General features: G+C 54.0%; 10 protein-coding genes across 26 annotated transcripts; 5 read left to right on the top strand and 5 right to left on the bottom strand.

Annotated features, from left to right (window-relative positions):
* Nucleotides 1–5,136: 5,136 nt before the first annotated feature.
* SNRNP35 (small nuclear ribonucleoprotein U11/U12 subunit 35) lies at nt 5,137–11,430 on the top strand. 8 transcript variants are annotated; one of them, XM_036353322.1, is made up of 3 exons: nt 5,653–5,753; nt 6,886–7,016; nt 9,022–11,430. In XM_036353322.1, the coding sequence occupies exons 2-3, from the start codon at nt 6,999–7,001 to the stop codon at nt 9,763–9,765; spliced, it is 762 nt and encodes a 253-aa protein (XP_036209215.1). In that variant the 5' UTR covers nt 5,653–5,753; nt 6,886–6,998; the 3' UTR covers nt 9,766–11,430. The 8 variants fall into 8 exon arrangements, 7 of the variants coding, with proteins under 7 accessions (XP_036209216.1, XP_036209215.1, XP_036209221.1 ...); XR_004974765.1 differs by lacking the exons at nt 6,886–7,016; nt 9,022–11,430 and adding an exon at nt 6,395–6,525 and having other exon boundaries at nt 5,137–5,753; XM_036353323.1 differs by lacking the exon at nt 6,886–7,016 and having other exon boundaries at nt 5,578–5,753.
* Nucleotides 11,431–11,651: 221 nt separating this feature from the next.
* SLC2A11 (solute carrier family 2 member 11) lies at nt 11,652–27,130 on the bottom strand. 6 transcript variants are annotated; one of them, XM_036354231.1, is made up of 13 exons: nt 26,888–27,122; nt 26,387–26,500; nt 23,526–23,624; nt 20,504–20,664; nt 19,579–19,703; nt 17,043–17,172; nt 16,360–16,508; nt 14,322–14,509; nt 14,096–14,206; nt 13,620–13,721; nt 13,473–13,548; nt 13,137–13,264; nt 12,583–12,917 (listed from the first exon to the last, which is right to left on the bottom strand). In XM_036354231.1, exons 1-13 carry the CDS (start codon nt 26,906–26,908, stop codon nt 12,717–12,719), a joined length of 1,605 nt encoding a protein of 534 aa, XP_036210124.1. In that variant the 5' UTR covers nt 26,909–27,122; the 3' UTR covers nt 12,583–12,716. The 6 variants fall into 6 exon arrangements, with proteins under 6 accessions (XP_036210125.1, XP_036210123.1, XP_036210127.1 ...); XM_036354232.1 differs by lacking the exon at nt 13,137–13,264 and having other exon boundaries at nt 11,652–12,917; nt 13,473–13,561; nt 26,817–27,130; XM_036354230.1 differs by lacking the exon at nt 13,137–13,264 and having other exon boundaries at nt 11,652–12,917; nt 13,473–13,561; nt 26,888–27,130.
* Nucleotides 27,131–38,623: 11,493 nt separating this feature from the next.
* DERL3 (derlin 3) lies at nt 38,624–43,035 on the top strand. 2 transcript variants are annotated; one of them, XM_036353724.1, is made up of 7 exons: nt 38,624–38,796; nt 38,909–38,971; nt 39,046–39,119; nt 39,237–39,330; nt 39,812–40,007; nt 40,481–40,571; nt 40,676–43,035. In XM_036353724.1, exons 1-7 carry the CDS (start codon nt 38,704–38,706, stop codon nt 40,755–40,757), a joined length of 693 nt encoding a protein of 230 aa, XP_036209617.1. In that variant the 5' UTR covers nt 38,624–38,703; the 3' UTR covers nt 40,758–43,035. The 2 variants fall into 2 exon arrangements, with proteins under 2 accessions (XP_036209617.1, XP_036209616.1); XM_036353723.1 differs by having other exon boundaries at nt 38,626–38,796; nt 38,906–38,971.
* Nucleotides 43,036–43,116: 81 nt separating this feature from the next.
* On the bottom strand, nt 43,117–69,666 carry SMARCB1 (SWI/SNF related, matrix associated, actin dependent regulator of chromatin, subfamily b, member 1). 2 transcript variants are annotated; one of them, XM_036353721.1, is made up of 9 exons: nt 69,433–69,666; nt 65,465–65,603; nt 63,678–63,807; nt 58,141–58,278; nt 56,858–56,985; nt 54,923–55,089; nt 49,431–49,621; nt 43,891–44,022; nt 43,117–43,452 (listed from the first exon to the last, which is right to left on the bottom strand). In XM_036353721.1, exons 1-9 carry the CDS (start codon nt 69,523–69,525, stop codon nt 43,413–43,415), a joined length of 1,158 nt encoding a protein of 385 aa, XP_036209614.1. In that variant the 5' UTR covers nt 69,526–69,666; the 3' UTR covers nt 43,117–43,412. The 2 variants fall into 2 exon arrangements, with proteins under 2 accessions (XP_036209614.1, XP_036209615.1); XM_036353722.1 differs by having other exon boundaries at nt 65,492–65,603.
* Nucleotides 69,667–70,350: 684 nt separating this feature from the next.
* Nucleotides 70,351–80,722, bottom strand: MMP11 (matrix metallopeptidase 11). The gene is made up of 8 exons (XM_036353720.1): nt 80,579–80,722; nt 74,895–75,124; nt 73,863–74,006; nt 73,646–73,779; nt 73,290–73,531; nt 72,957–73,173; nt 72,018–72,275; nt 70,351–71,186 (listed from the first exon to the last, which is right to left on the bottom strand). Exons 1-8 carry the CDS (start codon nt 80,684–80,686, stop codon nt 71,053–71,055), a joined length of 1,467 nt encoding a protein of 488 aa, XP_036209613.1. The 5' UTR covers nt 80,687–80,722; the 3' UTR covers nt 70,351–71,052.
* Nucleotides 80,723–83,854: 3,132 nt separating this feature from the next.
* CHCHD10 (coiled-coil-helix-coiled-coil-helix domain containing 10) lies at nt 83,855–85,754 on the top strand. Its single transcript, XM_036354335.1, has 4 exons — nt 83,855–84,005; nt 84,282–84,501; nt 85,299–85,446; nt 85,548–85,754. Exons 1-4 carry the CDS (start codon nt 83,965–83,967, stop codon nt 85,565–85,567), a joined length of 429 nt encoding a protein of 142 aa, XP_036210228.1. The 5' UTR covers nt 83,855–83,964; the 3' UTR covers nt 85,568–85,754.
* Nucleotides 85,755–85,858: 104 nt separating this feature from the next.
* On the bottom strand, nt 85,859–89,159 carry CUNH22orf15 (chromosome unknown C22orf15 homolog). Its single transcript, XM_036354407.1, has 6 exons — nt 88,515–89,159; nt 87,340–87,426; nt 87,124–87,250; nt 86,826–86,926; nt 86,575–86,700; nt 85,859–86,135 (listed from the first exon to the last, which is right to left on the bottom strand). Exons 1-6 carry the CDS (start codon nt 88,537–88,539, stop codon nt 85,888–85,890), a joined length of 714 nt encoding a protein of 237 aa, XP_036210300.1. The 5' UTR covers nt 88,540–89,159; the 3' UTR covers nt 85,859–85,887.
* A 1,973-nt stretch (nt 89,160–91,132) lies between these two features.
* Nucleotides 91,133–93,104, top strand: VPREB3 (V-set pre-B cell surrogate light chain 3). Its single transcript, XM_036354406.1, is given in 5 exon segments — nt 91,133–91,141; nt 91,263–91,346; nt 91,348–91,378; nt 91,381–91,455; nt 92,661–93,104. Coding segments are annotated over 5 exon segments (516 nt in total). The 3' UTR covers nt 92,978–93,104.
* A 1,244-nt stretch (nt 93,105–94,348) lies between these two features.
* Nucleotides 94,349–103,933, top strand: ZNF70 (zinc finger protein 70). Of its 2 annotated transcripts, XR_004974930.1 has the most exons (3): nt 94,349–94,475; nt 98,446–100,239; nt 103,548–103,933. XR_004974930.1 is itself a non-coding variant. In XM_036354325.1 (2 exons), exon 2 carries the CDS (start codon nt 98,525–98,527, stop codon nt 99,869–99,871), a length of 1,347 nt encoding a protein of 448 aa, XP_036210218.1. In that variant the 5' UTR covers nt 94,349–94,475; nt 98,446–98,524; the 3' UTR covers nt 99,872–103,933. The 2 variants fall into 2 exon arrangements, 1 of the variants encoding a protein (XP_036210218.1); XM_036354325.1 differs by having other exon boundaries at nt 98,446–103,933.
* A 1,793-nt stretch (nt 103,934–105,726) lies between these two features.
* On the bottom strand, nt 105,727–113,562 carry IGLL1 (immunoglobulin lambda like polypeptide 1). 2 transcript variants are annotated; one of them, XM_036353202.1, is made up of 3 exons: nt 113,275–113,562; nt 107,760–107,878; nt 105,727–106,176 (listed from the first exon to the last, which is right to left on the bottom strand). In XM_036353202.1, exons 1-3 carry the CDS (start codon nt 113,469–113,471, stop codon nt 105,857–105,859), a joined length of 636 nt encoding a protein of 211 aa, XP_036209095.1. In that variant the 5' UTR covers nt 113,472–113,562; the 3' UTR covers nt 105,727–105,856. The 2 variants fall into 2 exon arrangements, with proteins under 2 accessions (XP_036209095.1, XP_036209096.1); XM_036353203.1 differs by lacking the exon at nt 107,760–107,878 and having other exon boundaries at nt 105,736–106,176; nt 113,275–113,365.
* Nucleotides 113,563–118,836: the final 5,274 nt, after the last annotated feature.

Raw genomic sequence — 118,836 nt, 5'->3', positions numbered from 1 at the left:
AAGATGCAACTCGCTCTCAAAATCAATTTGAAAAAAATGATAAATTTTATCTCATGTGCTCTTGGCCAAAAATTTTAAAAAATACTTATTTTTATTGAGTTCAGAGAGGAAGAGAGAGGGAGAGAAACATCAATGATGAGAAAGAATCATTGATCGGCTGCCTCCTGCATGCCCCGAAAACGGATTGAGCCCATATCCAGGGAATCCAACTGTGACTTACTTCCTGGTTCACAGGTCAACACTCAACCACTGAGCCACATCAGCCAGGCTCAACTCCACAACATTTTACCTGTGCATATACTTGTTTGACCTCCACTGAGATCAAGATACAGCATATTTTCAGCACTCCAGAGAGCTCTCTTAAAATTTTGATCAATAACTGCTCAGCTGGTGTGGGTCAGTGGTTGAGCATCGACCTATGAACCAGGAGGTCACCATTCCATTCCCAGACACACCTAGGCTGCAGACTCAAATGCCAGTAGGGGGCATGTAGGAGGCAACCGATCAATGATTCTCATTCTCTCTTATCATTGATGTTTCTATCTCTCTCCCTCTCCCCTCTTCTCTGAAATCAATAAAAATATATTTTTAAAAAAACATTGTGGAGCTGTACACAATACTTGTGCATTTCCTTTAGGTAACGCATACCTAGATAAAGTGCTGGGGCTGGGGTGGGGAGGGAAGGAATGAAGCAGACACTCACTACAATGTGGATGACCTCTGGCAACACTTTGCTAAGGGAAAAAAGCCAGTCACAAACGACCACGAATTGTACGATTCCATTGACACGAAATGTGCAGAACAGCAAATCTATTCTGCAGAGACAGAAAGTAGATCAGTCGTTGTCTAGAGCTGGGGGAGAATGGACGGCAAGTGTCTGCGAATGTGGACAAGGTTTCTTTTTGGGGTGATGAAAATGTTCTAAAGTTAGATGTGGTGATGGTTGCACAATTCTGTGAATACACTAAAAACCACCGAACTGCGCACTTAAGTGGGTTAATTTTATGATTTGTGAATTATGTTCCAATGCTGTTAAGTGGAAGTAGCCTTCCTAGAGCAACATTGTCAGAAAGAATTTAATGTTGTTGAGTTTCTTTTTTTTACCTCCGGTATCCCCAGCCACCACTGCTGGCGTCAATCTCTTCCACACCATTGTGGTTGTCAAAAGTCTGCTGGAAATTTCCCTAGAAATTCACCCTCTAAGGCACTGCATCTTCTTTTCTTTGTGCTTTCTGCCCTTTGCTACATAGTCTTTTTTTTTTTTTTTAATCTTAAAAAGAGGAAGGGAGAGAGAAAGACAGAGAAACATCGATTTATTGTCCCACTTATTTATACATTCATTTATTGATTCCTGTAGTTGCCCTGACCGGGGATCAAACCCACAGCCTTGGCGTATTGGGATGATGTTCTACCGAACTAAGCAACCCGGCCAGGAATTCAGATAGTTTTGACTTGGACCTCACAAATTCCTACTTGCTGGTACATAAGTTGGATCAAATTCCTTAATCTCTCCAAATTCCCATTTCCTCACTGTAAACTGGGGGGGAAAGTAGTCCCCAAGACTGTTGTAAGGATTGGATGAGATAAGGCATAGAAAGTGCCTCGTCCAGTGTCTAGCACATCATAACAACCAATGGATGTTGCTTATTATTACAAAGTGTTAATGACTCTTAGATTCCTCCTACAATTAACTGCACAATCTGTTGGAAGGTAATCATGACCCTTCTTTCTCCATTTGGAAATTATGAAAACAATTACGGGTTATTGTAGAGGTTCTTAAAAGTGTGCCCCATTCATTCACAATAGCCAAAAGGTGGAAATAACCCAAATGTCCGCCCGCGGAAGAATGGATAAACAAAAAGGCTCCAGACCAGCCACGGAGGCATCACGTGGAAACTTTTCAGAAATGCAAATGCTTGACCCACTGAATCAGAAACGTTGGGGGTGGGCCCCAGCCTTCTGTGTTTTGACAAGCCCTCTAGGGAATTCTGATGCACGCTCAAGTTTGAAAAGCAATGAGTGGTAGCATAGTGTTCAAAAGGGTGGGTTCTAGTGCTCAAACCTTGACTGGCTCAGCCACTTGCAAGCTGTGTTATATTAGACGAGTAAATTAGGCCTCTCTCCACTCCAAGCTGTTTTCCCAGCTGTAAAATGGGGCTGAGGACAGAACAGACTTCCTAAAATTGTTGTGAAGGGCTTTACAACAGCGTCTGGCACATAGTAAGGACTCAGTAGACGGCGGCTATTATAAACTACTTTTTCGCTAAAATGAGAAATATAAGAAATTGCCCAAGTTCATATCATTACATGGGAACAATATATGGAAAGTTGGATCAGTAACACACATAGAAAGTTTTTTAAAAAGTCTCAATGAGCCCTAGCTGGTTTGGCTCAGTGGATAGAGCGTCAGCCTTCGGACTGAAGGGTCCCAGATTCATTTCTGGTCAAGAGCACATGCCTGGGTTGCAGGCCTGATCCCCAGTAGGGTGCATGCAGTAGGCAGCTGATCAATGATTCTCTCTTATCATTGATGTTTCTATCTCTCTCACCTTCTCCCTTCATCTCTGAAATCAATAAAAATATATTTTATAAAATAAAAATAAAAAGTCCCAATGAACCCTGCCTGTTTGGCTCAGTGTTTGAACGCTGACCTATGAACCAGGAGGTCACGGTTGGATTCCTGGTCAGGGCACATGCCCGGGTTTTGGCTGCATCCCCAATGTGGGGTGTGCAGGAGGCAGCCAATCAATGATTTTTATCATTGGTGTTTCTATCTCTCTCTTCCTCTCTGAAATCAATTTATATATATATATATTTAAAGTCCCGATGATACGTCATGGTAACAAGGTTTTAAAAATAATTTCAAAACCAACTCTTCCCCAGAGATTTAAGACAGGCATGCAACCATAGGCAGCTTTTTTTTTCTTCTTTTTTTCTTTTTGTAGAAACCAAAGTGACTATACAAGCGAGTACAAAGTTAGGTCATACCTTACTCATGGTTAAACTACGGAAAAAGTGAACTGGCAACCAAAAAGAAGTGGGTCACATGTAATAAAAATGGAACATGAATGTTTGGGGACTAAGTTAGCCCATCAATAGGAAAGTTCCACTTGCTGCTAACTGGTGGTCCTATTTTGGTACATCAAGCACAATAAGTCTGATGCCCTTCTGTGGCACCATTTATTTCCTGAATGGCCCATTCACTCAATATGGCCTCCTTCCTGTTCTCTAAATTATTTTCTGGTCTTGTTACCCTTCAAACCCACAGGGACACAGCAAGGATTTGGAGATGTTCCAAGTTTGGGTTAAATACATGCAATCCTGGGTCAGTGACTTCATGTCTTGGAGCGAAAGGTCTTTAGAAAAGAATCTGGTCGAAGGAAGGGTGGTGCCCAGGGCACTTTTTTTGAGTTCCTGTTTGCATAAGAGCACACTCAAAAAACACACACAACTTAGGTGATGCCCCAGCTGGTGTTGCTCAGTGGATAGAGCGTCGGCCTTTGGACTGAAGGGTCCTGGAATCAATTCCAGTCAAGGGCATTATGCCCGGGTTGCCAGTTCGGTTCCCAGTGTGGGGTGTGCAGGAGGCAGCCAATCAATGATTCTCTCTCATCACTGATGTTTCTATCTCTCTCTTGCTCTCCCTTCCTCTCTGAAATCAATACAAATATACTAAAAACAAAAAACATACAATTAGGTGAAATGTTTATTCACCGTAAGGAGTTGGGGGAGTAATAAAGATTGTGGTGGTCCTCCCGTCACCACCCGACCCTCCATGCCTGCTGGTGTTCCACCTTGGATGTAGCGACACACTCCTCCAAGAGTGGTTAAGAGAATTCAATGAGCTTAGTGCCCAATGCTCAGTGACTGCTTTAATACCAATCAGAAAGAATGTACGAACCCCTATGTTCATAGCATTGCTTTTTTAAAAAAAATATTTTTTATTGATTTCAGGGAGGAAGGGAGAGGGAGAGAGATAGAAATATCAATGACGAGAGAGAAGAATTAATCGGCTGCCTCCTGCATGCCCCACACTGGGGATGAAGCCCACAACCCAGGTATGTGCCCTGACTGGGATGGTTCATAGGTCGATGCTCAACCACTGAGCCACGCTGGCCAGGCAGCATTGCTATTTACAATACCTAAGATTTAAAAACAGCCCAAATGCCCATCAGTAGATAGTTGCTATAAAAGCTGTGGTACATTTACACAATGGAATACTATGCAGCTGTAAAAAAGAAGGATCTCTTACCCTTTGAGACAGCATGGAGGGACGGAGAATATTATGCTAAGCGAAATATGTCAGTCAGAGAAAGACAAACACCATACCATCTCACTAACACGTGGAATCTAATGAACAAGAGAAACTGATGAACAAAATAGATTCAGAGGCATAGAAGCATGGAACAGACGGTCAAATCTCAGAGGGAAGGGGGGTGGGGTGGGAAGAGATTAATCAATGAACTTATATACATATATTCAGAACCCACAGACACAGACAATAGTGCGGTGAAGGCCTGGGGGGCGGTGCTGGGTTGGCTGGGGTCAATGGGGAGGAAAGGGACACCTGTGATACTTTCAATGATAAAAACACATTTAAAAAAAAAAAAAAAAAAAAAAAAAGGACCCTAGCCGGTTTTGCTCAGTGGATAGAGCGTCGGCCTGCGAACTGAAGGGTCCCAGGTTCGATTCCTGTCAGGGGCACATGCCCCGGTTGTGGGCTCATCCCCAGTGGGAGACTTGCAGGAAGCAGCCGAACCATGATTCTCTCTCATCGCTGATGTTTCTCTCTCTCTCTCCCTCTTTCTTCCTCTGAAATCAATAAAATAAAATAAAAAAGACCAGTAATATGAAACTCCTAGAGAAGTCGCTAGTAGAGTTCTCCAGATCTTCTGCTTGGTTTATACGGTATGTTGTTATGTAATTAATTTTGTATATAATTTTTATTTGGAACAGAGTGTCTCCAAAAATGTATACACACTTCCAACAGCTGATGGCTCGATTGTGAAAGTGAAATCTACTTTAATAAACACGGCCCTTATAGTCACTCAAAGCGTGCGTATACATTTTGGGGGGGCACACCCTATAGATGTGGCCGTCAGTCATGGGGATGCCTTTCAGGTGACCCTTCGAGAGGCCAATAAGCATAAGAAAAGATGCTCCACATCCTGGGAGAAACGCAAATCAAACCTCCAAGGAGATGCCCCCTTGCGCCCATCGGGAAGCCTCACGGTAACTCTCCGGTTTGGCTTGTGTGAAACGGGAACTTATCACATTTGGGGTTGGGGATTCGCTGGGGAAACGTACCAAATTTCACTCGAACCAGCACAGGCATTTCCCGAAGAAGCCATAATATAAAGCTGAAACCATATTTACTGGTCAAAGGGAGTCTAAAAATAAACTCGCCGGGCGCTGACGGAGCCCAAGGCGGCGCGTAGGAAGCCCGTGGCTCTCAGACGCCTACCTGCAGATTCGATAGTCTTTCAACTCAAACGGTGCAAACTGAACAGGTCTTGTCTTCGTGGGAAAAAAATATTAGAAATTTCATTCAGCTCGTAAATAATACGCCTTCGATGCTCAACCAAGGGATTACATTTTTTTCCCCCCTAACAAAAGCAAAAGCGGAAACGGCGCCCGTGACGAATCTGCTGTTGCCAATGTAAAGGTCCGGTCGGAGGCCGCACCAAGAATCTTTCATTCTTAAGGAACCCAGCGCCGGTGTCCGCGGGAGAGGGAGCCCGCGCCTGGGTGAGGTGAGTGAGAGCGGCGCCCACCTGGCGGGAAGGACTTAGTTAATTCCGCCTGGACGGCCTTTTTCCGCGCGCGTGTGGGCCGCCATGTTGGAACCTGGCAAAGGGGCAGATCTTTCGGGGTTGTGTGTAGAGGAGCTGAGGCGATAGCTGGGTTGGAAAGATTGGCCTCTCCTCTCTACGTCCACCCGGAAGGTGAGGGGCCGACAGCCAAAGCGGAGGCGCTTCGGGGTTTGAGGGGTACAGGCCTTTCCAGGGACACTTCCGCCTTAGCGTCTGCGTGCCACTGCGCATGCTCGGCGCCACTGCGCATGCTCGGCAGGACTGCGGGTCCCGCCTTAAGCCCACCTGGGTGGGAAGCGTGGGAATGTCGTGCTTTTAGACTCAGTGAGGACAGAAGTGCTTTTATTGCTTAATAATAACTTTATTTGCATAATACTTTATAATTGTAAAGCAGTTTCAGAGATATGTATCTAATCTTCGCCGGTGCAGTGGCGTTTAGCTACATTTCATGGATGATTTACGTTTTGCCCAACATAGGACGAGGTCTTAAACCTGGGTGTTCCGGATTCCCAGTCTCATGCTCTTTTTTCACGTTCCACGCTTTTCTCTCTAATGGTTAACTGCCCCACCCACCTCCACAGGACACCATTCATCTCTCACGTCCCATCCCCATTTGTGAAATAATGACGAATCCAGAACTCCTGAGGGTTCAGTACAAGTTAACCATGGTTATAATGGCCCTTGTTTTTTCCCCTGCAACCTTGTGATGGAGGCTAGAATCTAAGAATTTTAGGGCCAGTAGAATTAATGTAGAGAACATTAGAGCAGACATTCAAACAACATAGTGGTATCTTTTTTTTCCCCTTCTTTTTTTTTTTTTTTTTTTAATATATTTTATTGATTTTTTACAGAGAAGATGGGAGAAGGATAGAGAGTTAGAAACATCGATGAGAGAGAAACATCAACCAGCTGCCTCCTGCACACTCCCCACTGGGGATGTGCCCGCAACCCAGGTACATGCCCTTGACTGGAATCGAACCTGGGACCTTTCAGTCCACAGGCCGACGCTCTATCCATGGAGCCAAACCGGCCAGGGCTTTTTTCCCCTTCTTAACACGTGGAGAAACTCCAGCCACCAGAGGGAAAAGAGACGAAGTGCCTTAGAGGCCGAGCCCGGGCCCAGATGAAATCGTCTCACCTGTGTCCGGTGCGCCTTCCGTGGCTCCCGCTGTTTACCAGCCTTTTATGCTGAGGATTCCAGAGGTGCCTCCTCCAAAGCTGCTTGTTATTGATGACAGATAGACAAGCCCTACTTTTACAAAGTAGTGACGGCGTCACGTCCTGCCTCTCGGTTCTCAATGAAGTGGTCCTGTTCGTCTGATTTGGACCAAAAGAAGTTCAGTGAATTATGATTGCAGTTGGTTCCGTTCCCCAGCATATACCGGGAAGGGTCCTAAGACCGAGATGAAGTGAGGCAGACCTTAGACTGAAAAGCGTTTACTGGGTGTTGGGGACAAAAAAAGCGATGAGTCTGACAGAGGAGCTAGGTGAGCTGTGGGAGAGGCACGTTTTGCTTCAAGGGGTGGAGGCCGGGAGCTGGACCTGGAAAGGCCAGTAGAACGTCCGCAGTGGAGATGTGGGAGGCGGAAAGGAAGGGAATATTCCCAGCAGAGGAAATTGCACCGAGAGAGGCATGGGGCTGGGGAACTCGGGCACATCCAAGGCACGAGGCGCAATCCCGGATAGAATAGGTTTTGCAGTGGAATATGGTGATAGGCTGCGTGAGGGCCAGAGGGCTTGAGTCTGTTGACTTCGGATTTTCTTCTGAGGGTGTTTGGCTTTTTATTGGGGGGAAAGTCCACAGTGTACCTGCCAAACAATCACTCTTCCTACATAATCCATGAACTGAAGAAGAAGAAAAGCAAAAAGATTCTGGAGGGAAGTGTGAGGAGCGGGGGGGACATTATAGGTATCATCTTAACTAGTATGATGGGAAGGTGCTGTTAGCCAAGAGCCCTGGGTTTTAAGCAGCATATTTCAGCACTGGCTCTGAAGACTTACAGAGGTGGTCACATGGTTAGCAGCAGTGTCTGAAACGTTGGCAAGCACTATATTATTCCAGCAGGTTCACATGAATCAGTGATCGGGTGTCAGACTTGCATTTCCCCACCCGCTTTCAGAAACAACGGTCATATATTGGGGTGAATGACAATTGCAGTGTGCTTGCCGGACTAAAATCATTGCAGCCACTTCTTGTGCTCCAAGGCATAAGCAGGTTATCCGCTAGGAAACTGGGAAGAAATCTTTTATTCCTTTGAATCGAAGAGCCCACTGCTGGGTGACTGCTGTTTTAGCTTTGCTATCTGTGCACTGACAGATGCGAAATGCTGCGTTCCAAGCACCGTTTTCCCTTGTAGTTTGGCTTTTGAAAAAGGCCTTATCTTGTAGTGACACAGATGAGTGATGTAAATGTCTAGAATTTGCTTCAGAATCATCGGGGAGTGGTGATGTGAGTGGAAGCATAGAGCAAACAAGACCATCCCCATGTTGGTCATAGTAAAAGCCAGGCAAGGAATTCGTGGAAAGTTATGCCATGCTCTACATTGGTATGTTTGGAATTCTTGGTAGTAGAGTTAAGAAAAATTTTTTAAATGTTTTTATTGATTTTAGAGCGAGAGAAGAGAGAGGGAGAAACATCCAGGTGAGAGAGAAACATCTAGCAGCTGCCTCCTACACACCACTGACGGGTAAATTGAACCAGTGACTTCTCAGTGCATGTTTTGATGCTCAACCAACTGAGCCACACTGGCCAGGGCCTTGGTAGTAAAGTTTTTTTAAATGACATTTCTGTAGCATTTCCCAGGCTGGTTTTCCTGACCATTTTAAAGTCTCTAAAAGGTGAGCCTAGCTTTTGATCCTCGGTTTTGATTCATTCTCTACATTACAGTTAGTTCCTGGAGTTAGTAAGTTCCCTATGGTGGTTAAGCTGGAGGATAATACGTATCTCAAACTCAGGTGAGGTTGCCCTCTGCCTCCTCCTGGGAGGGGCGGTGGGGAAGTGTGGGGGAGAGCATCTCGGAGCCCCACTGCTTGGCTCTGATGCGATCTCCCCCACTTTCTAGCGGGGAGGCCTCAGCCTCTGGGAATCCACTCCCTTCCCTATTAAAGAAGGGGTGAATGATGGTGTCTGCTTTATGGGGCTGTTGTAAGGATCAAACGAGTAGCGCACAGTGGGTGCTACATAAATGCTTGCTGTGGTCCTTCCTAGAACATGAACGATTGGATGCCCATCGCCAAGGAGTATGACCCCCTTAAAGCTGGCAGCATCGATGGCACGGATGAGGACCCCCACGACCGCGCCGTCTGGAGGGCAATGCTGGCGCAATACACCCCCAACAAAGGCGTCACGGGGGACCCCCTCCTCACCCTGTTTGTGGCCAGACTAAACTTGCAGACCAAAGAGGAGAAGTTAAAGGAGGTATTTTCCCGCTACGGGGACATCCGGCGGCTTCGGCTGGTGCGGGACCTGGTCACGGGCTTCTCCAAGGGCTACGCTTTCATCGAGTACAAGGAGGAGCGCTCCCTGCTCAGAGCCTACCGGGACGCTGACGGCCTGCTCATCGACCAGCACGAGATATTTGTGGACTACGAACTGGAAAGGACTCTCAAAGGGTGGATCCCTCGGCGGCTGGGAGGAGGCCTGGGGGGAAAAAAGGAATCTGGGCAGCTGCGATTTGGGGGGCGAGATCGGCCTTTCCGAAAACCCATTAATTTGCCCGTTATTAAAAGTGATCAGTATAGAGAGGGAAAGAGGGAGAAGAGGGAGCGCTCGCGATCCCGAGAAAGACACTGGGAGTCAAGGACCAGGGAGCGAGACCATGACCGGGGCAGGGAGAAGAGGCGGCAGGAAAGAGAGCCAGCCAGGGCGTGGCCTGGAAATGACTGGGAGAGAGAGAGGGATTTCAGAGACGACCGGGCCAAGGGGAGGGAGAGGAGGGACAGGAGTAAGTAGAGGCTCAGAGCCTCCGCCAGCAGAGCCCAAAAGAAGGTAGAACAGAAGTAAAAGCACAGAGAGGTCTGCGTTGCCTTTATACAAAGGGTAACCAGTGCTGAATGAAGCTCCCTGATGATGCTCTGGCTCAGGTGGCACAGTCAGTTGGGCGTCGTCCGTGCACTGAAAGGTGCTGGTTCGAATCCTGGTCAGGCCACATGCCCCGGGTGATCGATGTTTCTCTTTCTCCCTCCCTTCCTCTCTAAAAAATCAATTAAAAAATATTTAAGAACAAACAAACTTACTGATGATAAGGCAGTTTGGGCAAGTTTCCTTTCTAATCTGAAACCCAGGTTCAAGCTGAACACACTGATGTCATGCATGTCTCTTCATCTTGGAGTTCTGAGGGCACGTTATCTAATAAGCTCTGAGAAATAACTTTGTACCAAAGGGTATGTGCAAGGAGCCACCGGTCTTTCGTTCAGCAATAGGGGATTGGTTTTGAGGATTTATTTTCTCCCATCTATTAGAAATGACCATTTGAGGGCCTGGCAAAAAGAGGTGATGGCCCAAAATCATTTGTATTGACCTGTGACTCCTGGGAACCCGGATCCGGTCAGAATATGTTGTAACTTTTCCATCCTTATGTCTATAGTACAAGGAATTGTGAATTGAAATAAAAATGTGATAGAAAAGTGAATCTGAGGAAAATTTCCAGAGACTTAATACTACATCATTCCTTCCTGCCAAAACAACCCAGCAGCCCTTGGCCCCTGGCCCCTGGCCCCAGTCCCTGTGTCCTTTTCACTGAATGTGGTAAAAGTCTCAACAATGACACGCAAAAATTCCCCACCCCCTCTAGTCAGAGTGGAAGAAGACCTGGGGGGTCCTCACCCCCGCTGGTGACCCCCGCCCGGCTGTACCTGAAGGTGTCGTCAGGCAAGCCCTGGGGTCTCCACCGACAATGAGGAGGTCTCCTAGGCTCTTGAGGAAGAAGAGCAGAGAGGTCAGAGGCCCGCTGGGGCACAGGCCGTCGGCCAGAAATCGGGGCCAGGCCTATGGGCCACCCAGAAGCCACCTGGGGAGGCAGGAGAGACTGGGCCAGACCCAAACCTGTAGACTGTACAACCCCAAACATGAACCCTGATGTGCACTATAGACTTTGGGTGACAGCGATATGTAGGTTCATTGATTGTAACAAATGTCCCACTCTGCTGGGAGATGTTGATAATGGGGGAGGCGCTGTTGCGGGGGAGGGGGCTTGTAGGAGGCATATGGGAAATCTCTGTACCTTTCAAATTTGCTGTGAACTTAAAACTGCTCTAAAAAATGAAATCTTAAAAAAAACATAATAGACAAAATATTTGAACAGATTCTTCACAAGGGAAGATGGATGAGTGGCCATACTGAGCAGATGAAAAGATGCTCCACATTGTGAGTCATCAGGGAAATACCTCAATTGAACCACCATGAGACACCGTTGTGCATTCACTGGAATGACTGAATTAAAACGATTGCCAGTACCAAGTACGGATAAGGATTTGGAATTCTCACACGTTGCTAGTGGGAATGTCAAACAGTATAATCACTTTGAAAACGTTTTTCCTACAGCTAAACATACCTTCATTATTGTGTGTGTGGGTGTCTTAATCCTCACCCAAGGACATGCTTATAAAGAGGAAGGAAGGCGGGAGGGGGGGCGGGGGGGGGGGCAGTGAGAGAGAGAGAACGTCGATCGGTTGCCTTTTGTATGTGCCCCAACCAGTAATTGAACCTGAAACCCAGGTATGTGCCCCTGACTGGGAATCGAACCAGCAACCTTTCAGTGCACAGGACAGCAGTCAACCTACTGAGTCACTCTGGCCGGGCAGCCTTCATTATTAGACTCAGCAATTTATTTGCCCACAAGAAATGAAAACATTGTCTACACAACAGCCTGTGCAGGAATGTTCACAGCAGTTTTATTCATGATGGCCAAGAATCAGAAACAGCTCAAATGTCCACCAGCAGGTAAATGGATAAGCAAATTGTGTCCTATCCATACAGTGGAATATTACTCAGAAATACAAAGGAGTATATATTAATACATGCAACAACCTGCATGAATTTTTAAAACTTTATCGGGAGCAGAGCCAGGCACAAATGCATACATACAGCATGGATTTATGTCAAATTCGATATATAAGAGGCCAATCTGGGCTGTAGTGACAGAAAACAGGTCAGTGGTTGCTTGGGGCTGGGAAGGGGTGGGCTATTGATTGCAAAGGGAGATTTGGGGGTGATGTGAATGTTCTACCTTGTCGCAGTGTTTGGTAGTTTCATGGGTGGATAAATCTGTCAAAACTCATCACATGTATACTCACTGCGGATACATTTTATTCTACGCAAATTATACCTCAATAAAGTTGATTTTAATTTTATTTTTTATTGATTTTTAGAGAAAGAGAAACATCCATTTGTTGTTCCACTTATTTATGCATTCATTGGTTGATTCTTGTATGTGCCCTGACCGGGGATTGAACCCACAACTTTGGCCTATCAGGACGACACTTGAACCAACTGAGCTTCCAGCCAGAGACAATAAAGTTCATTTTTAAAAAATCAATTCTTCAGAAAATCCTTTTCTGACCATGCATGCCCCTCAAACTAGGTCAGCCCCACCTGCACCTCCACCCCCGGGGTGTGCACGCCTTTCACAACCTGTATTTTTCTTCCACTGCATTTCCCTGAGTTTGTAGTTATGTTTTTATGGGTTTCCTGTTCGTTAACGGCCTCTAGGTGGGGAACACCAAGAGGCCCAGGATCCCATCTCTCTGGCTCACCACTATTGCTAGGCACCTGGCACCATTCCTGCACACAGTAGGTGCTCATATAATAAGCACTCATTAAGTGAACAAACACAGGAGCTAGTAAATGGAGAGGAAGCAAAGGGACGAGCGGAAGCTATGTCAGCCCCAGCCACCGCTGTGGGGCTACAGCTCTGTGGACTGGATGACCTTGGGGCCCCTCCACGGGGGGCCCTGCCTCCGCTCGGGGAAGTTGAGTCTGTGCAATTCTTCGGAGATCTCCAGGAAGGTCTTGCCTTTGGTCTCAGGAAGGAAGAAGCCCGTGTAGATGGCCCCACAGACACAGACAACGAGGAAAGGCACATAGAGGAAGTAGGACAATCCCTCCTATAGGTTAAAAGAGACCCTGAGACCCAGTGCGGCTCTATTCGGCCCCAGGATGGAAGGCCCCATGACAGGTCTGCGAGAGGGACCTGTCTTTCTATGCTTAGATGAGCCCCATCCCCTTTAGTCTGAGTCTCCTCGGGTGGTGGCCTCCCACTGGGGTTCTCATACGGACAGGGACCACACCTAAGGCAGCTCCCCCTGGGGGAGGGGCAGGCCTACCATGATGAAGGGGAACCCCAGCCCAACCAGGAAGAGCATGATCCACATGAGCGCCCCGCAGACCATGTAGGCGGCAGGCCGGGCCATCTGGTCAAACAGCTCCGTGGCCAGGATCCCTGTCACTCCAGCTGAAAGGAGGGGAGGGACAGGGGCCTGCCAGCCAGGGAAAGTCCCCAGAGATGGCAGTGGGGGACCCCTCGGTGTTCTTCCGGAAGCTTCGGGACGGGTGGGGGTGGGGCACGCAGGTGACATTGCATTCACCTCCACCCGTCTCTCACCCAGGTGCCCAGGTTCCTTCGGCAAGTCCCACAGCCCAGAGCCCCTGAGCCCACTCACCGGGGCCAATGCCAAAGCTGAGGATGAAGGCAAAGATGCAGGACATGGCCAGGTAGGGCATCCAGGGGAAGGAACTCTGCAGCAGAGGGCTGGGGTGAGGTGGGGGTCAGCCGGCACCCCGCCACCCTCCTCATCCCCGCCGGCTACCTGCAGGCACAGGGCCGCTGTGAAGATGCTCCCCCAGCAGGTCATCAGGCAGTACCCCCCAATCAGCAACACCCGCCGGCCTACCCTCTCAATGACCATACACTGCAAAGGAAAGGGGCCCTCAGCAGCTGGCCTGGGACCCTGGGCCACGGTCCCCTTGGTTTGGGGTGAGCAATGGGGCGGGGCCTCATGAGGAAGCGGACGGTGGGGGAGGGAGCAGCTTATTGCTGCAGTTGATTAAGAAATTAATTTCCCGCAGGCCACCCAACTTCAGTGAGTTCCCTCATCTCAAAATCACGGTACGAGTGCCCAGCAAATAGTAGGTGCTCAATAAACGCTGGCGAACTCCCCGTATTTTAACAGTGACCTGGAGTGGGAAACGGCTGAAAGAAGAGGCCTGAAGCCCTCAGGGTGTCAGCACCCCAGATCCCCCCTCTTCCAGGGGCTGGGGGAGGCCAGCCCAGAGCCAGACTCACACTGATACACGCTGTGAGCAGCTCGCAGCACCCGGTCCCGATGATGGCATACTGGACCTTCTCCGGGGGGACCCCCGCCTCCCGGAACACGGAGGAAGCGTAGGCGTACATCTGGGGAGGCGGGCACAGGGCCGGCTCTGGGGCACGGGCTCCCTGCAGCCTCCCGTGGCTCCCAGGGGCCTGCAGCACGCAGTCCAGAGGGAGGGGCAGGGGCGGGGAATCTCACCGAGTCATTCCCGCAGAGCTCCATGGCGCTGCCCAGCACCACCAGGCTCACCACCTGCCTCCGCAGGGTGCGGTCCTGGAACAGCTCCCAGGGGCGCCAGGCCCGCAGGCCCTGACAGGCCACCCGCTCCTCCTCCAGCTCCGCCAGCTCCGCCGCCAAGTCCTCAGTGCCCCGCAGCCGCTGCAGCGCTGGGGCAGAGAGGGGGTGCTGAGCTCTCTCCCTGGCCTCTTTGGTCCCCCACAATGAGCTTCCTATCCCCAACTCCCCTCCCCGCTTTTCTCTGGGCCCCGGGTGGTCAGATGGGAAGATCTCCCTGGCCCTATCAGTTCGCAGCCTCATGGACCAGAAAGGACGTTAGAACCTCAGGATTCAGTGGATCCATCCAACGAAACAGCGACTGGATGAGTCTGTGGGGAGGGCAGGCCCCTGTTCCGGCCACGCCTTCACAGACCTGTCTCGTTTCTATTTTGCCATCATTATAAAATCTCGCCAGGCTAGCCCGATGGTGCCAGAAGGAGCAGAGATTGCCCAGCTGGTAGCGCACAGATCAGCCGATGCCCAGTAGGCCTGCATGAGTGACCGGAAGGGGCAGAGCCACCAGCCAGACGCAGCCCTACATCAGCCAACCCCAGAGAACTCACAGAGGCGTGAGCTATGCAGCTGCTTCTGTTGTTGGCCACAGAGATACAGCGATTATTAAGCAGAAATGGAAAACCGATCAATGAATTGGTACAAGGAGTGGGTGCCGCCATAACTAAGACCTGTGACTTATGGTATCGGTTCCAAGACCAGACAGAGAATGGTGAGGAGGCCGGACAAATGCAAGCACGTACCTCGGTTGCAGACTCCTTCCCGGCCCAGGCCCTGGTCGGGGCTCATGCAGGAGGCAACCAATAGATGTGTTTCTCTCACATTGATATTTCTCTCTGTCGTTCCCTCTCTCTTCCACTCTCTCAAAAAATCAATGGAAAAATATCCTTGGGTGAAGATTGAAAAAAAAAAAAAAAGACATGAGCACAAAAAGACCTTCAGAAGGAACAAATTGTAATTGGATTTAACTTAATCCAAACTTGCTAGGTTAGTTTAATAAAAAACAAACCTCTTTCTTTTTCTTTTTCTTTTTTTTAAATATATTTTTATTGATTTTAGAGAGGAAGGGAGAGGGAGAGAGAGATAGAAACATCAATGATGAGAGAGAATCATCGATCGGCTGCCTCCTGCACGCCCCCTACTGGGGGTCAAGCTGGCAAACGGGCATGTGCCCTTGACAGGAATCGAACCCAGGACCCTTCAGTCCTCAGGCTGACACTCTATACACTGAGCCAAACCGCAAGGGCTATAAACACATTTTCAAAGAGAGAGAGAGAGGGAGGGAGAGAGAGAGAGAGAGAGACATGTGCAGCAGAGCTGAACTCTCCAGCCCAGACCAGCCTGGACGGACCAGTCCTCAGCTGCCTCTGACAGCAGAGCCAGCCCAGCTAAGACCAGCAGAGCTGTGCAGCCAGCCCATGAGTAAATGAATGGAAAGTAAAGTAAATGATTGTTGTTGTTTTCAATCCTTACCCGACGATATGTTTATTAAGTTTTGGGGGGGGGGGAAGGGGGACAGAGAGAGAGAGAGAGAGAGAGAGAGAGAGAGAGAGAGAGAGAAGCATTGATTGGTTGCCTCCCTGACCAGAATTGAAACGAACCTGCAACCTTTTTGGTGTACGGGACGACGCTGCAACCACCTGGTTGGGATAAGTGACTGTTGTTTTAAGCCAGAGACTTGGGAATTGTTCTGGGGCATCGTGACTGTGGCCATAGCTAATGAGTAAGACCGTCAGCACCCCGCTGGCCTGGGGCCAGGGAAGTCGCACATGGTATTTCATCCTGCACGTGTGTGGGAGCTTTCTCTGCACCGCCCTGGGGTTTTGAAGGTATTGACGGACCTTCAGAGAGAGGGACAACCTTTCCCTGAGAAAAGGGGACCCCCATGCTCTGGGCAGAGGCGCCCATTGGCCGAGAGTGGCCTAGGGACCTGCGGTCCGGGACTCACCGGCCAGGCAGGCCTCAGTGTCTCCACGGTCAATGAGGAGGTAGCGCGGGCTCTCGGGGAGCAGGGGCAGGGAGGCCAGCTGCAGCACCCCGGGCACCAGGCAGCTGGCCAGCAGCAGGGGCCAGGCCTGCCGGCCACCCAGGAGCTCCCTGGAGAGGCAGAGGAGAGGCCAGCCAGACACCTCCATGCCAGAGCCCTGCCCCCTATCCAGCTGCTCCCCCCACCCCCCAACTTGCCTGCCTGTCCTGTTGAGGGCAGAGGGTCTGCATGGCTCTGCGCTTCTTCCTAACCAGCTCTGGGCCTGGACACCAAGACCCCTCCCACCAGGTAAGGAGCCAGCCCAGGCACGGCTGTGGCCCCACCTTCTCCCTGACAACTCCCTTTCCAGGGCTCTAGGCTTTGCCTTCTCCTCTCTTTTCTGGGACGACCGAGACATGCTCCCCTCAAAAGCCCAAACCTTCCCCCTCTTGTCTGTCAAGACCTGCTTTCTGCTTCCTGATCTGGAGAGGATGAGAAGGGTGATTCACACTGAAGTGTGGCTCACTGAGACCTGTTTTGTGCACCGGCAGATGGAAGGGGACAGGTCTCAATACCGCAATACAAAGAAGCCATGCCTTCATCTACGTCATAGGTGGGGAGGAGTCTAGGCAAAGGGCTTTTACTGGCACATGGCGGGCACTTACCTGAGTCCCACCACTTGTCCCATCACGATCCCCAGGGCAGTGAAGATGGCTGAGGTCATGGCCACGGCTCCCCGGAACTCCTTGGGGGCACTCTCCCCCAGGTACATGGGCTGGATGCTCATGCTCACACCTGGCCGTGTGCACGCAGACAGTCAGACCACAGCCTGGACCCCCTCCCCGCAATGCCCAGGCCTGCCTCCCCACCTCCTGGCACCTTGTCTACTGGGTCCTGGCACAGAGCTGCTCCCTCACCCCATAGGCTGAGAGCACCCCCCACCTGCTGCAGGGCCAGCAGGACTCCAGGTTCCCCCCCTCCCCTGACCCAGGACCGCTGAGATAGAAGTCGTTCTCAGATCAGCCCCATCCTGTCCCCTCACCACAGTCCCACTCTGGTCATCGGGTCTCCCTAGACCCCATCACTGGGCTGAATGTAAAGGGCTCCGAGGGAGCTGAGCGGGCGGTGGGAGAAGGGAAGGGCAGCATCCAATGCCCACCTGCTGTCCGGCTCTCACAGCGACACTGTCACTGACCACTACTCTGCAGTGCTCACCTCACCCTGACTTCTCCAGAGACACCTGGCACCCAGGCAACCAGCGGGAGAACAGAACCAGACAGCACTCCCCCTGCCCACCCCAGACGGCAACAGCTGCCAAACGCTAGGAGGCCAGTATTTGAGCATCATCCACCTGCTGGGAGTGCCGGCCCCTCCCTGCCTGGCCTGGGATCAGGAACCGGGTCTCATCAAGGGCCTGCGTCTCTCTGGGTGCAGGGAGCTGGGAACAAGGTGATGCGTCAATGGCCAAAGCCTCAGAGGTGCCCTGCTCTCCCTCCAAGCAGGTGGGGACCTAGCCTTTGTGCTAGGTCCTCGTCCTCGGGGCACAAAGACAAAGTCTGACCCAGTTCCTTTTCCCTGGAGTGTGGGCTGTTCTTAGTGACTCACTTCTCACAAGGAGACTGTGGCAAAACTAACGGTGTCTGACTTCTGAGATTAGGACATAAAAAACAGCCCAGCCGGCGGGACTCAGTGGTTGAGCATCGACCTATGAAGGTCATGGTTCTATTCTCGGTCAGGGCACATGCTGGGGCTGCAGGCTCCATCCCCAGTAGGGGGCGTGCAGGAGGCAGCCAATCAATGATTCTCTCTCATCATTGATGTTTCCTTTCTTCTCCCGTCCTCTCTGAAGTCAATAAAATATATTTTTTAAAAAATTGGGACCCCCTCCTTGAGCGGACACACACACACACACACACACACACACACACACACACACACTCACCTTTCTCTTTGATCACTTACGCTGGAGGAAACCAGCCACCGCGTGTGAGACCCACAGGCTGAGGACGGGGCCCCCTGCCAACAGGCATCCTGGACGCAGGTCCTCCAGCCTCGTCAAACCCTCAGTGACTGCAGCCCTGCCTGACAGCGTGATCTCAGCCTCAAGGGAACCCAGCCAGAGCCACAGCTACGACACTCCCAGGTCCCGACCCACAGGAGCCATCAGACAATGAATGTTGGCTGCTGTAAGCCACTACACTTTTACATGCTTTGTTTTACTGGACTAGATCCCTAATAGAGACGTTTACACCTGGCTGCTTACACAGCAGGGAGTCAAGAGGGGATTTGCTGATGGGAACCCCTAAAAGCCCAGATGGATGTGCTCAAAACTCTGCTCCCTCACGTGACAGGCCCCCCAAACTGAGGAGCCCCTAACAGGCTATCTGCCTCTGTCTGGAACAGCGGTTCTCAATCTGTGGGTCGAGACCCCTTTGGGGGTCGAGCAACCCTTTCACACGGGTTGCCTAAGACCATCGGAAAACACATATATAATTACATATTGTTTTTTAAAAATCTATTTCGTTATTGATTTCAGAGAGAAAGGGAGAAGGGGGAGAGAGAGAGAAACATCAATGATGAGAATCATTGATTGGCTGCGTCCAGCAGGTCCCCTACTGGGGATTGAGCCCAAAACCCAGGCATGTGCCCTTGGCCGGAATCGAACCCGGGACCCTTCAGTCCGCAGGCCAACCCTCTATCCACTGAGCCAAACCAGCTAGGGCTACATATTGTTTTTGTGATTAATCACTATGCTTTAATTAGGTTCAATTTGTAACAATGAAATTGGGGGTCACCACAACATGAGGAACTGTATTAAAGGGCCGCGGCATTAGGAAGGTTGAGAACCACTGGTCTGGAAGATCAGAGAACCCATCTTAGATGCCTTTACACCTTGGCTGCCAGGAAGCTCGTGCCTACTTAGCGCATTACTCAAACACAGGACGCCCCCTGTTGGTGTAGGTCTGGGAATGTTTGTCCTCACATCCCTATACAACTTCTTTGATTTTCCTATATCCACTTTCAATGTCTAGTTAGATGAGCCTTTTTAGATAAACCATACTTAATCATTTTTGCAAAATGAAGGTAGGCATGAGTGAAAAGTAAATCAACGGATAAAGAGAATAAATTAAGGAACGAAGAGAATAACAGAATGAGCAGGAAGGGAGGGGCAGGCGAGATGCCCTCCCCCGCCCCCCATACCTGCACTGACTCCCATGAGCAGCCGTCCCAGCATGATCATCTCGAAGGAGCCTGCTCTGTGGCTGAAGCCAAACAGGATCGCCGCGGCCACCACAAAGACGTTGTTCACCAGGAGCGACTTCTTCCTTGGGGGGAGTGGGGCACAGGCAAGGGAGGCTCAGGTCAGTCCAGAGGGACGGCCCCTGGGGAGCCCTCTTTGCAACCCCAGCCAGCCCTAATCAGACCCGTGTGTGTGTGTGTGTGTGTGTGTGAACTGTGCTAAGGACTCTAAGCGACTGGGTGGGAATGACCACTAGCCATTGTACCTGGGTCACACGTGGTATGTCCCAACGCACTTCAAACCATTCTCCTTCCTGCCTGTCCCACAGCTTGAAATGACAGATGGATACGTATGGCTTTTCCTCAGATAAGCACCCCTCTCCTCAAACTCCCTTGTAAAAGGAAGGGACTGGTAACCCTGCTGGTGTGGCTCAGTGGTTGAGTGTCCACCTATGAACCAGGAGGTCACGGTTCTATTCCTGGTCAGGGCACATGTCTCAGTTGTGGGCTTGATCCCCAGTGTGAGGTGTACAGGAGGCAGCCGATCAATGATTCTCTCTCATCATTGATGTTCCTATTTCTCTCTCCCTCTTCCTTCCTCTCTGAAATCAATAAAAATATATTTAAAACAAAAGAAAGAAAGAAAAGATTGGTTACAAAGGGGGAAATGAGGCCCAAAGGGGGAAATGAGGCTATTGTTCACAAACAGCATTTGTTGGCAGATGTGGAACTAGACACCGGAGTCCTCCCTCTCGCACAGCAGACGCCTCCCTCCACCAAATCCGCTTGAGCTGTGACTCTCATGGTGAAGCTACAGGCATTCCTCGGCCTGCAGACTGGGGTGACCCTCAGTAAAGGTCACTGGGGGTACACAGCAAGCACTTACCTTCCCAGCATGACGGCCAGGGGCCCTGCAAGCAGCGCTCCAAAGAGGCCCCCCAGGGGGTACAGAGACACGATGAGGGACCACATGATCAGGATCAGGTGGTCAGGCAGTGGCTGGCCGGTCCTTGCCTGCCACGTCTGATTGGTGAATTCCTGAATGTGCTGTGAACAGAGATGCCAGTCAGCCTCCCCCGGGACGGGGGGGGACTACACACGCTAGGCCTCCCCACAGGGAGAACGAAACTACAGACAGAGCAGGAGGCCAAAGGTCACTGTCACTTTCAAGGGGGTCTGGGCCACATGGCCTCCCTCCTGTGCTCCTGAGTCTGCACGGCTATGACTGCACCCCCTCTGGCCTGTGTGCTCTCAGCGCCCCGCTCAAGTCCTTTGTGGTATCGAAACCCACTGACTTCTGCTGCGTGTCTCCTTGGGACCCCGACTGCGGCAAGTACTCGTCTGGGACTAGTGATAGCCCACAGGAGACAAGACGTGAGAGTGCCCCACAAGTCAGTCTGCCCTGGCGGGCACTCACATCCTTGTTGAATGAGCAAATAAACAAATGCAGCCGGTTCAGACCTCCCTTTCTCAAGCCAGCCGTTCTTCCTTTCTCTAAGAGGCTGGCGGCCGGAATTGTTTCTGCCCAGAATGTACTCCCACCCGGGCTTCTGCTACCCACTTCCTCCTTTGGAGAAGTTCTCTTCCATTGTCAATTATAGCCCCTACTAGAGGCCCAGTGCATGAAATCGTGCACAGGTGGGGTCCCTCTGGGTGGCCTGCAGGGATTGGCTGAAACCCACAATCCAATACTGCCTGCAGCTCCTACCTGCCGCTCCCGCTCATTCCGGCCCCACTGTGCCTGCCGTGGGCTTGCGCCCAATCAGTCCCAGAGAGGCTCCCACTGCCTCAGCAGCGCTCACCAGCCACAAGCCCTGCGTCTGGCACCCTCTCAAGGGGCGTGGCCTGCGGAATCGGGCTGAAACTGGCTCTCCGACATCCCCCGAGGGGTCCTGGATTGTGAGAGGACACAGGCCAGGCTGAGGGACCCCACCAGTGCACAATGGGTCCAGGGACGGACCGTGGGAGAGCTCCAGGGCGTGCAGGCCCATCTCGCTCAGTCCCGATGATCAGCTGGACCCCAGCAGCAAGCTAACCTACTGGTCGGAGCGTCTGCCCCCGGTGGTCAGTGCATGTCATAGCGAGAGGTTCAGCAGCCTTAGCATATTATTAGCATATTACACTTTGATTGGTTGTTTGGTTGTTCTGCCATGTGGTCTATTTGCATATTATTCTTTTATTATATAGGATTGGTGGTCACCTGACCCAGATATAGCCAATGGAAGTGCTCTGCCCTCCTCACCACATGATTGGTCTAGGGGTGGGCATGTGATCCAAGCCAGTTAATCACTCTTCCCAGGCCTCTCTGTGGAGAGCTACCAGGGAGGACTTTTATTTGGGGATTCCCAGCTGATAAAAAGTGAGTCTGGCCCAGCCAATGTAGCTCAATGGTTGAGCATCGACCTATGAACTAGGAGGTCAGGGTTCGATTCCTGGTCAGGGTTCAATTCCCGATCAGGGCACATGCCAGGATTGCAGGCTTGATCCCCAGTAGGGGGAGTGCATGAGGCAGCCAATTAATGATTCTCTCTCATCATTGATGTTTCTCTCCCTCTCTCTTCCTCTCTGAAATCAATAAAAAATATATATATTTAAAAAGTGAGCCCTAACTGGTTTGGCTCAGTGGATAGAGCGTCAGCCTGCGGACTCAAGGGTCCCAGGTTTGATTCCGATCAAGGGCATGTACCTTGGTTGCAGGCACATCCCCAGTAGGGAGTGTGCAGGAGGCAGCTGATCGATGTTTCTCTCTCACTGATGTTTCTAACTCTATCCCTCTCCCTTCCTCTCTGTAAAAAATCAATAAATTAAAAAAAATAAAATAAAAAGTGAGTCTGGTGACAGCTGCTGTCTTGTCACTGGGTAGAGGATGAGGCCAGGCAGGGACAGGAGAGCCCCAGTTCCCTCCTAGGGCCTGGTTCCTGCAGCTCTCCACCCCCACCCCCACCCCACACACACGGTTTATATCCGCACATCTTTCCCAGCGAAGTGACAGGACACTTGCCCTTCTTCCTTAAGCAAGTTAGAGGCGGCTTCTATCGCTGGGGCTCACGGACTCATCCTTTCCACAGGCCCAGAATGAACATGGACAGGGGCCAGGCCAGCATCAGCTGCTGGGGATTCACAGATGACCCAACACTGAGCAAGCCAGCAGGAGGGAGAGGGGCCCAGACAACCAGCACAGCCCGAGTGCTGACAGCCACACCGAGGGTGGGGGAAGGGGGGTGGTGTCCCACTGGGGGCTGGTGAGGGAAGGCACCAGGAAGGTGATGGCATCTGGGTGGTTCCTGAGGGGCTTCTGCAGGGGGTTTTGGGGGGTGGGTGGAGAGAGAGGGCTTTTCAGCAAAAGGAGGGTCCGAGGAAGGGCTGTGCACATTCAGGGAGCTGCAACTCAGTATAAGACTTGGGGCTGGGGAATGAAGGCGGGAGCCATGAACGGCTCTGACCCCAGGAGGCCTTGGATTTCAGGTGGATGCGTCTGTCCTCATTCCTATAGGCACTAGGAAGACACAGAATGTTCTGGGCTTGATCAGACGTGAGAGGATCTAGAAGGGGAGAAGCTGAAGGTATGGAGGCCAGTGAGGAGGCTGGGCCAGCAATCCAGACAGGAGAGATGGGGCCTGAACCAGGGTCCTGGCAGACGCATGGGGAGAAACGGCTGGATGCTAGAGGTAGTGAAGGACTTGGTGTCAGAGTAAAGGCACTGGGCAGACGGCGGAGTCATCGGGGATTCAGGAGGAGTGCAGGTGAAGGGGAAGGATGCAGAGCTGGATTTGAACCTGAAGTACCTGTGGGACATCCCAGTGGGGGCGGATGTGTGGGAGAAAGTGCCGCCAAGTGGATGCTGGCCTGAACACCACAGGGGACAACCGTCAACTCAGCTGGTGATCGTAGGCACAGAAGGTACATACCACGGTTGGGGCATTGATGATGGACAGGTTATAGCCAAACTGAAAAGTTCCACCAATGCCAGCTGCACAGACGGTCTGGAGCAGGACCCTGCCCTGAGTCTAAGGAGAGAAGGGAGGACACAGAGTGAGTAGTAACAGCCTCCACCGCCCTCCCAGGACCAGGACCTACCAATTATAACACTGCGATGCGTGTGAACCAGGCACTGACAGGAAACCGAGGCACAGGGGGAGGCGTTACCTACGTCATGTGGCTGGCAGAGAGCAGGACCCCACCCATCTCCTGCTCTGAAAACTCAGCGTATGCTGAAAGCTCTCTACTCCTCTAAAGGTATAACTGTGAACTACTTCCCTCAGCTGTCTTCCTAGGCATTCACAAAGTAGCTGACGATATAGAAATCAAGTCATTGATCTTTCCCCAGTAAATCAGACTGCCTTTCTTGTTTTGGCAAATTCGCCTGCCAATTTAAAGTGCTACAAATCAAATTTATTATTATTTTTTTAAATAAGTAGAAGTTTCATGGCAGAAGGGTATTCGGCTACAGAGTTTCTGAAGAATTCCCCGAGGACTATTTATTCATTCATCAGTGCAATTCCGAGTGCCTGTCCCATACCGGCACTGTGCTGAGGACAGGTACAGCCAGGAAGACACAAGCATGCATTCACCATTTGGGGAGATACTTTCCGGGGTGTGGGGTGGGGGTGGGGGGAAGCTCCAGAAGGCAGGATTCTGCCAGAGATCTTGCCACAGGTCTGCAGACAGATCCATGACAGGCACCCTGGCTGCCCACAGCTCCTATAAGGCCTACATAACTTCCTCCCAAGCTGGAAGCTACGGGAGGAAGCCAGGTGAGGACCCAGGGGTTTAGTCTCACTGTAGTCACATCACAGCCCCAGACGGGCTGCAAGAGGCCCAATGCCTGATGATGACAAGTGAGCCCCTGAGGCAGGAGATGCTGGCAGGCCTCCAAGAAGCAGGAAATGGTTTAGTTCACTGAGATTGTTGGTGGAGACTGCCTAGACTAGCATGTCAAACTCGCAGCCCTGGGCCGCATGTGGCCCACAACGAATATTTTTGCGGCCCAGCCAATGTAACGGTATGTAAGCAACGTTTTAATAAAAATGTCGTAACTTCATTTTTACAATATCCTGTTAGACATAATTATTAATAACGAACTACAATGTGCGCTATTGGCTGGCTTGTGTTGCATTCGTTTCGCTTACGCACCTTACGCGCAGGCGCACCATTTCTCTCCACTAATACTAGCAGCGAATATTCTAGCAGCCGATAGCCACGTCATTAGTCTTGGACTGACTTGTTTGGTGTTCGCAACAGGAAATATTTCGCTTTCGGAGAACAAGAAAAATAGGTTTATTTGCGTTACGCTTATTAATTTGTGCGGTTATTCAGTGTCTGGTAAGTTAATGTTCAAGAAAAAATATTAATTTTTATTAAAATGTTCTATTATTTTATGTTAACAATGACTCATTTATTTCAGCCCTCTGTATTCAGCATGTCTCTATCGAAATAAACCTACGTTTCTATGAAAATTGAAGCTTTTGTTTTTTTGCGGCCCACATAAACTTAAACCTTGTTTATTTGGCCCGTGTTAACCTTTGAGTTTGACATGCTTGGCCTAGAGCCATGGCTGGTCATGAAAAGCAACCAGACACTAACTATGATGGTGATTATTAATTCAGTGAACAAATATTTCTTGCCTCCCTATTATGGACCATAAACCTACTGCTCTAGCTGCTGGGGACATAGCAATGAACAAAAGAGACAAAATCTGTGACCTCATGCAGCTTTTCTTCCAGTGTGGGAGACACGCAGTAACAACATGAACAAGGAAAGTGTATAGTATGTCAGCTGGTGCGACTGAGACAGGAAGCAGAGAAGGTGAGAGGGGGTATTTGGAGAGGGTGGTCAAGGTTATGCCCTGAGAAGGTGACGTCTGTATAGACTTAAAGGAGATAAGGGGAAGCCCCAGGCAGACAGCTCATGGAAATCAGTGCAGGTTGGGGGAAACCCAGAGATGAGCGGTGTGGGCTGCCCCCAATCTCTCTGTGAGGCAGGACAAGACAGGGTTTTATAAGAGATGATGGAGGTTGGGGAGAGAGGTGAGGATGGCACACAAAGAAGGGGCTGAGGTAGCCAGAATCGGGGCGTGTCTGGCCTGCCTGAGGACACAAGACAGCGCAGGCATCCCGAGGGATGCTAGCCTGGGAGGCTGGGGTCCGCAGGTCCTGCAGATGTGTGACCACATGCAACCCTGCACTAGCCCCCAGGCCATACCTGCGCATGAACACCTGCATGCTCTTCCGAGCCCACACACCGAACCCCACTGTACAAGCAAGCACGAGACCGTTTTTGTACATCTGACGTCTCCGTTAAGCCTTGCAGCGTGGCTACGCCTGTGCAGTTCACGCCGAGCTGCAATTCCTGCTCTGAAAGGCCAGGGCCAGGCGGGTTTTGGAATGTCGACCTTCCCAGGTCACAGGAGGGCATCGGGCGCGTGCACATTTCTCCAGCATTCAGGAGCAGAGAGGCCTGCGGGGTGGGCTTTGCCCCGCGAGGAAAGCGAGCGGCGGGAGTGCACGCGCGTGGAGCCAGGGCTGTGCCACCGTCCCAGCCGGAAGCCGCGAGCGCCGCGGAGCCGGGCCCAGGCGCATGCGCAGTGGGGCCCGGAGAAGCGCACATCGTGGCCGGAGCCCAAGCGGACGCGCAAGCGCAGTGGGTGCTGAAATGGCCGGTGAGTTGCAGGCTCGCGCAAAGCACAGCCCTCGGCTGGAGCGCGCGGCCCCGGTGCACGCGCGGGGGCCCCCGAGTGTTACGGGGAGGGGGCGTCCCGCCGGCAGTTCACCTGCGTCCGAGGCTGCAAGGGTGGCTCCTGTTCGTCTTCCATCCCTCCCTTTGCGCCGCTCTGAGGTTGAAAGGCCACTCGCTCCTCCTTACTCAGCCGAGCCTGGGCCCCCCTCTGCAGACCGGGAGGGGTTCTGGCCCAGGGTACCCCGGCCAAGCCCCTGCATCCGGCCCCGCTGGTCGCAGCCGAGGGCTCAGGTCACCGCGCTGCAGACTCGCCCGAAATCCCCTCCCCCGCCGCGGCCTCCGCGGAGGCTCCTGCCTCACCGCCTCTCGAACCTCCGCCTCCCCCCGTCCCTCCCAGCCCCTCGGCCCGGCTCCCTTGTATCCCGATCGGGCGCCCCTAAGTCCCTTCTCCCCCGCAGACCCTGCCCCCGGGCCACCCTCTGAGGGCCCAGCCCTTGATTCCAAACAGACATCCCCACGCTCACCCAGTTCAGGGTGTCCACCCCTCTCCCCGGAGGAGGGAGGACTTAGGAGGGAGGGACGGAGGCAGACCCACCGGCCTCGGGAGCACTGTCATCAGTCCGTCCTGGCAGAGCTGGCGGCTCTGGATGCGGAGAACCCGTCTCCGGTTGCCGCCAGGAGATTTATTACGTGAGAGGCCGATCGGGCCTCGGTCCCGATGCGCTCCGAGGTGTGGGACCACAGGGTTCGCCGGGCTGGATTAATCTTTCATTTCTCAGGCCTCCTCGGGCCCAGCACGGAATGACGCCAGGCCGAAGCCAGACTTGCCAAAGATACTGTGCGTGGTCATGGGAACGCAGGCGTTACAGTAACCTTAGGAAGTCATCCGAGCAAAGCCTGGACACACACCCGAATGGACCCCGCAGCGTCTCTATGGCTCGTGCCTCGTGTTTGTTGGATTCTTGCTGCCCTGAATTTTTTAAAGCATGCAGTTAGCAAGTTGCTAATATTTTATCGTGGGGATTTTCTTTATGAGCTCAGGGACATCAGTAGAGTTTGTAATGGGAAACCATCCTTGAATTCTTGGGGTTAAACACAACTTGCTCATAATGTGTTAAGGCGTCGTTGGTTTCAGTTGCTAATATTTTATTTAGGTAGATTTATTTCTTTTTTTCCAAAACAACTATTGTGTGTGTTTTTTTCTCAAAAATTAGTGAAGAGCCTGGCTGGTCTGGCTCAGTGGTTGAGTGTCAGCCTATGAACCAGGAGGTCACATGCCCGAGTTTCAGGCTTGATCCCCAGGAGGGAGTGCAGGAGGCAGCTGATCAATGATTCTCTCTCATTATTGATGTTTCTCTCTCTCTCTCTTTTTTTCTCTCTCTCTCCTTTTCTCTCTGAAATCAATAAAAATGTATTTTTTAAAAATTAGTGGAGAAACAGTGGGCTAACAATGGGTAGTGGGACAATTGATTATCTGTGTGTGTGTATGGCTGGGGGGAATGAAAATGGATCTCTGCCTCACCCCATACCAAAAAAAAAAAAAAAAAAAATCATTCCAGGGACACACAAATCTACTGAAAAAAAGCAAAGTTTAAACATTTTAGAAGAAAATAAAGAATACCTTTATAACTTCAGGATGAATAAGGACAAACCACACGGATTCCTTATGAAGATTTAATATCATTAAAATTAAACTATTGCCCTGGCTGGTTTGGCTTAGTGATTAGAGCATCGGCCCAAGGACCAAAGGGTCTCGGGTTCGATTCCCGGTCAAGGGCAGGTACCTCGGCTGCAGGTTCCATCCCTGGCCCAGTCAGGGCACATGCAGGATGCAACCAATCGATGTTTCTCTCTCGCCCTTTCCTTCCTCTCCCCCTCGCCTCCCTCCCTTTTACTCTCCCTGAGAATCAATGGAAAAAATATTTTCGGGTGAGGACTTAAAAAAAAAAATTAAAACTATGTGTTAAAAGACACCATAAAAAGGTGAAGCTAAAAGCTACCAGCTGGTGCCCTGGCTGGTGTGGCTCAGCTGGTTGGAGCCTCATCCCGTGCACTGAAGAGTCGAGGGTTCAATTCCAGGCCAGGGCACATACCCAGGTTTCAGTTGGATCCCCTGGTCAATGTGTCTATGATTCTCTCTCTCCCTCTCCCTTTCTCTCTAAAATAACTTTTTAAAAAAGAGAGCGAGATAAAAGCCACCAACTAGGAGGTGTCCACAAGCTCACGACCAACGAAGAATAGTTGTCGTCAAAATACATAAAGAATTCCTACATATCAATAAAAAAAAGAAAACAGGCAAAGGCTGTGAACAGGGAATTGACAGAAGAGGAAACTGAAGTGGCAACCAGCAGCAACGAATAAAAAGATGCTCACTTGTTATTAGCAATCCGGAAATGCAAATTGCAAACACAACCGTGGATTGTTTCACGCTCAACGGGCTGGCAGTTTGATTCTGGTAATTTACTAAGGTGGGCAGAAGCAGCTGGAATGCTCGTATGGTGGACGAAACTATAAATTGGTGCCGTAACTGGAGAGCACTTTGGGCGTCTCTGGTAAATTGAAGCCCCACTCCCCGGTTTGCCTCAGAGACACTCTGAATCCCAAGCTCAAGAACTTCTGTTCACAAAGGCAACATTGTTTCTGTCAGACAACTGTTAACAACCCAAATGTCAATATTCAGGAAAATAGAGAAAGAAATTGTTACTATTCATTCGAAGGCCACTCATTGGGGAAGAAAAATGAAGTAGAGGAACCGTATTTACACAGGTAGACCCTAATGCCGTGTGAATAAAGATGTAGAAAAGTTCCTAGACAATAAAGCCTTTATATTAATTTGGAAATATTCCAAGCCGCGCTTATGTCTTACATTGGGCGGGAATATATACACATGTAGTAAAAACTAGAGGGTGTGCATGGGACGATAAATGCCAAATTCAGAACTGGGTTTAACATTCTGCGTCCAGGACCCTGCCACCCTGTATGCACCCCGCCCCGGGATCACTGCTATGGGCATCCAGGCCTGCCCTCCCGTCCTCCTTGGTTCTCCCTGAAATGCCACCTGGGCACCTTGCTGGCCCAGTCCCCCTGGTGGGCGGGTTTTCCCTAAATTATCCTCAAGCTGGGAAGCTTGAGGTTTCTCTTCGGCAAATATTAACCTGAGTATCTGGAAGTCATGGCTGTATTTGTGGACCCAGTGCTGTTAATCTTTCAACCCACAAGTGGGTGGCTTCAGCCTCCTTTGCAGAGGTCAAGCATGAGACTCCACAAGGTCAAGCCTGTGCCCGCGTCCAGCTGCCTGCAACCCCCCTGCTGCGAGTCGGAGCTGGTCTTTCTCAGATTTCCAAATCCAGCCGCATACAGGGCGGGTGAGGGCCGCAGCCTGCCTGACCCCCGGGCCGCTGCCAGGCCACACAGGAATCAGGGACGTGTTGAAAGGACCGCCACTGCCTCTTCCAGCCCCGGGCGGGTCGGGGGAGGAGGGCTGACGTGCCACCAGCTGCTCAGGGACTGCGTGGCCTGTGGCCAGTCCTGGGTGCTGACATCCCTCCCTCGTCGTGAGAGGCCACGCCCCCATGCTCCTTCCTGCACTCGAGGGCCTCTCACTCTGCAGATGGGGAAACTGAGGCCCGGGAGCGGCAGGAATCTGCCCCTGGAACTCAGGAGGCAGGGCTCACCCTAAAAAATAATACCTCCGAGCGGCTGGCGCTGACTCTCACCGAGTGTGCCCCCACCCCCAGGCCGGCCGGCTCTTCTGCTCCCTACACCTGCAGAAGTGGGGGCCCGCCTCCCCGACCCGGGGCCTAAAAATGCCTCTGCTGTTACCCGGGCCTGGAGACCCGGGCTCGAGCGAGGGGCGTCCCAGAGGGGCGTCTTCAGATCCTTGGGAGTCCCATTCGGTGCCCCCAGACTCCACCCCCCACGCGCACCCCTCAGTTTCCCCGCAATTAATCAGACGCCACCGAGACCGGCTCCGGCCACGAGGGGGCGACAAAGCCCAGGCGCTGAAGGGTCTGTACCGCCGACCGCCGCCGCCTCCCCGGGGAACAAAGGGGCCAGGGCCAGCGCTGCCCAGCGCAGTGGAGGGCTGTCCCCGCAGCCCCGGGCTCAAGTGGCCCCGCTCCAGCCGCCGCAGGCGATTGCACTTCCTCTGTCCAGCGCAGCCAGCCGGTTAGGCCCCAGGTAGGCTGGGAGGCCTGGCGTCCAGACCCACCATGCCTCTGCTCCATGGGGGGTGGGACACGGTCTCGGTAGGTGCCTTCCTCCTGCATCCAAGGCTCAGGCTGGACTCAAGGCCCCTGGCATCACCTCCAGGCCCAGCCTCGCAGCCGGCCGGCCCATCGCTGGGGTGAGTGGCTGGTAGGCCCTACCACAGAATGGGTCCCTAGCACCTGACACCAGTAGGCTGAGTTGCTGGGGGCTGCCTCTGCCTCTCTCAGCCTCGGTTTCCTCATCTGTCAGCTGTGGCTCCATGGGCAAGCTGCTCAAAGGCCCTGCTTGCACCTTGTTCCTCCCACTTGACTGGCAGCCTGCCCCCACACCTGGATCCTCCCCAGGCGCGCCTTGGAGGTTGGGAGGCCTCTGACCTTGGGCATCAGGCCACCAGAGTGGGCTGTGAGCTGCCACCCAGCCCAGCAGCCGAGCTGCAGCTGGCACCAAAGAGGCTCCTGCAGTTCTACCAGGGACGTCCTCTCTCTGAGGACGTCCAGTTGCTCACCTGTAAAATGAGGACATCATAACCTTGTGGGCACTGTGCCAACAGCCCCCTGTTGACCCTCCAGCACTGGGCATCCTGAGGGTAGGCACAGGCTCTCTCTTGATGCCCAGACAGAACCTACCCTCGGGTGGGCTACAGCCTAGTTGGGCATCCTCAGCCCAGGCCGGGGTGCAGGGCGCAAGGCCCCGGAGCAGCTCCTGCAGGCTCCACCCAGAATCCTGCTTTGCCTTCCCCCCACCCCAGCGCTGGCATTTACTCCAGTTCTGGGTCACATTTCCAACTTAATGGTTCAAAAGAAAGAAAGAAACCCAACCTACAACCAGCTGAGGCAGCCCCTCCTGACCACCCTTTGATATCTGAGGACTGAATAATGGGGCTGATTGCGGATAGGAGACTTGGAGTCATCTTAATTAGAAGGAAAGAATGTCCTCGTGGTTGGCTGTTCTAAAAATACAGCTGCACCCACATCTGGAAGGGAAAGGGGGGGCGGCGGTTAGTCCGGAGTCTGAAGTGCTGATGCCTGCATTCCATGGTTGGGGGGAGGCCCCCCCAAGCAGGGCCCGTGGCAGGGGAGAGGGGAGGACACCAGCAGTCGGTCCTCCTGGCTGGGCCACCTGGTGAGCCTTTGGGATGGAGTTGAGCAGGCAGCTCATCCCTTCTTGGGTCCACCTTCACCCCTTCCCCAAGAGCTCCCCACACCCCAGACTCAGTTTCCTCCACTATACAGAGGGGATCTCAGGGGCCTGGTGAATGTGTGCTGGTTCTTTTACCAACCCCTGCCTGACCTGGGCACAGTGGGCATCCAGCCACAAGCTTTAGACCAGGGACGTCATTTTTTTCTGGATTTTAGGATTTGGGGTAGTATTTGTCAGCTTTTATGAACTTTTTTTTTGTTTTAATATTGATTTCAGAGAGGAAGGGAGAGGGAGAGAAAGAGATAGAAACATCAATGATGAGAGAATCATTGATCGGCTGCCTCTTGCACGCCCCCCACTGGGGATTGAGGCCATAACCCGAGCATGTGCCCTGACCAGGAATCGAACCGTTCATAGGTCGATGCTCAATCACTGAGCCATGCCAGCCAGGTTCTTGACGTTTGTTTTATTCTTATTCTAAGAATACAGTCACTTTTGTACCTAATCTTGCATTTGCTTTCTTAAAGAGGCCACTAATCCCTCATGAACGTGAAAGGCATGCAAGGGGTAGAATTTCTTGAACGAAATGTGCAGGCAGGCATTCTAGTGGTGTCATCAGGGAGGACAAGGACGGTCTGGGTTTCTGTCCCAGCGCACGCACGCGTGTAAGCTTCCCGTCCCAGCGGGTGGGCAAGCACCTGGCATGGGGAGGACCCGCCCCGGCTGTGTGAACAGGGCCTGGGCTGCTTGGCGGATATGTCGGCGATGAACACCAGGTGGGAGGTGCGTGAACCCTGGACCTCGCTGATCCTCTCCATCCACCTGCCCAGAGCTCCAAGTCACTAGTCCTAGGCAGGGAGGGACTCCCAGAGTAGTGGCCCCTGTCATTCCAGATCCCTGCCCGGCCTCAGGTCAGAACTGCCTGCTAACCTGGCCAGCAGGTGGCGAGTAGGAAGACCGGAGGACAGTGTGGCCTCCAGTTCCACAGGGGCCACCCCAGGGCCACCCTGCCCAGGTCCCGTGTGCTGCAGACTCGCAGGCCTCTCACCGCGTCTCACATTCCGGCCCAGCCATTGGCTGAGTCAGCCAAGCAGATCATCTGCTTCTCCCAAAACACAGCCGCGTGCTGAGCCCCAAAATAGCTGAGGCGGGGGAGGGAGAGGCCCGCTGGACACGGGACTCAGGGGCCAGGCTGTGGTGGCTTTTACATTCTGGCTGTGGCCACAGCAGGAGTGGGAATAAGGAACAGTGGCTGGGGCTGGTGGGAGGCCCAGGCTCGGGCTCACCTGGCAGCCGGGGTTGGGAAGGGAGCATCCCGTCCAGGCACCAAGGATCGGAGACAGTGAAACTGAAGCTCACACGGGGAGCTGCGTGCCCGAGCTGCTCAGCAGAGGAGCATCAAGGGAGCAGAGCCTTTTAAAAAGTATATGTATTTTTATTGATTTCAGAGAGGAAGGGAGAGAGAGAGAGAAAGAGAAGCATCAATAATGAGAGAGAATCATCAATAGGTTGCCTCCCGCATACCCTACACCGGGGATCGAGCCCGCCACCCGGGCATGCGTCTGACCTGGAAGTGGCCCTTCCTCCCCCGTGAGACAGAGCTCATTCCTGCCTCCACACCTTGGCTCATGCCACTCTCCCTGCCCAGCGTGCCCGCTCCTCTTCCCATTCCACCACTGTCTTTGTCAAGAGCCTCATGCCTGGCAGCCCCTCAGAGGGCCTGTGGGTCTTTGTCCTTGGACCACTCACCAGTCAAGCTCCCCTCCCTGCTTAGCGTGAGAGTCTGAGCCCCCCACCTCCCCCCCCCCCCGGCCAGAGGAGGGGCTCCTGCAGGACAGGGGCGCTCCAGCGCCTCCCGCCCTGCCCTTTGGGCTTCCATGGGTGCTCCTGACCCCAGGCAGGTGAGAGCTCGGGTTCGGGAGGAGGCAGGCGAGGACACAGGCTCGGGAGAAAGTCCTTCCCGAGTGCATTCTCCCTCACAGGCCTTCGCCCATTCACAGCAGAGACTGGCCTTGAGGGGCCGGTCAGCCATGGCTGTCACAGGAAGGACCCCTGCCCAGAAGTCTCCAATGTCCCCCCCGTGGAGGACAGCCTTTAAGCCGGAGGAAACTCTAGGGACTCTTCCAATGGCCCCTTGCACTGGAGGAGGGGTGTGGGGAGTGCCCGGGCCCACCACCCGCCTGAGGCTGCCGATCCAGCCCTGGAGTCCAGGTCTGCGGCTTGCCTGGGCCCAGCACTGAGCAGCCAGGGATAGAAAGAACATGGCACAGAGCCTCTACGGGCATGGCAAGAGCCACAGGGGGCAAGGAGCTGGGGGGACTGGACTGGGGGGGCCAGGGAGCGCTCCCCTGAGGCAGTCATGTCCCCACTGCACCCCAGACTGGGCCTGCCCCAAACCAGTGGGTGGTCTCCCTCCCAAACCGGGTCTCTCCCACGTCTCGGCCCTCTCTCTGCCAAGTGCTAAGGTCTGTGGATTCACCTCCTTGACCCATTCACTCCCTGTCTGTCACGTGCCTGGGGAAAGAGGCCACAGCCTGCATGGCCCTGTTCAGCCTGGTCCCAGCCTTCTCCAGCCTCACATCACACGCAGCTCCTTCTCATGGCCCCTGCCTTCCCCGTCCTTCCATGCCACCTCAGGACCTTTGCACATGCTGTTCCCCTGGTGGGTCTGGCTAACGCCTACTCAGCCTCTGCCTCCTTCCTGCCCATACCACCCAGAGGCCCCCTGATTCCCGCCAAGTCCAGATTTTGCTACCAGGCTGAGGGCCAGACCCAGGTCGCCTGCGCAGGCCTGACGCAGCCCACCTGGATCGTTTGTTATTCTTGCACTCGGCCACAAGCAGCTGCTGCCGAGTGGGTTCCGGATTCGGTGCTAAAAATATCCCATGGCCTAGACAGGAAGGGCCAACGGCCACACAGCTGCTCCCGGGAGGGGCTGGCTGAGCTGCAGTAGAGGCCCACCCACCGTGGGTTTGGGGGTCCATGTGCTGGAAGGGAGTGGGCACAGAGCTCATGGCCCCTGAAGAAAGGCCCTGGATGATGTTCAGGGCCAGCAAGGGGTACCATGTGTCGTCAGAAGGAGAATGTAGCTGCCTCCAACATGGACACAAAAATACCTGGTTTCTGATTCTCCTGGTTTGTTACCACGCGCATGTGTTGCCTTTGGAATACATGGCATTTAAACATTAAGTGTGTGGGCCTCACAGAAGATAGATGGGCTCTGGTCCTTTCAGGGAGGGCTTCCTGGAGTAGGAGGCATTTCTACCACCCTCCCTTGCTCTCCTCTCATTTATTTTATTTTTAAAAATCAGGTTTATTCTCTTTTTTTTTTCCTAATTGTTATTTATTTATTTTATTTTTTGTTCATCCTCACCTGAGTATATTTTTCCCAATGATTTCTAGAGAGAGTGGAAGGGAGGAGGAGAGACACAGAGAGGGAAACATCAATGTGAGAGAGACACATTGATTGGTTGCCTCCACACGCGCCCCAATCAGGGCTGAGGCTTGAGCCTTCAACTGAGGTAGGTGCCCTTAACCGGAATCGAACCCAGGACCCTTCAGACTGCAGGTCAACGCTCTATCCACTGAGCCAAACCAGCTAGGGCGATTTTATTTTATTTTATTTTTTTAAATATATTTTATTGATCCTTTACAGAGAGGAAGGGAGAGGGATAGAGAGCCAGAAACATCAATGAGAGAGAAACATCGATCAGCCGCCTCCTGCACGCCCCCCACTGGGGATGTGCCCACAACCAAGGCACATGCCCTTGACTGGAGTCAAACCCGGGACCCTTGAGTCCGCAGGTCGACGCTCTATCCACTGAGCCAAACCGGTTCTGGCGGCGATTTTATTTTAAAAAAATATATTTTTATTGATTTCAGAGAGGAAGGGAGAGAGAGAGATAGAAACATCAGTGATGAGAAAGAATCATCTGCCTCCTGCTCTTCCCCCACTAGGGATCAAGCCCGCAACCCAGGCAAGTGCCCTGACCAGGAATCGAACCGTGACCTCCTGGTTCCTAAGTCAATGCTCAACCACTGAGCTATGCTGGCTGGGCTTGCTCTCCTCTTTTAACAGAACATCTAGGCTGATAGGAGGAAAATGAATGAATGAATGAGCCAGAGATCTGGGCCAGTCCCAGAAGCGAGAGGCTGAGGCCCGAATGAGAGGTGGTGGTGGCCATGAGGTGTGTTGGAAGGGAGGGGAAGGCCTGGAGAGTTCCATGGGAGCATCAGCTTCGATGTGGGGCTGGGAGTGGGGCAGCGGTGGCCCAGGTCTCTGGATAGTCACCGGCTGGCGAGGGTCTCTCCTAGTGTGGGAGGCCAGTGAGGAGGAAGGCAGGCTTGGTGGGCACTCGGGGGTGCTGTACTGCCTGTAGGCACTGGACAACCTGGACAGGGGACTTAGGGGTCCTCTGGGTGTCTCCAGACCTGGGGATCCCGGGGCCCCTTGTTCTGCAGGAGCAGGCAGGTTCACGAGGCCAGAGAGGCAGCTTGGGAGCCGGCCCGTTGTCACCTTGGCAAGGAAACACAGGCCTCCTCCTGCCACAGCCCTCAGCACAGGAGAGAGAAGGTGGCCCAGCCGGCAGGCTTAGCACAGACGGCTAAATTAGCATCCAGCACACTGCCTGCCTTCATCTCTAGGCCCCTGGGAACATGTGGTACCCAGGGCTCCTTTCCATAAATAACTGTCTAAAGGTGCCAGAGGGTCAGAGAAGAAGTAGACCTGGTGTCTCCAGACTTGCCTGTCCTAGGCCTGGAGACTAGACAGGAGAAGCCTGGATTGGACCCCAGGCCCTGCTCTGCCTCCTACTGGGCCTCAGTTTCCCTATCTGAGGATCTCCCAAAGCTCTGAGAAAGGAAAGTCTGCAGTAGAACCCAGCAGTTGCTCCCTGGATGTCTGGCCCAGCTGGCTGCCCCCACCCTGAGCTCCAGGAATGTGTTTCTCCACCCCCAAACGGGGCGCCTGCCTTATCAGCCCCCGTCTCAGGAGAGACAGACCCCCCTGCTGATTATGACAGCCCCTTCTGTTACCCCAGCCTGACCCTGAGTGGAGGGCCAGCCAGCGCCTGCTAAGTGCCTGGAGGCAGGAAAACCTCCCCTTCCCCGTGCAGACAAGAAATCTGACCTCCCTTGCTGGCTCCCTCCCTAGCTGGCTCCTGTGTGACAGGGAGGTGCCCGCCCTGGCGTCAGAGGCCCTGGATCCCCGCCCTGCTGCCATGCCTCCACCTTGATGGCATCTACTCTGTCCAGCCCACCTCGAACATGACCTTGGCCTGCTTCGCTGGACAAGGGAGGCTGACTGCGGGGGTGGGGGGTGGGGAGGTGGGGCTCTCAGCCCCTTCCTTGGTCCCATTCCTGCTGTCTCAGCCAGTTCTCTCTTCCCTCCTGAACCAAATGAACATCTCCCTCCAGTGCTCCCAGCGTCTCCTCCAGAGTGGGGGGCTCCTTGAGCCGCGCTCCAGGGGACCTCTTAGTTCCCTCGTGGGTCCCTCCGCTTGGGATCCACCTGAGAGAACCTTCTCGGCTGGTACTCCCCAATCTACTTTCCTCGGGGACCTCGGGTCCCGTCCAGAGCATCCCTCGCCTTCCACACGTACATCTAAGGCTGGGGTCCCCACGGTGATGAAGGCACATTGGTCTGTCCACCTTCCTTCCCTCCGGCCTGCGAGTATCCTGGCCACTAGGAAGCTTGGCACGGCTGCGTCCCATAGGCCCTCCCCAGGCTCGGGGCCTTCGCACTGCTTTGCTTCCGAAGCCCTTTCCTGGCTGGGTTCTTGCCCACCCGACACTCCCAGCCTCCCAGCTGGGTCTGCCTCTCTCTCTGCCCAGCCTGGCCTCTCCTCTCGGTCTAGCCGTGCCCCTTGGACATTCCACACAGGCCCAGGGCTACAAATGCCGTTGATTTCCTGATGAATCATTCCCACGTGCAGACCCCTTGCCTGACCTCCTCCCCAACACCACACTTGGATTTTTCCAGGTGGATGTCACACAAACGCAGTGAGGCCAGAACAGATCTCCATTTACCTGCTGGTGGACCCCATTTGGTGCTCAATAAACAGTTGACTTTCTTTAAAAAAAAAAAAAAGTTTAAAAATGTATTTTTATTGGTTTTAGAGAGGAAGGGAAAGGGAGAGAGATAGAAACATTAATGATGAGAATCATTGATCAGCTGCCCACTGGGGATCGAGCCCACGACCAGGGCATATGGCCTGTTCAGGAATCTAACCGTGACCTCCTGGTTCACAGGTCCACGCTCAACCACGGAGCCACGGCTGGCCAAAGAGTTGACTTCCTTCATCAGAATGAAAAATGGAGTTCTCTTTCCCACCAAAATAATGAGGCCTTCTCCAGCCTGTCCATTTGCTCCAGCCCATCTTGGCATCCCCGGGTCCCATGGGGTCTGCAAGTCCCCAACTTGGCCCCTCCTCCCGCGGGCCCCCAGGAAGACTTCCCACAGGGGCTGGCGTGTTCTAGCGAGGCCCTGGACGCGCGGAGAAATGTGGGCATGCTGCCGGCGCCTGCCTTGCTGTGGGTGAAGTGGCACCATCTCTGGCTGTCGGACCGCGGGCCAGGCCAATGTGGGCCCCAGAGCGCACGGCCGGCCTCTGGGTTCCCGCCCGCCCCGCCCACACTCCATATCCCGCCCCTTCCAGTGCGGCGGTGCCTGGATCCCATCTGGTCTCCACTAACAAGTAACCTTAGCCCCGCCCTAGAGTGCCCCGTGGGCCTTCGCTATTGGTCTTCCCCGCCGCTTGCTGAGAAGCCACCAGCTCCTCATTGGCGGCACATTCTCCCGCGCGCGCTGCAACCATCACAACAACGGCCACGTGCTCGACTGTGGGGCCTGCTCATTGGCCCAAAGTCTCCACCCGCCCCGTTCCCGTCCCGCCCCCAGCTTCCCGCTTCCTCCTCCTACTGGTTATCTAGCCTCAGGCCCCACCCCAACGGCCTGGGCACAAAGCGTCTCCCACGCGGATTGGTCGAAGGCGGGGAGGCGGGGCTTGGAGGCGGGTTAAAGAGCGCGCCGTAGTGGGGGCCACGTGTACCTGAGGAGGTTCAATGGCGTGGCGGGGGCTGGCGGCCGAGTTCCTGCAGGTGCCGGCGGTGACGCGAGCTTACACCGCGGCCTGCGTCCTGACCACCGCGGCCGTGGTGAGCCTCCTAGGCGGGCGGGCGTCGCCATGGTTACACGCCGGGAGGGGTGCGCGGTGGTTAGGGCTGGATCCCGCGGGCCGCACCTGACGCTCCCCTGGCTCCGCAGCAGCTGGAGCTCCTGAGCCCCTTCCAGCTCTACTTCAACCCGCACCTCGTGTTCCGGAAGTTCCAGGTGAGGCCGCCCCGCCCTTGCTCCCTGTTGGCCCAGCCCTGTCCGCCCCGCGCCTGACCGCCTGCCCCTCGCAGGTCTGGAGGCTCCTCACCAACTTCCTCTTCTTCGGGCCCCTGGGATTCAGCTTCTTCTTCAACATGCTCTTCGTGTATCCTGTACCTGCCGGACCCAGGAGGGGAGTGGGCGGGCCTGCGGGCTGAGGCGGCCGGGAGGGCGCGGGGACCTGAGACCCTGCCCGGTGGCACTTCCTATACGGACGCCGCAGGTTCCGCTACTGCCGCATGTTGGAGGAGGGCTCCTTCCGCGGCCGCACGGCTGACTTCGTCTTCATGTTTCTCTTTGGGGGCGTCCTTATGATCGTATCCTTCCCGGGGTCCGGGCCTCAGGCCAGGCACTCTGCGCCCAGCCAGTGTTGGTCCTGGGGCGCGAGGTCGTGCCCAGGCCGGGAGGGACGGGAGGGACGGAGGTTTACTCTGGCTTAGGATGAGCGTGCATGGTGTGCTCAGACCCAGGTGCCAAAGCTAGACCTTCAGGTTTGTACAACAAAACAACAAAAAACCCCACGCCACAGGATGATGTGCAGGACAGCCAGTGGGGGGCTTGGGGCTGAGCCCTGAATGCCAGCAGCAGGAGAAACCGGCGAGGATGGGCGGTGTTGGGAGGCCGGGGTGAGGTGGAGAGGCAGGGCCAGATCACGTGGGGCCTGAAGGCCACAGGTGGCCTTAGATTGGGAAGGGGAAACCAGTAGGATTTCGGGGATCTAGCAAATCAGAGGAGCCCTGGGCAGGGCTGAGGCCTGCACCGGGGGGAGGGCCTCCTAGCACCTTGACTCTGGCCCAGCTGCTGGGGCTCCTGGGCAGCCTGTTCTTCCTGGGCCAGGCCCTCACAGCCATGCTGGTGTACGTATGGAGCCGCCGCAGCCCTCAAGTGAGGGTCAACTTCTTCGGCCTCCTCACCTTCCAGGCGCCATTCCTGCCCTGGGCACTCATGGGCTTCTCAATGCTACTGGGCAACTCGATCCTCGTGGACCTGCTGGGTGAGCCTGCCTGTCCATCCAGCCCATCAAAGCTGGCTGTTCTGCCAGACCCCCCCCCACTCCCCTCCCCCCCCAGACCTCTCATCTGTCCCCCTACCTCCAGCATCTCTATTCTTATAGCCCCTTGAACAAGCCAGCAGGCCTACAGGTTTCACATCTTCAGGCCTCATCTGCTGATGCTTGTGTGAGTCCTGATTGGGGTGGGATGGGTAGGCCAGCGTCCCGCCATGGCGCCCACTCGGCTGTTCTCAGTTCCTGGGTCCTGGAACACTGTCCTTCAGGGCCAACCCCAGCCCCATCCTGGGCTGGCGGTCTGTGCAGGACATTGGGCACTCATGCTCTGAGGCCTGAGGTTTCTCTGGGCCTGACTTGGCCTCCAGAGCTGCACATGGAAGCCCCAGAACAAGGCTGTGCTGGCCCTGGGCTCTGGACCATGGAGGCAGTGGCCTTGGCAGTCCTCCGCTCTCCCACAGGGATTGCTGTGGGTCACATCTACTACTTCCTGGAAGATGTCTTTCCCAACCAGCCTGGAGGCAAGAGGCTGCTGCTGACCCCCGGCTTCCTGTGAGTACTGGAGGTGACAGCCCTGCGGCTACCCTCCCTCAGACAGCTCTTAACTCCCCGTGGACCCACGTTGGCCTCAGCTCAACCTGGGCCGCTCCCCACAGGAAGCTGCTACTGGATGCCCCAGAAGAGGACCCCAATTACCTGCCCCTCCCCGAGGAACAGCCAGGACCCCTGCAGCAGTGACCCCACCCAGGGCAGGCCAGCCCCAGGAGCCTGTTTCTCCAACATCTGTCAAGCCTGCATCCCACCCTAACTCCTGCTTGCAGCAGAGCAACCTGTCCTGGAGGCTGGCCATCCGAATAAACAGAATAACTGCAGCCTCTTTGACCACAGCACCGGCTCCCCTTGCCTCCCTGGCCACACCCTTCCGTGCTGGGCAGATGCTGCTGGCCCTGACTTGGGGCCACGAAGCCTGGACTTCCCTGCCCACCCTTTGCCCAGGACTGCTCTCTCAGACCAACTGTAGGTGGTAGGATGGGAGGCTCAGAGGGTCAAAAACCTGCCCACAGCTGCCCAGCAGAGCTCTGAGCTCACAGATGGTAGACACGGGATTTTCAAGCCTCTCCAGTGCCTCAGTGGAGACTTGGACAAACGCCACCTGTGGTGGGCCTCTGTTCTCTGCCAGCCAGAGGGGTTGGCCAGATCTTGGTGGCAGGGACCAGTACTGGGCTATCTGGTTGTGCCAAGCCTGGTTTGGGGGGGTGGGGACTCCTGCCTGTGGTGCCCTCATGAACAACAAGTGGACCTTTGCCCCGTTTCTTAGCTGAGCGACTAACAGACAAGTGACTGACAGATGCAGCCACGGCTCCGTGAGGGAGGTCAGGTGCAGAGGAGCCAGGCTGGGCTCTGCTTCCTGTGACGCCAGAGCCTGGAGAAGTTTCCACCTTAGCACTGGCTGAGGCTGAGGACTCTGGGTGTCCTGTCCCTGCCTTTGTAGCTGAGGACCCCAGGAGCCTTATCCAACCCACAGCTCACTTTTCTCTTCTGTAAAGTGGGCACCAGATGGCCTGGCCAGCTTTCTTTGTTGCTCTAGACCAGCCTGCAATACGGTTTATTCCAGGATGTTCAGAAGCACAGGGCTGGTCATGTTCATGGAAGACAGAAATATTCGCCACAGAGTAGACCTTGATTTTGTAGGGAACCCTCATGGAGCAGAACCCTCATGGACCTGCAGCCGTGTGGGCTCAGACTGGGGCTGGTGCGCGGGCCCTTCCCAGGCCTCTCCCAGGCAGGTGGGCTCCTACCCAGTGGGACTGAGGCAGGCAGGGTTTGTTCCGTCCACCAGTTGTGGAGCCCCAGGGCTGTTTGCCCACAGACCGAGCAGACACCTTGTTAATGGGGCCCACTAGTTTCTAAAACAACTGGGCCTAGATTCCTCTTGGTCAAAGCCTTCCAGTGAAGCCCAGCAAGTTCCACTCCTGGAGGAAGGGCAGGAGCTTGTGGACAACCCCCTGGGAGCTGTCACGTCCTGGGACATGCTCACAGGAACCCTGGCCCAGACAGCAAGGCCCACCTTACCCTACATCCTGGCAACCCAGAGCCCAATTCCTACTTAGGCTAGGAACCAAGTGCCACGGGGCCTCTGTCACACTCCTGGGGAGCAGAGCAGTCCTGACCTTCAGCCCAGCCCTGGCCGGGGAAGGATGTGCCAGCAACTAAAGGTGGCACCAGCCCAGGGCCGGGGGTCTGGCCCACTGTCTTCAGTAAGTGCGGCTGTGTGCCCCGTTCACCAAGCAGTGCTTGACTTAGCGAGACCCACACGTGCCGCACGCCCCTTCTGTAGGGTGGGAACATCCCCACATTAACAGGCGAGGTGAGGGTGCAGAGGTGATGACAAACTCATTGAAGGTAGAGCTGGGCAGAGGCCCAGGGCGTGCCTCCTCTCCCCATAACCCCACCCCACAAGCCACCACCAGCCAGGTGTGCTGCTCCACATGCTATCATCCTCACAGCCAGCCTGGGAGGGAGGAGCTGGCCTGGGCCAGGTGCCGGCCCGGGGTGGGGATGGGTCCCCGGCCACCTGTTATATGCACACTGCTGGGAGGTGTGGCTAAATGCTGCACACCTGCTGGAGCTGGAGTAGCTGGGCACAGGCACCCAGGCTGGGGATGGCCTTGCAGTGTCCACAGAGGATGGGGCCTCTGCAAGGGACTCCAGAGAAGCAATGTCCTGGCTGGGATGGCCCGGTCACCTTGACCAGCAGAGCGAAGGGTGTGGGGGAGGGGCTGCAACCAACGGACAAGCGGGCCCCCTGCCCACTGAGCCTCATGACCACACCTTTCATTTCTCCTGCTCTACAGAGATCCAAGCACGGGTGGAGGTGGGGAAGCTGGAGGGCCCAAGGAAAAGCAAGGATTATACTCTGCCTTGGTCCTGCAGGGGCTGGGGTAGCTGAGAGTGGAGCCATGGAGCCCCATCAACAGCCACCTGGGGATCGGAGGTGGAGCGGGGTGAGCCCGGCATGCCAGCTTTGGCCACCCCCCCCCCACAGGCCCCGCTCCCTGTTCTCCATTCTTATTTTTATGCAGCCACTTGGAAGAAATGGAACACGACCTGTTGCCTTTTATTTAAAAAGTGTTGCTAGCCCTTCCTGGGGCTCCTATGCAAAAACAAAACAACCCAAAATGAAGCCTCTTCCTGATCAGGGATGGGGGGTGGGGACTAGGGCTCAGCAAATGGAAACCGTGCTGGGGGGGGGGGGGCGACCTGGAAGGCCTCCCGCCTGCCCGTGCCCCTCAGGAGGCCCTGGGCTGCCCCCTCGCCTCCCTCTTTGCCAGAAGATGGAGAGGCAGGTTGGTCTTCTGAACGCTGTGTGGGAGCCGAGCGCTGACGGGCTGGTTACCAGGCTGGGGCAGTGTTGGCGAGACGCCTCATCCGCCTGCAGGGGCGGAAAGGGTGGTGACCCAGGGCCAGCTCCCAGCCTTGGGCCACTGCCCCCGCCCCCCACTCCCGGGCTCTCTAGGGCAGCTGGGGAGTAGAAACAGGCAGGACATGGCGGGTGGAATTCCCAGTCCCTCGCCTCCCGTGGCCTTGACCATGTGCTGCTTGGGCCCTGAAACTGTCCTCTCACCTGCCTGCTCAGGCCCTGCCCACCTCCTCAGGGGTTCTGAAACCTGGGTCTGGGCTGTGGTCAGACCCAATCTCAGGGCTTGCTTTTGCTCCGTGCAGGGTTTGAAACCTGTACTCTAGGGGCGCACAGGCGCCCTCCCAGAAAGAAACTGGGTCACAAGGGGGAGTGATGGTTCTGTACCTGCCTGGAAGACGGTGCCTGTGGGCAGAGCCAGCTGCAGGGGTTCTGGGGGGCAGGGGAGAGTACCTTGTGTTCCTGTCCTGGTCACGGATCTTCTTTTCCATCTCGGCATCCGTCAGGGTCTCCAGCAGTGGGCACCACTGGTCAGCATCCCCTGTGTTCCGGATAGCAATCTCCACCGTGGGCAGGGGGTTCTCACTGGGATGGGGAGGGGAGAGAAAAGTGCTAGTTCACAGAACAGCAGCTGGAAAGGCCCCCAAAACAACTGTCTACCTCTTGCCCACCAACAGATGAACGCTGGGGCCCCGGCACGGTGGTAAGGCTGGGCCTTTCCTGCCTCCCCCCTCCCCCCCCCATCCCGCCCCGGGCCCATTCCCATGCTCACTCCTGAGAGGGGCACCTCAAGGCAGAGACGCCAGGAGCCCGCCCCCCCCCCCCCCCCCGTGACCACAGCGTGCTGCCCCCATGACCCTGGACTTCTCTTCAAAGCAGCAGGCTCTTGGCTGCCGCCTTAGTGTCTCTGGATCTGTGAGACTGAGGAGGGGCGTTCGCTGTGGAGGAGGTTCCCTTAGAGAACAGTGAGGCCAGGCCAGCTGCTATCACTGGGCTGGGGGGAGGGAGGGCTGTTGGCACTGCTCAGTGTCCAGGGCCAGGACCCACCAATCGGGAGGACAGATGGAGGGTGAAAGGAGAGAAAAAGCAGGGGCTACCCCAGAGTCCTGGACACCCCTCACTGAGGGTCGGCTGGGCCAGCCTGCTCCTGAATGTCCCACACACTTGCCTCTCAGCCCGCTTCACGGGTGAAGTCAGCTCCAGAGAAGCTGGGCTATCTGCTGAAGGTAGAGAGCGAGGCCCCAAACCCTCATCCCCGTCCACTTTACCCTGGGGTCCCTCACCCCAAGGGCCACCTGTGCATCCTTTTCCAAGTAGACACAGTGGGGGGAGGGGGGGGAGTTCAGCCTCAGCGAAGGCTATGAAGGCACAGAGTGGGGGGAGGAGGGGAGGCGGGGAGGGGCAGGAGCACCAGGGGAGGGAGGGTGTGGGGACAGGATAGCCGTGGGCAAACTACGGCCTGCGGCCGGGTTTGAAATGAATAAAACTATTGAAAAAAAAGACCGTACCCTTTTATGTAATGATGTTTACTTTGAATTTATATTAGTTCACACAAACACTCCATCCATGCTTTTGTTCCGCCCTCCGGTCCAGTTTAAGAACCCAATGTGGCCCTCGAGTCAAAAAGTTTGCCCACCCCTGGGACAGGAGCCTGAAGAGGCATGGAGGCCACAACTGCCAGGAGGGGCTGTGTCTCCTACGTTCGGGGCAGACAAGCTTCAGAGTGTGGCCCAACTGCAATCCTCTCCCGCCCCTTCCCTGTCACCACTCGGGCCTCCCCAGGCCCCTCTCTCCTCCAGCCGGGCGGCTGCACCTTTCCCCTGAGGCTCAGCCCCGGCGACGGCCTGCCCTGCTCTGCCCCAGCCTGCCAGGAGCCTGCTCATCAAAGCCTGGAGCCCTGCAGAGCACCAGCAGCTCCGGGAGGAGTGAGGGCAGGCAAGGCCCAGGGAGGTGCCTGCGGGTGGGGATGGGGTAAAACACGATAGGCCCGAGGGGGCAGCCTTGGTTTTGACACCATCTGGAAAGTAGGAAAGACATCGGAGGGATTTTCAGAGGGTTACGCTTATTAAAGCAGCCAGCATGCGTCCCCTGAGGGAGCTTCCTAGGGGCCGGGGGCCTTCTTACACAGCTCCCCGAAGCCTGTGCCCAAGGTCATGTGAGTGGCTGGCTAGAGAGGAGCGTCCACCAGGCCTGACTGCAGAGCCCCCGGCCTCACGGTGGGGCCGCAAGGGTCTGCCTCGACCTCCCTGTGCTGCTCTCCTGCCTGGGGTCTCCGACACCAGGCGCACACATGACAGCGCAGGGTGCCGGCTGAGGCTGGCACCACAGCCCAGAGCTGGCCCTGGCTCCCCTGCAGAAGTGGGGCTGACCTCTTTTTTTTTTTTTTTTAATATATTTTTATTGATTTGAGAGAGGAAGGGGGAAAGAGAGATAGAAACATCAATGATGAGAGAGAATCATTGACTGGCTGCCTCCTGCACGCCTCCCACCAGGGACCGAGCCCGCAACCCGGGCATGTGCCCTTGACCGGAATCGAAACTGGGACCTTTTGGCTCTATCCACTGAGCCAAACCAGCTAGGGCGGGGCTCACCTCTTAAATCAGGCCCAGAAGCCTGAGCTCCTGCTGGTGACTCTGAGGCCAGTGACAGCAGCGCCAGCCCCCACGCCTTGGGACCCTGGGGCCAATCTCCTAATCACTCCTGACAGCCGTGCTCCAGCCTGAGCTGGTGGTTGGACAATCCAGGAACCACCAGCCACAGACCCAAACATCATTCCTCACCTCGAGGGCTACCGACTGCCTTTCTCAGGGCGGCAGCCATGAAAGGCGCCAAGCTCACACGAGGGGAAGAGAACATGCTTTCCTCTTAATTTAAACAAGAGCTGGTGCGTAGGTCCTGGAGTCCCTGTGTTTACCCCCTGGGCTCTGGGAAGATTCCACGCCAGTGGTTGTTCTAAAATAAGAACCGATCAAAACAAGAAAGGGCCTGGAGCCAGCAGGCCTGACTCGGTTTGGGGAGGACGCACAGACACAGACCCAGCCTGCCTCCCACCCTCTCAGGGAATTGTGACTCATAGGCTTCAAGGCCCCTAACACCCCACAGTGTCCAGGTGGGGACCCAGAGCCCAGGCGGGAAGGCCGTGTGTGAGGCCACAGAGGGACCAGGACTGATGATCATACAGGATCTTGAGGTTAATTTTCAGTGTGATCGCACTTTTATGACCTCACGTGACACAACAGACCCGCTGAGAAGCAATGCTGTGCCCACTGAGTAAATGAGACAGCGGGAAAGACCTGCCCGCAGCCACTCAACTGGGAGGGGGCGGAGGACACAGACCTCGATGTCACCCTCCTGTTCAAGACCAGCTGACTGTGGACAAGGGTGCCACGCCACTCAGAGAGGAAAACGCAGTCTCCCAACAAATGGTGCTGAGACCACAAGACCTTGGGTTAAGCAATGGTTCTTACACGTGACACTAAAAGCACAACAAAAGGAAAAATAGATAACAAAATGTGCAACTTGTGTACTTCAGAGCACAATAATACAAGTGAAAAGAAAAGCTACAAAACGGGAGAAAATATTTGTAAATCATGTATCTGATAAGGGACTTGTATCTAGGCTCCACCCAGCCCCCTCTCGATGAAGCCCTGTCCCTTTCCTGTTACTCACGGTCTGTTCGTCCCCATTCCGCTGGCTTCCAAACATCTATGACAACCTAGTTTAGCTGTGTCCTCTAGGAGCTCAGGGGCCCCACCCACCTGCCACACACTCGTGTTCCCCACGCCCCCCACTCCACGTTCCCCCGCATCGGCCAGCCCACCCCACTTGCTGAAGGGAAGCAGCCTGTTCTCTGCCCTGGTGCCCGACTGTGGGCATCTTGCCCCTGCTCCACCGGACATGACTCAGTGCCACCCCTGGGAAGGGCACCACAACCAGGCACTGGCAGGAGGACAGACTCCTGGCTCGTTGCAGTTCTGTCCCGAGCGATGAAGCCTGTGACAAGCCAGCCCTGACCAAGGCAACCCTTCCTGTCTCTGACAGCTCTCTGCCCACTAACCAACACTAACCAATAGGTTGGGCCCAAGATGAAGAGCTCACAGGCCTGGACAGCTGGGAAAGCACAACCAGGCCATACCCCTCCTGCCTGGCTGGCCCAGGCTGCTGCAGGGGAAATGTGCTCCCCCTGGCCCCCATGGGGTGGCCCTGCCTTCCATCCTGAGGATGTGAAATCTGCACACTAAGCACTAGAGACTGAGGTGGGACGGAGGTCTGTGACGCTCCCTGTCCACAAAACCGGAATTCATTAACTGGCTGCTGCGATACGGGAGGGATCTGTCTAAGTCCTGACCTGTCACCACCACGGGCTCCCGAGGGGCACCTGCTCTGAGCTACTTGGCCCACTGCTGACGTCCTGAGGCTCAAGGGCTTTGGGTGGACAGCTCGGTTCACCTGGAGGTCAGAGCAGGATGGTGCAACATGTGTCAACACCCTCAGGGTCCTGTTGCCGAGAGCATGACACCCCCACGCCTGCACCTGCCAGTCAGAACGTGTGTTCTGACTCAATCAGCATGTGGGGAATGAGGTACTCGGTGTTGATGTCAATCCTAAGACCTGCAAAATGTCACTCCCTCCCAGGACCTCAGGGTCAGCGCTGGGAAGCAAGGCCGTGCCAAACTGGTCTTAGACCCAGTGGCCTTGGTTCCAGCGAAGAGTAAAGAGACACGCACTGACACACCTCGAGCAGGCCTCCCACAGGAAGCGGGAGATGTGGGCAGACACCACCTCCCCTCTCCTCGCCAGGCCAGGACCACCTGGTTGGCAGGGCTGCTGGGGGGTTACGGGAGGTGAGGATGTGCCGTGTCAGCTGGGATGCTGGGAGCACAGACCCCCTCGGGACTCAGAGTCTCCAGGCCTGGAACCTCAGTCCTGTGGTGTGCCATCATTCCTTCTCTCTTGCTCAGATTTACAGGAAGCCGTAAGAAATCTGTCTCTTGGGAATTCTGGGAGAACCAGCTGAGACAAAAACATACTCACGAGCCCCATTAATTGTTATGTCTTTGCAAAAAGACCTGCATACTTGCTCCTCATGCAGCATGTGAAGCTCAGTCTCTAAGTAATGACCACCACATGTGGCTGATGACAGCTTCATGAGCAGAATAAATCCTAACATCCTGTTTTGATGCAGGGATACTCAGACCCCCACCCCCACCCACACACCATCCAAATGGGGAAGAGGAGCTCCAGGGACAGGGTTGGTTGACGGCACAGTCCTGAGGCCGGCGAGCCTCACTACTCAGTTAACGCTCCCAAGTCCTACCCTGCCAGGCCTGTTTCTCACTGTGAGGCCAAAACCAACAGGAAGGCCGTGTCTGTCCACCCCCAACCCTAGCACAGAGGACACTGGACTGGAATGTTCTCTTTACACTTCCACCTTCGCAGGCAGCCTGACTTTGGCTCTTGCTCTTCCATGGCACCAGTACGGGGTCCGGCCGGCATGGGTGCTCACCAACTGGCCTGACTGCACGGTGGCGAGAGGCAACAGTGAAAGCAGCAGCTGGAGGATTCCCTGGCTCTGTGAGCCAGGAGGGCCGTATGGAGGAGCCCGTGTTTGAGACAGGACGCAAGTCCATCAGATGAATTCTGGGTGCAACCCTGACAGGCAGTGTGGGCAAGAGTGTAGAGAGGAGGACGGAGGGGTATGAGGGCCACAGAGGGGCTGCTGGCCCGGAGTGCGGCCCAGGGCAGTGCGGGGGCGTGGAGGACAAAGGGGTCAGATACCCCATCTCCTTAGACCCACCCCCTCCATGATGGGCAGAGGTGGGGGGAGCCCGGCTTCTGGGATATAAGAGGTGGCAGAAGGAGCGAGGCTGCCCAAGGCCAAACCATACTGCGAAGCTCCAGAAAATCCCAGAGACATCACCATGCACAAGGAGAAGTCTTTTCCCAAAAACAGGTTTGCAGAGGAGACAGAGAGAGACTCATCGCGATCCTACCTGAAGGCGTAGGTCTTCTGATGCCAACTCAGCTGTCCTCGAATGCTGTAGGCGATGGTGGTGACAAACTCCCCGCCTAGTCCCAGTTCCGAGCACAGCTTCAGGGCGAACTTCTCGGGCGAGTTCTCCTTCTCGGACATGTCCCACTCAAACTGGTCCACCAGGGAGATGTTCCCCACATGGATGTTCAGCTGGGGCCAGAACCAAAGAACCCAAGTTAGAACAGGCAGAACCCGCCCCACAGAGGCACTGTGAGAAGGGGGACAGCTCGCTCTGAGCCAAGTGTGTCTGACCCCAGAGCAGACAAGCCCTCACACCACCAAGCCAGGCCGGAAACCCAACCTGGGGACAGGCTTCCAGTAGCCCACCAGATGACGGCATCCCAGGGGTAGGAATTCTAGTGGGCTGGAGCACCTGAAGGGGTCCCACAGCTGACAACTGTCCAGCCACCAAGAAAGCCTCCAGTCAGGGGAGCAGGTGGCAGCTCCAGCGGAGTTTGAACTGCCTGACAACTTTCTGTATGGCTGCCTACAAGCCCCATCAGGACAACAACATGGCACTCAATTCTGAGAAATATACCAGGGAAGCCAGCTGATCAGGCGCATGAGGACCATGTGTGGGGCTGACTTGGCCGCTTGGAGCATGTGGTTGGCTGTGGCTCACTCCATAAGGCCATGTCCTCACTGAAGTTATAGGACAAAGATGCAGCACAGGGCAGGGTCCTCAGGGCCATGCTCCAGAGGTAACAGGCTACACAGGAACCTGGGTGAGGCTCCTGCTACTACAGCCAACAATCCCCCATTTCTCTCCCATGACATCCCCCTTTTCCCAACTGTGCCCCTTTTCTGGTAGTTGGCCACAGTGTGAAACTGAAACAGGCGAAGAACAACAAATTCTCTCCAAAGTAATTAACTAGCAAGGAGACTGAATCAGTAATCAAAACCCTGACAAAGAAAAACCCTGGCCCTAATGGCTTCACTGGTGAATTTTATCAAAAACTTAAATAAGAACTACCATCAAGCCTTCTCAAATTCTGCCCAAAAGAAGTGAAGAGCAGGCAACACTTTATAATTCATTGCCCTAATGCCAAAGCCAGACACTGCAAGAAAGGAAAACTATAGAGCAATATTCCTTATGAACACGGATACAATAATCCTCGACAAAATCCTAGCCAACTGAATTCAGCAGCATATTAGAAGGATTATACACCACCACCACATGGGATTTATTCCTGCAGTACAAAGATGCTTCAATACGAAGACCGATCAATGAGAATATACCACACTAACAGATGAAGAATAAAACCACATGATCATCTCAATGGATACAGAAAAAACATTTGGCAAAATTCAACACCCTTTCAGGATAAAAACACTCAAGAAACTAGAAATAGAAGGAAACCACTGTTTTGTTGTTGTTAATCCTCACCAGAGGATTTTTTTCAGTTTTTCAGAAAAGAGTAGAGGAGAGGGGTAATGACAGAAAGAGAAGAACATCTATGTGAGAGAGACACATTAATTGGTTGCCTCCCGCACACGCCCCAACCGGGGCCAGAGGTCGAGCCTTCAACCAAAGCACGTGCCCTTGACCAGAATCCAACCTAGGACCCTTCAATCCTTGGGCTGATGCTCTAATCACTAAGCAAACCACCTAGGGCAGAAGGAAACTACTTTAACATAATAAAATCCATACATGAAAAATCCACAGTGAATACGTGTTCAACAGTGAAAGACTAAAAGCTTTTCCTCTAAGACCAGGAACTAGACAAGATGACTGCTCTTACAATTTCTAGGCAGAGCAAGGAGGCAAGAAAAAGAAAAAAAGGCACCCAATGCCCTAGCCCAGTGGTCGGCAAACTCATTAGTCAACAGAGCCAGCTATCAACAGTACAACGACTGAAATTTCTTTTGAGAGCCAAATTTTAAAACTTAAACTATACAGGCAGGTACATTGTTATGAAGCTACCTATACAGTTTCAGTACTGTTGAGATTTGGCGCCTCCCCCCACACTGCGTCTCCCGCGGCCCGCCTGCGGCGTTGCCTGACCGACCGACACCCCCCACTTCTTCTAATGCCACTTCTTCAAAACAGACTCGCCCAGGCCGAAAACCGACTTCTGCGCATGGGTCACGAAGTTTCAATCGCACTGTACGCGTGCCCGCACATGGTATTTTGTAGAAGAGCCACACTCAAGGGGCCAAAGAGCCGCATGTGGCTCGCGAGCCCCGGTTTGCCGACCACTGCCCTAGCCGGTTTGGCTCAATGGATAGTGTCAGTCTGCGAACTGAGGGGTCCCAGGTTAGATTCCGGTCAAGGGCACATGCCGGGGTTGTGGGCTCGATCCCCAGTGGGGGCTGTGCAGGAGGCAGCCGATCAATGATTCTCTCTCATCATGGATGTTTCTGTATCTCTCTCCCTCTTCCTTCCTCTCTGAAATCAATAAAAATATATTTTTTAAAAAAAGCACCCAAACTGTAAAGGAAGGAGTTATCTCTGTTCACATGATATGAGCTCATATGTACAAAACTTTAGATTACATAAAAGAAGTTAGAGCTAATAAATAAATTCAGCAAAGTAGCCCTAGCCGATTTGGCTCAGTGGATAGAGTGTAGGCCAGCGGACTGAAGGGTCCCATGTTCGATTCCGGTCAAGGGCATGTACCTTGGTTGCGGGCACAACCCCAGTGTGGGGTGTGCAGGAGGCAGCTGATTGATGTTTCTCTCTCATCGATGTTTCTAACTCTCTATCCCTCTCTCCCCCCACTCTCTGTGGAAAAATCAATAAAATATATTTTTTTTAAAATTCAGCAAAGTAGCAGAATATAGTCAAAACACAAAAATCAGCTACATTTCTACACTAACAATGAACAATCTGGAAAGAAAATTAAGAAAACAAATCCATTTAAAATAGCATTAAAAAGAACAAAATAGTTAGGAATTAACTTAACAAAGGAGATAAAAGACTTGTACAATGAAAACTACAAAACAATGCTGAAAGCAATTAAAGAAGTCATAAATAAAAGACATCCCAACACTTTATTTTTGTAGAAGTAGGAAAAAATCCATCCTAGAATTCATATGAAATCTAAGCCCTGAACAGCCACAAAACAATCTTGAAAAAGAACAACAAAGACTCCACTTCCTGATTGTAAAGCTACAGTAATCAAAACAGTGTGATACTGACACAGAGACAGACTTGTAAACCAAAGGAACAGAGAACCCAAAAATAAACCCTCGCATATATGGTCAAATGATTTTCAACAAGAGCACCAAGACCACTGAATGGGAGAAAAAACAGTCTTCAACAAACCATGCTGGAAAAGCAGGATATCCACATGCAAAAGAATGAAGCTCGGTCCTAACCTTACACCAAGCATGTCAAACTCAAAGGCTGGCATGGGCCAAATAAACAAGGTTTAAGTTTCTGCGGGCCGCAAAAAAACACAAAAGCTTCAATTTTCATAGAAACATAGGTTTATTTCAATAGAGGCATGCTGAACACAAAGGGCTGAAATAAATGAGTCATTGTTAATATAAAATAGTAGAACACTTTAATAAAAATTACTATTTTTTCTTAAACATTAACTTACCAGACACCAAATAACTGCACAAATTAATAAGCGTAATACAAATAAACCTATTTCTCTTGTTCTCTGAAAGTGAAATATTTCCGGTTACGCACACCAAACAAGTCAGTACAAGAATAATGACATGGCAATCGGCTGCTAAAATATTCGCTGCTAGTATCAGTGGAGAGAAATGGTGCGCCTGCACGTAAGGTGCATAAGGGAAATGAATGCAACACAATTATAGTAATCAGCCATTAGCAAACATTGTAGTTTGTTATTAATAACTGGAGGCCCAGTGCACGAAATCCGTGCACTGGTAGCGTCCCTAGTGGCTGCTGGCTGGGTATTCCCTCTTCCCCTGGCTGGCCCTGCCCCCTGGTCGAACTCCTGGATGAACCCAGGTCGAGGGGACAATTTGCATACTATACTTTTATTATATAGGATTATGTATAACAGGATACTGTAAAAATTAAGTTATGAAATTTTTATTAAAATGTTTCTTATAACCGTTATATTGCCTGGGCCACAAAAATATTCATTGTGGGCCACATGCAGCCCGCGGGCTGTGAGTTTGACATGCTTGCCTTACACCATATATAAAAGTTAAACCAAAATTGATGAAAGACATAAATATAAGAGCTAAAACGATAAAACTCTTAGAAAAAATAGATGAAACAGGCAACAAATGAGAAAAATAGAAAAATTGGACTTCACCAAAAAAATAAAAAGGTAACTCACAGAATGTGAGTAAATACTTGCAAATCACATATCTGATAAGGGATTGATATGTAGAAGATATAGAGGAACTTGTAAAACGCAACAAAAGAACAAACCTGATTAAAAGTTGGGCAAAGGTCTTGAATAGACATTTCTCTAAAGAAGATATACAAATGGCCAATAAGCACATGAAAAAATATTCAGCATCACTAACCAACAGGGAAATGCAAATCAAAACCACACTGAGGCTGAAACCGGTTTGGCTCAGTGGATAGAGCGTCGGCCTGCGGACTGAAAGGTCCCAGGTTCGATTCCGGTCAAGGGCATGTGCCTGGGTTGCGGGCACATCCCCAGTGGGGGATGTGCAGGAGGCGGCTGATCGATGTTTCTCTCTCATCGATGTTTCTGACTCTCTATCTCTCTCCCTTCCTCTCTGTAAAAAATCAATAAAATATATTAAAAAAAAAAAAAAAACCACACTGAGATACCACTTCACACTAAGCAAGCTCTGTAGCAGGCAGGCCTGGCCCCAAATCCCAAGTCTACCACTTCTCAACTGGGCAGTTTGGGGCAGATGGCCTCACCTTTCCATGTGCCCACTTCTTTTTTTTTTTTTTTTTAAATATATTTTTATTGATTTCAGAGAGGAAGGGAAAGGGAGAGATAGAAACATTAATGATGAGAGAGAATCATTGATCAGCTGCCTCCTTCGTGCTCCCCACTAGGGATCAAGCCTGCAACCCAGGCATGTGCCCTTGACTGGAATTGAACCTAGGACCCTTCAGTCCGCAGGCCGATGCTCTATTCACTGAGCCAAACCGGCCAGGGCTATGTGCCCACTTCACCTGTAACACAGCGGATAAGGCAGCATCTATCCCTAGGACTGTGGTGGGTTACTGAGACAGAAAGGGTGTGCTCGACCCAACCAGCCTCTGGGAAGGGTATGGCAGCGTGCGCATCTGTGGGCTTTCCCCCCTCTGCCCATCAGCTGGCTTCATCTCCTTTGAATACGCCTGGAATGTGTACCTGACTCAGAGAAGGCAGGCCCACCCTTCCTTGGGCAGGAAGCAGAGCCACGTGCTCTCAAGGACAGCTTTCCAGGAGCACTGTCCACAGGCTTCACTGACGGCTCCGTGTACCTTCAGTGTCCCATGCCCCCCACACATGGGATAAGGCGGGCTCTGGCACACGGAGAGGAGCTGCCTACCTTGATGATTACACGCTGGTCTGACTGGTCCTCCAGGATGCTGTCCGTGGGATAGGACTCAATCTGCTGTCTGATGGCAGAGGCGATAGCTGGCACGAATGTCAGTGGGTTCAAATCTAGATCATCACAGAGGATTTCTGAAAACATCTCAGGAGTCATCAGCTTCTCTGTAATCAGGTAAGAGGGCAGAGGTTGTCAACAAATTGCAAGGCCTAATCTCAGCATTCTCAGCCCTGACCTCCCCTACTCCTTCCTCCTCTGCAAACCTCGGATGAAGATAAGGATGAAGATGAGGACGGGTGGCCCTCCCTGACATGTCAGGGAAAGGAAGCAAAGGATGAACTCTCCCTTCTGCCCATCGTTCCACCACCTCCTTCACACCCCCGGGTGGTCAAGGCCCTAGGTGTCCCCCCCATACCAGGTTCTCCCTGCTCCCAGGCACCCTACACCACTACACACTCAATTAGTTCTAACCAATGAGATGTTTGGGAAGAGGGGAAGCAAAGGTGCTTCAGAGCCGATGTGTCATGTCCACACTCTCCTCTCCTCTTGACCCGGGCAAGCAGGGCAGCCCCATGTGAAGACTCAGAGAGAAGACAGCGATCTACTAGGAGAGGCCTCAGAGGAAACCTACGCTGCCAACACCTTGATCTTAAACTTCTAGCTTCCAGATCTGGGAGAAAATGCATTTCTGTTGTGTAAGCCCATGTGTGGGACGTTACGGCAGCCCTAGCAAACGAACACAGCTTCCTTCTGGATGAGGCACTCTGAGGCCAGGTCCCTAGCAAACGAACACAGCTTCCTTCTGGATGAGGCACTCTGAGGCCAGGTCCCTAGCAAACGAACACAGCTTCCTTCTGGATGAGGCACTCTGAGGCCAGGTCCCTAGCAAACGAACACAGCTTCCTTCTGGATAAGGCACTCTGAGGCCAGGTCCCACTGGAGGATGGAACAGATGCTCGTCCATCTACTTCTTCCTCACCAGTAGGAATATCCCTCAGAGATAGTTTTCAGCTGCTTATGGCTTTTTACAGACCTTCCCTCAGTTTCTAACTCTATGGGTAGCATATGCACTCAACAAGCTGACAAGCAGGTGTGTGTGGGTCCTGGAAACGTAACTGTACCAGGCATGAGCTCACAGGGACCATCTGTGACTGGCCAGGCTATAGCAAGGTACTGTGCCATCAAATGTTTTTCTGCCCATTCTGCCCTATTCTCATAACCCAAACCTTAATGATCACCAACACTCTGGGATAAGCCACGGACAAAAAAAGCCAAGAATGAATTCCCACATGAGCAAATAGCATGATTCCATTATCAAGAACTATCTCTGCTTAACAGATACTCGACCCCACTATTTCCTCACTAGCCCAGAAGAAGAGCTAGAGACCGAGTGTCCTAACAGCATCAGGACAAACCTGTAACACTGAGCCAACCTATGTTCAATAACTCAAAAAGCAAGCAAATGTAGTTTATTTTGAAGATTGCAGCAGGCAGCTAAAGTGCTCAGGCTAAGTAACCTATGAGTACATTGTCCACAGCATTTTAAAAAACTAACCTTTTGCCCGACCAGTGTGGCTCAGCGATTGAGCATCAATCTATGAACCAGGAGGTCACAGTTCGATTCCTGGTCAGGGCATACGCTTGGGTTGCAGGCTCAATCCCCAGTAGGGACTGTGCAGGAGGCAGCTGATTGATGATTCTCTCTCATCATTGATGTTTCTATCTCTCCCTCTCCCTCTCCCTCCTTCTCTGAAATCAATAAAATAAAATAAACTGTGGCAGAAGCAGGATTTGAACCCAAAGTCCACACTCTCTAAAAGCCACAATGCTTTGATTGTTGGGGTGAGAACCCACAACCCGCCCAAAGGGCATCAGGCATGAAAGGGGAGTGTTTGTACAGTGGCTTTTCTGGGCTCATGGAGCCCCATCTACCATTCATGTTCCAGGTAAAGGCATCCCTTAGCTTCTGCCCATCAATCTCCATATCCAGCCGGATGGGGACCAGCACCTCAGGCTGGGACGCATTCTCGTGGATCACTGCTGGGTCATGGTCATCAAAGCTGGAAGTAAACGGCAGCAAAGTCACCAGGGGTGCTCTGAGTCCCCCCAGGGCTCCCTCTCTGCACCATGGATCACTGCAAACCTGGCCAAGGGGGAAGCCCACTTCTTAGGGGACTTGTCAACTAAGGGCTGAGTCAGCAGAGACCAGGGCAGCAGGGGTCCCGAGCCACAGGGGCTGAGCTCCACACTTCATGAACACACGGGAAAGAGAGGGAGAGCTGCTGGCCTGGGCAGTGGACACGACCTGGGCATGCTCTGAAAGAAGGGAGATTTAAGCCCCAAAGCAGGCAGGACTTCCACAGAAAGCTGTGGGAAAGGCGGAAATGCCTGAGCAAAGGCCAAGGAACAAGGAGAAGCAGGGAGCTGCTGGGGTAGCAGCAGCCAGAACACTGAAGGTGGGGTAGAGGTTAGATGGGGGAGCAGCTTGGGAGGCACTGGGAGACTACGGGGTCAAGGTGCCAACAGTTCTCCATCTCGGCTGCGGACTCTCTACCTAAGGGAGTTCCAGGAGGACTGAGCAAGGGCTTTAGGAAGACAAAGAGGGAAGAGATGTGGGCATGCTGGAGGACTGGGAAGCCTAAGGGCATCTGCGGAACACAGAGGGCTGAGACCTGCTCTCAGAGCTTGGGGCAGGACCACAAGCAAACAAGAAAAGCATACCATATGCCAGACACAAATGCTCGGGCTTGAAAAATAACTCCCAAAAGGTAGCTATGTCCTAATCCTTGGAACCTTGACCATGTGCTTTGCAAAGTGATTAAGTTAAGGCTCTTGAGAGGAGATTAATTATCCTAGTGGGCCTAAATGATATCAGGAGAGATTTCACACACACACACACAGAAGGCCATGTGACCACAGAAGCAGAGGCTGGTGCTGTGGCTATAAGCCAAGGAATGCCAGCAGCCATCAGAAGCTGGAAGAGCCAGAAACAGGTTCTCTCCCAGAGGCCCCAGAATTGCAACCCAGCCAACACCCTGATTCTGGCTGGAGCAAGCTGGAGACCAGCACCCTGCAAGCTGAGGGAAAACAGTTTCACGGAGAAGGCAGCATGGGATTTTGGGGAACACGAAGCAAGCGTGTTTTTCAGGGGAGGAGGAGATTAAAATGCATCTGGGCACTGAGGTGGGCTCAGTGGAAAGGGTGAGTGCGCTCACCAGAGAGGGAAGGTTCTCTTCTTGTCCCGGCCCATGCGGTTCCGGTTGATGGTGGTGGAGCACGGCACAGCGTCTAGATGGTGGGAGCTGTTGGGCAGGGTGGGCACCCACTGACTGTTCCTCTTTGCCTTCTGTTCCCTGGAAAGACACGGGAAATCTTCCACTCAGTCTATGAGCCCAAGACCACCACCAGGTAGCAAGTCAGCGGATGCCCTCTGCACCCCTGCTGGGCTCCAGGCCCCAGTGGGAGCTTCTGTGCACCCCGGACTCTGCAGGTGTCTATTCCCTAGGCTCCCACCAGCACCTGCTGGGAGGTAACCAAGCTAGAAGAAGGGTGCGAAGGGGCCCCAACATGTCAGAGCAGCCCCCGCCCACGGCACGAGCCGTAATTAGCATGCTGTGCTGGACGTGGCTCCATGGAAGCACTGTGAGGAGGCGGCTTCCCAGAGGAGTGGAGCCTTAAACACTGAGTCGGGGTTCACTGGGGTGGGGATGACTGGAGAGGAGAAAGCATTTCAGGAGGAGACAGCAGCAGCTTGCGGGCCTGACGGGGGCTGGAAACATGGGACACAGACAGGTCCCAATGACAGGGGCCGACGTGTTCTGTGAGAGTCTATACTCAGCAGACGTGTTCTGTGAGAGTCTATACTCAGCAGATGGCTGGGAGTCCCCAGGGGTTTGCAGCAGGAAGAGACATGATCAGACTATTATTTCAACATGCAGGCCAGCCTGAGATGGCCTAGGCAAACCTGCAGGCCTCTGGGCTTCCAGACCAGCAGACACTCAAAATAACTTCAGGAGCCCATGTCTTACAGAAGGCTGAGTGCTCTGAGTCCCTTGCTCATCCTCGGGGCAGCCTTCCCCAATGAGATGACGAGCAAGGTGAGGGCAGTGACTGTGTGTAATTCACCTATATGAGCACCTGTACCAATCTTCTTCAACAACGGCTACCACTCAGAGAATACGGATTTCCTGCTGCTTTGCCAGTGCCCTCTCAGGAGCGCCAGAGACACAGCTGGCAGCCCTTCCCCTCCTCATGGGTCGTGGAGGGCAGAGGTGGTGGCCATGACCTGCCTGGGCCCAGGCCCTTTAACTCTTTTATTTTCTAAAACTGGGGCCACTCACACTCAGATGCTGAGGTCCGGGAACATCCCTGACTGAGGGCAGGGTCAGAGAGGGATTCACAGCACCTTGGCCAGGGCTCCACCGTCCCCCGTACCCAGGTCTTGCTTAGACCTCATGATCAGCCTTCACCTTATATGAGAGGCCTGGGGAAACGGGAAACACGGAACTGATCTGGGCAGGGCTTAGAGCTGGGGCAACAAGGCCAGGATCCGACCACAGCCCATCTGGGCCCACTGGCCACCCAGACCCGCCCAGAGCACAAACATTTAAGCAATAGATTCCTGAATCCCACCCAGGTCAAACAATCCCCATCTTTGGGGCGGGCCTGGAAATATGAATTCTTAACAACTTCCATGCAATGCTGGTGCCACTGGGCCTGTACTTGGGAGCCTTGGGTCTAGCACACCACCTCTTTTCTGAGCCTCCTAGAGCCAAATCCTACCCTAACTCAGTAGCAATCTCACTCATTTCCAGTCTGGGCTGTTCTGCCAAGTTATGTCACAGACACAGTGAGCATGAATCCACAGCCACGCACAGAATCTGAGACTACGAGTCATGTAATTCAAGCTTCTTCCTCTGCCAGGAGGTCTGCCTGAGAGGGGGCAGCCAGCCTCTGCCTGACCTGCCCAGTGAGGGAGGGGGGAGGTGCCAGTCCTCCCGTGGGGCTGACTAGACAGTGAGAAGGCGCTTCCTGAGCATAAAGCCTGACAAAGCGCAAAGCAGCCTCCTGCAAACCTTTACCTCCTCCCCCCTCCCCCCCAATTCTTCCTCCCTCAGCTGTTCCTCAAATGACACGATCATTAAGAAAGTGTTTATCGCCCCATAAAAGTTTCCCAGCTGATGTGTGCAGACTTGAAAGTCCCATCCATGTGCACTTAATTTCCTTCTGCCACTTCCCTGGGAAAGTCTAGCCATCCTTATGTTTTACCACATCCCGGGGGGTGGGAGGGGGGCGGGGGGGAGGGCGAGAAATCTGTAGAGCACACATGTATAACGCTGGCCAGGTTGGATGTGTGCCACCATTTCCCAGGGGCAGTGGGGAGGCAGGATTATATAAACAATCCAATAGGAAAGTTGAGAGCAAATTGGAAAAGAAAACCATATCACGTGAAACAATAACGCTCTCCAGCCCTGCCAGTGTGGCTCAGTGGTTGAGCATCGACCTATGAACCAGGAGGTCAGGGTTAGATTCTGGGTCAGGGTACATGCCTGGGTTGCGGGCTTGATCCCCAGTGTGGGGCATGCAGGAGGCAGCCAATCAATAATTCTCATCATTGATGTTTCTCTCTCTCTCCCTCTCCCTTCCTCTCTAAAATCAATACAAATATATTTAAAAAACAAATAAAACAATAACACTCTCCAACCCCCTTAGTGCTTCTGGGATTTGGTGCATATGAATGCACATTTGCTTGAGAACTGAAAGCACAGGGCAGGCATCACGGGACTCAGGCATGTGAACCCCGTCTTTGGTGCTGCAGTCTGCCGGGAGCCGGTCCATCCTTGCTGTTTCAAGGGACCTGGCATATAAGGCATACTGTTCTTTTTTTTTTTTTTTTTTTTTATATTTTATTGATTTTTCACAGAGAGGAAGGGAGAGAGATAGAGTTAGAAACATCGATGAGAGAGAAACATCAATCAGCTGCCTCTTGCACATCCCCCACCAGGGATGTGCCCGCAACCCAGGCACATGTCCTTGACCGGAATCGAACCCGGGACCTCTCAGTCCGCAGGCTGACGCTCTATCCACTGAGCCAAACCGGTTTCGGCTATGGCATACTGTTCTTAATATGTTTGCTCACCTTCTTGGCACTATGTGTTTTAACCAAGGTCACCTCTCTGAGAAAGGTTGTTTCCCCAGGTAGGGATTTTCCCCTGAAGTTAGGGAGGGAATAAAAGCCCTTAACTAAGTGCCAGGCGGGTAATTAATCACTTTAACTACATCATGTTTAAGCTACATAATCTTTACTCCCTGGAATGGAGATAATAAACGCCCTAACCTTTGGAATAGAGATTGATAGGATTGGAATCAACTGGTATAAATACAGATGTAACAAGACAACAGGACACAGAACCTAGACACAGAACCTACACAGAACCTAGAGACAGAAGAACTTCGCTGGAGAGAACATGGCAAAAGATCCTGGACAGAAACTGGCCACAGAACCTAGAGACAGAACCTAGTGAGAGAACCTGGCTGAAGAACCTAGAGACAGAACCTGGCTACAGAACCTGGATAGAACATGGCAAGAGAGCCTGACTAGAACCTGGTGACTGAACCTGGCTGGAGAACCTAGCAAGAGAACATGGACACAGAACCTGGCTGGAGATCCTAACCAGAACTTCGCTGGAGATCCAGACCAGAACTTGGCTAGAGATCCTGGCTAGGGTGCTGATCAACTGAACGCTGTCTCCATGTCATTCCTTCTTCGCCGACTCCGTCCACACCTTTGGGGACCCCTGGACCTGCTGGGGCTGGACTCCAGCAGCAGTCTAGTTAATTACGGTATAGTTACATCCTACTTCATTCCAGTGAGCCCCTTCACTCACTCAGCCTCTCCCTAAGGCTGGACACTCTCGTGGCTCCATATTTCCCATTATTGCTTCCAAGGGGATCTCTGTATATATAATGGTTTTTGTTGGTAGTGGTATTCTTTTAAATTATTGCTCTGGGACAAATTCCCAGGGGTGAAATTAACAGGTCAGAGACAAAAAAAAAAAAAAAAAAAAAAGTTTGATGTCACAATGATTTACAAAAAGATCATGCTCAGCCCTATCTGGTTTGGCTCACTGGATAGAGCATTGGCCTGTGGACTGAAGAGTCCCGGGTTCAATTCCAGTCAAGGGCACATGCCTGAGCTGCAGGCTAGATCCCCAGTAAGGGGGGGGGTGGTGCAGGAGGCAGCTGATCGATGATTCTCTCTCATCACTGATGTTTCTATCTCCCTCTCCCTCTCCCTTCCTCCCATAAATCAATAAAAAAATATTTTTTTTGAAAAGATCATGCCCACATAGAAGCTGTCACAGCATCCGTGAGTGCACCTCTGTCACTCCTTCCCCAATTATTTATGTTGCTATTTTTTAAAATATTTCTTTATTGCCCTAGCTGGTTTGGCTCAGTGGATAGAGCGTCAGCCTGCAGACTGAAGGGTCCCGGGTTTGATTCCAGTCAAGGGCCCATACCTTGGTTGCGGGCTCAATCCCTAGCCCTGATCGGGGCAAGTGGGGAAGCAACCAATGAATGTGTCTGTCTCACATCAATGTTTCTCTCTGTCTTCCCCCTCCCTTCCACTCTCTTTAAAAATCAATGGAAAATTAGCCTCGGTGAGGCTTAACAAAAAAAAGACAACAAACACCACCAACAAGAAGATTTTTAAATTTAGAGAGAAGAAGGGTGGGAAACATCAGTGTGAGAGCACATCGATTGACCGCCCCCCACACGCCCCCCCCAAGGCATTGAGCCCGAAACCCAGGCATGTGTCCTGACCAGAAATCGAACCAGCAACCTCCTGGTGCACGGGACAACACCCAACCTACTGAGCCACACCGGCAGGGTGCGATTTTATTTTTTACTTTGAATTTTTAAAATTACACACAAGGACAAACATCGTTACCTGTGTTTGTTTATTCTTCATACTTCCAGTGTGGACCACCCTTTACCTATTTATCTATTGGGGTATTCAAGTTTCCTTATAAATCTAAATGAATAGACTGTTTCTACAACATAACTTTCCGATTACTTTCCTGTTTAAATGTTACTATAAACACTCTTTTAAAGGTTCTAAATTTATACATTCAAGTCTATTGTTTGTTTGTTTTGTGACTTTGTCTGGGTCACTAATTTTTCAGAGAGACGAGTCCCACTTTTAAAGCATTCTCAGTCACTCTCCAGAATACAAGGCTTGGCTTGGGTTTTTAGAAATTCCAGAGACAAAGAAGAAACTTAAAAACTGGCCAGGATGACCTGTAAGCACAGCGGGTAGAGTGCTGAAAAGTATTTCGGTACCTGGGTGGCGTGGCTCAGTGGTTGAGCGTCGACCTATGAACCAGGAGGTCACAGTTTGATTCCTGGTCAGGGCACATGCCTGGGTTGCAGGCTCGATCCCCAGTGTGGGACGTGCAGGAGGCAGCCCATTAATGATTCTCTCTCATCACTGATGTTTCTGTCTCTCTTTCTCCCTCTCCCTTCCTCTCTAAAATCAATAAAAATATATTTAGAAAGAAAGAAAGAAAGAAAGAAGAAGAAGGAAGGAAGGAAGGAAGGAAGGAAGGAAGGAAGGAAGGAAGGAAGGAAGGAAGGAAGGAAGAAAGAATGAATGAATTTTGGTTTGACTTAACGCCAACCAGTTCTGGTATTTTTCAGAGAAAAATACTGGCAGGTGTTGCACGAGCACGCCTGGCCAGGGGTTTGTTACCTGAGGTAGGTGGGGGGCTCCGTGCTGATGGACACGGCCTTGTACTTCTCGTCATTGCCGTCCAGAATCTCTTCTACCTCTGAGGCTTTTAACAGAGTCACGCTGGTGGCCAGGGTTGTGTATCCATGATCTGTAACCAGAGACACAGCTGTGGTCACCCTGCTGGGGGGGCAGCGACCAGCAGTAGCCAGTAGATGCAGCACATCGAGATCCTCACATGCAGGAGGTGAGAAAAGCAGGTGTCAACCTTACTACGGCCGAATGCGGGCCTCTTCCAAAAGGGCAGTCTGGACTGAGCGCCTCACTTAGAGGTCCTACTGGATAAACACTCTGAGGATTTCTTTGGACATGTGGGTCCCAGGAGCACTCGCTCCGGGCACAGAGGAAGTGCACAGGGCAGCGGCGGCAGGTGCAGCGCAGCACAGCCAGCAGGGGCTGTCAGGAGAGAAGAAGGCTCCAGAGTATAACGCCAGTGGGAAGAGGTCTGACACAACTGCAGTCACAACACGAAGCAAAGTGGAGAGATGGGATGAAAGATGAAAAAGACTTTTCTTTTAAAACAAGAGCCCAGAGAGTTGGAGAGAGCTGCTTCACACCCAACAGGAACTCCTGGCCCTGGGCCGGTCAATACTGTCTGGGAAGCGGGACAGATTCTAGGCACCTGGGCTCAGAGCTCTTCTGGGAAACTGGGGTCAAGAGCTGCTACCTGCCTGCGGGTCCAGCCCGGCTTCTCCTGGAGACACGAAGCAGTTATGGGGGAGTGTTTCCAAAGCACAAGGCGGAAGAGTCGCCGAGACTTCCTCGGAGGTTTGCGGAGGGGAAAGCAAGCTGGGACTCACTGCGTTAGTGACTGGTGCTCCACCCGGGGCGGAGGGAGGACAAAAGGAGGCTTTTTAAAGTGAGTGGAAATGTTATAGCAGCAGATTAAAAAAAGCTCCGGCTCCTGCATTAAAAGAACCACTACTTTGTCCACAGTGGACAAGACCACAGCAGCACCTACAGACACAGCCAAACAGGACAGACTGCAAAGCGTGCTCTCGCTCTCTCTCTCTCACACACACACACATACACACGCACGCACATGCACACGCACACGCAGCTCTCTACAAGGGGCCATTGCCAAGTGGGAAGCACTTTCCCCACCTGCTGAACATTGTGCTGAACAAATGGACCGTGAGACTTTCCTGGTAGAGCTGAAGAGCATCCTTTCGCCCTGCACAGAGCTGCCACGGCTGAAGCATGCTAGTGCCTCTACCGTCACTAGAGTCGGGCTGCTCACCTAGCCACCCCAGGCACACCTCAGGCACAACGAGCAGGGACATGCACATGAGCTCCAGCACACTGGCTGCCAGAATGAAATGCTATGGGATGGACGTGCTCTAAGAAGCGAAGCGGTGAGAGCCCCAGAGGGGAGTGGGAGCTGGGGCCGCCACCCGCCGCTCGGGCTGCATGAGGATGACTATGGCGGTACGCCACGGCAGATGGCAGAGCATCACAGCATTCCTAAAACGTTTTGAGACCAACATGTCTTCACAGCACCCGCTACTGTTCCGCCCGACCCCCCTAATACCCCCTCTGGTCCCGTTAAAAATACCTGGTAAAGGACCGCCACCGGCTCCCTGGAGCCACTTTCTTGCCTGAGCTGCACGTGTGCCCTGCCCCTAGGATGCTCCTTGCCACGCTAAGGTCAGGGCTGCAGTGAAGACACTCTGGAGTGAAAACGTTTTATCTTCATGACATAAGCGAGTGGTTTTGAAACAGGTTTACAAACCCTCGTGAAGACGCACCCTTAGTGTTAGGTTTTGTTTTTTTACCATGTGACGATGCAACTATTTTCTTCCTCTCTTCCACAGTGGCTAGTCGCCTCCAGAGTGAGGGATATCTCTTGTACAGAGAACCTCGGAACATACGGAGGTAGTTTCCCACCTATGAGTAAAGCAAGAAGGCTCATTATGAGGGTCACGTCTCCACACAGAGGGGAGGATCCTGGTGCAGAGGCTCCGCTGGGTCAGGTGATAGACAAACAGGCCTGAGTTGGCCATCAGGCACCAGGCTTTCAGCAGCAATAAAAACACATCCTGCTGACAACAAGGGTTCAACAGCAGTGCACATCTGGCCCACATCTGGCCCCCTCCAGGCGGGGACCGTAACATCTGCATCCTGACGACAGGCCCCCAGTGCTCACCAAGAAGCCCCCAGAGCTCACGGAGAAGCTTGCAATGATTTTGATTTTGGACTCAGGCGCTCTGGCACTTTCCAGAAATGTAAGGCCTCTTTGACTTTCTTTTATCTTTAAAACCAGACTTTGATATTTTTATGATGTAATAAACACCAAAAAGGTCTCTTAATTTTAGACAGATGCAGGATAATTTCCCCCATGACCCCTGTTGCTTTGTTTAGAAACAAAACTCAAACCAGGGATACCAAAGGAATTTTCCGAAGAGTTTAAAAAGCACTTATCGGCAATCACCAGAGTGCTATATAAATCATTACTTTCCCAAACAATAGCTTCAGATGGCTTGTACCAAATACTCAAAGTATGACTTCCTTGATAACGGAAAAAATCTAGGCCTAAAGTTTTTATAAAGAAACCTCAACGTGTCACTGACTTTTCCAAAATGATCACTTGAATCACAGGGCAAGAGATGGCCAGTGGAGTGAGTGCCAGGTGCTGGCTCCACCTGACTAGGAGTCACATTCCCTTTCTGGGACAACTTACTTATCTGTCAAATGCTCAGCAACTCTGTACCCCACAAAGGATCTATTATTTTCCCATTTACCTACCCATCACAGTACATTTACTAAATAAAAATGTTTCTCCATTTTTCATGAATCAAAGATTTCTATGATTGACAACCAGAGCTGAGCAGCGTGAGTCGATAACCACACGTCCGTCGTGTGCCGCACAGTAGGCACAGACCCCTGCACGTGATCTGGCTTGAGTGTCTTACCATCCCAGAGTAAACGTAGTTGCCATTAGGTTTTGAAAAGACATTGATGGGCCGAAACCGGTTTGGCTCAGTGGATAGAGCGTCGGCCTGCGGACTGAAAGGTCCCAGGTTCGATTCCGGTCAAGGGCATGTACCTGGGTTGCGGGCACATCCCCAGTAGGAGATGTGCTGGCGGCAGCTGATTCGAGGTTTCTCTGCAGAGTTCCACGACTCCGAGACCCGCCCTAAGGCCGCTTCAGAACAGAGGGCAGGGCCTGCCTTTCTGTTTTTTTCCTGAACCAATTTTTGTCTGCTCTGGACCTGGTTTCCCAAATGTAAAATGAAAACATAGACTTGGGAATTTCCTAGAGGCCTCTCAGGTCTGTGACTCTAACTTGGTGGGTAGAGCTGCCGGCAGAGGGCAGAACAGTGGCACCTTCTCACTACAAGTGCAGATGCTGCTCCCAGGCCCCTTCACAAATGAGGCCAGCCCACCTCTCTGAATATGGTGCCTGTTTCCCAAGGGAAAGGGGTCTGGGGGCCATGCACCCAATGCCGTTGCAGGAGCTACAGAATATCAAAGAACAGCATTCTGATCTTGAACCTTCCCCAGACCTCCAAAGGTCCAACGACTGTGCAGCCAGGCCCCAGAAAGCCAACTGCCTTTCCCTTCTTCCTTCTGGGTGTCTACTGACTCGGTCTCAGGACAATGTTCTCACGCAACAGGGCTGAAAGAGAAGACTGCCGTTAACCTTCTAGAAACTAAAATGTATTACAGAAAAGATCTCAGAGGTCATCTAGTCCAGTGATGGCGAACCTATGACACGCGTGTCAGAGGTGACACGCGAACTCATTTTTTTGGTTGATTTTTCTTTGTTAAATGGCATTTAAATATATAAAATAAGTATCAAAAATGTAAGTCTTTGTTTTACTATGGTTGCAAATATCAAAAAATTTCTATATGTGACATGGCACCAGAGTTAAGTTAGGGTTTTTCAAAATGCTGACACGCCGAGCTCAAAAGGTTCGCCATCACTGATCTAGTCTAAGCATCTAATTATACACGAAAAGAGTGACACGGAGGCAGAGCAGAGCTGGGACCTGCCGTTCCTCCCACCTGGCTGCAAACTTCTTCTCAATCTGCTCCACCCAATAAATGAAAGCTTGCTTTTCAAAAGTACCACCCAACTGACTGCTTTTCCTGCCCAGGAGATCGGGTAAAGGTTTCTTTAAACAACCTGCCCATTATCACATACGGAAACTCTTCAACTGCCTTTTGTATCCTGCACTTACTGGCTCAATTTCCCCAGCACAGCTATCTTTGAAGAGCAGTATTTATGTGAGAATGTGAAAAATTTATTGCATCCTGCCCTTTTTGTCTTATAAAAATTGGTGGAAAATGATAACACTATGTTCTGATGCTGACAACATTGGTGTCATAATTCAATACAACTTAGATAAGCCAGGAACCACAGGGGGTCCTGAGAGCCTCAGTGTGGCCATCATGAGGCTTATTTCATGTTCAAGTGTAAAGAAAAGCAACAGAAATTGTAAAGACAGGAATGAAATGTTGGCGTCGGACACTAACATCTGCTGCAAGAGGGAGTAACCCTTGGCATTTTGTAACTGCGTTAGCTCTCCAAGGTTAGCACTTACCTTGTTACACGAGAGAGAGACTCTACTGCTTGGATATGCACATCTGAATTGCATAGCCATGGTTTTTTCTTTTTCAAAAGGAATATACACTATTGGGGGGCTTCCTTTAGACCAAAAAAGGCTAGTTTGAGGTAATCTGGAAAAACAATGAACTTAGTACAAACTATCCCTGAAGGACCAGTGGTAGGGTTTTCCTAAAGTCAGTGGTCCAGCTGATTCAACAAAGTGCTGCCACTTCTAATAAGGGTTAAAGAGCTTTAGGATTGCCCTGGCCGAGTGGCTCAGTTGACTGGAGCGAAGTCCAGTACACCAAAAGGTTGGGGGTTCGATTCCGGGTCAGGGCACATATCTAGGTTTCAGATTCGATCCCTGGTCCAGAACATACAGGAGGCAACCAATCCATCTTTCACATCGATGTTTCTCTCTCTTTCTCTCTCCCTTCCTCTCTCTCTAAGATCAACAGAAACATATTCTTGGGTGAGGATTTTAAAAAAAAAATCTTTAGGATCTTTCCCCTGTAATAATAATTCAATCAGTTCAAGATATGCAAAGCGACGATTGCTTCTGAATTGCTGAAAGACCTAGCTCAGGGGCTGGGGCCTTATCCACCCAAAGGAAATAGGATGTCCTCATCCACCCAAAAGCAAGCATCCGCCTCCCAACCTATTTCCTCCCTGGTAAACTGGTAAACAAAGGTCCAAACACCTCCCTCCCACCTCAAAGGCTACGGGCACAGCGGATGAGCCCTCATGGGGCCTCCCCTCTACAACCTGCCATTTCGGGATCCCAGATACACCAATGGGGGAGGGGTGCACGTGAGATTTCCAACATCTCCCTCCAAGCGTCGCACGGGCTAACCAAGACACCCGGTTTCTTTCCGTTTGCCCGGTGTTGCACCAGCTTAGCGCGAAACCAGGGATTCCCGGGGCCGCCCTGGCCCTGGCAGCAAGGTGCGTACCTGACTACCAGGGAAAGGGTAGGAAAGCACACCCGGACTCTCAGGGGCACCGGGGGCGGGGCCTCGTCGACCCCGCCCTCCAGGCCCCGCCCACCGCGCGTGCTCGCGCGCGCGCCCGCCGCGATGAATGGAGACGCGCGTTCCCAGCGCGCAGACCCGCCCTGAGGCTCCCGCGGGCGACGGCCTGGAAGGAGGGCGGGCCGCACGGTACCTCGGAGCCGATCATGTAGAACTCGCCGTCGTCCTCTAGCTGGAACTTGACGGGCTTTTGCCCGAAGGTCTTGCTCAGCGCCATCATCATCATTGCGGCGGTGGAGGCGGGCGGCAAAGGCCGGGATGCGAGGGATCGGGAGGGCTGAGGCGTGTCCGGGGCGCGCCCAGTGGCGGGAAGTCGAAGCCGGGAGGCGAAGGGCGGGCCGGGCGCTCGCGCCGCCGTTGCCGCCGCCGGGATCCTCAGCTACCGCAGCAGACGACGACCAGGCCGCCCTCGGTGCGCATGCGCCGGCGTTGACGCTGACGCGCGCGTTGCCGCCGCCCAAACAAAAGGCCCGGGCGCGTGCCCGCGAGTCTCTTAAAGGAACCCAGACCCAAAAGCTCTTCCGGGCTGCTTCCCAAATGGAGATAACCGAGGGAAATTCTCACAGATGGAAATAGCAACAGAGGCCCTGACTCAGGCGGTGGCTTTCCCAGTCTCACAGCTGGGACTGGCACTCTACCCAGTGGAGGAGAAAGGAAGTGAGGCCTGGAGGCTGGGAGGAGGCCCGAGGTGCCTGTGCCTCAGTTTCCCCACCCAGGAAGCACATAAGAGGGCGCCTAGGAACAGTTCCGGACCCACAGCCGTTCCTGCCGCCGGAATGGGCAGGATGACAACACTGAGTGGTGTTGGCATGAGCCAAGGCTCCCTGGCTTGGCAGGATTCCAGGGTCCAGGTGGTTATTTGGTTTGGCGGGTGCATCAGATGAGTGTTGGAGGGGAAGGACCCTTCTCCATTCCTTCCTTAACTTTGTGATTTGTGCCTGACAGTAAGCTGAGCCCTGTGGTGAAACTAGACAGCCCTCCCACCCCCCGAGCCCAGCTCTGCCCCCATCCTGGCCTCCCCATCACAGAGAAACCCCAGGCAAGCAGGTAGGAAATTATCATGACCATGTTTAATGAGAAACCTCAATTAAAAAAAAAAAAAAAAGGCTTTGTACACATATTTACATGGCTTTGGAAGGTCTCAGTGCTAGGATGAGGGGGATGGGGAGGGTGTGGCCCAGGAGAGGATTGAGGTATGTTGGGGCCTTCAGAGCCCTGGGTCTCCAGCAGGAAGCACCCCGCTCCCCGGCTGACTCTGGACCTTCTGGCCCGGATCTTGGGGGAACAGATCTCCAGGATCACCAACTGGAAGGCAGCCAGTTCCAAGCTGACGTCTCAGGAAAGGGCAGAAGGCCATGGGGCCCCAGGATCCATGCGCTAGCACCCCTGCAGGAACCTCGAAGCAGGGACAGAGCAAGGGCTCCAGCTCCCGCAAACCTACGGAGGTCCTTTCCTGAGGGACAGGGATAGAGAGCGAGGACAGCTCCCTGAGGTTCGACGGTGACCTGCACAGGTGGGGTAGCGCAGGCCCAATGCCACCCCCACCTGTAATGCCAAAGCCTCCCTGCCCAGTCTGAGACCGTTGCTGGCAGGTGACCACGACCCGCGTGGCCTTGTCTGCAGTTGTCATGTCTGACGAGACACAGGCTCTGTCTCATGCCTGATGCCCACAGTCACAAAGACGGCCACAGGTCTCTAGGTGAAGTCCGTGGCTGGGCAAGGGTCAGGGGCCCTGAGGGCATCCATGCCAGGGTTAGTGGAAGGTGTTGGCAGGTTCTGCACAGCCGAAGAAATCAGGGCCCACGCGACGGGGAAAGCCCTCCAGGACCTTCACCTTCACAGGGTCAAACTTCCAGTAGAGGCGGCCGCGCAGGAAGTAGGCGTAACCTGGGGAGAAAGGAGGGTCAGGCCTGGGCGAGTGGACATCAGGCTGAGCCACGGGATGGGCACAGGGCGAGGTCCTGGTGGGCAGGCCTTGGCCACTGCCAAGTCCCTTGAAACCTGCAGGCCTCCAGAACCTCCTTTCCCTTTGGGGGAGCCCGTCAGCCTGACAGATGGGGGTGCTTTGGAGGCGCAGTTCCTATCTGCCAGGAAAGCAAGGCCCACTCCCCTCACTGGCCCTCCCTTCACATCACTGCACCCACCAGCCGGATACATATAGGTATCTTGAGTCCTGTGGGTGCAATAGGCAACCTAGAGTCCGAGGCCACCAAGAGAGAGTTCTCCCAACAGGTCCCAGTGTGGGAGAGCACGAGAGAGAGCACTGGACTGTGAGTCCCCAACCTAGTCCTTGGAGATGGCAAGAGGCCAGATGGCTCAATGGTTGGGAGCAGGGCCTGCCTGGGTGGTGGTCCTAGCTACCCACTGTCCACCTGGGTGGCCTCAGTTAGGGAACCCCATCACCCGAACCTCTGTTTGCTCCTCTGGGAACTGGGTTCCTAACAGGTACAGCCCCCAAGAATTTCCTGAGACATTTAGGGAGCTGAGGTGTCCGGAGCGTCACCAGTGTGCGATGGTCATTATTACCAGCCGTGACCAAGGGACCCGGGCAAGTCCTTGCACCTCTCTGACTCTCAGTCTAATCTGCAACCTCATGGTGTAGCACTGCCCAGGCACGAGGAGGGGGCTTGCTGGGGAGAGTGCTGGACAAAGGCCCTGTGATGAAAAACTGCTGCAGCTGCTGCACGGCTTCCCCCAGCCACCCCATCGCCAACGCACCGTCCGCATCCTGGAAGGCAGCATCGACCTCAGAGGGTACTCCTCGCCAGTCCGTGGCCCGGCGGGGCACTTGGCTGTTCACGCGGCGGGTGCCGGAGTGGAAGCGCCAGTAGTATCCGTTTCGGAAGAAGTAGATCTTGTTCTTCCCAGAGCCCCAGACCAAGGCTGCGTGGACCGGGGACCACAGCAGGCCCAGCTCAGAGAGGGGTGCAGGGCCTACAACTGGCTTCTCACCGTCGTACATCCAGTACTGAGCCCCTGCGGAGAAGGGAGGCTGCGATGGGGCTGCGCAGCTGCCACACTGCAGCCATCGTGGGCCTGCCCAGCGGCCACCACCGCCACAGACTTCCCCAGCCTGTTTCGTTGTCCTGCTTGGCACCCTCAGTGCAGGGGGAGGTGGAGTCGGCAGCAATAAGCTGGGGTGGGGCAGGCGCCGGGACGCACCACATGAGAAAGGTTATTCTAAGTAGCAGAGAGGTGCCCGGGCTCCCGTTCCTTGCCCGGCATCTGGCTGCTCACCACCCCCTGGGCCTTAGCTCTGTCACGGCAGGTCCTGGCTGGGCCTTTGTTTATCAAGTCCCTGCCACCTGGAATGCTCCAGGCTCCCTGCCAGTTGAGAGTTAACAGCACAGACTCCGGGGTCGCCAGACCTAGATCAAATCCCTGCTTTACCTTTTCCAAGCTGTGCCTTGAGGTGAGTCATTTCCCTACCTCTGAGCTGGAGGCCCATGCGTGGCCCACTGTGCCATGCCTTCTATTCTACGCCCACCTTGAGAGCCACCGCCTCCGGGAGGCTCCCAGCTGTGTCCAGAGCAGTGAGCCTTGCTCTCCCTTGACCCTGAGGATTCAGAGCACCTGCCCATCATATTTGTCCGTCTGTCCCAACCCTTGGCTATGGCACCCCCGGCTCTTGGAAATCTGAGCATAGCCCCCACTCACCCTGGAAGAACCAGATGTGGCCCTGGGCATCCTCAAAGGCTGCGTCCACGGGGTTGGGCAGTCCCCGCCAGTGGCGCGAGGCCAGCGCAGGGTAGCCAGGCTGCAGCTGGCCCCCACGCAGCCGCCACACAAAGCCTGCCTTGAAGAAGAAGAGCTCGCCACGGATGGTGGCTACCGCGTCAAAGGAGACCTCGCAGGCATCTGGTGGAGCTTCCGGCTGGCGGTTGGGGGGAGAGGGCCAGGAAAGAGTCCACATTGGAGCCATAGAGACCAGGGGGTGGAAGAACTGGTGCAGGGCCTCACCTCCTGTCTTCCCACCCTCCGGCACCTCACCTCCAGTGGTGCAATCTCGTTGGTGTCCACCCCAGCCTGGGGGCCCAGAGTTGGAGGCCTGGAACTGGGGGCTGGCCGGGGCCGGCCATACAGGTGCTGGATGCCCCTGCGGTCATCTGGGCTGAGGCTCGGTGGGTAGCCGAAGGTATAGAAAGGGGCCATAAGGGCCTTGGCAGCCGTCGTGTGCTGTAACCCGAGTATATGGCCAAATTCATGGGCTGCCACAAGCAGGAGGTCTGTGCCTAGAAAAGGGAAATGGCTCCCTGCAGCAGACACCCCAGCTCAGGGACTCGGAAAGTTCCCGTTCTCCCTGATCTTCAGCGGCCCATTCTGGAAAAATGGTCCCCAGGCCATACCCTGGTTGTCCCCAATAGTCCAGGTCTCATCGTAGTCGAAGTGGACATCCCCTTCTCGGTTGGTCTTTGGGAAGAAGGCATGGGCCAGGACACCCCCAGGGCCATCAAATGGCAGGTCGTCCCCATGCCAGTACCTGTGGGGGGAGAGGGGAGTGCAGAATCAGCAGCTGCTGACAGCTGGGGCTGTCCCCAGAGGGGTTTCAGGCCACCGGTTTACCTGGTGAAGTCAATCATGATGTCAGCGCGGCCCTCATGCACTTCAGTAAAAGTGAGTGGTGTCACCTCGCTCCACAACTTCAGGGCCTCCGCCATCGTCCGCTGCACCTGCTCCCGCACCAGCTGCCATGGGTACCGAAGGATCCTGGGGGGAGAAGGAGGAGCCTGGGCCTCACTCAGGGCAGGGTCAGCCCCTGATGGCTACTGGGCCAGGGTCACTCAGTGGGGGGTGGCAGGCATGCAGGACACAGGCCAGGTGAGCCTCAGGTGTGGTGCACTGATGTGGGTACACACAGGTGTCCGCATTCAGTGGGAAGAACACCGGACCAGGAGCCCCAAGACCCACCTTGTAGACCTGACTGGACCGCTTACTGTGGGGAGAACATGACCCTTTGACCTGCCCCCTCTCAGTTCCCAGTTCCCACCCAAGACATTTCTGCGGCCCCCAGCAGTCTCAGCTCCCGGGCCATCTGATACCACAGTAGTCTTCATGTGCCTTCTCTCCCCAAACAAGTCCCCATCTGCACGAGGTAGAAGTTTCAGCTTCTGCATCAGGGGCCTCAGGTCACCTGAGATATTACCTGTCCCCTCACCCCTGTTCCCCACCTGCATGGATCCTGAATTAGGATGCTGGATTGGAACAACGACAAGGTCAACGCCCAGCTCCCCAAAGAGGACAGGTAGTGGCTGCCTCATTCCCCATGGAGTCCTAGGGCCTGGTCCTTAGTAGGTGCCCATAGAAGCTGCCTGCATGACCGAGAGCGGTGCGCCAGCAGGTCTGCGGGGCGGCCAGGCATGGGCTGACAGAGGCACTGTCCCTCTGCCATGGGAGGGCGTATGTGTGGAGGGGTGCTGTCTGTGTGTACAATCTAAGTTGGGGTTCAGGAGTGTTGCCCATGGATGGCTCAGGGGCCAGTGGACACACAGCTTTGTTAACCATGGAGATCTGAGGCGTCTCAAGAAGCAGGTGTAAGGGGGGCGGGGCACACACGGACACACAGTTCTAGAGTTTGCTCATGGCGGAGGGCCCTACCTGTAGGTGAGGTCAGTCTTCTCCCAGCGCCCACCCGACAGCACGAACCGCTTTTGTCTGTTGCGGGCATTCAGCCCATCAGGTGGGTCAGGCACGCCGCAGCGGGGCGGTCTGGGGCCCCCGGCAGGACCAGGAGCCTCCTGTGCAGCAGGGGCAGGTGCCAGGCTGCTTGGAGGAGCTTCATGCCAGGCCTGTGGCCCCCTCCTCACCAGGTGGCGGCGGTGGGTGTCCTGGGCAGGAGAGAGGATGGGGGGGGGGGGCAGGTCAGGCCTCTACTCCTCATGGCTCCCTGTGAGGGCTGCGGGCTGTCAGCAGCCAAGCTCAGCCCCAGCCCGCTGTGTCTCGGGGCAAGCCAAGGGCAAGAGAAGGCGCGTTCCTGTCACACTGCCGGCCTTTGGCATGAGCTGACTGGTTTCCTGATGGCTTGTTGCAAGGCCTCCTCCTGCCTGCCACTCTGCCTGGAAGGGCCCAGGGCTGCCTGTCACCTGCTCTGGCCATTTGGGCTGATGAGGTCTGAGTGGGGGCACAGACACTATACTCTCCACACACACCCAGGAATGGACCCCACAGAGCTTCTGAGAGGCCAGGCAGCGCCTCCTGCCCCCCCACCAGTCCTCCCCACCAGTCCTCCCCACCCGCCCCAGCAAATACTATCTACCTCCCTTTCTTCCTGAGTCCCCTCCCTTCCAGTCCCCAGCTCCCATGTCATGTAAGCTACCCCTGCCCAGGACTCTCACCGTAGACACTCTTCAGTGTGGAGGGGCTGTAGTCTGCCTCGATTTGCTTACCTGACAAATGGGGCTAATTCCTCCCCATAGTGTTGATTTGAGGATGAGCCAAGGTAATGCATTTAAAGCACATAGCCTGGCCCTAACCGGTTTGGCTCAGTGGATAGAGCATCAGCCTGCGGACTCAAGGGTCCCAGGTTTGAGTCTGGTCAAGGGCATGTACCTTGGTTGTGGGGACATCCCCAGTAGGGAGTGTGCAGGAGGCAGCTGATTGATGTTTCTCTCTCATCGATGTTTCTAACTCTCTATCCCTCTCCCTCTCTGTAAAAAAAAAAAAAAAAAAATCAATAAAATATATTTTAAAAAATAATAATAAAGCACATAGCCTGGGGCCAGATACCAGTAAGGGCACCCAGTCTGGAAAATGGGTCTGATTTCTGAGGGCAGTTTTGCTCTCACTTTACCAGGGCTGGGTGCACATGGCAGGGCTAGGTGTGGTCTGCCAGCCCCCTCCATGCCTGAGTGTGTGAGTGTGTGTGTGTGTGTGGTAGGGAGCAGTTACCTGTTGCCCAGCTCCAGCAAGAACCCCAGGTGCCAAGAGATTCTGACTGGAGCTGCCACCCTCTGCAAGTCCCAGGGTTCCTAAAAAAGTTCTAGTTCATGAAAAAAGCAGAAGCTCAGAAAGGCTGGGAGACCCTGCGAATCCTCCAGCCAGGGCGTGGCAGGGCCAGGTGAGGACTCTGGTGACCCGGCCGAGGCCAAGGCTGGCTGCGGACGCTGTGCAAGGCTGGAGGAGAGGCATGTGGCGCAGTTCGCTGAGACTCAGCGCCGGCCTGGTCTGGGCAGCGGTGGCCTCCCCACGGCCATATTTGGGGTGGGAGCCGGGCCACCCAGGCCCCACCCTCAGCCTTGGCCTCGGCCTCAGCCTCTGGCAGCTCTCCCAGGCCCCAGGCTCCTGATCAGCCTCCTCACCCCCCTCCCTCAAGCTCCCAATTATGGAGCCACCAACAACTCAACCCCCCAGAGCCACCCGACCCAACCCCCCAGAATACCCCGCTATGAAGGGGTCTTCTGAACCCCGAGGCGGCTATGGAGCTACTTGGTATGTGGGGCCCAGAACCGGTTTTCCCTCGGTCTGAGCTTGCTTATTGAACGGCTGGGTACTGGGCTGTGCTGTTAAGTACTCATCACTGTTGCAGTTCCCCTGTATCGAGGCCAGGACCCTGCCCATCACTCCACGGACATGCTCTTAGCCCCTGATGGGACCCCTCACCAACTCCACCTTCATCATGCCCATTTCTCAGACGAGGAAATGGAGCCCAAAGACGTGAAGCAATTTGCCCAGGTAACAGCTGGCAGATGGCAGGATGTTGGTGCCCGCAGCCCGCCCTACCTGCTACCTCTGCTCTGCTCTTTGGGCTGGAGTCCCCCTTCTCCTGGAGGAGGGACCCCAGCTGGCCTCACCTTGGTGAAGAAGAGAAGGGATGGGAACATATTAAGCACCTGCGACTTCCCAGGCATTTTGCAGGCAGGCTCAGTGGACCTCCCCGCTCCTCCCATAAGGTGGGGGTGACACATGTGCCAGGTCTCACACTGAGGATGTGGAGCCCAGGTTTGTGTGACCAGCCATGAGGGCTGCCCCTTCCCCTCCCCACAGTCCCCACCCCCACCATCAGGGTACACTTTCCTCCCCCACCCCGGGGCAGGGGAACAGGACCCTCCCTGGGAAGGGCATGGCCGGCTCTGTTGATGCCCCTGGGCAGAAATCTCTCCTCCTCTCTCTCAGCTCCCAGTGTGGCCTGGAGCAGCCAGCCATGGAGGGAGGGTGGGGAATGGACACACACACCATCCCTTCCTCTCCTGCCCCCACAAGGCACCAAGTCCACCCCCAGAGACCTGGATCATGGTACTCTCCGTGCAGTAGAAAGAGCCACAAACTGAGATTCAGAAGACCCAGTTCTATGCCACCGCACCCCTGGACAGAGTGGCCCTGGGCAAGTCACTGTCCTCTCGTAGCCTTGATTTCCCCGGCTATCAAATGGGAATAGTGCCATGGCAACAGGCCGCATGCCCTCCTTCGGTAATGCCTGCTGCAGCATCTGGCAGAGCCTCTTCCCCGGCCCTGCTCCTTGCCCCTGTGAGCCCTCCTGTCCAACACCTGGGACTCCGCTGTCACCCAATTCCCTAGCGCTCCCACCACCCCCCTGGCATCAGCTCCCCAAAGTCTCCAGACTTTACATCGTAAAACAGGAGTTGCAGTCAGAAGAGAGCTTGCAAACCCAGAGAAGAAGAGTGACTCCTGCAGGGTCTCCCCACAAGCAAAGGCTTCTTGCTCCCTGTCTGTGCCACCCTCATGGGTCTTGGGAAGAGAGTGAGCAGAAGACACTAGAAAGAAGGCCTCCAGCCAGTAGGATCTTTTCAGGGAAGCCCATCATTTAATAGCTCTTGGCTTCTTTTTCCCCATTCCTGGGATGGGACACATGCTCCCTGCCCCGCTGACCTCCCACACTCGGTCTTTCTGAGTCCTTCCTGGCCTGGGGCCACGTGGCTTAGCTGGAAGGCCTGGCACCAGGCAGCCCACTGATTCCTCAGATGGGTATGCTGGCCCTCCCAAGGCTGCTGGGATTCAGTGAACTGGGTGGTGGGCCCTGGGGGTCAGGGAGCAAGCATTTTCCAGAGCCCATAGAGGTCAAGGACTTTACCCAGGGTCACACAGCAAGTGGGGCCAGAGCTGGTCCTAGATCCACACTCACACTCCCCCCGCCCAGAGCTCTCCTCGCACCTCCTTAGCTCTCGGCCTGTCTCCAACACCCACGTTGCTGAGAAGTGTTTCTTCTTCTGGTGCGCTCCCTCCTCCTGCGCCAGGATCCTCCCTTGGCCAGCCTGTTAGCTGGGAGCCCAGCTCGCTCACCCCATCCTCTGGCGGGCACTAAATCACAGCCTCCAACATCCTCGAGGAATTTCTCGGCTGACTCAATCTCTTGGCTGAGCTAGAGGCTCAAGGTCAGCCTCTGGGACAACTTCCAATCAGGAAAATGGGAGGCATCCGGTAGAGGGGAGATAAAGGAGGACCCCAGACTAGGAGCCTGCTGGGGAAAGCCAGAATAGCTGTGCCCCTCTGTGGGCCTCAGTTTGCTCTTGGTCCAATAGAGATCATTAATCATGGCGATGCCTTCTGCTGTTGGCAGGAGGTGACCCTGACAGGAGGCTGTGAGGAAGACAGGGGAGCATCGTCATGACATTCTATTTAGCATCAAGCCCCTCAGAGAGGCCAAGCAACCTGGCCAAGTCACACAGCCAAGTCGGCAGGCAAGTCCGTCTTCTCCCCGATGCTGCAGCCTCATCTCCCCCTCTCACCCCTCCCCAGCTGGTGTCAGGGGCTTCGGGGCTTTCATCAACCCTGAAAGCAGCTGAACTGCGATGGATAAATATTTACATAGCTTTCCTGGCCCTGCCAACAGCAGCCCAGGGATAAACACATCAGGACGACCCCAGATGCTCTCTGCATATCTGCAGTGACAGACAACAGCCCAGCTCAGACCTGGCCCCAACTGACCCTGCACCCATATCAACGGGGCGGCCACAGGTGACGGAATGTCTCCGTGTGCGTGGCTGTCCCACTCCCCAAATCACCTCATGCAATAATCCTCAACGCCCAGCAGTGGGCACTGTTACCTCCCACCCCCTTCCGACAAGAAGGAGAGGGTGAGGCTCAGAGGCACCAGAGGGCTCACCTAAGGTCACCTGGTTCAAACCCAGATCTCTCCCATTTCTGAACCCGCGGGTTCGACTGCCCCAAAATCGAGGGGACTGGGAGGGGGTGGGGAAGAGGCAAAGCTTCCAGACTGAGGTGCCTCACACTCACCCTACCCCACCCATCCTATCTCCTCTTGCTCCCACAGCCGGTGAGGGCGAGGCTGGCCAGGGCAGAGCTGGGGCGGTTGGACAGAGGGGCCAGCCCGGTCAGACCTCCCTCCTCACCAGACCACACTCCTGCTGATCACACCTCCCAAGGGTTTCATACCTGCCTGAGCTCACTGGGTGGCTCAGCTGCCAGTAGGGGTGGGGTGGGCTCTCAGGGGCCCACCGTCTGCAGTTGCCCAGGCTCTGACTCCAGGCTCTGCCTGGCCACCCTGTTACTGGTCCCTCAAAGCCCCAGCTTGAGGGGAGAATGCAGCTTTCTGGGCACATGCAGGCTGTCACCTCACCACCACCACCTCCACCACGACTGGCCCTCCTCTTCTCCTCTCTCACACGAACTCGAACTCGCTTCTTTAGCTCACACATTCTTCCCCCTTCCCTTGCTCTCCCACCCCTTTGCTCTCTGAGGTTCTCAATGCTCCACCCTTGGCCCCCCCCTCCTTTCTCACTTTCTCACAGTCACACATACACACACACTAGCTCTCAGCTCCTGCTGTCCTGGCTCCAAGCCTCCCAAACTTGCCACTGGCAGGTGCCTGGGCTCAGACACCATTTCCCCCAGCCCAGCTGCCGGCCTCCCCAGCTCTTCCCGAACCCTCCAGCCCACTGCACACCTGGTGGTGTGCCCACGAAGGCCACACGCCTAGCGGCTGACACCAGCCTGAGACCTGCTCTGCTTTGTCCCTGATAGAGGGCCCTGTCACCACTCCCTCTGCTCCTGCCCTCGGCACACCCCAACATCTGCGGCTGGGGCGCAGCGGAGCGGGTTCCCACGCTGATAGGGGGCGTGTGTCCAGCGCCGAGTCCCGCCTCACCAACCCCGGACGATCCCCATCCAGGCTCCCCTTGCACACCTCCGGGGACAGGCAGCTCACTATCTATCACGCCCACAACAGGGACCCAGGAGAGGTTTTGGATAACGGGGGGCTCCAGGGTCACCTGGGCGCCCCGTGGGTCCAGCTCCGTCTCGGGGGGCCCAGCCCGCGTGCCCGGCACCCCCTGGCCAGGAGCGGCCGGCCGGCGGCGGGCACTCACCAGCGGCCGCGGGGCCCACGCCAGCAGCGGCGGCGGCCAGAGCAGCAGGAGCAAAGGAAGCAGGAGGGCGCGCGGTGCGGCGCCGCGGAGCCGAGCGGCCCGAGCCATCCGCCCCGGGGCTGCTGGGCCTGCTGGGCCGCTCCCGGCCGCCGCCCCTTATAGCCCGCGCTCCGCCCCCGCCCCGCCCCCCGCGCCTTTTGTTCTAAACTCTCCCCGCCGGGACGGCGGCCGCCGGGTTGGGGGAGGTGGAAAGCGAACAGCTGGCCGGGTAGGGGCCCGGGGCCCCGGAGACCCCAGACTCACCAGGGGCGGGCCGAGCCTGTGGTCTGAGGCCTGGTGCTGGGTGACCCCGGCCCGGGGTCTGGGCCTCAGTTTCCCCCATGTGCGGTGGGGAGTCCGAGAGAAGGCGCCGTTCCCTCCTCCTGGTCCCTACCCCCATCTTCGGAAGGCGCATCCCCAGCTGGTCTCCCTGGTAGGGCCTGGCCTCTGATCTGCTAGCCTACGACAGGTGGTTATACCCATGGGCAAGTCACTCCCCAGAGCCTTGCTGGGAAAAGGAATAGGAAAATGTGTCCCAGGGGAAACTGAGGCATATGGAGACCGGCCGGCCCCCCAGCTTGGGACCCAGACAATTTATATCGATGGGGAAACGAAGGTCCCAAGAGGGAGGGGCCACACGGGCTTCTCCATACCAGCAGGCAATGGAGTGTGAGCAGGGGTTCCTCTAGCTCAGCGGTTCTCAACCTGTGGGTCGCGACCCCTTGGGGGGGGGATCGAAGGACTCTTTCACAGGGGTCGCCTAAGACCATCGGAAAACACATCTGTAATTACATATTGTTTTTGTGATTAATCACTATGCTTTAATTATGTTCAATTTGTAACAATGAAAATACATCCTGCATATCAGATATTTTCATGACGATTCATAACAGTAGCAGCATCACAGTTATGAAGTAGCAACGAAAATAATTTTATGGTTGGGGGTCACCACAACATGAGGAACTGTATTAAAGGGTCGCGGCCTTAGGAAGATTGAGAATCCCTGCTCTAGCTGGTCAGTGGGAGGGAGGGTGCTGGTAGGGGAGAGTGGGGCCCTGGGGGTGGACCAGCAGGTTCTTGGGGCTCCTGAGACCTAAAGCAGGGGGTGGTGTCCACACGCTGGAAGGGGTTGGCCAGTCTTACGCTCCCTGTGGTGACCAGGGAGGGCCTTAACCATCTTACCAGGCAATCTGCTCCATCACGGGCAACACTGCCGAGCCAGAAAGCAGGCAGTGGCTTTTGTCCTGGTGGGCAGGGTCCTGAGTGTCACAAGGTGAGGCTGTGGGCACCCAGCCTAGGCCTGCGAAGGGAAGGAGGCTGGGAGGGAGCAGAGGGCAGTCCGGTTGATTCAACCCTCGGTCCTGGTCCCAGTCCCCCAGGGAGCCTTCCCAGCTTCCCCAGGAAGGCTCCACAGCGACGCCTAGAGGGCGAGGAGATGGCTGACAGCAGTGAGTTTTATTACCTAACCTTTTTGTTTAAAGTGACTCACTTTTAAAAATTGAAATACCTGCTTCAGCCTCCTTCTTAGCAATATGGGTCAAGAAATCATGGATTTGGGGAGATCATTATACATTTCCCTGATATACATGAAAAGATAACTGTTTCAATAAAAACGTTTATTAAGTGGTCTCCAGGGCTGCATGACCGTCCTTTGGGGACCCTGGAGTCCGCCATTCATGAGAGCGGAAGCAGCAGCCACCTGCAGGGCAGGCCCAGGGAGGAGGGCCATGGTTACAAGTAAGGTGGGCTGGTCGCTGAGGGCTTCCTGCCAGAGGAGGACCCGATAAGCCTAGAAGGATGGGCCAATGTGGCATATTCGAACAGGTGGGCAGGGACTGCATGAGCAAAGGGGTAGAGGGTGGACCAGGACTGGCATGTCTGTGAGGATTAAATGGCCCACCCCTCACATGCTCACTCACCTTGAAGTGGGTGGTCAACCCCACTTAAGAGAGGAGAAAACTGAGGCCCAGGCCCAGACAGGGGTCCGGGGAGGGCCCTGCTCCACAGGCTGGCTGAGAGGTAAGAACACAGTAGTGCATATGACTTGCAGGTATATGGGGTCTAGAAGTAACTGAAAATGCCAGGCATCTTCCCTCCCTCCTCCTCCCAGAGGGGGTCTCCTTTCCCACTTGTATCAACCTTCCTCTCCCCACCCCCCAATGCTTTGGCTCTGGGTGAGTTCATCCTCCTCACAATCCTTATGTCCCCAGGCCTCAGTTTCCGATACCAGGGCACAAGGAAGAGTGATAGGTGTGTATGTGTGCAGTAAAGAAGTCAGCTCTGCTGACTTGGCTGGTTTGGCTCAGTGGATAGAGCATCCCAGGTTCAATTCCAGGCTAGGGCACATGGTTTCAGGCTGGATCCCCAGTAGGGGACGAGCAGGAGGCAGCTGATCCATGATTCTCTCTCATCATTGATGTTTCTGTCGCTCTCTCCCTCTCCCTTCCTCTTTGAAATCAATAAAAATATATTAAAAGAAAAAGTCAGCTCCTCTTTCCAGGGCAATAATATGACCACTGCAAAGTCACTCAGAAAAGACCATAAAACCTGGAGTCCCCGAGGGGCTGGGAAGCATCCTAAATCCCCACTCCCCGCCCTGCCTCGCTTCCCCCACCCCCGCCTGGGACCAAGGTGGTAAAATCCTGAGGCTCAGGATCCAAACAGGTGCAACTGCCTCTAGACACTCAGCACAGCCTTTGGGATGGGCACGCGGTTGGAATGTCGCTGTCAGCGTCCCGCGTTGCATTCGTGGGGGCAGGGGGGCAGGTGGGTGGAGGGCCACGCGGGGGGCCTCATCGCACCCCAGGGCTGTCCTAGGCTGCCCAGTGCCTGCAGCGCATTTTGGCCAGGAAGGAGTCGAAGACGGGTTCCAGACGCCCCCTGGCGGGGTTTCTGGATTCGGGTCCCGGCAGGCCTTCCACCGGGCACCTCTTCTCCGCTCTAGTCCGACCCCCAACCCCCGCGCCCGCGCCCCGGAGACCACACAGAAGTCCGCAAACCCTGTCTGATAGGAGCGGGGGAGCACAGCCCGGCTGGCGCCCCCGGCCCCCTCCCAGGCGGGCCTCCACCCGTCGCCTCTCTGCGTCCTCAGCCTCGGAGCACCGGACGGCACCCAACTCCATCCCCTGCGCCCCGCGATCGCCCCGCGAACCCCTCTGCGCTCGGCGACTTTGGCTCCTGTCCCCGGGCCCCGGGGGAGCGAGGTGCCGCCCCGCCCCCGGGGGCGTGTCCCCGAGGCCCCGCCCCTTGCGCCGCAGTGACAAGCGGTGTCGCGTCGGTCGCGGGGACAGAATCGCCACCAGCGTTGCGGTCTCTGGTCCGCTCGGCCGAGTCCCACCGCCACGACCATGCCCCGAGGGAGCCGCAGCGTGGCCGCCCGGCCGGCCAGGTGGGAGCGGGACAGGGGCCCCTCGTGGAGGAGGCGGGGGAAGCGCGCGCTCTCCAAGGGCGCCATGCGTGACCTTGGGGACGACTGCGCCATCTTAGCGGGGGTGCGGGGTGCGGGGTGGGGTGGGGGTAAGGGAATGCCACAACCACGTGTCTAAGACGGTGGTCACCCGCCCTCCGGAGGAGGAAAGGGGGGCAGGTCCAGGGGCTGCTGGCCCCTCGGGCCGCTGGCCTGGGGTCCGGCCAGGATTAACCCTGCGACTCCTCCACCCCGCAGCCGCCCTGCCGCACCTGCTGCCCACCCGCCCGCCCACCCTCCGCCCTCGGCCGCCGCGCCGGCTCCCGCCCCGTCGGGCCAGCCGGGCTTGATGGCGCAGATGGCGTCCACGGCCGCTGGGGTCGCCGTGGGCTCGGCTGTAGGGCATGTCATGGGCAGCGCCCTGACGGGAGCCTTCAGCGGGGGGAGCTCAGAGCCCGCCCAGCCTGCGGCTCAGCAGGTGAGCAACGGGGCCCCGAGAAACCGAGGCCACAGAGCAGGGAGTCCAGCTGGAATGTCCACCGAGTTGTGTGCAGGCATTTCCTGGGCTGCCTCAGGCCCAGGACTTTGCCCCACCAGGGTCCGCTTTCTCACTCCGCTGTTGCCCGCCTATGGCTCACAGGCTGGCCCTTCCAGGCCCTCCCCTCAGGCCAAGGTCCCTGGGCTTCCAGGGACGGATGCCAAGCAGCCCTTTAGAGATGGGGAAACTCGTGACTTTAGGGCCCAAGGTCACCTGACGCCAGGAGAAAGGAGGGATGTGGAAATTCCCGAGTCTCCTCGCTCCCCATCCTACGTCAGGCACTGGAGCGGTGACTCTGGGGCCTGCTCCCTGCTGACCCGTCACCCACTGGGCACCCCACCAGCCCTGAGCCACATGCAGACTTCGTGGCAGGGTCAGGGGTCATGGGGATCAGTGTGGCTGAGCCAGGAAATTGCTAGAACTTGTACGGGTGGGGCTCATCCTCACTGGGCTTTTCCAGATTCTTCTGCCCCTGCCACCTGCCCCACGTGCCCATTGTTAGGCAGCAGGGAGACGCTGTCAGGCATCAGCTGAGTGGCTCTGAGAAGGCTTGGGGCTCACCCTGTGTAACAGATGGAGCAGCTGCGTCTGCTGGTCCTGGGTCAGTCAGCCTGCCTGGAGTTTTGGGACTCTCAGGCTGGGGTTGTGGGGAGGGGGAGGGGGCACCCAGCTTTGGCACCCACTTCTCATTACCAACCTTGAGCTGACCTCACTGCCTCCTGCGCCACCCACCGCAGGCCCCTGCCAGAGCCGCCTCCCAGCCGCTGCAGATGGGGCCCTGCGCCTATGAGATCAGGCAGTTCCTGGACTGCTCCACCACTCAGAGCGACCTGACCCTGTGTGAGGGCTTCAGCGAGGCCCTGAAGCAGTGCAAGTACAACCACGGTGAGCCAGTGGCCCCCACCCCAGGCGGGGGCTGGGAGGGACATCCCCGCTCCCTATACTGTGGGGCTGACCACCGGCCGGGACCACCCCTCCCTCCACAGGTCTGAGCTCCCTGCCCTGAAGAGACCGGGCACCGTGGTGCGGATTGGAGCAGATTTGGGTCCAGCTCTGCACTCAACTCCACCCCTTCACCGACAGCCAGACCAAAACGCCAGAATGTACCCATGTAGTTAGGATTTTTGTGGGTTCCTCACCCCATAGATGACCAGAGACACAAATGTGCAATTAAAAGTTTATCTTAGACCAGAGCCTGCTGTGTGCCATTTCACTGGCCTGTCTGCCGGAAGCACGGGTGGTTGAAGAGGTGGGGTGGCTGACTCACCAAGCTGCCTCCTGGGTGGGAAGGGAGGAGCCCTATGGTAATCCCACAGCCTTGAGCCGTCAGAGCGGGCAGTGAGGCATTAGCAGGTGACCTAAAAGGCGTCTGGCTCTGGGAGCTGGAATTCCCAGTTGTCTACTCTCCCAGGGATGCCTGCCCCTCCACCTTTCTTGCCTCTGCGCCCACATCGGAGGGGTCCCCAGCAGCCTCACAGCCTGTCTGTGACCTTGCGCCTCTTGCAGATACAACTCAGTAATTCCAGGTTTCGTAAGAGGAATGCTGCTGGGCTGCTGTCTGTCTGGGCCTGATCACACAAGGCAGAGGTCACGGCCATCCCCTTTGGATCTGAGTCTAGCTGGGCCACTGGGTTGTGGTGCGCCTCGTCACGGGGCTGCTGGAACAGAGGAGCACAAGTCTATCACAAGCCCCGTCACACGTGCTGTGCTGTTGCCTTCTGGGAATTCGTTTGGCAGCTCTGCCTCGGGCATTTACTGAATGCCAGGCCCAATGCCATGTCTCCTGGGCACGGAGGATGTTCTTGCCCTTGGGTACTTACAGTCCAGGGGGGTGGGGGGTGTCCGCCTCTGGGTACAGTGTGTTCAGTCTTGCAGGCATATATATGTGTGTAGTGATGGGGGTTGAGATTGGGGGCCTGTTCACCTCTCTCAGTACATGGGTGTCTGTCTCGTGGGAAAGGGTCCCACTCCTGGGTGTGAATGCCCCCCCAGGTATCCATGTCTCTTCCTTACCTGGCTTCTGGCCCCCGCTAGCGGGGCCTGGACAGCAGGGAGCCCAGCCTTTGGGACCTCGAAGGAGGGCCTTGGTCCTGGTGGCCACGCCGAGTGCCAGTGCGAGTGCCAGTACGTCTCCTCCGGCTGTTGCCCAGGGGGGGTAGGCCCGACAGCCGGCACAGCGCCTCTGCAAGGCCCAGGAAGCCCTGCCTGTCGGGGCTGGAAGAAGATGCTACCTCCCCACCCCAGGGCTCTGCCATGACACTCACCTGCCAGCTCTGGACACCGGGCATCCAGGTTCTCCAGGAGGGACTCATAGCGAGTGGGGGCCCCGCCCTCCCCATCTGTGGGTGGAGGAGGAATGACTCGACTGGCCCCTACTTCTCACTGGCTCAGGCTGGGGTCAGGACAGGTTATTGGATAAAAGGGTCAGGGCTAGGTTTTGGCCAAAGTGGGGAGCTGGGTCGGGTCTTGGGTGGTCTCTGGACGGCTGTCCCCCCTCTTACATTCCAACATAACTGCAGGGGGAGGGAAGCAAGTCGGAGGCCCCACTTACTGATGATCTGCACGAGGACATAGGTCCCACGCTCCTGCAGCAGGGGGCTGCCGGAGGAGGGGGCCTGGGAAGCCCCCTCCTCCAGGTCACTGCCCAGACTCACCAGGTGCCCATCCTCAGCCAGGAGGGCGATGGTTGCTGGGAGAAGAGGGAAGGAGGCAGGGCAGGGCTGGTACCCATGTCTGCAGCCCTGGGCCCCCACCTCACCACCCCTCCTTGCCCCTCACCATCTGGAGGCACCCGCCCCCTCTGCCGTAGGTGGGCAGTGAGAGTCACCAGGCTGCACCACGGGTTCACCAGCTCCCGGCAGCCAGCTGTGGGGGAGGGGCAGAGGTGAGTGAACGGGACCCTCTACTTTCCCCCACTCTGGGCCCCTCTGCATCTCCCATTTCTCTCTCTTTTTTAAGTGATTTGTTTTATTGAGATAAAATTTACATAATATTAAATCCACCATTTTAACCAAACTACAATTCAGTGTCATTTAGTACATTCACAGAGTTGTACAACCATCACTGCTGTTGTGTGTGTGTGTTTTTAAACCTCACCTGAGAATATGTCTTATTGATTTTAGAGAGAGGGGAAGGGAGAGAGAGAAAGAAAGAGAAACATCGATATATGAGAGGAACATTGATGGGCTGCCTCCTGCCTGCGCTCTGACTGGAGATCGAACCCGAACAAAGCCTAGGTGTGTGCCCTGACTGGGAATCGAACTGTCAATCATTTGGTGCATGGGACAACGCTCCAACCACCTGAGCCACGCCAGCCAGGGCATATCTATTTCTAAAATATTTTCACCCCCAAAATAAACAACATGCCCACTAAGCAGTAACTTTTTTTCTTTTTTCAGTTATAGTTTACATTCAATATTATTTTGGGTTAGTTTCAGGTGTACAGCATAGTGGCTCTACCATCTCTTAACCAGAGCAGGGACCAGGACTCCACCCCACCCCCACCCATCTCCGGAGATGTCAGTGATGGGTGCACAACTCATGCCTCCTGCACCAGCCCCCCTCCCACCACGGACTCCCTCCCAGCATGGACTCCCTCCCACCAGAGAGCTGGGAATCTGCAACTGTGGCTGGAGTTTGGGGTGCCTGATGCACCCTGATCTAGAGGACCGCTGACTGAATCAGTAGCCAAGGAATCATCAGTTTAAAAACATCCTCCGTGGTAGCCTGGCAGGTGTTCTAGGAGAGGGGCGGTGTGAGTTTCCTGGTACCCAGCCAGGGTTTTCCCCTCCAGGCACTCACTCCAGGCACTAGCTTTGCTTCCTCACAGAGATTCTTACCCAAACCCCCCATCCCCTCCCCCACACTGCCTCCCCCCAACCCCCAGGGCAGAGGGAAGCAAGCTGAGTGTACCATTCCCTGACCCATCTGCAGGGACAGGGGGCCCCACTTACCTCCAAACATCACCGTGATAAACATGGCTGCGGGGGGAGGAGACAGATGTAGGGCTTTGGTACCCCGACTTCCAGCTAAGGAAGGGCCTGGGGCTGAGATCTATTCAGGGTTCAGGCCCTGCTGGGAGGTGTAGTGTGTGGGGGTGGATCCGTGGGTGGTGGGTAGGTGGGCCCAGGCTGAGGCCCCTACTTGTCCATCCTTGGAGCTGGGCTCCTGCAGTTGTCCAGGCCCTTGGCCTCCTCTTCCTCCCGCTGGCTGGGGCAGAGCAGTGGGAGGAGACGGAGGCCCTCCCAGCTTCCACGCTGGTCTCCATGGCAGTGGGAGCTGCCAAGACCTCCAGGCAGGAAATGCCTTCCCCCCAGTTTCCTGGTAACGGGAGCTGAGGCAGGGCTGTAGCGGGGCCTGGAGCCTCGGTTTCCAGGGATGTCCAGAGGCCACATTCTCCTACAAGTAGAAACAGCTCCCAGATTGAAAGTGGGGGAGGTTCCTGGGGGTGGGGCACTGGCCCTGTGAGCTGGCAGCTGGCAGCTGGCCAGGGGCCCTGGCAAAGCATGGGGTCCTCACCCACCTTGCAGACTCCCCTCCAACTCAAAGCCCCCTTCCCTGGCTCATGCTCTTTCCTCTCCCTCTGTCTTCCTCCTCATTCCCAGTCTCTCCTTTTCTTCTGTCCTGGCTTCTTTTCTTTTCTTTTTTTTTTAAGTATCTTTTTATTGATTTCAGAGAGGAAGGAGAGGGAGAGAGAAACAGAAACATCAATGATGAGAGAGAGTCATCGATCAGTTGCTTCCTGCATGCAATCTGGGCATGTGCCTAACCAGGGATCGAACCGTGACCTGGTTCACGGGTCGACACTCAACCGCTGAGCCACACTCGCCAGGCTTCCTTTTTTAAAAAAAAGTTTATTGAGGTAAAATTTACATGCAGTAAAATGCACCCTTTTTAGTGTTTTGAGTTTTGACAAATCTCATATAGCCACCACCACAGTCTGGGTACAGAACATCTCCATCACTTCCCACAATTTCTTTACACCCCTTTGTAGTCGACTCTAGTCCCTGGCAACCACTGCCTTTTCCAGAAAGTCCTATAAAGGGAATCATACAGTATGGGACCTTCTGAGTCTGGCTTCTTCCACTCAGCATGATGCTATGAGATTCCCCCAAATTGTCCCATGCCCATGTATCAAGAGTTTGTTCTAGGAGAGGGGGACTGGATGAAAGAAGGTGAAGGGATTAGCCAAAGAACAAATGCGTAACCCAGAGACACAGATAACAGTGTGGTGACGGCCAGAGGGAATGGGGGCTGGGGGTGGGTAGACGTGGGCAATGGGGGAGGGGAATGGGGACATCTGTAATAGTGTCAACAATAAAAATAAAGTTAAAAATAGTTCCTTCCTTTGAAAAAATATATGACATATAATATATATTATATACACAGTTTGTTGCTTTTTATCACTGAAGGGGGTCCCATTGTCTGGGTGTACCATATTTGTTTGTTTTTAATATATTTTTATTGATTTCAGAGCAGAAGGGAGAGGGAGAGAGAGATAGAAACATCCACGATGACATTGATGGGCTGCCTCCTGCACACCCCGCACTGGGGATGGAGCCTGCAATCCGGGCATGTGCCCTGACCGGGAATCGAACCTTGACCTCTACTATGTACCATGTTTGTTGATCCATTCACCTGCTGTTGTTTTGGGTTGTTTTCAGTTTTGGGCAATTACGAATAAAGCCAGTATAGACATTCACCTACAGGTTTTAGTGTGACTAGAAGTTTTCATTTCTCTAGGATAAATGCCATGAGAGGAAGTTCTGGGTCAGATGATGAGAGTATGCTTAACTTGACAAGAAACTGCCAATGTTTTCCATACTGGCCGCACCATTTTCATCGTCCCTCTTTCTGTTTGTGGCCAGGCCTCTCAGATTGACGGCTGGTCCCCTCACCAGCTCTCTCTCTCTCCTCCTCCTGTCTCTCCCGGTCTCATGTTTGTCTTTCCTTCTCTCCCCCTCCTTTCTGCCTCTCCCTGGTTCTCTTTCTTTCTCTGTGTTCTCACATGAACAGTTTCTCTGCCTCTCCATCTCCCTTTCTCTGACTTTTTTTCTCTGTCTCTCTCCCATCATCATCCTGCCTCTGTCCTCTTCCCTTATCCCCTCCCCTTTCTCTTCTTCGCAGTTCTGTCTCCTGCCCCCTCTCCATGAGCCCCAGCAGACTCCTCCAGCCAGGGTGCCCAACCTTCACCAGCTCCCTTTTCCCCAAGGTTTTAGAAATGTCTTGCACCCTCCCCCACCCCATGATTAGGCAGTCAGAGCTCTGGGTGGCCAGAGGCCAGGCAGGAGGAGGACGGATCCTCCTATCCTCGCAGCTTGCCTGGTCAGCCCGCCTCGGAATAAGCATGATCCTCAGGGAGTGAGAACAGGACAGCTGTGAGGATTAAATCCAATGCCTCATTACGGTGCTCAGCAGTAGCCAGTGCTCAGAATCAATACTGTGCAAACAGACAGCGTTTCCCAAACTTATTTAAAGTGCAGGGCACTTTATTCCGGGGACACCACTGTGTCTGGGGACCCGAGTCCTGCAGAACACAGCTCAGGGGTGGCTGCAGCCAGGTTCTGAAGAAATGGCCCAAGTGCCGAGGGGTGTGTCTTCAGTGCACGTGTGGATTTTGGCTCCTGTTCTCAGAAGGCTGGGGCGGGAGGGGGGGGGGGGCGGGTCAGGACTCTCACGTTTGGGGAGATGGGGCCTGGCAGTGGGCCCCAGCCCCTGCCTCCCCCACCAATCACGGGGCTGATTTGCATGCCCTGTTGTGGTCCAGTAGCCTCCCCGGCCCATGCCCTGAAGCACCTGGGGCACACCCAACAGAACAGCTCCCGCCTGCCTCACTGCTGCTGGCCATGGCCTGGTGGCGCCTGGCCCTCCTTCTGATTGGAGCCCTCCTGGCAGGTGAGCTCTCCCTGGGCCTGGCTCACCTGGGGGTGGGGTGGGGGACAGCACTGGCTCCAGAAGGCCCCTCCCTGCAAAGAAGCAAATTGAGCCCTAACTGGTTTGGCTCAGTGGATAGAGCATCGGCCTACGGACTCAAGGGTCCCAGGTTCGATTCCGGTCAAGGGCATGTACCTTGGTTGCAGACACATCCCCAGTAGGGAGTGTGCAGGAGGCAGCTGATCAATGTTTCTAACTCTCTATCCCTCTCCCTTCCTCTCTGTAAAAAATCAATAAAATATATCTTTAAAAAAAAAAAAAAGAAGCAAATTGAGATGAGCAGTGGGAGGTCTGGAAGGGGCACTGAGGTGAAGGGGAGACCTGGCTGCAGAGGGGATGGCTGTGCCCTAGACCTGGGGCAAGTCACTTCTCTGGGTGGGCCTCAGTTTCTCCATTTCTGATTGACCAGACCACTAGAGTCCCTTTGAACGTTGACTCTTTAGGGCCCTGGTCGGCAAACTGCGGCTTGCCAGCCACATGCGGCTCTTCCGCCCCTTGAGTGTGGCTCTTCCACAAAATACCACGTGTGGGTGCACATGTACAGTGCGATTGAAACTTCGTGGTCCATGCGCAGAAGTCGGTATTTAGTGGAAGAGCCACACTCAAGGGGCCAAGGAGCCGCATGTGGCTCGTGAGCCACAGTTTGCCGACCACTGCTTTAGGGTCTGAGAAGGGGCTGGAGCTGGTGACCTTTTGAGTTTTTCACAGGAGAAGCTGGTGTGGGCTGATCCCTACCTCACAGGACCTCGGGAACAACCTAACTCCAAGAAGGTCCTCAGCACCCAGTTGCCTGAGGCTGAGCTGATGGGTGGTACAGCCCAGAGCTTCCTGGCGGTGGTTAGTCTGCAACCAGGGTTTGGAAGAGCCAGTGTGACTGAGGGGATAGGGGTCTTCAGGGCAAGGGGTGGGAGTGAGCAATAGAGGCCACCGGTCCCACCGTTTAAACTTTAGGCCTGCAACTGAACACTGATCCTCGGGAACATGGCACTGATGGGGCTTTAGGGGTCACCAGCTCGGTACCCCATCCTGTGCCCATCCCATGGCACCAGGCCACGAGCCCTCTAGGAAGAGGAGTTGTCTGGTTTGGGAGTCTGACCACGTCTTCATAAGGCAGAAGCGGGAGAACAGGGGCCCAGGCCAGGCCTGAGCAGGTCTGTCTCTTTCAGTCTCCCAGCCAGTACTGACCCAGCCAGATGCACTGCTGGTGTTCCCAGGCCAAGTGGTCCAAATCTCCTGCATGCTCAACCCCCGCCACGCCAACATCGGGGACTACGGCGTGTCCTGGTACCAGCAGCGGGCGGGAAGCGCCCCCCGCTACCTCCTCTACTACCGCTCCAAGGAGGATCACCACCGGTCCCCAGACATCCCGGACCGCTTCTCAGCAGCCACAGACGCAGCCCAAAATGCCTGCATCTTGATCATCAGCCCCGTGCAGCCCGAGGACGATGCAGATTATTACTGCTCTGTTGGTTACATATCCTAGGGGTGGGGTGTGGGGTGAATGCCTCCTGTCTCCCACTTCTGTCTCTGACCTGAGGCCGCTCTCTAACTTTCTCTGTGCCTTGATTTTCCTCCTCTGTAAAATGGGCTAATAATATCCAACATGTCAATACTGGCCATGAGATCTCTGCTGAAAAAGTGACTGTGGTTGGCTGGGGAGGGTGAAGGGGGCCAGGGATTCTGGGGATTGGTGTGTAAGAGGAAGCACCTGAGACCCTTGGGACAGGGCCGGGCCTCTCCCCTGGCCCCCAGGGGGTTCAGACTGGTCGCTTGGCCTTCCTGTGACCCAAGGAGCTGGAGAAAAAAAAGGAACCAGCCCTGCCACTCCCAGCTCTGCATGGCTGGCTGTGGTCCAGTGCTCACTGGGTTACAACTGGGTTCCCAAGGAACCAGGCTGCTAGGGAGGGGAGGGGCAGTCCCTGCCTACTCCTTGATGGAGCAGGGAGGCAGCTGTGAGTGTGTGTGTGCGTGCGTGTGTGTGTGTGTGTGTGTGTGTGTGTGTGTGTAGGGCACTCAGAGGCACCTGAGGGCCAGCGTGAAGGCGGGTGGGCAGATGGTAGGGGCTGGCTGAGTGGGCAGAATCCCCCCTGCCCCCCTTCAGGAACACGTGTTCTATTGGTCTCCCATGAGAGGGCTGTGCCCCACTTTCCCCAGGGAGGCTCTCCCACAGGCAGGTGTGCCCACGGGGAAGCATAGGGGGAGGGGCAAGTCTTGCCATCAGAAGCAGAGCTGAGAGTCTGGGAGTCGGGTGCGGGGTAAGAACACATCCCTCTTCCCTCCCGGGTCCCCTAGGAGGCGGCTCATGCCTGGAGGTCATCCCTCAAATGTACTGAGTCCAGAGAGGGTCCAGCCAACACGCGCGGCCATCTGCGGGGGGGTCCTCCGCGGGCCCTTCTTCTCATTCCCGCCTCTGTGGGGGCTGGGTTGGCAGGCAGAACCAGCAAGGAATGATGAATCCGCAGGGCTCCTGGGCCTATGAGAGCTGATGGGCTCCACTCCGGAATCCCATTCTCCTCTTTAAGACCCCACACGCCTGGCGGCCCCCACCCCCAGGGCAAGTGCAGCCGGCCTGCCCCTCCCGGCCTCAGTTTCCTCCCCTGCACTCCTGCCAACGACTGCCCAGCTCTGTTCTCCTCCCAGCCGGACTCACTCTGGGGGCAGCCCAGAGCCACTGCGTCGTCGGACAGGAGAGTCTCTCCCGATCCCTGTCCCGGAGCCCGGAGCCCCGCGGCTGCGTGCCCCGACACCAGGCACGGCGGGACCACCGAGACGCGAGGACCTCCGCGCGGCCTAGAGCAGTCCCGGAAGTGCCCGCGGGAGGGGGGCGGGGCTCCGGCTCTCGGGGCGCCGGGGGCTCCGCGTCAGCAGCAGCCCGGGAGCCAGGCCGGGTCGGCCGCGGGTTGGAGCAGCTCAGGTGCAGCCCCGCCCCGGCCTCCGGCGGCCCCGCCCCGGCCCAGGTGAGCGGCCCCGCCCCTGCCCAGGTGAGTGGCTCCGCGGCAGCCCGTGTGCCCACCTGTCCCTCCGGTGGTCAGGGTGCGAGCGTCTCCATTGGTGGGAAGCATGTCGGGGCGCAGGCGTCGCCGCCCGGCCGGCCGGCGTGTGCCTGTCCGCGGCTGCTCGCTGGCTTCCAGCCAGAAAGCCCCGACCGGACCGAGGTTCTGCCGGGCGCCGGGCCGCGTGGGCTCCCTGGAGGATGGGGTGACGGATGCAGGAGCAGCCGGGGAAGTGGGAAGCATGGGGTTCCATACCTTTGGCTTTTTTTGGGGTCCAAAAATGTTTAAAACGTCGTTGGGGACAGATCAAGGATTGCCAACTTTTGAAACAGAGTGGAGAGCGGTTCTCAACCTGTGGGTCGCGACCCCTTTGGCGGTCGACCGACCCTTTCACAGGGGTCGCCTAAGACCATCCTGCATATCAGATATTTACATGACGATCCATAACAGTAGCAACATGACAGTGATGAAGTAGCCACGAAAATAATTTTATGGTTGGGTCACAACATGAGAAACTGTATTTAAAGGGCCAGAAGGTTAAGAACCACTGCTTCAGGTGTAGGTGGGACAGAGCGGGAACGGAAAATTGCTAAGGAGGAAACCTTGGGAACACCAGGATTTAGCAGGTGGGTGGAAAAAGAGTTGCAATACGCAGAAGGAGGCATCCCAGGCTATGAAAATTGGGGGGGAGAGGGGGGCGGAATCTTTCAGAAACCAAGGGAATAAGGCAGGATGTGGGAGTGGGGTGATTTGTCCAGCCAGCTCAAAGCCTTGAGGCGTCCGGGTAGGCAAGGTGGGCTTAGTGAAGGGATGAGCCCATATTGTCACATCTTTAGTTTTTCAAGAGAAGGCCAGAGAACCACTGAGTTTTCCATGTTGGCGGCTAAGTCACACAAAAAGGAAAAGCCCAGCTCGTTTGAGAGCCAGACAAAACGTGTCTGTGGCAGGATCCCCAGGCTGCCAATTTGCATCCTCTAAAATGAAGGGTTTTGAGAAGGAGGTATTGGTGAGCAGTGCCAGAAGGGGTGGGGAAGGGGACGGAGAAGAGAGGACTGGCAGCAAGGAGGTCATTGGCTGCTGGAGCCGCGTGCTGAGGTCCCAGCTGAAATTGGAAACGCGAAATCTGTCTCGCTGCCATACGCAGTCGTATGATTTTCCTTGGCAGCATTTAACATTTTATGAGGAATTGGCAGAGGAGGAGTTAGTGGCCGGTTGCAGCAGGGCAAGGAAATGAGGAATGTGGTGCTGGTCAGAGAGTTAGCTGAAGTGATGTCTATAGTTAGACCCACTGTAGAAGGAGGGGATCTAAGCTAGAAGGGAGTGGGTAGAACTAGAAGAGGAGAACGAAGTGAAAATGGGGAAATATTAGCCCTGGCCGGTTTGACTCAGTGGATAGAGCATCAGCCTGCAGACTGAAGGGTCCGATTCTGGTCAAGGGCACTTGCCTGGGTTGCAGGCTCGATCTCCAGTAGGGGGCATGCGAGAGGCAGCCAATCAGTGATTCTCATCATTGATGTCTCTCTCTCTCTCCATTCCTCTCTGAAATCAATAAAAATTAAAAAATAAAAGATAGGGAGCTATTAGACTCGGTGAGGTTGAGTGAGAGAACTGGGAGGATTGGAGATTATGGTATCTGAAGAGAAGGGCAAGAGGGGGTGAAATGAGCAAAGACAATTCATTAAAGTGGCTGAAATTCATTAAGAAGATATTTCCAAACAGAAATGGGCTCCATCATGGCTATTCTGACTAATATGTATATTTTGATTCCGTTACTCTCTAAGCTTCAAGGTAAGGATAATAATAGTAGTACCTTTGTATAGAGTTGTGAAGATTAAGTGAGAAACACTTGTAAAGGTCTGGTAGTGCCTAGCAAGAGCAGACACTCAGTACACATGAGCTGTTATCCTTATGGTAGCTGGGAGTTTCCCTTTAGCTGCACAGAAGTTTATGAATGGGGTCCTGAGAGGCTACCCCGGGCCACCACAGGGGCTGAGGGGCTAAGGTGGGGTGTGTGTTCCAGTTTCCTTCTTTGTTCCTGCAGAAACACCCTCCTCCAACTGGAGCAGTCATGCTGTTGTCTGTTTATTTGTTTATATCTCCCAGAGAATTGATTTTTTTTTTTTTTGATAAAGAGTTCAAGTGAGCCCTAACCGGTTTGGCTCAGTGGATAGAGCGTCGGCCTGCGGACTCAAGGGTCCCAGGTTCGATTCCGGTCAAGGGCATGTACCTTGGTTGCGGGCACATCCCCAGTAGAGGGTGTGCAGGAGGCAGCTGATCGATGTTTCTCTTGCATCGATGTTTCTAACTCTCTATCCTTCTCCCTTCCTCTCTGTAAAAAATCAATAAAATATATTTTTTTAAAAAAGGGTTCAAGTGTGACAATCAGTTCTAGCACAAAACCAGGTGGCTTTTCCTCCATTCGGTTGTGTATAATTCCACAAATGTAGGTGTAGAGATTGTCCCGTTGTGCTGGGGCTCGGGGCTCCAAAATGAAGGAGCCCACGACTTGCCCTGAAGGAGCTCACAGGTAGTGGTGGGGAGAGTCCTGTCAACCCATGTGTGCCATCCAGGGGTGCGTGCACCAAGCTCCGTGGGTCACGGAGGGGCGTGCCTGAGATAGTCAATCTGAGGGTGAGAGAAGAGGGGACGTCTGGACTGAGCCTGGAAGGATGAGCCAGTGACAGTCTGAGAAAGGGGAGGGACCTGGCAGGCAGAAGCAGCAGCAGCACAAATTAAACGGAAGGTTAGGGGTGTGTGGAAGGAGGGGCAGGAGATGGTCTGGAAGGGCCATGCACGATGGCCTGGTGAGTGAGTTGAGCTGTCACAGGCTCCTAAGAAGAGAAATGACACGATCGGGCCTGTATTGGGGTATCTCACACTGGTGTCAATGCAGGGAATGGACCCAAGGGAGGAACAGAAGTTGGAGACAGGCAGCCATTTGGGAGGTGAGTGTTGAAATGATCTCAGGGATTTGCACTGAGGCCTGAGCTCCGGAATCGCAGCAAAGACAGAGAGGCAGAGGCAGACCCCTTCAATAAAGCCTCAGGAAATGGAAGGACAGGCCATGCAGGTGAAGAGGAAGAAGGTGGAGGCTGACTCCCGGAGTTGTGGCTGGGGCACCGCAAGGAAGAAAGGGCACGCTCTTTCCCAACAAATCCCCATTCCCAACCCCTCCAGCAGGTGGAGTGTTGTGCCTTTTCCATGTGGCTCCACTTCCTGATCTAACCCACCTTTCTGAATGTCCTCAGAGAGCCTAGACCGGTGATGGCGAACCTATGACACACGAACTCATTTTTTAGTTGATTTTTCTTTGTTAGATGGCATTTAAATATATAAAATAAATACCAAAAATATAAATCTTTGTTTTACTATGGTTGCAAATATCAAAAAATTTCTATATGTGACACGGCATCAGAGTTAAGTTAGGGTTTTTCAAAATGCTAACATGTCGAGCTCAAAAGGTTTGCCATCACTGGTCTAGACACTATGGTGTGGTGTTTGATTCTCTAATTTCTCTGTCTTGTTTGCAGTTGTTTCTGACAAATCAAACTTCTGTCTAACCCAATGGGGATCAAAGCAAAGGGCAAGATTGTGACATTTTGTTTTGTTTTGTTAATCCTCACCTGAGGATATTTTTTCATTGATTTTTTGGGGGTGAGGGGAGAGAGCGAGAGCGAGAGAGAGAGATGTGAGAGAGACACATTGGTTGGTTACCTCCTGCAAGTGCCCCAACTGGGTTGGGGATCAAGCCTGCAACCCAGGTATGTGCCTTTGACCTGGAATCCAACCCGAGATCCTTCAATGTATGCGCTGCCACTCTAACCACTGAGCACACTGGCCAGGGCCAAGATTGTATCTTATACTTATTTTGTCATCTCTACCATTGATTCTGGCACAGGAAGAAGGCACATACTAAGTGCTTGACTTGTCTGCTTGACAATGTCCCTTTTCCTTTTAGATTGTAAGAACAGTAAGTGTGTCCCAAAGAAGAACATCTTTCAAGAAATACAGTCATTGGGGCTGATACTAGATCCACAATGGAGGTTCCCCCGGCATCCAAGCTTGGTGAGACCTTTGTGTTTGAAGATGGGTTAGAGATGCAGCAAGAGCTTTTCCCAGAGGAGGACCTAGGGGACGCATTTCTTCAGGAAAGAGGTTTAGAGCAAATGGCTGTTATCTATAAGGAGATCCCTCTTGGGGAGCCAAACGAGGAACATGATGATTACGAGGGGAATTTCAGTCTGTGCTCAAGCCCTGTTCAGCATCAGAGTATTCCCCAAGTCAACAAACCCCAGGATGATGACATATTTGGCCAAACCTTCCTCCAGAAATCAGACCTTAGTATGTGTCAGTTAATCCATGATGGAGAGGAACCCAGCAAACATGACTATGAGCTAGTGGGCAGTGGGGACTCGGGACCTAATGAGCCTCACAGAACTGCACAACCACCAAAACCCTATGCGTGTCGGGAATGTGGGAAGGCCTTCAGCCAGAGCTCGCACCTTCTTAGGCACCTGGTGATCCACACTGGGGAGAAGCCCTACGAGTGCTGTGAGTGTGGGAAGGCCTTCAGCCAGAGCTCGCACCTTCTCAGACATCAGATAATCCACACTGGGGAGAAGCCCTACGAATGCCCAGAATGTGGAAAAGCCTTTCGCCAGAGCTCAGCCCTCACACAACATCAGAAAACCCACACTGGGAAGAGACCCTATGAATGTAGGGAATGTGGGAAAGATTTCAGTCGGAGCTCAAGTCTGAGAAAACATGAGAGAATTCATACTGGAGAAAAACCTTATCAGTGTAAGGAATGTGGGAAATCCTTCAACCAGAGTTCAGGCCTGAGCCAGCATCGGAAAATCCACACCCTAAAGAAACCTCACCAATGCGATCTCTGCGGAAAGGCCTTCTGTCACAGGTCCCACCTCATTCGGCACCAGAGGATTCACACTGGGAAAAAACCGTACAAATGTGAAGAGTGTGGGAAGGCCTTCAGCCAGAGCTCCAACCTCATTGAGCATCGGAAAACCCACACCGGTGAGAAACCCTACAAATGCCATAAGTGTGGGAAAGCCTTCAGCCAGAGTTCCTCCCTCATTGAGCACCAGCGGATTCACACTGGGGAGAAGCCTTATGAGTGCGGCCAGTGCGGGAAGGCCTTCTGCCACAGCTCCGCACTGATTCAGCACCAGAGAATCCACACCGGGAAGAAACCCTATGCGTGCAATGAGTGTGGCAAAGCCTTCCGGCACAGGTCGGCCCTTATTGAACATTATAAAACCCACACCAGAGAGAAACCCTACGAGTGTAACAAATGCGGCAAGTCCTTCAGGGGGAGCTCACACCTTATTCGGCATCAGAAAATCCATGCTGGGGAGAAGCTCTAGAAGGAGGAGCTCACACCAAAGCTTGAAAGCCTTTCCCAGATGGAGCCCGTGCCCAGTCACTTTATCTGCAAAGCTCCATCCACCTGCCCCAGAACAGAGTTGGACCTGGGTGCTCCTGAGCACCACACCAGCAGCACCGGCCCCTCTTGGCCAGGTGATCAGCAGGTTTTCTGAGCACAAGGGAGGATGGGGGGAGAGAAAGGCTGCCAGAATGGCTGAGCACCTGAAAAGAGAGTGGGCCTTCGATTTTCTCATTCTCACATTTGACTTCCAAGCCTGTGAGGTTCAGTTCTGCCCTCTATTCCAGAATACAGAAGAGAAGTGACTGTAAGAGGGAGAAAGTTGACTTAAACCCATGAGAATGTCAGGTGAGAACTCTAACATCAGGCTATAGTTTGGCACTTTCAGTAGAAGTAACCATTCTCACAGTCCAAATTAGCTGAAGAAAAATGAATCCAAAAAGTAGATACCTCAGCCACAAAATGGAATCTTCTGCCTGGTTTGGGTACTTGTCGGTGCAACCCGAACAGGTTACAGAACAAAGGGAGTGTCTGGAAGGATTAGGTTTGGGACTGGGAGGGAGGGTGCAAGTCCCTGGTGTGGTCCCTTAACCCTATTCTGTGTTAGAGTGAGGGGGGTCTCTTTCAAGGAGAGTAGAGGTTTGGTCCTGCAGGCCAGAGGGCATTTGATGCCCAGCTCTGACTCAGCCCAGGCCCACGGCACCAGTGCCCTCCAGGAGCAGGCCCTCCACCAGACCCAGGGCTCCTAAAACCACAGCGTGCCTTGGACATCAGCAGGGCCCGTTTCTGGTCTGGCAGCTATGCAGCCTCTCCACCTTCCAGTGCAGGCTCAGGCGGGCGGGGGGATGTGGGAAGCAGGGTGATTCAATCAGAGATCTGGGAGCAAGTCTCAGCTCCATCCCTCCTACCTATGTGTCCTTGCGGAAGCCCCAAGGCTCAGTTTTCCTACCCGTGACATGGCGATAGTGGGATCTGGCCCCACACTCTGAGGATTGGTGCAAGCCTCCCATTCAGAATGAGAGCACATATGAAAGTGCTTTGACAACTAGGGATTGAGTGTGGATACCCAGAGTGACCTCTGCCCTGCCCCGGAAACACTGTCCCTGAAACCTGGAGAAGCATCCCCATCTGCTTCCTGAAATGGCAGAGCTTGCAGCAGGCCCTCATTAAACCAGGCTTCCCCATACTCCCTCAGGCTTGCACCCTGGGCTGGGGTGCCCTGCGTTTATCTTAAAGATGTTTCCTGGAAGCCATCCTGAGCCTCCCTGTGGTGTTCAGTCCATGTCCCTGTACTTCTCTCTGTTCTCCCCCCTGCCAACTGGTGTTCATCTGGGACCAATTCAGTGGGCACCCCAGAGGTGGGGCTCAGTGGCGTGTTTTTAAAGCTCCCAGGTGGTTATAATGTCCCAGCATGCATCCAGGCCGTGAGCACCCATGCACCCCCACATCTCCCAAATGACAGGCCTGCTTGCCCTGACTGAGCAGAGCTTGAAGGTGGCCCAGGAACCACACACTGACAGGTCTGGCTAGTTGGTCATTGTTTGTCCCAGGCCCTCAGGCCTTCGTGTGCCCATGGGGATCTAGTACTGGCATTCCCCTCAGGATTCTCAGCTAGTGTGGGAGGAGGCGGTCTGAGCTATTTTGAAGTTTTCCAAACGTTTATGGCTGGAATCCCATGAACCTATCATGATAAAGCTGGTTATTTCAGCCAATCAGAAGCTCAGCTTGGCAGATATGTGCAGTTTTGATGAATAAAATGGGAGAGCCGCCCTGGCTAGTTTTCTCAGCGGTTAGAGAGTCAGTCCTCGGACTAACGGGTCACAAGTTCAGTTTTGGTCAAGGGCACATATCTCCACTGTAGGCTCAATCCCTGGCCCCAGTCAGGGTGCATGCGGGAGGCGACCGACCCATGTGTCTCTCTCACATCGATGTTTCCCTCTCTGTGTCTCTCACCCTCCCTTCCACACTCTCTAAAAATCAATGGGAAAAAAATATTCTCGGGTGAGGATTAACACCAAAAAAAAAACACAAAAAAAATGGGAGAGCCATAGTTGTTACTAAGTAAGTGGGGCTTGGTAGCCAGAGATTTAAAAAGGATTGGTCTGAGGGTCTGGGAAGATCACTTCTGTCAAGTCCCGCTCTTTGCTATGTGAAACATTTAACCAGCACCCCAGGATCCCCCACCACCTGCTATACCACAGCTGGACTGGTCAGGTGGTGCTGGGCATCGTTGTCAGGACCAGGAGTGAGGAGAGAATGCTGACACCTGCTCGGTGCGGGTGACAGCAGCCACCAACTCCCACCAGGTCTACCTCCTGCACCCCCTCATTCTGTGCCTATCAGGCAGTCATCAGTTTCCTTCCCACCCTCAGTGTCTCCCTCCACACCCTGTGCACCCCAACCAAATTGATTTTTTTTAAAGCATCACTTTGCACATGTCACCACTCTCCTTAAAACCAACCTTTGGGGGTATTTCTGCACATAAACCCCCATTTCAGCCAATCTGCTTCACCCCCTCTAAACAAGCCACATGGAGCTCATGCCAGCCTCTGTCCTCAGCTCACCCCCAGCCTCTCTCAACTCATTTTATACTGTTCTCACGTTTTGAAATATGCACTTTCTCCCCCTGTACCCTCTGCAGCCCGTCTCCTTTCTTCTTTTTGACAATTTATGTAACAGGATTAAAACCCCTTTTTGAAGGGTTGACAGATACTCAAATAACCATGGTTAAGACCAGGTACTTTTCATTTTTGGAAGTGTAAGTAAAACTAGCTCTCTGTTCAATGTATTTCATGGTTTGACTGTGTATTTAAATTCCTTCCATTTTAGTTTGGGTCTCTGTAAGGTTATGAGGGATTGCCCTGGTAACGGTTTAATCGTCCTTGAATTTAGTTGTTTCTGTTGTCTTGTGTTTTTCCCTCACGGCAGAGGTTGAGTGTTGTATAGCTCCCACTCGTGATTTTGTGTACCTAGTTGAATTGTTGTGTCAGAGTATATGTATTCTGGTGGGTTGTTTGTTTGTTTTTAGCCTAACACTTTATGTTTCTAAGATTAATTATTAGTTAAGCGTATATATCTATATTTTTATTGATTTTAGAGAGGAAGGGAGAGAAACATCGATCGGCTGCCTTCTGCACGTGCCCTGACCGTGGATGGAACCCTCAACCTGGCTCTGTGCCCTGACTGGGAATCCGAATCGAACCTGCAGCCTTTTGGTGCATGGGATGATGCTCCAACCAACTGAGCCACACAGGCCAGGGCATTAGTTAATCATATTTTTACTATTTCTAGTAAATGTAGGTAATTTAGTCTGATTTTTTTTAATAGTTCGAGCTTTTTCTCTACTCCATAAGTTTAACATGTGGTATTTCTTGTTATTATATTATTACTTCCCTTTTGGCCCAAGTGTTATTATTACTTTTTTATATTTCCAAGTGATGAATGCTTAAGTCATTATTGTTATTTCTTACTTTATTGTGGTTTCAACATTTCAGAGTGTCCATAGAATTTCTTTGGGCCTGAATATATTATCAGTTTTTATAAAGCATTTGTGTACTCGTAAGAAATGTGTTTTTACTCCATCAGTTCTATTTGTTAGCTCAGTTTTTAAACTATTTTATACAAATTAATATTTTCTCTAATTTTGTTTTCTTCAGAGTTCTGAACCTGGGGTCCATGGACTGCCTAGGGGTCTTTTGGCACACGGGGGTTTTAAAAGGTGTGGACCCCTAGGGACTGAACAAAGCTGTGTGGACGTGCGTATGAGTGAATTGTTCTGGGTCTGAAGCATTCTCCTTATTTTGGAAGTGCGGGCTCTGTGGCCCCAAAATAGTTAAGAACACTCATTTACCTGATCTAATTGTAGTCTGATTTTGTGTTTTTTTCTTTATGTAGTTTCTGTTCCTTTTTTATGTGCGTTGGTATGTTAGTCATGCAATTATCTCAACTCTTTTTGGAGGAATAGACAGGGTATAAGTTGTCAATAAGTAAGCACCATGGTGTTTGGGATATATATATATATATATATATATATATATATATATATACACTTAATAGTGATATATTGAAAAACTGTGCCTTTTAGTGCCCTATTTGCCTCTTCATGCTTCTAGCTTAAACTTCTCTTTTCCAAATATTATAATTCCTTTGCTTTTCTTGCATTTGCATTTGCATGGGAGTTTATTTAGCTCAGCATTTTAATTTTTAAATGTGTGTATATATTTTGCTATATATCTGTAACTTATAAACACCAAATTCTTGGATTTGATTTTCTGATTCTTTCTGTAATTCTTTTCCTTCTTGTGTAAGTTCTGTCATTAACATTATTGTTTAGAGTAAGGTGGAAATTTGCATTTTAACATTTTACTATCTGTTCATTCCTTTAACCCACAAAGGCCATGCTCATTCATGTGTGGAGCAGCATTTTGGGGTAGACTGGAAGTCTGCCACTGGGCGTACCTGTTCCTTGCCTTCATCTGTGCCAGACTCTGTCTTAAGCCCACCCTTCAAGTCACGGGCTCTATTTTCAGTGTCCTTGGCTGCAATGTCGGGGAATGATGCCACCTCATAGCCTCGTGGAGCCCAGAGGACTAAGGAAAACAAACCTGTATGGCAAACAGCGGGCACAGATGATGACTCCACTATTAGTATTGTGAATATTTGATTTTCTGTTCTTACTCCTCAAGTTCTTTGAACATAAAACATTACATTGTGCTTTACGTTTTAGAGAATCCTACCAGATGTAGCAAAGAATTAAGTAGACATCACAGATCCATCCCGCCCTCCCAGAGTGAACCCACAGTCATTTGAAGAGAGGTGGGGACCCTGGTCTCAACCCCCATCCCCACCACCTGTCTGTCCCAGGTTGGTTCCTCCTCAACCTTCCCCTTCCTCCCTCAACCCCCTCCTGTGGTGGGGGAAGGGCACAACTGCAAAGGCTCAGAAGATGGCCCCTTATGGCCACTCCAGTTACAGTGGGGAAACTGAGGCCAGTGACTTACCAAAAGTGCGACGTAGTGTCAGATCCCCCAGCAGTCGTGGGGAAGAACATGTCTGGATGCTACGCTGGAGCCCCAGCCAGTTGCTGCCGGGGTTTATCAGAGGTGGCAGGTGGGTTTAGTCATCTCGGGCCAAGGTGAAAACCAAATTGCCTCAATCTGTTCAGAGTTGCCCAACTCTTGGGGATAATTGGACATTCGCAAGCATCACACAAAATGGATATATTTACTAGAATGCCGATGCCTTGATTTACTGGGGTGGGGAGAGAGAACCCCTTTTCTTATGGGAGAACCCCATCTTTAGTATCTGATAACCCAGAAACCAAGGTGGGTGATCTTTCTCTCCTTCCCTCTCTCTCTCTAAAAATCAATAGGAAAAATATCCTCAGGTGAGGATTACCAAAAAACGAAGACTGATTCAGCTGGAGTGTCCTGGACCCCTTGGGGGGTTCTGGCCTGACGGAGTGAAAGGGAGCGGGCAAGGGTGGGCAGGAGCTGAGCTGGGCATGGAGGGAGCAGGACATCCCAGGGGGCGAGGGCCGGGAACAGAGGGCATCTGCACCAGGGCAGGGAGTGAGAGCTTATCTGGCGGTCACCGGCCATGGCCAGCTCCATCCAACAGGAGGGAGGGACATAATGGGCTGGAGGAGGAACTGGGGAAGGAGAGGGCAGAGGGACTGAATGGTGACCTGGTCCTTGTGTCCTGGTCAGGTTCCTGGAAGGTGCCCCAGGGAACTCCTGCTGGGCACAAAGGATTCTCCCACCCACCTGAGAACCAGGGGAAGCCACAGGTTAAATACGAGACTAGACAAGAATGAGCAGAGAGCATGGGTTCTGATTGACAAGAACGTTTTGAGAATTGATTGGGTTCAGGGAGCCGGGCTGGGGCTGGGGACGACTCAGGTGGAAGGAAAGACCCTCCCAGAGGTGCCAAGGCTCCAGCCCCCGAGGGTGGGGGGCTCAGGGCCCTAGGAACACTCCCCGGGGACCACGGTCTTCTCCACGGTGCCCCCCTCGTGCGTGACCTGGCAGCTGTAGCTGCCGCCAGATTTCCACTTGTCAGGCGTCAAGCTCAGGTAGCTGCTGGCCGCGTACTTGTTGTTGCTCTGCTTGGAGGGCTTGGTGGTCTCCACGCCCTGGGTGACGGGGGTGCCATTTGCCTTCCAGGCCACCGTCACGCTGCCCGGGTAGAAGTCGCTGATGAGACACACCAGCGTGGCCTTGTTGGTGTGGAGCTCCTCCGAGGAGGGCGGGAACAGAGTGACCGAGGGTGCGGACGCGGGCTGACCTATGTGGACAGAGAAGGGGTGTGAGACGCAGGGGGGAGCGGGTGTTGGTGCAGCCCCCCTGCCAATCTGCATCCTCTGTGACCCGTCCATTGTGGCCATGTTTGTTCCCCCAGGGGACCCTCCTTCCTTCTTTGTCTCCTCCTTTCCTCTCAGCCCCTGGACAGCAGGCCGCCCCCACCCGTCCAGAAGCCCTTCCAAGTCACCTCCCGGTGATCTGGCCAAGCCCCTCCACCTGTAGCCTCAGTTTCCCCGAGTGTAAGCGGGGCAGGCTGACCTCCCTCCCCCCAGTCCCCGGAGTCTGAGTGTGGGGCTTGGCTCAGACTCCCGAGCCCTCAGCCCAGCGTCAGGCCCCACCTCACTCATCCTTCTGGAGCCCCAGGCCTCTGCGATCTGGGCTCCCCCAACCGGCCTGATGGTGTGTGGGGAGGCCCAAGCCTGAGCCCAGCACACAGAGGGGCCTGGCGCCCCCCGTCGCCCTTGGGCACCCAGCGGCACCCAGCGTGGCCCCAGCCCGGCCTCAGCTCTCCAATGAAGGCTGAGGCCGAAGCCCAGGGGCCTCTCAGGCTCTGCCTGCCTCCCGCCCCTTGTGCCCTGACCCAGCACCCTGCACCTCAGCTGCATCTTTGGCGCTGCTCCCCCTGATGACGGGCACTGTGGCCCCACGCCACCCCAGGACCTCTGACAACTGACTTCATGGGGCAGTTTGCAGCTCTGACCCCCCCCGCCCCCGGTCCGCTCCCCACATTGTCATCTCTGAGTCCAATGCTCCCTAGAGGAAGGTGGGTGGCCGAACCTTGGACAGAAATTATGGGCTCCAGGGACAGGTGAGTCTGTGCCTCACAGAACCTGCTCCTCTCTGACCGCTGTCCTGGGAGGCTGAGCTGCTGGCCACCTTACCTGCTGTACTTTGTCTTTGCCTCCCATGTCCTCACAGCCCGGAGAGCTTTAGCTCGGCCTTCCATAGGCCTCCCTCGGGCTGACCCTGTGCCCCTGGAGGTTGTGGTCACAGCCTCAGCCCTGTCCCTAGACGACTGTATGGCTCTCCCCACGGGGATGGGCATCGAGCCCTCGGCCCAGATCCCAGGGCCTCCGGACTACCTAGGCCCCTTGTGGGTGTCTGTCCTGGAAGAGAGACTGGAGCCCCATTCCTAGGCCAAACCTCAGCCTCAGCCCCCGGGATCCAGCTGCTTCAAGCTGTCAGACTCTGGACATGGCTACTCCTACTGTTGGGCCCTCCCTGCTGGTTACCCTGAGACCAACCCGTCTCCCCCAGACCTTATAGAGAGAGGTGGGGATCGGCTATTTTTCCCTATATTTTTAATGTATTTTTGGGGGGGTGGCGGGGGTGGGAGAGGAAGGGAGAGGGAGAGAAAGAGAAACATCGAAATGCCCCCTGACCAGGAATCAAGCCAGCAACCTTTTGGTGCCGACACCCAAAGAACTGAGCCATACAGTCCAGGGCCTGGGGATGGTTCTGACGGCCGGCCAGGAGGGCAGAGGGGAAGCAGCCTACAGAGAGAGGAGTGTTTCCCAAGACAGCAGAGGGTGGGACGCCAGGGAAAAGGTGATGAGAGCCGCTTACCCAGGACGATGAGCTGGGTCCCGCTGCTGAAGACGTACCACGGCGACTGAAGATCGGACCAAAACCCGCCGGGCCAGCACCTGGGGCCTGTCCCCTGGGGGCCAGTCCTGAGCAGGAACCTGCTGGGTACGATGGGCACAGGCTGCAGCAGGGGGTGGGGCAGGTGGGCGGCCGGCTCCCTTCCGAGGCCGGTACCACCTGCGCTTTGGAGTCACCTAGCGTGTGATCCCCCGAGGCTGGCCTGGTCACCACGGAATCCTTAGTGCTGATGGAGGCACTGAGTGCTGTGTCCCTCCAGGCAGCTGTGTGGTGCGGCCGGAGGATCCTGAACTTGCTTGATCTGCTTGACCTCTCCTGGCCTCATCCTAGGGACTCTGAGGGTTCCTTCCCCACAATTCCCCACGGTCCAGCCAGTGGGCTTCTTCCCTGGGTCCAGTGCACCGGGTCATTCCTGACTCACAGTGTTCCCACGGAGAGAACCCTTTCCCTGTGTCTCCACACATCAAGATACGATTCAGTTCTCTTTATGAAGCCTTCTCTGATCTCTTAAACCACTCATTCTGTCCATCCATCCATTAATTCCTCCATCCACCATCCATCCATCATCCAACCATCCATTAATAATGGCCCCCAAGCACTTGTCTGCCAGTAATGGTCTCATGTGCTGAGACATGGCAGGGCCCCCGGTTCTCATCTCCATCTCTCCCTAAAACCTCTTGGTTAAGGCTGACAGGTCCCTCTTCTCTGTCAAGTCTGAGCTCCCCTCCCAGTTCCTCTTGTACCTTAACTTTTTGCAGGATGCAACACAGGGGTGGATCCTCTTCCCAGTGACTCTTCCTCTGGGTACCTGAGACCTCGCACTCTTTCCCTCCTCTGGCTTCCCTTTCTTTACGGCCCATACCTGGCCACTGACCCATTCTTTGCCATCTCACACTGGATTCCCACCACCGCCTGTATGGTGAGGCTCTAGTCCAGTGGTTCTCAACCTTCTGGCCCTTTAAATACAGTTCCTCATGTTGTGACCCAACCATAAAATTATTTTCGTTGCTACTTCATAACTGTCATGTTGCTACTGTTATGAATCGTCATGTAAATAACTAATATGCAGGATGGTCTTAGGCGACCCCTGTGAAAGGGTCGTTTGACCGCCAAAGGGGTCGCGACCCACAGGTTGAGAACCACTGGGCTAGTCTGTCCAGCTCCAAGCCTTCTGTCTCCGCGGCTCTGCCTAAACTGCCTAGTGAGCGTCTCCAGCTGCACGGCCCACAGGAACCGCAACTCGCCACATCCAACTGAGGCTGGCCACCCTTCCTTCTCCCAACCCAGTTCTTTTCTGACTTCACCTGGTCACGCGTGATCATGAGTGTTCTCACCGCCCCCTCCTCATCCCCAGGCTGGAAGTCTGTGTTCTTAAACTCAGCATCTAAATATTCCCTTTTAAAGTTACAACTAGAAGCCCCAGATTTTGTTTTGCTGATTTTAACTTCCCACTCATACAAAATGTGGCATTGAGTTGGGCCTTATTGGTTGTAAGCATTTCTGCATTTTCACCTTAGAAGCTGGTCCAGTCAGCAGTGGTTGGTTTTGTGATGCAAATCTAAGATTTTTTTGCATTAATTTTTTATTGTTTTAAAATTGCATATATAACACAATTAAGCAATGTAGAAGTGCCTTTAAAAAGTACACCTAATATTTATCTATCTATATAGTGTCATTTTCTTTCTTTATTGTGGTAAAATAAACATAGCATAAAATTTCCCACTTTAACTCATTCTATGAGGCTGGTATTACCCTAATACCAAAAGCAGAGCAAGGCATTATAAGAAAAGAAAACTAAAGACATATCTCTCATGAATAAAGATGCAAAAATCCTCAAAAGATATTTACAAATCAAATCCAACAATGTATAAAAAGAATTATGCACCATGATCAAGTGGGATTTATCTCAGGCATGCAAGACTGGTTCAACATTTGAAAATCAATTAATGTAATCTATCACATCAACAGGCTAAGGAAGAAAAATCACATGATTATGTTACTAGATGCAGAAAAAACAGTTGACAAAATTCAACACCCATTCATGATAAAAACTCTCACAGGAGAACTTACTTAACTTGCTAAAAGGTATCTACAAAAAACCTATAGCTAGCCCTGGCTGAGTAGGTCAGCTGGATAGAGCATCATCCCAATACACCAAGGGGTAGGTTCGATCCCCAGTGAGGGCACATACAAGACAACCAATGAATGCAAGTGGAACAACAAGTCAAAGTTTCTCTCTCTCTCTCTCTCTCTCTCTCTCTCTCTCTCTCTCTCTCTCTCTTTCTCTCTCTCTTCTCTCTCTCTCCCTCTAAAAATCAATTAAAAAAACAACAAACAAACCTATAGCTAACATCATAATTAATGGGAGAAACTTGAAGCTTTCCTGCTAAGGTCAGTAACAAGGTAAAGCTATTTCTTCTCACCACTGCTTTTCCATATTGTACTGAAAATTGAAGAGCAGTGGCTAATGCAATAAGATAGTGAAATAAAAGGTATACAGATTGCGAGAGAAGAAATAAATGGATAATGTGATTGTGTAGAAAACCCAAAAGAATTGACACACACACACAAAATCCAGTTTTGCTCAGTGGTTAGATTGTTGGCCTGCGAACAGATTCTGGTCAAGAGCACGTACCTCGTACCTCTGTTGCAGGTTTGATCCCTGGCCCAGTTTGGGGCACATGTGGGAGGCAACCAAGCAATGTGTCTCTCTCACGTCTATGTTTCTCTCTCTCTCTTTCTCACCCCTCCCCCACTCCTCCCTCCTTTCCATTTTCTCTAAAATCAAAAGAAAAAAAAATCCTCAGGTAGGATTAGAAAAACACACACACCCTCTTGGAGCTAATAAGCAATTACAGCAAGGTTTCAAGATACGAGATTAATGTACAAGTCAAATACTTTTACTTATGTCAGCAACGACAGTAGAATTTGAAATTAAAAACAACGCCTCCCGCTTTCCTGGGTCTGCCTCTCCCACCCTTTCCCCCAGCTCCCGGCCTCCTCTGCACACCTCCCTTTCCTCTTGGCCTACGCTGCTCTCTGCCTGGAGCATTCCCATCATGGGTCAGCGCCCCTCCGTCTGTACGACCAGCTTGGGCAGGCCCCCAGCCACTTTACTGCTCCTGAAGTGTCCAGGCGTCTGTTCCCAGGACTGCACATGACCCTCTCTGTATCCCCCAGCCCCGAATGGCCCCTCAGTGAGCGGATGTTCTTGGGGAAGAGCAGCTCTTTGCAGACCACCCCTTCTCTCGGACCATTTTGTTGAGATACAGGACACACTGATGCAGTTATCGTGTCCTCTTAACTGTCTGTCAAAAAAGGCAGGGGGTGCCCTGGCTGATTTGCTCAGTGGTTAGAGCGTCAGCCCACGGACCAAGGGGTTTCGGGTTTGATTCTCAGTCAAGGGCACACGGTCAAGGACAGGAGTACCTGGGTTGCAGGATCCCCACCCCATGGTGTGCATGTGGGAAGCAACCAATCAATGTGTCTCTCTCACATCGATGTTTCTCTCTCTCTCTTCCCCTTCCTCCCTCCCTTCCACTCTAAAAATCGATGGAAGAAAAAAAGAAACAAACAACAAAAAAACCCCAAAAAATCGATGGAAGAAAATATCCTCGAGTGAGGATTAACAACAACGAAAAAGGCCGGGGGCATCCTGGCTCTTCCCTTCCCGTTCCTTCCACCTTCTGAATCTGCCCACATATCTGTCCACTCTGCCTGGGCCACCGCCACGCCCTCGCGAGGTCTCTCTAGTCCCGATTTCCATCCCCTCCCACCCACCCAAGTCCGGTCATGTCGTTTTCTTGCAACATTCCTCAGGACTCCCAGGTGAGGTCTGTCCTCCAAGGATGGGCCCTCCAGGTCTGGGCCTGGCCACCTGCCCGACCTCCCCTCAGACCCCCTTGGTCCCAGGACCCACCGCTCCAGCTCCGGGGACCACTGGCAGCTTTCGGAGGTGGGTCGCACTATCTGTGCTCCCTCCGCAGTGGGGCCTCCTCCGCCCTTCGCTGTGGGTGCATCTGTCCTGCAGGCATCCCCCTGCGTGTGGTGTTGCTTCACCCCGCCCCCTTCTCTGGGTGGACCTGAGTGGGGCTGACTCTTGTTCCCCTGGGATCCCGGCCTCAGCCTTTGACCCTGATGGGGGCTCCATCTCTCCTCATGCTTTCCTGGGCCCTGCCCTTGCTCAGCGGTCCCTGCAGGACACGGAGACGCCAGTCCTGGCCTGACACCCACGGGTGCTGACCCACCTCCCTGCTGCCCTGCTGGAGTAGCAGCCGATCAGCTCTCTCCATCCCAGCCCTTCATCACGGCGGCCCCAGCATCCCTGGTGTGGGTTCCAGGCCGCAAGGCCCTCATCCTGTTCGGACCCTGCACTTTGCAGAGGGGGAAACTGAGGCCCGGAGAGGTGGACTTGTCAGCCCAGTTTAGGGGCTGGAGATGGGGATGGCCGGAGGCCTTGAGCGTGGGCCCTGGAGTCTGCACCAGCTGTGACTTTGGGCAGGTCACCTCACCTCTCTGAGCTTCCATCCTCATCTGTGAATTGGATGACAGCGGGATCGCCCTGTGGGGCCATTTGAGGGAGGTTCTGTCCCTAAAATGACTGCTGCCCAGGATGAGGGTGTCATTGTGCCACTGATTCTCTTAAGTGGTTCCAGATGCTCAGCCCTTGGTCCAGGACTTCCCACCACACACAGAGGAGGGGCTGGGGCCACACATCAAGGTGCAACAGACCAAGGCCCTCAAAAGCCCTCACCCTAGGCCTTTCCCACGGAGGTGTCTGTGTCCTGGGTGGGCGTGGGCCCCTGGGAGGACAGTCCCAAGAGGCAGCCCAGGCTGAGGATCTTTGGTTCAGGGCCTGGTGACCCGAGGACACCAGGGAAGGTACCCCCACCTCACGGCATCAGCCAGGGTCTGTGCCCCCTGCTCCAGGGAGTGACGCCTACTCAGAGGGGGAGAGTGAGAATGTGGCTCATTGGCTACAGTGGTCGGCAAACTGCGGCTCGGCAAACCGCGGCTTGAGAGCCACATACAGTTCTTTGGCCCATTGAGTGTGGCTCTTCTACAAAATACTGGCTTCTGTGCATGGGCCACGAAGTTTCAATCGCACTGTATGAAGGAGGCCCGGCTCCCTGGGACAACAGCACCCACACCCGCGGGGACGTCCCGCCCCTGTCTTTATTTCTGCCCCACCCAGAAGACCAGGTGAGGCACTAGTCTTGGGTGCAAAATTTAAGGGGTGCCAAAACCCCCAGTAAAGTAGATAAATACATTTCAATAAAATATTAAAAAGTAAAAATCAATGCAAAAAAATCCACACTGAACAAAAGGTCAACTCTGCCAGCATCTGCCCAGGCCCCTGCTCTCCAGCCGACCCTCCCTTCTCTCCCCTTGCCCCTCATTGCCACGCTCTGTCCCCTACTCTTAGTTTGGGCTCAGAGACCCTCAGGTCCCCCACATGACTCACTCCGCCCCTTACCTTCCCCACAGGCTCCTAGGGCTGCTCCTTGTCGGGGCTCCAGAGCTTGGGGCCCTGCTGTGAGGTGCCGTGGTCGAGGACAGCAGGCCATGGGCGCCCACAGCCAGGCCCAGCAGCATCAGGGGCCAGTGCTGCCTGAAGCCAGGGCTCTGCCCTCTGCGGGCCTCATAGCCCACCGGCCCTATTCTGGGCCTCATCTGCGCTCAGGGTCAAAGGCACCCCTGGCTGACCTGCTGGCGTACGCGTCCAGTGGGGAGGGTTAGGTTGGCAGGTGCCTCTGTCCCTCTCGCTGACAGTGACTGTCCCAGTGCGCCCGGGCCTTTTCTGGTCGCTGCCCCCAGTGCCCCGCCCCCTCCAGGGCCATGGCCGTTACTCCTGAGGGTCTCTCCCAGCGGGGCATCTGCCAACTGCCATGCTGTGGTCAGGATCCAGGGTTCAACTGCCCCCACCACAGCTGCCAGCCTGGCTGGGCCCATGGGGCCTTGTGTGGGGCACACCTGCTCCTGCCCAGCGTCGGTGGGCCAGGGGTCACCTGAGTTCAGCTGTGGCCTGGGCCTGGGGCTCCTCTTCTGACCAGACCTGGGCGGTAGTGGTGACAGGGGAGGAAACAGGTATTGGTTTAGCAAGAAGCCAATGTTCAAGTCGGGGATTGTGATGTGATTATAAAGATTATAAAAGCGGTGCGCCACATCCAGCTCATGTTTGCAACCACCTTTGCTTCAGAGCCTGTGTCCCAGTCCCCGCAGACCCAGTGTGTCCTGGGCAGCGCCACGCCCATGGCGTGTCCATCTCCCTGACGCTCTTCCCAGGGCCCCAGAGTGGATTTCATGGATGCCACCTGCCCTGGTGGAGTTGGGCCACCCAGACCTCCTGCTGGTGTTTGTCTAGCCATGGTCACGGCGCTGTAACTGACTGACCGGCTGATGTCTCGGGGTATGGAGGAACCCCTGGGACGCCCCTCATCCAGTCCAGCTTCTCCCTTTTGAGGTGCTTAGTCCTTTGTGCCTCTGACCTGGGCTCCCCTGGGGAGCTGTCCCAGGGGTCCAAGCTGAAGCCACTCCATCCCAGAACCCCCGTGTAAGTGTGACACTTGCCAGTGCCCAGGACGCAGAAGTGGGGGTTCCTCCGGGGACAGCCCCAGGTCTCAGAGAGGAGAAAGGACTGTCTCTAAGTGCAGGGACCCCAGCTGCTCCCTCCACCTCGGTCCCTCTACCTGCCTCAGCCTCTGGGCAACGGCTGCTGGAAACCACATCCTGTTGAGGTGGCCACGGTCAGGAATCCAGACCTGGCTGGACACTGAGGGCCGGGCTGGGCTGGGCCTGCCCAGGTGGTGCAGCTGCAGCCTGGCTGCCCAGGCCTGTTTCCTCCAACCCTGGCTCCTCTGTGCCCTGTCCTGCCTTCTCTCCTGGAGCAGGGGGTGTGTCCCTGTCCAGTCACTTCTGCCCTGCTCCGTGTCAAAGGGCACCCTCCCTCCCCCAGCCTCCTGCTGGTCACTCCCCTGCTCACTCTCCACCCTACAGGCCTGAGTCTTCGCTGCAGCCACCATGGACTCTTCTCTCTCAGGCCATCATCGGAGCAGGCACGTGGACCACCTTCCCGAGGTCCCAGGTGCAAATTTTCTAGAAAATCCCAGGTTCTCAGGGTCACTGGGCCTGCAGGATGGCTCCTGAGCTGTCTTTGGGGTAGTGGCTGCTATTTTGGAAGGTTCAAAACGTCTACAAAGCCAAGAGGTTTCATTCAACATGAGGGTGATGATGTAGCTGCCAGTGTGATGGTTAATTTTATGTGTCAACTTGGCTGGTCACAGTATATATATATATATATAAATTCTGCTACTGTTATTTTTAAAAATGAAAAAAAACATATGTTTTTATTGGTTTGAGAGAGAAAGATAGACATATAAATAATGAGAGAGAATCATTGATTGGCTGCCTCCTGCACACACCCTAATGGGGATCAAGCCCACAGCCAGGCATGTGCCCTGAAGGGGAATCGAACCGTGACCAACCACTGAGCCACGCCGGCCGGGATATACTATTTTTGACACATCAACATGTTCTTGGTTGGAGACCAATTTTACAGGGCTTGCACTGGCCAAAGATAGACTACTTATAATAATTGCCATGGATTTAAATACCTCAGATATGCTTATACCCATGCACTTCTAGTGATACTAACAAACTCAAGTTGTGTGATGCTGGCACACTGACTTGTTATTTTGATAGTTGGTAAATAAAGAAGAAAAACATCAAACACTGATCTTGCCTTTGCTATAGAAGCAGTCCCTCAGGCGACTAAATCATTGATGAGTGGAAGTGTTCTTTGTAGAAGTTTTCTAGTTAATAAGTGAAGCAGAGATGCTAGAAGGAAAATACCCCCATTTTGCATCCCACATTGAACCAATGGATTTGAGTGTTGTGCCTACGTCACAAACATGCGACTTAGGATGAAATGCCAGAGCTCTTTGTGTCCCAACGGGCCTCCACGTGTTAATTCCACCCTCCCTCTTTCCGTGGGGCCACCTCCCGTAGCTCATCTTGCCAAATCATGTCACAACCACACTGGCCTTGGGTAGGCACGGGGGGGCCCTGGCATTTCCCTCCATCTGATCGGCATGCTCCATCCTCCGCGGGCCCCTGGTTCTTCCTCAGATACCCTCCCAGGGGTCTCAGAGTCCAACTCAGGTCAGAAAGTTTGGGTCCCTCGTCTTTAGCACCACTGCTGACGTGTCCGAGCCCATTGGGTTCTATGTTTCTGTGTAAAACTTGGGAGCCCCATCAAGCCTTTATATGCACAAACCACAGCTCTTAGCACCCCACACTCTTGTTCCGTATCACAGTCAGGAGCCCCGCTGACACTTTGCTATGCCAGGCAGCAGATCCCAACAGTCTGGGAATCCCACCTTCTCCAATATCTCGTGTCTCCATTACCAATACAGAACGTATCCCAAGTGTTCCTGTCCCTGCATTAGTCTATTTCAAGCTTTTCCTTTCCTCACCACTTCTGGTTGCTGACTCTAATCACCGGTGTCACATACCAGGCATCAGAAGGGGTGTGTGTGTGTGTGTGTGTGTGTGTGTGAGAGAGAGAGAGAGAGAGAGAGAGAGAGAGAGAGAGAGAGAGAGAGAGAGAGGAGAGAGAGAGAGAGAGAGAGAGAGAGAATGGTGACAGAGCTTTCCCTTCTTAGGGAATCACAATGACCCCAGCCATCTAATGGGATCCTGGAATGCCAGGGTCTTTGGAAGCCACGGCTTCATTCAGTTATGCATGCGTTTACTTCTTCATCTCTTCACCCAACTCCATTATCTCCTAGCGTCCATCACACATACAATGAGATGAACGGATCTTGCCCACTGAGAATGTGCAGTTTTGTGGAGGAGAGAGACTTGCAAAATAAACGTAGAGCTGTGTGGCAGGTGCTAAACATAGTTAGGAAAACACATGTCTGCAGATCGCAGGAAGTCAGTAACTGAATAAACAGGTCAGGGGAATCTTGCCCAAGGAGTGAGATTTGAGGTCATGGTGGAACCCTGAGTCCGTGCAGCTAGCTGGAGGTCACTGACAAGGGGCAGCAAGAAAACACCCTGAGCAAAGGTTTGGAGGCAACCAAGAGAAGCAAGTGTTGGGTCAAGTGCAGGTGGTTTAATATGACACAGACAGTGGGGGGGGGGGCAGGGGGGGACACACAAGACATGGGACTTGGTTCAGAGCTGGGCCACCTCCAAAGGCTGTGTCATGATAAGGAGTCTGAATTTTCTTCCTCCAACCTGTCCTGTCCTGTCCCTGTACTCCCTGGGAACGTGGCTGCTCCCAACGGAGATGAACCACAGTGTAAAATACACACTGGATTTTGAAGATTGAAAAGAAAGAGTTTAAACCATCTTATAACTAATTTTATATTGATTGCATGTTGAAATGACAGTATCTGGGATATATTGGGGTAAAACTAATTTCACCTGTTTCCTTTAAAAAAATGTAGCCAGCAGGGAATTGGAAGTGACAGAAATGGCTTGCGTACGTGCTGTTGAGAGCGGGAGACAATCCAAGGTTAGAGAGAAGGGGTGCAGGCAAGGCTGGATCTGGGAATAACGAGGGGATTGGACTAGGGAGAAGGCCAGGCCTGGTGACTAATGAAGAAGTAATGATACTACTATTTCATTGAGCACCCATTATAGTTAAGCCCAGGTAAGCACTTTATATGAATTTATGGGTGCTATTATAATACTCTTTATATACAACATTGGAAATGCTGGCCTAGAATTCAACTGACCCTGCCAAGGCTGACCGGAGCTAAGACTCACACTCTGCCTGGCCTGAGGCCTGAGGCCAGGGTCTGGCCCCTCAGGAGTCTGGTTGGGCACGGGCATTAAGATGATGGAGGAGGCCAGTACAACGCTGGTTCTCTGGGTCTATTGTCGTAGCATGGAATCCCGGAATGACGAAGGATGAACGAAGAAGGGCAGGTTACAGGCAGAGACGGGTCCTTTGGGACCACCTGCCTGGCCTTTAAAAACATGAGCCTGCCCTGGCTGGTTGGCTCAGTGGTTGGAGGTGGTCCCATACACCAGAAGGTTGTGGGTTGGATTCAGGTCAGAGCACATACCTAGGTTGTGGGTTACCTAGGTTGAGGGTATGATCCCTGGTCAGGATGCGTATGGGAGGCAACTGATCCATGTTTCTCTCTCTCTGTCTCCCTTCCTTCCTCTCTAAAAATCAACAAAAATATTAGGTCTAGAAATCTCTCTGCTATGAGTGAGTCGATGTCAGGGGCATTCCTTTCGCCCCTGCCATTCACCCTTTTCTCCTACGCGCTCTCTTCACTCCCCCTCCAGATCACTCATCCCTTTCAGAGCGCTCCCTCTTCTGCTGCTCCCCCATCCCCTCTCACATCTCTCTCTCTCTCTCTCTCTCTCTCTCTCTCTCTCTCCTGAAGTCCAAGGGCCCTTCTTTTGCTGTAATTTGTTTTTGAGCCCATTGTTTCTACAACTCACTTCTACCTCTGTGACTTTCTAAATAAACTTTCTCTTCCATAAAAAAACACCACCCAAAACCAAAAACATGAGCCTGGAGTCTCCTCTTCAGGAACAAAGGCCTGATGCAGAAAGAATTCTGTGCATTTGAGGAAGTGAGAGTTCAAAGGGCACCTGAAATAGGCTATGAGTTGGGGCCATTGTTTTACAAAAGAGACTCAGGAACCTGTGCCTGCCTTTCTGGGGCATCCCCTGCCCCCGGGTCATTTTAGCCATGATAAGTGGGCGTTCTCAGCCAAGTCTGGGGGCACAGAGGAGATGGTGTGCCTGGCACCTCTCTGTGCATAGGATGTGACCCACCACCCAGGGGCTCAGGGTGCTGCGCTGTGGGTCAGGGTTGCAGGAGCTCACCTGTTCCCTCGTCACCCAACAAGCTAATTGGGGAGCCCGCGCCCCTCCTGCCTCCAGGTCCTTTGGTGGGTCCAGAGGTTTAGCATCCCTGGGACCGTCAGGCAGGAGGATTTGAGGGTGACCTCAATCACCATACCAAGCATGGCTTGTTTAAAACCTGGAGGCAGGAACTGGGGTGCTT

Source organism: Myotis myotis, unplaced genomic scaffold (assembly GCF_014108235.1).
Source record: "Myotis myotis isolate mMyoMyo1 unplaced genomic scaffold, mMyoMyo1.p scaffold_m19_p_20, whole genome shotgun sequence".
NCBI classification, from domain to species: Eukaryota; Metazoa; Chordata; class Mammalia; order Chiroptera; family Vespertilionidae; genus Myotis; species Myotis myotis.
This window is presented reverse-complemented; position numbering and strand designations above follow the sequence as displayed.

Coding starts and splice junctions, on each gene's coding strand:
- SMARCB1 (XM_036353721.1), bottom strand. CDS start 69,525: ATGATGATGATGGCGCTGAGCAAGACCTTCGGGCAAAAGCCCGTCAAG. Junction 63,808..65,464: donor AACAAAACCTAACACTAAGG/GTGCGTCTTCAC, acceptor CTCTGGTTACAG/ATCATGGATACACAACCCTG. Junction 56,986..58,140: donor AAGAGAACCTTCCCTCTCTG/GTGAGCGCACTC, acceptor GTTTACTTCCAG/CTTTGATGACCATGACCCAG.
- CHCHD10 (XM_036354335.1), top strand. CDS start 83,965: ATGCCCCGAGGGAGCCGCAGCGTGGCCGCCCGGCCGGCCAG. Junction 84,006..84,281: donor GTGGCCGCCCGGCCGGCCAG/GTGGGAGCGGGA, acceptor TCCACCCCGCAG/CCGCCCTGCCGCACCTGCTG. Junction 84,502..85,298: donor CCCAGCCTGCGGCTCAGCAG/GTGAGCAACGGG, acceptor CACCCACCGCAG/GCCCCTGCCAGAGCCGCCTC.
- MMP11 (XM_036353720.1), bottom strand. CDS start 80,686: ATGGCTCGGGCCGCTCGGCTCCGCGGCGCCGCACCGCGCGCCCTCCTG. Junction 75,125..80,578: donor CGTGGGCCCCGCGGCCGCTG/GTGAGTGCCCGC, acceptor TCTCCTGCCCAG/GACACCCACCGCCGCCACCT. Junction 73,532..73,645: donor GACTATTGGGGACAACCAGG/GTATGGCCTGGG, acceptor TCCCTTTTCTAG/GCACAGACCTCCTGCTTGTG.
- DERL3 (XM_036353723.1), top strand. CDS start 38,704: ATGGCGTGGCGGGGGCTGGCGGCCGAGTTCCTGCAGGTGCCGGCGGTG. Junction 38,797..38,905: donor TCCTGACCACCGCGGCCGTG/GTGAGCCTCCTA, acceptor CTGGCTCCGCAG/CAGCTGGAGCTCCTGAGCCC. Junction 40,008..40,480: donor GATCCTCGTGGACCTGCTGG/GTGAGCCTGCCT, acceptor GCTCTCCCACAG/GGATTGCTGTGGGTCACATC.
- ZNF70 (XM_036354325.1), top strand. CDS start 98,525: ATGGAGGTTCCCCCGGCATCCAAGCTTGGTGAGACCTTTGTGTTTGAA.
- CUNH22orf15 (XM_036354407.1), bottom strand. CDS start 88,539: ATGTTTATCACGGTGATGTTTGGAG. Junction 87,251..87,339: donor GGGGCGGGTGCCTCCAGATG/GTGAGGGGCAAG, acceptor CTCTTCTCCCAG/CAACCATCGCCCTCCTGGCT. Junction 86,701..86,825: donor CCGGTGTCCAGAGCTGGCAG/GTGAGTGTCATG, acceptor CCTGGGCAACAG/CCGGAGGAGACGTACTGGCA.
- IGLL1 (XM_036353202.1), bottom strand. CDS start 113,471: ATGAGGCCCAGAATAGGGCCGGTGGGCTATGAGGCCCGCAGAGGGCAG. Junction 107,879..113,274: donor CCTAGGAGCCTGTGGGGAAG/GTAAGGGGCGGA, acceptor CGTACCCAGCAG/GTTCCTGCTCAGGACTGGCC. Junction 106,177..107,759: donor GACCCAGCTCATCGTCCTGG/GTAAGCGGCTCT, acceptor CTGTCCACATAG/GTCAGCCCGCGTCCGCACCC.
- SLC2A11 (XM_036354229.1), bottom strand. CDS start 26,223: ATGTGCGCTTCTCCGGGCCCCACTGCGCATGCGCCTGGGCCCGGCTCC. Junction 17,173..19,578: donor GCTCATGGGAGTCAGTGCAG/GTATGGGGGGCG, acceptor GCACACGGCCAG/GTGTGAGCATGAGCATCCAG. Junction 13,549..13,619: donor CAGCGGCCCTGTGCCTGCAG/GTAGCCGGCGGG, acceptor CCTCTGCTGCAG/AGTTCCTTCCCCTGGATGCC.